The sequence below is a fragment of the Carcharodon carcharias genome, chromosome 5, assembly GCF_017639515.1.
Source record: "Carcharodon carcharias isolate sCarCar2 chromosome 5, sCarCar2.pri, whole genome shotgun sequence".
Lineage (NCBI taxonomy): Eukaryota > Metazoa > Chordata > Chondrichthyes > Lamniformes > Lamnidae > Carcharodon > Carcharodon carcharias.
In genome coordinates, this window is record NC_054471.1 from 187694879 (window position 1) to 187839057 (window position 144179).

At 44.0% G+C, this 144179-nt stretch overlaps 2 protein-coding genes across 2 annotated transcripts; one reads left to right on the forward strand and one right to left on the reverse strand.

Moving 5' to 3' along the window:
* Positions 1–9596: 9596 nt before the first annotated feature.
* On the reverse strand, positions 9597–43218 carry zpax1 (zona pellucida protein AX 1). The gene is made up of 22 exons (XM_041187433.1): positions 43124–43218; positions 30712–30905; positions 24151–24292; positions 20255–20337; positions 20081–20173; positions 17721–17845; positions 17114–17266; positions 16611–16688; positions 14484–14651; positions 14276–14372; positions 13737–13954; positions 13025–13178; positions 12062–12276; positions 11869–11983; positions 11588–11793; positions 11397–11514; positions 11151–11317; positions 10970–11046; positions 10770–10897; positions 10432–10621; positions 10210–10351; positions 9597–9608 (listed from the first exon to the last, which is right to left on the reverse strand). The coding sequence occupies exons 1-22, from the start codon at positions 43216–43218 to the stop codon at positions 9597–9599; spliced, it is 2970 nt and encodes a 989-aa protein (XP_041043367.1).
* A 1417-nt stretch (positions 43219–44635) lies between these two features.
* kcns3a (potassium voltage-gated channel, delayed-rectifier, subfamily S, member 3a) lies at positions 44636–77758 on the forward strand. Its single transcript, XM_041187320.1, has 2 exons — positions 44636–44808; positions 75725–77758. The coding sequence occupies exon 2, from the start codon at positions 75789–75791 to the stop codon at positions 77259–77261; it is 1473 nt and encodes a 490-aa protein (XP_041043254.1). The 5' UTR covers positions 44636–44808; positions 75725–75788; the 3' UTR covers positions 77262–77758.
* The last annotated feature ends 66421 nt before the right edge of the window (positions 77759–144179 follow it).

The following is a 144179-nucleotide window of genomic DNA, read 5'->3' on the forward strand; positions in this document are numbered from 1 at the left end:
TTGAAAAATAAGTCAGCATTTTAATAGGGTTGAAAACAGATAGAAAAGGTTTCATGCAACTTAACCTTTTTAATTCTGTGCCTGTTATAAGAAATTATAAGTGGATACGAGTTACTTAAGACTTGCAATACTTAGGCATTACAATGCATGAGTGAGTGCACTCCATCAAACTCAGAAACGTGTCTCTTTATTTATTCTTTCATAGGATATGGACATCACCAGCAAAGCCTGTATTTGTTGCCCATTGCTCCAAATGAGTGGTTTGCTAGGCAATTTCAGAGGTCAGTTAAGAGTCAACCAGATTGCTGTGGGGTCTGGAGTCACATGTAGAGCAAATTACTCTAAAGACATTAATTTTACAATTGATGACAGTCACCATTACTGAGACTAGCTTTTTATTGGACTTATATTCCACCAGCTGCCATGGTGGGATTTGAACTTATGTCCCTGGAGCATTTGCCTCCAGATTACTGGTCTAGTGACATTACCAAAATGCTACATCTCTTGATGTTACATAATAGGTCTCTCTCTTCATCCTGGTTGTTTTGCCTGTTCCCATGGAATTCCTTCATGCTAAACAGCCCAAGTGCTCATCCTTTACATACCAGAAAATGGAACTGCACACAGCCTAATCCAGTTAGTATGTAACATGCTTACTTCCCTTGCTCTCTTTCAACCACCGGGTATACATGCATGAATTATATTCCTGATCATGTTTGGTCTGCCTAGTATTGTAGCTGAGGTTTGTTTCAATTTTAACAACTGACTCACTGCTTTTTGTACAATAACTGCTAGTTAATACCTGCGCTTGTTGGTTATAAATGGTGCCACCAAACTTTCGTGTAGATTAACTCTTTCTTACAGGTAGAACCTGCCTATCCAACAGGATTACTTCAAGCTATACTTGTAGCTGTCCTGGTCCTTTGCTTTACATCATCGTTTTTTGATCAGCACTTTAATGAAAAGCATTTTTCCACACAGGTATCAAAGACTCTTTGATCTCAATTCTTAATCCTTTATTCCTTTCCTTCTCACCCTCTCCTACTTCTAAACTTGTCTTTGAATGTGGTAATCTCTCCCTCTAATAATCCTTCTGACACTAAATGATTTCCCTCTACATTAGGCTGAGCTTTTTCCACATGTCAGCACCTCAATGACTTGAGATTGAATTGATGGAGTTCTTCTATGATCTTTGTTTTTGCTTGGGAGCCTCCCCTCCTCAATAATGCTGCCCCCTTCCTGTCTCCAGCCTTCGCAATCTGCATCCTTCCCTCCAGCGCATTTAATTTTCTTGGTCTATTTGAGAGCTGCCACCATGATATTAGCTGCCTTAGTTTTTCTATTAATGCTCATTAATCTATTAATTTATAAACTCATCACTCCCCAATCTTAATTCCAACCCTATTATCAAACCTGTTGACAGAGGGGCACTGTTCTCATACGATGGAGGGACCGCTCTCTGGTTGAGGCTGAATGCCAACTATTGGATGGTCAGTTATTTCTCAATAAATTTTAACCTTAATAGCAAAAATTTAAACGATAATTTCTCAGACTGTTATCAAAACTGTTCCCAAGCTGGCTGTTTCTGTGAGAACTTGCACACATAAACCCAAAACAAACTGGCACCTCCCTGCATAACCTATTCCTGTAGCAATGTGGGATTACCATCACTAAATCTCCCACTATCAACATCCTGGGGGTTTACCATTGACCAGAAACTGAGCTGGACTAGCTATTTCAATACTGTAGCTCAAGAGCAGGTCAGAGGCTAGGAATCCTCAGTGAGTAACTCATCTCGTGACTTCCCAAAGCCTGTCCACCATCTAGAAGGCACAAGTCAGGAGTGTGATGGAATACTGTCCACTCGCCTGGATGAGTGCAGCTCCCACAACACTCAAGAAGCTGGACACTGTCCAGGACAAAGCAGCCCACTTGATTGACACTCCATTTAGAAACATTCATTCCCTCCACCACCGACACACAGTGGCACCAGTATCTACAAGATGCACTGCAGGAACTCACCAAGGCACCTTGGACAGCACTTTCAAAACCTATGACCATTACATCTAGAAGGACATGGGCAGCAGACTCATGGGAACACGACTGCCTGGAAGTTCCCCTCCAAACCAATCAGCATCCTGACTTGGAAATATATCTCCGTTCCTTCACTGTCGCTGGGTCAAAATCCTGGAACACTCTTCCCTAACATCACTGTGGGTGTACGTACACCACATGGACTGCAATGGTTCAAGAAGGGAGCTCACCACCACTACCTTAAGGGCAATTAGGGAGATGGCAATAAATGCTGGCCCAGCCAGTGATGCCCACATCCCACGAAGAAATCCAAAAAAAAATCTGGGATATTGCAGATAGGGATCCAAGCCAATAAATTTTACCTGTTTTTCCTATGCCTGTTATGATTATCCTCCCAACAGGAAATCTCCATCACCAGATTCCACCGACACTTTCCTGTTTTACAGCCTTAATTTCTCTCAAAGGTACAGAGGTCTATAGGAACAGACAGATTGGGTGCTTCAGCTCACCGCTGTCCCAAACTAATTTCGCATTTTACCCATCACAACGACGATTGTGTTGACACCGCTTCCTGCTCTTGCCATGATCGAGAATTAATTAACGCTCCTCCCAAATTCCACTATTCCCTTATGTCAGCCTATCCTTGACGTTTATTTTCCCACATGGGTAAAAGGGCCAAACTGCCTGTGTTATGGTTCTTATTGTATTTGTTTCTCCCAGCTAATTTGTTCAGAGGGCACCACTTTTTACCAGAGTTTCTGAAATGTTTTTCCTCAGACGAGATTTTCACACCACAGATCACAAGATATCCAGTATCTAAATTCACCGACAAACTTTTCCGTGCAATCTTCAGTGGTCAGTAACAACTATAATCATTTATGTCCCCATTTTCTGTACCTCTGTTGTTACTTAATTTAGTTCACGAAGATGAAAGATGTCACTTTGTGCTCACCCTCCATCACTCTGGCCTCCACATTCATCAAATTATCTTCTGCAAGCTCCATGGCCCCATCATCAAGCATAATTTTTTCCCTCTTCCCCAACATCCAGGAGCTGGGGAGGGGTAATACCCAGTGTTATGGAAATGTCTATTTTCATGATTCATATGTTTTTAAGAGTATTACTTTTGGCTTGGGGATTGAGATTTTTAAATGTAAGATAATGGAAGCAACTGGTTTGGAGGCTGGTAAACAGACCCAAGATAATTGCCAATCAAAGGATGGTCCACGTTTACAGTCAGAGACGGAGGAAAGCAGAAGATAATGAGCTAATAAACCATGATTTCAGAGCCTTGGTGGAGATGTTGACAGTTTTCTTCATAAGGGATTTAAATTATTCATGAGTCCCAGAATCAAAAGGGTGTATACAGGTAAATTAATTGATTTGGATCTCTATCTGGAACATCCCGAGGTATGTAACATTACTGTAGAAATTGTTTCTGTGAAAGGGTACTTCCCTACGTAATGTGACAGCTTGGGAGCAGCTTTGCAACAGGTCATTTATGTCTGAAGCTGGAATAGGCAGAGAATTTGTCTGAAGCTGCAAAGGACCAGGATCAGAGAACTGTCAGAAATTAGGGGTACTTCTGAGTTGGTGGCACTAAGCAAGAGTGCAGTGAAGCTCATGCTGGAAGTGGGGTGTTCACAATTGAGGTACTTAAGGGAAGTTGGAAGGTTGCTTAGCTGGATGCTAGTGAAAGGACCCCAAGAAATCTCATAAGCTGGAGAAAAGCCAGAACAGGGAGGAAAATCAAAGAGGATTCCAGAAAGCTACAGTACGTCTTGGTTTAGTTCCAGAAGTGGAGAAGCCAGGGCCACTCAGTTCCTGACTTCATTACAGCCTTGACCCAAACATGGGCAAAAAGAGCTGAAGAGGTGAGGGGAGAGTAACAGTCCTTGACGTCAAGGCATTTGACAAAGTGTGGCATTAAGGAGCCCTAGCAAAACCGAAGTCAAAGGAAATTGGGAAAAATCTCTGTGCTAGATCTAACTCCAACCAGTAAAGGGAGATGGCTGTTCGATATCAATCATCTCAATCCCAGTACATTGCTGTAAGAGTTCCTCAGGTAGTGTCTTAGGCCCAACCATCTTCAACTGCATCATCAAAGACCTTCCCTCCATCATAAACGTCAGGCATGGGGATGTTCACGGACAATCACACAATGTTCAGCACTATTTGTGACTCCTCACTTACTGAAGCAGTCAATATCCACATGCAGGTGTTTATATGTGGCAAGACCCGGACAATATTCAGGCTTGGGCCTGACAAATGGCAAATAACTTTCATGCCACAATTGCAAGTCAATGACCGTCTCCAATTAGAGAAAATCTAACCAGCTCCAATGGCATTACCATCACCGAATCCTCCACTAATATCATCCTGGGGTTTAGGATTGACCAGAAACTGAATTGCCATATAAACTTTGTGGCTTTAAGAGGTCAGAGGCTGGGAATGCTGCAGCAAGTAACTCCCCTCCTAATCACACCTACCCCCCAAAGCCTATCTACCATCTACAAGGCACAAATCAGGAGTCTAATAGAATACTCTCCACTTGTCTGGATGAGTGCAGCTCCAATAACACTCAAGTAACTTGACACCATCCAGGACAAAGCAGCCCACTCAATTGGCACCCCATCCACCACCGATGCACAGTAGCAAGTGTACATAAAGTGCACTGCAGCAACACACCAAGGCTTCTTCCACTGCACCTTCCAACTGTGCGACCATGACCTCTACCACCCAGAAGGACAAGGGCAGCAGGTGCATGGGAACACCACCACCACCACCAAGTTCCTCAAGCCACACACCATTCTGCCTTTGAACCACAATCATTGTTTCTTCACAGTTGCTGGGTCAAAATCCTGGAACTCTCCCTAACAGCATTATGAAAATATCTACACAATTCTAGGCAGCAGCTTACCACCACCACCTTCTGAAGAGCAATTAGGGCTAGCTGAGCCAGTGACATCCACAACCTGTGGACAAATAAGTCTGCAGAACTCTTTCAAGTAAAATAGGGAGTGCCCTGTTGGAGGTTTACATAAGAATGTTAAGATAGGACTTGCTTTGTTTAGCTCTTGTACTGTAAAGGCTTTTTGTTTAAAATGAAGTCTTTTAGTTCACAGCTAGGTGTTTAAATTTATTTTCAAATGTTAATTGGCTCCCTTGAGATCACAACAGCTGGGACTGCAGACATTTGCAATTTACACAGCATTTTGATAATAAATACAAGTATTTGAATTGCTAAGTAACAAATGCTGGTAAAACCGCAGCATCTGTAAAAGATAACATTCCAAGTCAATGACTTAATTCGACACTAATTTCTTCCAGTTCTAAAGAGTTTTTTTATTTCAGAGGTTCAAGAACTGCTGTATCTTGCTTTAGCATAAATTAAACCTCTACATGGACAGGGTTACAAGAACGCAACTCTTATTATTCAGATCTTGTTCTGGCTTCTGGTGCAATTGTATTGCAGATGACACAAACAAAACCCAAAAAAGTGTTGTGGGGGGACTGGAAGGATAGCCAACGAGAAAAAGAATACATTATTACTAGATGTGAACTACAGGAAGAGCAGTTATAAATTAAGATTTACCAATTACAGATGTTAATTTCAAACATCAGGAAACATGTAAGTGAGAAGTCACTTGCTCCATGTCAACTTTGCCTTGTGCACTGCAGCTTGTTGTTAAGTGCCCAAATCATTTGTCTGGCTTCAAGTAAAGGACAGATTACAAGTAGCTGCCCATATCTATAGCAGAAAGAAGATCCTACATTTGTATGGCACCTTTGAAAGTAGGATCAAAGTACTTCATTGTCAATTAAATGCTTTAGAACTAGTCTTTATTGCAATATAGGAAAAATAATTTTTGTGGAACACAAATACAAACCTGGAAGAAAAAAGTCTTTGTAAATAATATTCAAACAATGGACTTATGTACATCAGAATAGGTACACCTGCAGTGCTGTTGGGGTTTTTTGGGGAGTGGGGGGAAAGAAAGAGTGTGGGGGTGTCCAAGATTTTGACCCAGTGACAGTAAGGGAACAACGATATATTTCCAAGTCAGGAAGGTGAGTGACTTGGAGGGGAACTTCCAGGTGGTGGTGTTCCCATCTATCTGCTGCCCTTGTCCTTCTAGTTGGATTTGGAAGGTGCTGTCCAAGGAGCCTTGGTGAATTCTTGCAGTGCATCTTGTAGATGGTACACACTGCTGCTACTGTGCAATGGTAGTGGAGGGAGTGGATGTTTGTGGATGGGGCACTAATCAAGCGGGCTGTGTCCTGGATGACGTCAAGCTTCTTGGGTGTTATGGTATCTAAGTCACTATCTTCAACCACCAAAGCCCCAGTGCTTTAGTGCATACAGCATATCCACGGCCGTCACTGTCTTGCGCTTAGCATGCTCAGCATAGGTGACTGAGTCCCTGATAACATTTTCTTTCAGGGCTCTGCGAACCTCTTTGTATACAAGACAGGTGACATACTTGATGGCCCCACAGTGGGCCAGGTGCCAAATGGCCAGCTTCATGATACCCTGGGTATTATCGTGAAGGACTTAACAGTGCTGCTTGGCTCTGCCTTTGCCCAGCCACTTACCACCTTTTTCTCTACCCAAGATGATTTACACCCACTGACAAACAAGCCTTGAGTGTTGTGGTAGCTGGACTCATCCAGGAACATGGGGAGTATTCCATCACACTCCTGACTCATGCCTTTAGATGGTGGACAGGCTTTGGGGAGTTAGGTGAGTTACCCATCACATGATTCCTAGCCGGACTTGTTCTTGTAGCCACAGTATTTATATGGCTAGTCCAGTTTGGTTTTTGGTCAATGGTAACCCCCAGAATGTTGATAGTGGGGGAATTGTGATGCTGATGCCATTGAACATCAAAGGGCGATGGTTGGAGATAGTTATTGCCTGACACTTGCAGTGTGAATGTTACCTGCCACCCCAAGCTTGGATGTTGTCCAGGTCTTGCTGCATTTGGACATGGGACTGCTTCAGTATGAGTTGTCCCATCTGGTGCTGAACATTGCACAATCAGCAGCAGCAGCGATCAGCACCAAACATCCCCATTTCCAGCCTTATGGAAGGAAGGTCATTGATGAAGCAGCTGAGGACGGTTGGGCCAAGGACACTATCCTGAGGTGTGCCTGCAGCTGAGATGACTGACTTCCAACAACCACCCTCTTATGTGCTAGGTATGACTTCAACCAGAGTTCCCCACCCCCCCCAATTCCCATTGACTCCAGTTTTGCTAGGGCTTCTTAATGCTACACTCGGTCAAATGCTGCCTTGAGGTGAGAGTGGTTGTCCTTGACATCAAGTTCAACTCTTTTGTCTATGTTTGAACCAAGGCCACAATGAGGTCAGGAGCTGAGTGGCCCTGGCAGAACCTAAACTGAACATCAGTGAGGTTATTGCTAAGCAAGTGCCGCTTGATAGCACTGTTGATGATCCCTCTATTACTTTACTGATGATAGAGTGTAGATTGATGGGCTGGTAATTGACCAGGTTGCATGTGTCTCACTTTGTACAGGACACACCTGGGCAATTTTCCGCATAGCCAGCTAGCTGCCAGTGTTGTAGCTATACTGGAACAGCTTGGTTGAGTGGCACAGCCTGTTGTGGAATGCAAGTCTTCAGTACTATTACTAGAAGATAGTCAGGGCCTATAGTCTTTGCAGTATCCAGTGCCTTCAGCCCTTTCTTGATATCACAGTGAATTGAATTGGCTGAAGACTGGCATCTATGATGCTGGGGACCTCCAGAGGCTGAGATGGATTGTCCATTTGGCACACCTGCTGAGAGGGGATGGTATGTGGTAACCAGCAGGAGGTTTCTGTGCCCATGTTTGACTTCATGGGGTCTGGAGTCTAGAGGCCAAGGGCAACTCCCTCCTGACTGTATATCACTATGCCATCACATCTGCTGGGCCTGTCCTGCCTCTGGGACAGAACATACCCAGGGATGGTGAAGGTGGTACCTGGGACATCTGAGGTCAGGCTGTTGCTCGACTTGTCCAAGACAGCTCACAATTTTCACACTATCCGCCAGATGTTAGTACAGAGGACTCTGCGGGGTTGACAGGAGTGAGGCTGCCATCATTGTTTCTGGTGCTTAGGTCAATGCAGGGTGGTCTGTCTGGTTTCATTCTAGATTTGTTTCAACTGAGTTGCTTGCTAGGCCTTTTTAAAAAGGGCATTTAAGAGTCAACCATCATGTGTAGGCCAGAACGGTAAAGATGACAGATGTCCTTCCCTAAAAAGTTAGTAAACCAGATGGTTTTTAAAACAAAATCAATAGTCACATGGGTATTAACTTTAATTCTAGATTTCAAACCCTATGGCAGGATTCAAACCCAGGTCCCTGGATTTCTAGGGTAGTGACATCACTGCTATGCTATTGCCTTACAATAATTAGGGATTTGATACCAAGGATAAATGTCCATTAACAGATGCAGTGACCTATCTCAAATTATTTCTTTTGAGAATACCTTCAACACCAGTTTAAAAGGAAGTATTTCCTCTGGTGAAGTGCAAAGAGGCAAAACCTTTTAGGAGAGAGCAAGGCCATTGAGTCCCATGTCATGAAGCACTTCAATTTGTCTCCTCTCTCCCAAAGATTTGCAGTGGGATTGGTTAAATTTTTCCATTGACCATTCTCTAAAGTGGAGATAGATTAATTGGAGTTAGAGCCAAGGTGGTTTGATGCAGTAACTTAATAAAACAGCCCTCACTTAAAGTGCAGAACAGCCTCCTTTTGTAGTTTAAAAGTTTTAATAAAAGAGTAGATCTGAATTTTAAAAAGAATCCAAGTGTTCCAATTGTGTCAGATTGAAATAAATTATGGAGTTGGTCAGTATGCTGAACAAGAGTCATGGGGCCAGCCACATGTCTACACAAGAGGGGCTGTGCTGCAATTTACTTGAGACATTGTAGGCCAGCAAATTCACACTAATTGACCTAGACTAGCAGTCTAGCCAAGATCAGTGATCAGAAAAGAGTGCAGTACTCAAGCAGGAAAAGATGGGAATGCAGATTATTGGAGTTAACCAAAATTTTGTTTTGGGTTTGTCTCAAAGAAAGGTGTGGTGCATGCACTGTAATCAAAGGGGGTACTGAACTTCAAGAAGTGCAAGTAATAAGCCAGTTAGAGCTTTGTACAATATATGTCTTCAAGTTATGTTTGGCCAAGTTAAGAGGTACTAAAGGGCAAACCTGGAGGTGGCTTGGGCTACCAATAATTGGACCAATAATAAAACAGGGGTCAGTGTTGCCCAGTGTCAGTCTTCCTTTTATTACAAGCTATGTGGCCCAATTATTCTGAGCATCTTTGTTAAAATGTCCCATTTCAATAACCCTTAAACTCCCTATGCCATGATACTTGCAAGTCAGACCCAGTATCCAAGCCTAGCTTGTGTTATTTAATTTTAACTTGTGGTTCCATTAAAAAAAGTTCCAAGAATTGGTACAGAATAAGGAAAAGCTCATTAGCCACTATTGCCAGACAATCATTGAATGGCACTGGTCAGAATTGTAGCTCAAGACTTGCCAAGCATTTATGGCATTATCTAGAATAACAAATACATGGATAATTATGAATTAATAATTAGCTTTTAATTAAAGCTCAAATTGATCTGTTCATTTGACATTTGTAACCAAACATTCCAAGCACAATAGAAGCAATTATTGCTGATGCTCCAATCAACATCAATGGCCAATAGGACATCACTTGAGTATCTAAAAAGAAAACAGTAAACACATTTCAGCATCTGAGATTGGATAGCCCAAGAAGGATTTCAAATAAATTTTAAAATCTTCACCTTTCATAATCTTGTTTTCAAGAGTAGGGAATTCTGCCAAGATCACCACTGCTCCTGATGATACATATCCTTGCAGGTGGTGCTCTGCATCAATACTCCGACCTGCAGTTGCACACAGCTGGTCAGTATGTTACAGACAACACCACAAATTTTTTTCTAATTGTAAATGTCTTACCCATTCGTTGTTTTCCTGGTACACATTGACCAGGACAGAGGAGCCCATTTACTGGTTCCTTCCTGCACAAGACTACACTGCAATGAAAATACACCTAAGGAAATAAAAGGACAGTATCATAGCAGGACATTAGGTAGAAAGCACCAAAGCATGTTTTGCTGAAGCAATCCTCACCTGCTCCAAGGTATTAACATCTCCCAAGGTAAAAGCAAACATCTTGACTTCAAACCTTTTGAAGTGACTAGGATATCTGACCCTTTCACTCCTCGTTACTGGATGGAAGGTGGTCATATACAAATCAGCCTCGTTCTCACAACTATAAACAAAAAGGTCCCCGTTAGAACAGAAGTAAATCAGTAGCTTGCAAACTTTAGAAAGCAGCAGTTCATTACTTGCCTGTTAACAACAACTGGCCATTGTGGAATGCCTTGTCTGTCTTGTGATGCAGTTGCCCAACAATCTTGCAGGAACAATTCAATTTGTGGATCTTCATTACGCAACAGTTGCACTTCAAAGTAGAGGGGGTCAGTCAGATACTTCACTACTGGATAGTCACTGTGTTCATACAGGTCAGAATACGACACATCTGCAAGCATCCAAGCAATGTGGTTGGGAAAGAAAAGTACTCATTTCAAATTGATCTTGGTTATTGAGTCACAGATGATCACATACTGCATATTTGCTTTGAGGCTATTTTATATGGAGCTGGTGTGAAGTCACTAGCTGAGTTTTACCTTTGGCAAGTTGCATAACTAAGACTAGAGGTCCATATCCAGGTGCAACTATTGGCTGAGCATTTATTTGGTGTTCAAACTGAAGATGCAGCAAGTCCTTTACATGGTAACGACATGATATTGCAAGCCTAGGAGGAACAAGCAGTTACTTACCATTTCATATACTGACACCAAAAAACCACCTTTGCTCAGATTCTTACCGATATATTGGATCACTAGGTGCTGATTTTCTGAAGTATGCCACTTCGTTCTCATAGATCATGTAACCCTTCTCAAACTATTACAAGAGAAGCCAAATTAGTCAATTACTAGCTGCCTGCTGAGCCCTTACTGCAGGCTCCAGCTCATTTTTCCAAATAGAAAAAAAAATTATTGGCTTACCCTCCTGCTAGTTCCACATGAGTCTGCAGAAAATTCAAAGGTGGCTTTGAATTCTGTACTTTCCTTGGGTTTACAGGTTTTATCTCTCAGCATCATTTTGCCATCTACTCCCAACAATGCTTCAAGTTTTAGAACAGTAATGACAATTCTTCCATTTGGGAAACAAGCTAAGAAAGAAAAGTAGTCAGTATGCCAATACTATGCAAGAGGTCAGGTTATCAGAGTGAGTGAAAGTCAAGAGCTTACTTAGGAGGTTGGTTGTTGGAAAGCTACAAGAAACAGAAAAGTTGACTAGCACATCTAGGGTTTTATTATCCCGGAGCTTGAAGTCAAATCTATTGCGAAGACCTTGGTTGTTTATTGCCTGTAACAAAGCCACAATTAATTTAGGATCCAATCAAATTAAACCAAGCCAAGACACTAGTTAAGCAGCTTACCTCATGGACAACACGAGCTGAGTCATGTGGAATTACGATTACCGAGTGGGTACTATTCTCTCTCAGGACATAACCATGCTGCTCAGCAGAATGAGGAGTTAGCTGTACATTTCCAATGAAAGGAATCCAGTAATGATCCAAGGTGTCATGTGTCACTACCAGTGTGATGTTCTCTTCATCACAAAAGCCATTTGCCACAGGAAGTTCTAAGGGAACATTTTACATTAAAAGGCAATTTAAATGCTTTCAAGTTGTCTGCACAAGGAGAAAAATCCCCTTACCTATTTCATGCTTATGTATTAAATGAGCCACATGTGTGAATGTTAGATTTTCTGGTACCACTGTCAGCGTGTAGATGATATCAAGGGTATATTGTTCAACACCATCTCCGATATACTGAATAAAGGGAGGGAGGAGTTAGCAACATGTTCAAGCAGCAGTGTGGAAACACAATTAGCCCCGATATTCCATTACCTTTCTATCTACAACTGGTGACTCCATTGGAACTTCAAGGATGAAGATTCTATTTAAGGCTGTTTCATTTGTGGTAGTCCCATTGTACACATTAAACATTGTGTTTTCTTCATCCACAGGGAAGGATCGAGAGTCCAAGGTGAGTTTTCTAAGTTCTACATCAGGAAGAAAGTTGCCCAGTGTGACGTTGAATAGCCATTGTTCAGGAATGGTCTCTGGAAGAGATGAAAAAGCTTATTGTACACTGGAATCCAAGAGATGTGGGAATTGATTTTCTGTTTATTGTCCATGCTGGGCAGTTTATCAGCAGAGTTAGAAGGGCATTTCAATTTGTCTAAAAAATTTCTAGATGACTGAACTTATTTCATCAACGTTCAGCTGAAATAAACAGAAAATACTGAGGTTGAGCAGCATCAACCCAAAACCCCCTTGTTCTCTCATTAGAACTCAAGCTGGAGAAAGACATGCATAAATAGCACTACTGATTGTGAAAACATGGCATTTTCTCAGAGCTCATCTATTTTATTTGCACTATGAATTAATTTTTTTAGTTGAATCCATTTGCTTGGTAATCACCTCAATTACCATACCAGAAATGGATCTGTAGACTTAGCAACACCAAGGCTTCTTTGGAAGCACCTCTGAAACCAGTGACCCTTGACAACTACAAGAGTTGAGGGCAGCAGGTGAAAGGGAACACCTCCTCCCAAAGTTTACATCATCTGGACAAACACTATAAATCCTTCATCAGAAACCAATGAACTATGGAAGCACTTACTTCATGGACTTCAGTTGTTCAAGGCAGCAACAACTTTGTGGGCAATTCTGTGGTCAATGTCATTACTTCAATGACAGCATTAGAGTTTTAATCCACAAAGTTTCTGCACATTATCTATGCCATATTTCAATTTTAATATGAAAAGCCTCTCACCATTAAGGGAAGGATGTGCTATTAGTACATACCATCAGAGAGAATTGGGGGTTGAGGAATGAAGGGAGTAGTAACTGGATGGATCACATTGATTTTATTCAGTCCCCATGCTTCATCGTCCCACTGGTGTTCCAAGAACAGATTAATACTGTACTTGATACCATACTGTCCATCCACCACATGGCTCTGAAAGTGACAATTCAGCTATTAGAACCAACAACTTCAAAAATGGAACAGTAGCATTTTAAATTTGTGCCCAGTTTCTTCAGGTTCAGTGACAAATAGCCAAAGAATTAAAAACAAAAACCTAATCTACACTTGCCTGCAATGCCAGATTGAATAAAACTCTTAACATGCCTTAGTAAATCAGGTACATCCCAATGTAGCAGACAGCAACCAATGTACATGGGACTGGACAAGATATGATTTAAAATATGAGGGATGGTGGTAATATAGTTAAATGTTTATGGATAATTTTGCTCTAAATCTAGAGTGACCTTATTGACATTAAGAACTTTAAAAAAAATCCTGAAAAGCCAAACCAATGTGATATTGGATGGCTTACCTTCAGACAATTGGAATGCAAAGCATATAAAAAAATTCATTCTGAAAATCAATAACATCTTTGAAACAGAAGCCAATGTCATGACTGCTTTTGAATGCGTTTGTCTCTGAACTTGCATAAAAACCTGTTACATGGATAATTTGGAAGGTAAAAGAAAAAAAATCCAATTCTTCACCAACCTTATAGTAGCCATCCTGTGCTCCAATTGGGACCCTTATCGCAAGAGCTGTATCATTTTTATCAAGGGTATAGTTTCTTTCTGCCATTCTTGTAGGGTCCAACTTTATGCCATTTACTCCCATGGAGGTGTTGTCTTGATGAACTGCACTGGTTACAATTGGAGTGAAGATTCTTGGCACTGTCCATATGATAGTGTCATCAATGACTGTAATACCATCTAATGGTTAACCAAAATACCATTGATAAGTCAACAATATAACTGTGGGTCACAATTATTCTAGTTAGAATGGAAATGGAACAGAAATAAAATGGATGGCTCCCCTACAGAGGGCACCACTATAAAAAGTACAAGATTTTAGATAGTTACAGAAAGTGGTTAGCTAGTCTACAGTTAAGTAACCAGGAATAAAATGTTTGCTTTAAGTTAAACAATGGTATCAATTTGAGATGGTTTGATCTATTCACTTCAGTAAGGACAAGCAAATGAAAGATGGTTGTGCTGTTGAGAGCATAATGCTTGTAACATTTGATTTCTTACCAAGAGGACAAGCCATCGCAGTGTCAATGAGCAAAATCATCCAATGCTCTTTGTAAAAGCTTGTTGACCGGATTACAGTCAAGGGAACACCTTGGACCTAATTGTAAAAAAGACTAAATTTGTGCACAAAGCCAAAACATCCAAACATTATTTATAAGAATGCTTCAAATTGTACCAATGCCACCTGGTATATGATTAGTGAACTCACCAAAACTATTTCAGCCTCATTTGTATGATATGGAGCACGGAGCAATATACGAGACATTGTAGTATTGATTCCATAGTTCATTTCATGTGCTTCTTTCACAGTCATGCTTCTTTTGCCACCAGGGGTGTGAAATACCACTTGCCATATGCCACTTTCTGCACCAGTTGCCTAAAATGAACAGTGAATACCAAAGGTTGGCAAGTCTTACCATTTGACTGAATTATATTAGGAGTTCACTTTTCCCTAATCTGAATGTTTAAAAAGATTAGCATCAGTACTTGCAGGTGTTCCACTAACAAGAATCTGCCAACATACAGAGTATAACATTATCTGGACAAAGTTGGAAACAATTTAGAGAAAGCAAGTGTGGATGAACACAGATCCCATTGCAACATAGCAATGAGGGGATAAAAGTGTAATGATTGAGTTAAGTTGGATGATGGGCAGGGATGAAAGTGTTTAAAAACTACATCTTAAAATTAAATAGGAAGAATCTAATGCAACTTGGCATGAACAAATTCTAGGCTTAAACTTTGAGAAGTTGTTAACTGGGCTTTCCCAGTGCTGTGGATTGCCTTGATGAAGCATATTAACAGTTGGAACAGCTCAAGTCAGTCACATCAGCAAACTCAGATGGTGATAAGAGATGACTGCCTTAATTTGGATTTCCTGGGGGCATTCAAGTGAAGTCCATGCATGCATTTTCTAGAATGGTGAAACTCCCATAACAGGTAAAACCCTTTAAAACCAAGGTGCTCACATGGCATCTTATTCTAGACTGTAGAATATTTTCTCGTGGTTGGGAAAAAAGTCATGTGACTTAATGGATTCAACAGCATTAAGTTAGGCTGTTGTTCACAAAACCCTACACAGATTGGTATTTTTTGGCCCTCAGAAGGTAAATCAGCCAATAGTCCACAAAAGACCATAGGCATCTACCTCCATTAGAGACAACTGTTCATACCACTCCGTTAACATGGGGTAAGGCAGGGAGGCAAGTCTTCAATCCCACTACCTGATGTGGTAGTTCAAATTGCACAGTGGGTGTCATTCTGCATCACACTCTAGCCTATTGAGTTAAACACCCTATCCCTCATCTGATTTTTCAGAATTGGAATCTGCACCAAAAACAGTTAATCACAGAACATTAATTACTTCCTGGCCCTGTGTATGGAGTTTCAGGAGGAAGATAGAAAACAGGTGAAAGGAGAACCCAAACTAAAGATATTAAGAACTGTGCAACACAGGTGTGGAGAAAGACTTGGTTAATTTAGTCAAGATAGAGTTTTGCTAGAAGTAGCTAGGTCTGCAAATGAATTAAAGTGCAGAAGTGCTTGCATCAGGGAATGACAGACTTCCTTGTTAAAGCCAACAAACATCTCTCCTCAGCCATGGAGATTAACAAAGTGGAGGCAAGCATGGCCTTGGAATTCATGCAAGGGACCCAGCCAGGAGACATCTGGAGAAGGGTGTGAACCCATTGACTTATTGAGAAGGACAGTGAGGTCATGGTTTATGGCACCAAGGCCAAAAAAAGTTTTTTTTTTTTATAAAAAGCACAAAGACATCATTGCTGCAGTGGTTAAGGTGACCTGGTCAGTCACCTATGGAGGGCTTGTCAGCAGATTGACCAGAGACACTCTGGCTCAAAGCAACCGGTATCGTCAAGAGTCTGTATTAGTACGTGTAGGGGTACATAAAGTTGTGTGCCATTTGATACCCAGAGTAAAGGCTAGTACAGGTAGGGGGTCCTCAGGAGAACTGCTGAAATCCTATACTGATAAAAAAGGATTGCACAGATTTATTTGCATTATTACAATTCAGCACTTAAGATCTCAAAAACAATCAATTCTCCCCAAGTACCAGCTGATTAGCTGAGCTTTAGCATTTAGTTTATAATGCCAGGGTCACAGAGAATTAAAGGGTGTTGTTAGTGTTCATTCTTGCCATTTAATCTAATGAGGCCAGTACAGATTTAATGAAAGTCCTTAAATGTCATTGGCTGTCATCTCTACATCTGATCAAACTATACTGCACTTCATGCACATATATGTTTACATCAATCACAATGCCTCCATTTTAGTATTGGGAAAATCTCTTAAAGATGGCCAAGAAACAAATACTTACTTCTGGAAATACCAAAGCCCAATCTTCAGCATCTTGGGCATAATCTTCAATGCTTGGTATATTTCTTTGTACAGAGACCTGTGCATAATTGCAAGATTAAGTTTAGTGCATTTTCAATTGGGTAACACATCCTTGCACTATTAGCCACTGAACCAAGTCACATGCCTACAATTTCAGTAGGACCAATAGAAAAAAGGACAGGAACACAGACCTTAGCCCATCAGATAGGGGCTACAGATTTTTTTTTGCTATAAAGACTATCCAAAAGAACCCACTGGATACACCAGTAAAAAAAACAGGAATAAATGACTTGATGGGTTTTTAAATTAAAAAAACTACATTTCTTAATGTAGAAAAGCATCAATCTTACAAGGATCTCAGTACAGTCATGCCTACCATATGCCATAAAAAGGTATAGATATAGATCCCTAACTGGTTGGGCCAAATGGTGTTTGTGCTGTATATGTCAATCTCCACTCAGTCTGAGCAGCTATATTCAGAACTGCTGTTTTTACCTGCATGTAGTTTTCTTCACAGTATATTTCTCTTGCAGCCCATGGTGAATACATACAAGACAGCCTTTGAACATATGTTGAAGCTTCTGCATCAGTTCCTGATACTTTTATTTGTATAGTGATACTGAATTGCTCATCATTCTGCAAAGAAATTGGAAGTGCAATAAATGATAAAGATGAAACATTCTGATCATTCGTTCTCAGGCACCAAGTACCATAATCCTGAAAAGCTTCCTATTGTGCAATTCCACATAAGACCCCATGTGACTTCCATTCAATAGCCTCATCTTGATGCAGTATATTAAACTTTGAACATCTGATCCCAGCTGGGAGCACATAACTAATGGGGCAATCCCTCCCACTCACCCATCCCCATTTCTGCTGTTCCAAGAAACTATGCTCCAAACAAGATTGCAAAATTTGGATCACATTTAGAAGTGTTTCAAATGTCAGCCACCGTGTACCCTAAAAAAAAGTTACTGAAATATTAACAGTGGCAATATTTGCATCTTACTAGTTCAACCTCTGGTAAAGGCGAATACTTAAAAATTGTCCCTTAATCAGTTCCCATACCAAAATGCTCAGGACTACTTACCAAATTATGGACACAACAGCTGAGGACAGAGGCACGGACTTCAACATTCCAGCGCTCCACCGCAATTGTATAACCACATTGTGATGCAAACTTTGGTGTAATGGGAAAGATATAACCTGACTGATCTGAGAAAATAAAACAGCAAGTTAGCATGCAAACTGAATTAATTGTGCTTGCTGCTGATGAATATTCTCACTGCAAACAATTGATGGTCAAGCGTTTCCTTCTTGAGAATCCATGTTGCAGGGCATTTCATTTGTACAGGGTGGGGTAGAAAGAAAAAGTTCACCCATTAGCTGTTTCAGGTTATTAAAAAGTAGAATGGCCCAATTTTTAATCACACGAAATTAAATGTTAGTCGTGTCACATGTGGTGCTTACACAAGTTACTAGATCGATGTTTGAAAAGGCCTTGAATTGGATGGAGATGACTTTTCTACACACGAGGGGCTGAATATTCATGCATTACAAAGCTACGATTGCCAGGAATGGATTAGCAACCTGCTTCAACATGAGGCTGGGATTGGCAGGCAAAGTGTCATGGTGAGGGTGCACTCCATAGGTAGCACAGGGTATGGAATGGAAAACTGTTGTATCAGGAACTCAAGATGCCTTATCTCAAGTCACAAAATATTGTGCAGACAACATGGTCAACTTGGGAGATGAAGTCACACTTTGGATAGCCAACCAAGCTCCATCTTGAAATAACAGCTAGGATTTGTAAAGCAATACTTCAGAATGCCTATGGCAAACAAACTAATGCTAATTATGCCATGAATGGCATTTACACTATTGTAAATAATTTAATTTTGGCTCAGGCTTGTCAAACTAGACAATTTGCATGTTGCAAATTGTAATATATGACAAGCTTCAAGAACCAGTGACCAGAAGCAGTAAGGCAACCTTACCAAAGAAAATGATCATCTTGGTTCCTGGTTCTCTTCAGTGGAGAAGGACTTGCTAATTCCAATTCTTACTTCCCAACTGCTCTTCAGGATAAAAAGGACATTTTTGATGCTATTGTTCATATTCAGCCAGAGTACACCACTCTTCAAATGCCCATGGGGATTAATTTGCTGGTATACAAGAGGTTAATGTCAACCTAGATCTACAATGCACATGGATGACCACCTGTAGATCTGGTGCAATTACTTTAGATTGCACCATTTATTGCTCCCAGTTGAATATCTGCACCATTCCAGAACCCTTAAAAGGCTTAAGGTAACTTGAGCAACTTCATATCATGCCAATGAACAATTGTACAGAACACCCTCCCCCATTCTTAACTGAAAAATTATGACCCACTCCCTTAACTTTCAACTCTCATCTTAAAGCTCAAACTACCTCACCTCATACATAACACTGACCTATTTTTAAAATAGAAGCGCATCATTCTAAAAACATTATACATCATCCAACATCAAGTATTTGAATGCCCACCATTGACCACACTAGCTCAAGTTGTCAACTGCATATTTATGTTTCCACATCCTGTCAGGAGTTAACCATTTTACCCCTCCCCCTTTCCTACTCATACCAATGCCATCCAATATCATAAATATCTACTTAAGCAGTAAACCTGTACCACCTCAGCAATATTGCCACAAAGCATTGCCCATATTAAAAAAAAACAATTTTACTTGATTATCTTTTGGATTGAGTCATGAGTTGGCTAGATATTTAGTTAACACACCAAAGGCCAGATTAATCTAGTTCCCACTACCAAAACTGCACGATATGCAACCCATTAGTTTTAGGTTACACCTTCCAACCAAAGGGCTTGGCCTAAATAGCCAAGTGGTTATGGTACTGGGTTTGTAACCCCAAGATCAAGAGTTGAAATCTCACAATGGCAAACTATGAAACAATGTAACTTCATCTGAAGCAGATGGAAACGGGTTTGTACTCGAAAGAGTTACACCTTCCAACCATCTCTTACTATCTCAAGATCACCCACCGACAACACATCTTGGTCCCAACTTTATGATGTTGGGGTCATAGAACGCAACTTACCTGACTTATTCCAGCTCCATGCCACAAATGGGGTGGAGAGGAGAAGCGAGCCAGTGGGACATGAAATGTTAAAAAGTTCGGCACATAACCAGCTCACTTCCGGAAAAAGGAATCGCTATCCAGCGAACTTCATGCACTTTAGATCGCTTCGTTGCGGGAACGAATCTGCCCTCATGCAGGTATAAATCAACTAACTTTCGCATTTCGGAGGTTTAAGACATCAGCACCATCACTACACAAGCAGCAAGTAACGGTTAATCCTCAGATTGCAACGAAAGAAAGAGAGAGTTGGGACTTCAGACCAACAGCGGCACCGAAATTACATGGACAAGGATTCAGAAAACTTACCAACCACGCTAATCTGCCAAAACTTCCCGACAAGAAAGCGCTTATTTAGTCCAAACCAAAATACACTGTCGCGGCATTCAGTCTTCAGGAAACCTACAGAAAACGGATCAGAGAAATTCTCTCAATATTAAACCATTGGCGACGACACAACAAGAACAACATCATCATCATCACCGGCTTCACACAAACGCCGACCTGGAGGCGCAGGTTGCATCAGCACTTCAGGGGCTGCCGCAATCACCGACAACATCAAGCTGCTAAAAAAAAAACCAAACAAACAGAGCAGCCGTTAGCGCCAAAAACAAAAGAGATGCGGAAACTCCCCCCCCCCCAACTTTCCCCACTTTGCAAAGACCTTACCCCAATAACAGGGCAGGCGGCACGGCTCGTACTCTATCCCCAAACTGCCCAGGCCACGTCTTCAGTGGCTTCTCCCGCAACATGACTGAAAAAAAAAGCAGATAGTCTCCCGGTGGAATAGCGAAAGGAGTGTGAGAAGGCGCGCGCAATTTAAGCCGGGGCTGCGGGTCACGCGCACATCATCAGCATCAGCAGCAGCGCCCGCACCTGGTGCGGGTTACAGCGGAGCCTGGTTTTATGTTATTGGGCCACCCTCAATCTTCACCCTCTGCTTTGCCTCAGTGGAATCCAAAAATCAGGCCTGGGGTGCTTTATCCACCCTCTTAATCACATTTTGATTTGATGTTTGTAAGTTTTCTTTAAACTTTGTCTTTGGTTTTACAGCTGACCTAACTTAGGGGCTGTGTTTACTTTATCCCTCATTTTGTTGACTTAGTTTATTGGGTTGGCTTTAAAAGAACTACAAAAATCAAGTCTGATACTCCAGGGCAAATACCGAGGGATTCTATACGTTCCCAGCGCTGACATTCAGATGAGACCTTTAAACTCTCTAAAGAAAAGAAATCAGCCCGAAACGCTAACTCCTGTTTTTCTTCACGTTTCCAGCATTTTTTGTTTTTGTTTTTGTTTCAGACTTCCAACATCCACAGTATTTTGCTCATGTAACTGTTTGCTGTCTCAGTTGCGTGTGTGTGTGTGTGTATGTAAAAGATCCCATAACACTATTTTGAAAAAGAACAGGGGAATGAACCCCAGTATCTCAGCCAATTTCTATGCCTCTGTCAGCATCATAAAAGCAGATTATCTGGTCATTATCACATTAAAAATTTGTAAAACGTCCCTGATTGAGGTTTTTAAAGATAGTGTACCTGATGTGCATGAGTAATGGTCAAAGGAGTGCAAACCAAAATTTTAATGCTGAAGAGAAGTTTATGGTTTCCATAGGATTTCATTGTTTAAGTTGATTTATGCACATTTTAATTTTGAAAATGTCCTAATGATATCAGGAAGATACTTGTGTAACCTAACCGACAAAATGGACCCAATATTGGACACATTTTCCTCTGTATCTCATTATGTTGCCACTACTGGAAGAATGGTATAATTACAATGTAGGGAGAATTTTATGCCCCCCCCTGCCATATTTGAAAGCAGGGGGCATGTAAGATAAAGTGGGTGGACAGCCCACTGCCTTTCCCCTTACCCCTGCGCTGTCCCCCATATTATGGAGGGTGGATAAGGTGATGGGAAATCTGCCTGCCCTTAGGCCTATTAAGGCCCTTAAGTCGCCAACTAAAGACCACTTAAGGACCTCACTCTGCCTCAGCCACCATGATACATTGGGCGGGGGAAGGTGGCCAGCCTGCTACTCTGTTTTTATGCCCCCACCAGCCCCCCACCCCACATCAGGTACAACTCAGGCTAAAAGGTTGTAAGAAAGGTGAGTACCTCTGGTGGGGGGCTCCCCCCAAGATGGTACACCCGCTTTGTGCTTCCTGCCCCGGCTTCCCTCCATGATCAAAATCCCTGGACTGATACCACGAATTCCAGTTTCCATGTTCCTTCTTCTCAGGAAGTCCTTGCAGTCCCAGCAGTGGGCACTACCATGTTCAGGCACTGATGACTCAGCTGTCTGCTTGGCTGCCACTTGCCAACTCTTCAGGGCGGGAGTGGAGGGGTGGAGGTCCCACTCTCACCTTTTTAAGGCTGCATCCAATTTATTATTGCTGCAGTGAAGCCCTTTGAAGTTGTCGAGGTGCTGACTGACCTTTCCGAGGGGTGGGATGCTGCGAGGAATACACCCCCATCAAAAATTCAGCCCACAATGTCTGAATTTGGAGACTCCTAGCTCCTCAGCATATATATCAGAGGAACCCCTATACAATTCTCTGCTTCTGAAATTGAAGTCACTTTTGCGATGTAACTATAAACATAATATAAATCTAAATTATATAAGAATACGTCTGTGCCTGTTTCCATGTTGTAACTTCTGTGCACCTGAGTGATATTCAGACTTTGATGTATTGGATTCCATTCTCATATGTAGAACCTTTCCATCCTGATTTTTCCTTTCCTCCAACCGTGCACAACCTCAGTTCTAGTTTTATAAGCAATTATTTATGCATACAGCAGCAATGCAGTTTTTGGGGGCTTCTATGCCTATCCAATATTTCAATTTATACAATTATTATTATGCATTGAATATAGATGCAAGCTTTAAAACATATTTTGTACATTGCAGTAATCACAGTAATTACTTAAGTTTACTGATATTTGTGTGCATACATGTGTTAAAAAGCTAGCCCTGGGCAAAGGTTTCTGTAGCTGCTGACTACAGTGAGTGTTACATTTACTAGAAGTATGAAATTTAGGGGAAAGTTTGCCACCTAGTGTTGTGACTGCTTTGTTAATTGAAGCATTCTAAAAGCAAATATTATGCAGTGTGTGGCTGGAGAAACTGTTGCTTTCAACCTATCTCCACATCATTAAAACTTCAGTATGCTCTGAAGTGTCTGCTTCAACAGTACAAACCTGTTCTATGGTAAGTAGTTATGAGGAGTATTTTGAGCTTCATAATACTGTTTATGATCTGAAATTCAGCTATTTGGCTTCTATGTTGGGCACTTTTTTATCCACAGTGAAAATGTTTCCAATTCTCTAGGCAAATTCTGATTATCTCCATTTTTATATATTTTCTTTTAGATATCAATTAATTTTAAATTCACAATAGGTTATTCTATTAATGATTATTAGTTGGCTGGATATGTTTTTTTTTATTCATTTATGGGATGTGGGCATTGCTGGCTAGGCCAGCATTTATTTCCCATCCCTAATTGCAACAGAGGGGATTGAATAAAGAAGGGGAGCCAGTTCGTCCTTCCGCACTTGGGAGCATAACAATTTGGGGTACCTCATCCGGGAAAGGTGGCAGTGATGGTGAGTTGCCTTCTTGAACCGCTGCAGTCCATGTGGTACAGGTACACCCATAGTGTCGTTAGGGAGGGAGTTCCAGGATTTTGACCCAGCGACAATGAAGGAATGGCGATATGTTTCCAAGTCAGGATGGTGAGTGGCTTGGAGGGGAACGTCCAGGTTGTGATGTTCTCGTGTTGCTGCCCTTGTCCTTTTAGATGTTAATGGTCATGGGTTTGGTGTTGTTTAAGGAGCCAATGTGCAAACAAGTGAGACAATACATATCTGTGTGAAGTGTTATGACCGGTCCCCGGGTGAGGTCCCCCAATTTGTTATGATCCTGGATGAGGTACCCCAAATTGTTATGCTCCCAAGTGCGGAAGGACGAACTGGCTCCCCTTCTTTATTCAATCCCCTCTGTTGGTCACAACCAAGTTAACTTAAAAATGATTCCTTCCCTTGTGTGTACCTTTTCCCTGTCCAAATGTATTTATCTTTAAACGGAGACAAGTTAACCAAGCTTTCTTGAATTAAAGAAAGAGTGAATTTATTAGTTACTAAAACACAGGAAAAAAATAATAAAAACACAGCACACATACACACAGATTAGAAATGAGAAATTGAGTCCAAAAATAAAAGTTAAAAAGATAAATGAATCAGTCCTTTGGCTTGTCCATGAGGAATAGATGGTGAAATGTTGCAGTGTTAAATTGGGTGATTCTGGTAGAGCTGACTTTGGGCAGTTGAGCAGTGGGTTTGGCGATTCTTGGTTCTGCAGGTTAGCTGAAAGGAGTTACCCTGTTTCCTTTTCAGCTGTGGCTTTGCTGACTTGTGACTTGCTTCCAGTAATCAGAGAAAGGACATTTTTACCTGCAAGTGCACTTGCAGGTGCAGGGATGACTAGTTGCTTTTCTTCAGCTTTGATCTTCACAGCATACACTAGCATCAGAACAGAACACCAAAACTAGCACACAGAACTAGGGTTGCAGTTGGCTTTTTAATCCCTTTTCTTGTGTATTCCTGGAAGGGAGAAAACAAACATGCCTTTCAACTGGATCTGCTTTCTTTTCAACTCAGTTCATGTCCACAGTCTGGGATATAACTCAACAGGAGATGGCTTCTGCTGAGATGGTAATCATTTTTCATTATCTCCGCTAGCACAGCCGATTACAGTTCAGTTTTTGCATTGCATCTTTTCCTTTGAAGTGCCTCTGCCTGAAGCAGGCCTTGTCACACCTTTTTAGTTGTGACATTCCGTCCTCTCTGGGCTAGTTGGTCAAACAATGCACATGGGACTTTTTCAGCAAGTGGTTACTTTACAGTCTCAGCCAACTTTTGCTTGTACGTCCTTTTTCTTAAAAAGAAAGTACTTGAAAGTTCAATATGTCCATAAATAATTCAGGACAATGATCAGTGGTCATGACAAAAGGTCACTTGTAGCTTCTTAGCCAGCTGACCACCTGGCTTCCTCAAGTAATTTCATTACATACACCGTATTTGTATCAAATGACATGATGCATTCAACATTAGTATTTAGAAATGTGAAAAGTGCAGGAGCCTGTCAGCCATTCTCAGGTTTTTCTCAGCCACAAACCCACAGCTGACTAAGATGCTGTCACAATATCTCGATGGTAAAATTGATAAATTATTTTCATTCATGTTTGAAAAAGAACTGCTTTGATCTATGTTGTCAAAAGAAGCTTTAAAGAAAGCCATAATTATATGTGCACAGTAGTCTTATGAATGCTCAGCAGCTAATTTGTGTGCCTATCTTTTACAAAGATGAACTGGGCTTAAGCACCTGCACAAAAATATATTAGGTTTGGATTCTACTTTCTAAATAGTTTAAATAATGGTGTAAGACAAGCACTGAATTGTTATTTGTTTGCTATATTGTATTTCTTCCATGTAATTTTATTCACTGTAAATAGAACTTTGCAATTTTAGCCTGAATGATAGATGGAAGTGTTGAGTTTTCACCCTATCAAAGTGGATGGGGATGCTTCATGTTTCAGGATTTATGAATGTTTCAAAAGGAATCTTAGTATGGCTTACACGAAACTATTACATTTAAGTTAAATTTTGTTCTCATGTGGTTAAATGCTCTGAACAGGAAGGCTGGAAGCTCAGTATTAAAGCTAGATAAGTCAGTTAGTGGAATAATGCTTCTTGCACAGAACTCCAGCTTGAGAGAATAGGAGTTATTATTAATGTCCTGGATAAGTGATTGGCTTATTATGCAGAGATGATCTTCTCTGTGAGCCATCCAGGCTCATTATATATGGATGGTCTTATTTGAAATAGCAGTTAATAGTTTTTAAGGGCTGCACTTACAGGGCTGGTTTAATTGGCACCCCTAATTATGAACCTCCCCAAGGGCAAGTGATTCAAAGGTCAAACTCTTTGTTCCCTGTCAACCATGGAAAGGGCAGACCCATATGATCTGTGCTCAGATGTGGAATATTTGATAAGTGGAGTAGACAGGAGGCAAGTAGTCCTGAACTGGTTCAGAATAAACCATAATCAGGTGTGCTAATAGGAGCAATGTGTCCAGTTCTTAAATTGTATTTGGGATGAAAGATAATACAGAACCAAGTTGAAGTGCGGTAAAATTTATGAAAAAATTTCTTTATTATCCATTTAACATTGCAAAATAAACTCATTTCATAATTTGTTTTAACCTCATCTGATTAAAGTGTAAATCGGCGTGCCTTTTGGAAGACTGGAGAAGTGCAGGTTTTTCCGGTCGGCGAGCAGGGGGCGGGGCCTACTCGCCAATGGGTGAAATGACGCGGGGATACGTTGGGCGTGCGTCCCGAAGTCACCCCGCGTCCTTTAGATTTTCGGTTCGGTGGCTGCGCACCTGCCGAACTGTCAACAGCCTAGTAAGGCCATTAAAAAACGAATTAACATGATTGATAGACCAGCTCGTCCAACCTTAAGGTTGGCGGGCTTCGGAACAAAACCTGAAACTTCATCCACGGGGCGGGATCAAATTTCATGAGGGTGTTTAAGTTTTTGTTAAATGTTTAAATAAAAGTTATGGACATGTCCCAACATGAGGGGACATGGCGGGGAATTTTTTTAATCATCATTATTGAAAGTTTTAAATCAGAGCTGGTCTCCCTGAGGCAGCACTTTGCCTCAGGGAGATCTGTGTGCTCTTTCACGCGCACGCCTTAATTGGCCCACCCACGTAAAATGGCAGTGTGCCCCAGACTGGGGGCGCCGATTGGAAGCCTGCCTGCCCGCGCCCGCTCCCCTACTTCCCCCCCACCCCCCCAATGGGGGGATAATGTTGCCCATAGAAATTGTTTATTGCAAATACCCGAAATGCTGAAACTGAGAGAATATCTGGAGCACAGCTGGAATTTGTAACAGTGAGCATATGGTACAGTTGTTAGTGTGAAATACTGCAGTAACAGGGTAACTATTAATCCTGTGGCACACTGCTCTCATTCATGGCACGCATGAATTGTAAATTTCATATTATAGACATGAGTATGTATATTGAAATTTTATTTTGCTGTGAACTTGAATAGTGTTCAAGGATATTCTGTAATGGTTTTCAGTGATTATTCCATAATTCAGTTTTATATGAGCATAAAGACAAAAGCTAAAATTAACAATACCAGATTTTCAGCGGTTGGAAACCAAGGGCTGAGTTATGCCCTTGATGGGCAGGCAGGTAGCCAATCACCCTTGCCGAAATGGGCCCCGCCACCATTTTAACGTGGGCAAGCCAACTAAGGCCTGCCCAGCGTGACACCCGACAGGAAACGCTATGCGCTCCCTGTGCGGGCGAGGGGGGGGGATTCCCCAAAGGTGAGAGTGCCCTCTTTCGCACATGAGCACAAAACAGCGCACATCTCCCTGAGCATCCTTAACATGTCCCTCTCATGTGACAATGTCACACGAGATGGGACATGTTAATAAATATCACAGAAACTTTGTTAAAGTTTTTAAAAACCGACATGAAACCTCAACCCGCCGGTGGATGAGGTTTCCTGTTTTTTCAGAAGCCCGCTGGGGTTCCTGGCCCACCCGCCAACCTTAAGGTTGGACGGTCAGGGCCTTTATTTGTTTTAACTATCCTGTCAATGGCCTCAGTTGGCCATTGACAGGTCAGTGGGCGGACAGCTGATCACGCTGTCCCCAGTGCCTGCCTAAATATTTAAATGGGGTGGGGTGACATTGGGGGTTCCACCCTACATCACCCCCCCATCATTTTCGCCCCCAGCTCGCGGATGGAAAAATTCAGCCCCAAATTTCTGTTCCGCACCCCCAGTGGCTGAGACTTTCCACTGCAAACATAACATTATAAAATCACCCCTTATTTAATTTTCATATTGATTAGTGTACTTCAACGTGAGTATACTTGAAGCACTTTAAATCATTTGAGAGTTATGTGTTCAATATAAATGAAAGGCTTTTCTTCTAATATGTTAAAAAATTTCCAGGCAAGGTGTCAGACCCTCACGGCTTCTTCCCAGTATTTTGAATTTATATTTGTCAACATATTCACCAATGAATTTGTGTAGAGGGTTGAAGCCAAGTCAGAAAAGATTTTGCAATCTATCCCAAGTAAGATTTCTTTATCTTCCATGCAACAGTTGGTCTTAAATGGCAAGTATTGTTTATTTTGCTTTGTTTAGGAAAGGGAATGCTACAGTAACTTTCTCATGACCTCACATGCAAGTGACTATCTCATGGCATGTTTGAAAAACAGAAGTGTGTCAGACATTATTTACTGAGGCAGTGTCCTTTAATGAAAGGAATACATGCACGGCAACAGCTAAAGGCTGACTTCCTAAGGGATGAGTGATATTCACCAACAACACTTTAGACGTATAAAATTAGTCCGGATAAGAATGTTACTGCCTAGTTAACCGTGTACAATGTAAGCAAAATAATACCACTCTCGACAAACTGCAGCAAGTTAAATTTCTTATTGTTCGGTAAAACAGAGTGGGACTTAGCACAGAATATTATAGATAGCATCATACATGTACTTTGAAGTGAAAGAAAGAAGTAAAATTTCACAATCTCAGAACATCCCAACATACTTTACAGCCAATGAAGAATGTTTAAACTGCAGTTACTGTTGTAAAATAGGCAATACAGCAGCCAATTTGCAAGTTTCTACAATGTGATATGGATCAGATAATCTGCTTTAGTGATGTTGATTGAAGGAGAATTATTGACTAGAACATCAGGGAGAACTCCCTGCTCCTCTTTGAAACAGTGCCATGAAGCCTTGTACATCCACCTGAGAGAGCTGATGGTGCTGTGTTTTTATAATGATATAAAGGAACCAATAACTCATAAGGGATTGTGTAAACACATTATGAGTTCATTTATTGAGACTAGACACATGAGAACAGGTATAAAGTTTGAAGACACCAGCAGCAGAGCTGCCTGTGTATGTGTGCTCTATTCAAGCAAAAGTGAAGCTTAAACCAGTTCAAATGACACACTTCCTTTCTAGTGATGTCGTGTTGCAATCCCTTAACGGCATATTACAACATCCCCCTTTGTTTTTAATGATACTTCCCCTTCCTAAAGAAGGATAATTATTTACAATACATGTTCATGTTTAGTTGGTGTTACATAGGCGTATAGAACTGATTAATGTATGAGTGTAGAGATAATTTATTGGTACATCCAGATCTTGTAATAGTAACCTTGTCTGGACATTTCTTTAATTGTTCACAGTGATCTGTGGGATTGTCATTCTTGGATGTTGTTCCTGGTTGCATTTGGGATCTTGTCTGAGATGCAATAAGACCGTATGGTGGTGGAGGATCTGAAATGCATCTGATTTGTCCTTGGTTATGCCTCACCATCGTGCAATGGCTTCATAGGGCCTTGGTTCTGACAAATCCTTGTCACCTCGGCTGGTTGCCGCATACCTTCTGTGGATCCTATATGCAAGCTTGTTGTCCCAACTGTAAACTTGGTCATTCTGTACCCATATTTTTATTGTGCAAATTGGTCATCTTCTCTTGCAGTTTTAAATTTTGTTCTCTAGTTTCTGAGAGAGCTGAATAGGTAAGAGTAGGGAGATTGGTATGCACTGGTCTGCCAAAATGAGCTCTGTTGGTGATGGAGTATTTTCACTTAAAGGTGTTGCTCTCAGATGTAATATTGCAATGTGTAGATTTTGCTTGGTCTATCTACATTTGAGAATTAGGGATTTCGCCATGTGAATCATTCATTCAGCTAGGCCGTTAGATCTAGGGTAATGTGGGGAAGAACTAGTGTGATCAATATTCTACTTCTCACACATAGCCTGAAAATAAATTGCGGACCGTTATCTGTAATAATTTCTCTAGGCACACCAAATATACTGAAGATAGCACTTAGAATGTGCATGACATTTGTGCTTGATGTATTGTGCATTTATCAAATAATGGGGCATTTGGTAAAGCACTCGACAATGACAATGAAGTCAGTGCCATGAATGTGAAAGAGGTTGGATGCGAGTTTGGACCAAGGTTGGTAGGAACTTTATGTGGAATCAGTGGTGCTTTGTGCTGACTTGGCAAATGCACTTGACATGCCTTGTACTTCCTGATGATGACTTCAATGTCATTGTTCATACTTGGCTAATAGACCATCTCTCTCTGGTGTGTCCTCTCATCCAATTTATGCCCAGGTGTGAGTGATGAAGTTATTTTCGAATATCAGTTTGCAAAGGCTCTGCTATGGTGACTTGCCTGCCTTTAAAAATGACTCCCTGGGAGATGTCCAGTTTGTCGTGATAAGGCCAAAATTGTCTCAAGTGTTCGGGGACATGCTGAATTGAATCAGACCATCCTTCAAAGATGATTTTCCACAGTTTCTGTAGTGTGGAATCTTTCGTGGTTTCTTCTTGTGGCTGCTGGCAATTGCGTTGTGCAAAATATACCAGATCAGTTGACAGACTTGCATTCACTTGCAAGCAAAACATTGCAGCTCCCTTGAAACTGCCAATTTTGTTGAAACATTCTGCATATTTCGATATTAGGTCATGAACTGAGGCAATAGTGGTAGTTTGTGAGGTTGATCTGCCATGGGTGAAGCCTGACTGATCCCATGGATTGTCAGTCATGCTCGGTCTTGGCATGCCGGTCGACCTACAATCTTAGTCTCCACGATGTAGAACATCTGTGACACCCGGGAGGGTTGATCGTACTTGCACTCCAGGACTATGGAACCTGTTAATGGAATTAGTGAACCATTGCACACTGAAAGTTACACAGCAGTAGGTTTCGCCAGGGCCCTCCATGTCTGTGGATACATGCCTTTTAGAATTTGCAAGGGTAGCATATTGGCACTTGCCCCTGTGTTAATCTTGGCCAATAACAAATAATTACCAAATTTCTTAGGACTGATCATTTTAATCTTGGCAAATACTTTGGATGGTGCAAAAGCATCTATGTTTTCCACGTGATTGACAGTGTGAAACCTGTGCTCACTGCTCTTCTTCTTGTTGTGCACATCATCGTAATTTTCTGGTTTGTCAATCACCTCATGTATGTGTTTCTGACAGGTTACCAGATGGTCATTTCTATTGGGTGAAGGTGCCCATTGTATATGGTCTGTTTGGATCAGTGCATGGTTCTTTGTAGCTACATTAACCTTTGCTCTAATGCACTGCTGCTGCCAATGGCCCTTTCTGCCACATGCCTTGCAGAATTGCTGGAAAGCTGGCATTTACTTGGTGCACGCAGAAGGCCACACCTTCCACATGCCTTGCGATTGATGTCATGCAGCAAATCGCTTAAAGGCATATTACAACAGTTGGAGCCTCGAGTTAACATCTCATCTGAAAGATGGCTTCTTTGACAGTGTAGCACTGCTTCAGTGCCGCAATGGGAGGGTCAGCTAAGATTTTTGTGCTTAAGTCTGTAGAGTGGGACTTGCATTACTGCAATTACAGCTATAGCAATCCCCATTCAAAGGATGACATTCCATCAGTACTGCACTGAAGTGCCAGCCAATTTTTTGTGTTCTCTGATCTTGTGCTTGAACCACAACCTTGTGACCCAGAGCTGGAAATGCTTACCCACAGCTGACAATGATTTTCTGTTTTATTTCACTATTTCTGTTATACACTAAGCACTTAGATTCATTGTAAACTGTTGCAATTCACATCTGATTCCAAACTACAAGGCACCATTGAATCTGAGGAGGCAGCTCAGAAATGAATTATATAAATAGCTGGAGCAAAGACTGATGGAAATTAATATTGACAAGTATAACATACGAAAATACATGAAGGATGTATGTTTGCCATGAATGGCATTGAATTAGTTTCAAGGGTACTGTTGAAAGAGTTCAAGGGGGTGGTGTAAACTATATGCCCAGCATGACCAATCCTGCAGAGAAGCAACCAACAAAGCAAATAAAATGACCAAAGTAGAATACACATTTGAGAAAGTCTGACATGCATAAACTTGTCAGTGCCTTGGAAGATTTCACTTTGAGTACACTGCCAAGTACTGAGTACTCACCAAGGCAAAAGGAAGACATTCAGAGTTTGAAGGTACTTCAGAGAAGTGTCACAAGATGGACTTCTTATTGTTGGAGTTGCAAAGAAGGACTGGAAAAACTTGATCTTTTCAGCTTTAAACTGACTGACTGAGATGCAATATTATATTGAACAGAAAGGTATATTAGTTCAAATTAAACCATGTCAGTAGAACAAGGTTTACAAGTCCCTGGCACTAAAAGGCAAATATAGCACTTCACAATGTGAAGATTTTCATACAGAGAAGGACCAATACTTCTGGGATAGACATTTGGGTACGGTAGTGGAAACAAAAAGCATTAAATCATATAAGTAATAGTTGGGCGCTGTGCCAGCAGGAACATTAGAGTCTTGACAGATAATCTAAGGCGAATTCAAGGAAATTCCTCATTTGTTTATGTTGTGAATGAGGAAAATTGGTGAGGTATGGGGATAATTTGTAATGAAATGAGATAATATCCCATCTAATCTCAGGATGATGTTGTAAAATATTTATTTCTTTTCAGTACCACTTGTTCTTTCTAGATATTTTTGAAATATTATATTTGTCTTTCTCATCTGTATATTTAACTTCTGTTTCCTTTCTTCCTTTTAATGATTTTAGTTTCTATTGGTATTGTTTACATTTCTTATTTAAATTAAGTTTTCACCATTAAGATGTAATATCAAAGTGATTAACTGCAACTTACACTTAAAGTATACATTTTAGCTCTGATTACTTTTATTATAATGGAGTAGGCTTGTTAATTTGTTTTTGTGATTTCTTTACAAACCTCAAGAGGGAGGCAAAACATTTCTGGCTCTGGTATTCTCTCCTGGGCAAAATAGGACTCCAGTATGTGGAGCTGTCATTGTTGAACAAAGACTACTTGAACAAGGTTACAGAAAAGCTAATATGATCATTGATATATTAAACAAATTCTCTCACTCTTTTTGCACATCTGTGTCCATTAAGGTCAAAATTATGTCATTTGCATTTATTACAATTGTTTCTGGCCTCTCCCTGATGTTGTTGTGCTAATTTTCAATCTATTTATCTGTCTGTCTATCCACACAATATTTATCCAGGGGACACACAGAATATTGATTGGCTCAAGTATCTTTTTCATTTGGTACTGGGACCCTTGCATTTCCTGATATATATTAATGATCTAGATATTGGTGTGCAGGGCACAATTTCAAAATTTGCGGATGATACAAAGTGTTATGTTGGAGTGTTGTGAACTGTGAGGAGGATGGTGTGGAACTTCAAGAAGACATGAACAAGTTGGTGGAGTGGGCAGATAGGTGGCAGATAAAGTTCAATGTGCAGAAGTGCGAGGTGATACATTTTGGCAGGAAGGACATGGACAGACAATGTAAAATAAGGGGTAAAATTATGAAGGGGGTGCAGGAACAGAAAGACCTGGGTGTATAGATTATTGAAGGTGGCAGGACAGGTGGCGAGAGCAGTTAATAAAGCATACAGTATCCTGGGCTTTATTAATAGGGGCATAGAGTAGAAGGGCAGGGAGGTTATGCTGAATTTATATAAGACACTCATTAGACCTCAGCTGGAGTATTGTGTACAGTTCTGTGCGCCATATTATAGGAAGGATGTGAACACACTGGAGACACTGCAGAAGAGGTTTACAAGAATGATTCCAGGGATGAGAAACTTGAGCTGTGAGGATAGATTGGCAAGATTGGGATTGTTTTCCCTGGAGAGAAGAAGGTTAAGAGGAGATTTGATAGAGATGTTCAAAATCATGATGGGGCTGGACAGACTAGATAGGGAGAAACTGTTCCCACTTGTAAAAGGATCAAGAACGAGAGGGCACAGATTTAAAGTGATTTGCAAAAGAAGCAAATGTGATGTGAGAAAAAACTTTTTCATGAGTGGTTCGGATCTGGAATGCACTGCCTGGAAGTGTGGTGGAGGCAGGTTCAATCAAAGCATTCAAGAGGGCATTAGTTGACTATTTGAATAGGAACAATATGTAGGGATACATGAAAATGGCACTAGGTAATAATGCTCATTTGGAGACCCAGTGCAGACATGATGGTCTGAATGTCCTCCTTCTGTGCTGTTAAGATTCTGTGATTCACGAAAAGGATCCTTGTCTGGAATTTCCACTGGGTGCAATTAGCCGTTTGCATCTAGAATGTGCTGAACACTTTATTAGTTTGCCGAAGTGAAGTTATGCTCACACACAAAACTCAACACTACATGCCCGAATGTAAAGTCTCCCATGAATTAATATAATCAAACAGCTTCAGGAGTAGTCATCATCCAAAGATACAGTGTTAGTTTTTACATGTAAGACGATGCCATGAGCTCTACCTCACCATCACCTCTTTCGACTCCTGCACTGTTGCTACATAATCAGACTGTTTATTTAACATCCAGTATTGTTGAGTAGAAATTTACTCCAGTTAAATATTGGAAAGACTGAAGCCTTTGTTTCAAACTTGGTTCTCAAGCTACCGACTCCATCCTTCTCCCTGACAACAGCCTGAGATTAAGGCCGTCTGTTTGTGTTGTTGGTGTCACATTTGAGCCCAAGATGAACTTCCAACCTTAAGTTTGCTAAGATCTCTTATTTCCACCTCTGTAACATTGTCCGATTTCACTACTGTCTCAGCTAACCTGCTGCTGAAACCCTCATTTGTGCTTTATTATCTTTAGACTTGATTATTTCAACACACTCCTGGTTGATCTCCTACACCCCACTGTCTGTAAGCTTGCAGCCATCTAAAACTGGGCCCTGGCTTGCATCAAGTCCTGTTCACCTATCATCCTTGTGCTTGCTGACCTACATTGTTAACCAATTAAGCAATCCCCCGATTTTAAAATTCTCACCCTTTGTTTCCAAATCCCTCTACGGCCTCGCCCTTCCCTATCTCTGTAATCTCCTCCAGCTCCACAATCCTCTGAGGTACCTGTGCTTCTATAATTCTGGCCTCTTGAGCATGCCCAATTTTAGTTAACATCCATCATTGGTGGTTGTGCCTTCAGTTGTCTAGGCCCCAAACTCTGGAATACCCTCCCTACCCCTTGCCACCTCTCTGACTCACTTTAAAATATTCCTTAAAACCTACCTCTTCGACAAAGCTTTTGGTCATCTGACATAATGTCTCCTTGTGTGGCTCGGTATCAAGTTTTGTTTTATAACGCTCCCATGAAGCATCTAGGGATGTTTTATTACATTATAGATGTTTTGTAAATATAAGTTGTTGTAGAAAAGTAGGAGGAGTGGAATTGTTCAGATTGGAGCCATTCTTCAACTTGTTAAACAATGTTTTCTGCAAGAGGACATAGCTGTAGCTTGGATTGACTGCTGATCTTCAATTAGCTGATTGATATTTCTGTAGCAGCAGTGAAGACATGTGGCTTGAACTGACTATTATTCTCTGTGATCTAACCCTGGATTCATGGGACTATGAGTGCCTGTGTCCCTGAGAATCTGGTGGAATGTGAGGGCTCCCTCAAATGAGTGCAATTAGTGGAAACCTATCTTTTCAATCTGGGGGCAAGGTCAGATTTGTGGGCAGGAACTGCATGGTTAAGGGACTATTTAAACCAGCATAAAAGGTTGCAGATACCAGAGTGTAAAGTAGTCATAGGTGCAACTTGCTTATGCTTAAAATTTGGCAATCTTTTCTGCTACCTCATTTGATTTTACACAAGTGCAGTTGTTACTTGGCTGGAAATTATGCAAAAACTTGAGGCCTCTTTCTGTAAAACTATTTTCTCATTGTCTCTATTTTTCCATTCACCACAACGTGGCCAATAAAAAAAATCACTAACTTCCCCAAAGTTGGCCCAAATTGGTGCAAATATTTATTTTTTTAAAAATCTGAAACGTATCACTAAAATCCCCCCCTGAACTTGCCGTCTGGTTCATCTAGTATTCTGCTTTGTCTAGGACCTTGATATTTATTGGGTCTCCATCTCTGGGTCCTGTAGGTCCAATCTACAGACTAGGCGGTGATACCTGACATTCATGCCCACCTTCCTGTCCCCAGAGCATGCTTGGAAATTAAATATTATTTCCTGTGTTTTATTAATTTCCTCAAGGGGATAGCTAATGATGTATTTCAGTATCTTGAATTCCTGACCTCCCACCATCCTTTGTGAGAGCACAAGTAATGGCCATTGTTCTCCATCACATTCAATTTATATGGAACTAAGATTTAAACAGAATGATTGATGTATTGATTTTTTTTAACAACAAGCTATAAATCCCAAGCTAAGCTATATACGTCAACACCAGATCAATTATAAACTCCAAATTCAAAGGAATCCTTAAGTTTTCCTGCTGACAGAGATCAAAGATCTGTACTTCTCTGTCCGACTCGCTGAGGCCATTCCCAGACCTCCGCTATGTTTCAGTGCCCAGACCATGGTCCTCAGCCTTGCTGGGAAAGATTTGGGATATAAAATCAGAAGAGCTGGGTATTACAGAGGCAATGCAAAAATTTTATAAGGCACTAAGCAGATTTCACTTGGAATATTTGGTGCAATTCTGATGCCCGTAACACCAATTGTCGTATCAGCATGGAAGAATCAATAGTAACAGGAAAGATACAACACTATTTCTTTAGAGTTAAGGAGTGGAAGATGGGATCCTGTCCTGCTGGGTGTTTATGAGAGACCCAGAAAATGGGAAGGAGATGGAAAAGCAATGTGGATGCTAATTTCAGAAAGATGTAAAAACAATAGTGGGGGACTGTAATTATCTTAAAATAGATTGGGAACAATATAACGTAAAGGGCTAGGATGGGGAGGAATTATTGAAATATGTATAGGATAACTTCTTTAATTTCAGCCAATGAGGAAGGAAGCAGTGCTAAATCGAATTTTGGAGAATGAATTGGGTCAAGTGGAGCATTTTTTTAGGAGAATGTTTGGGAAACAATTATCACTTTATGATTGGGTTTAAAGTTATGGAAAAGGATGCTGAACAGTCAAACGTGAAAATACTCAATGGAATGGGGTTTGTTTCAGTGAGTTGAAAAAAGTATCTCGTCCAGGTGGAAACAAAAATTGGCACATACAGCAGTAAATAAACAATGGGAAGCCTCCAAGGAGGAGACAGTTCTGGTAGAGTCTAAGCACATGATGGGGAAACATATGGCATTCAAAGCAAGACCTCATTGGGAGATTGAAGTAATTGTGGTTAAAATGAGAAAAAAAAATAGGCTTATGATAAATGTCAACTGTAGAATGTGGCAGAAAATTAAGCACAATAGAGAAAGTGCAGAACCGACCTAAAGAGCGAAGTCAGAGGGGCTAACAGAGTGAAGGAGTTAAGTAGCTAATATAAGAAGGAACACCAAAGTCACTTGCAAGTACACAACTTGACTATTGCTGGAAAGAGAGACATGTTGCTGCAGCTTTTTGTCTTGCACTCATCAGGACAAATGCAAGAATGCAAAATTTCAAACAATCACCACAATTTATACTACAGGATAAAAAGGTGTTGATTAGTACCTGTTGTGATCATTTGAAATTTGGTATTCTTGTGTTTGTCCTGTGAGTACATGACAAAAGGTTTTGGCAACATGTCTCTCTTTTCAGCAATAAACACCAAAGCCTTTATAAACATATAAAAAATGAAAGAATGGTCAAAAGAAGGAAGGGGCTGATAAAAGATCCAAAAAAAAAATTCTTGTGGAGGTAGAGCACATGACGGGCAGACACAAAATGAGAACTTTGCATCTTTCTTCACAAAAGAGGAGGATTCTTCCAGTGAAGAAACAGGGACTAGAGAAATTAAATAAGGTAGAAAAAGACGAAGATAATACACTAATAAGGCAGGCAATACTCGAAGCAGAAAATTTACTCGGTCCAGATGGGAGGTAGCTAATTGAATTGACAGTGAAAATGGCATAGATTCTGGCCACAATCTTCCCTAGAAATGGGAATGGTGCCAAAGGACATTTGGGTTCAAAAATGGGGACAGAGATGGACCCAGTAAATATAAACCAGTCAGCTTAACTTTGGTGGTGATGTCACTATGCAATACTATAATGTGGCACCAAATTAATTGTCATTTGGAAGAATGTGGTTAAGTAAAAACAGCCAACATGGATTCGTTAAAGGAAAATCATGTCTGACAAACTTGACTAGGTTTTTGGACGAAACAATGAAGAGGGTTGATGAAGGTAGTCTAGTTGATCATATGTAAAAGGATTTTCAAAAGGTGTTAAATGAAGTGCCACATAATTGACTTGTTAGCAAAATAGAAGCTCATGGTATTAAAAGGGCAGTGACAGTGTGGATAGGAAATTGGCTGTGAGACAGGAAGCAAAGTAGTAGCAAATAGTTTTTTTTTAATCATATTGGAAGTCTAAAAAGAGGTCCCTGGCTCTCTTTTCAATATTTGTGATTGACTTGGATTTCAGGCAAGATTTCAAAATTTAGAGATGCAGTAAACAGTGAGGAGGAAATTAGCAGACTTCCAGAGCACATCAGCAGACTGATAAAATAAACAATTGCATGACCACTAACATTTAATTCAAAGAAGTGTAAAGTGATAGATTTTGGAAGGAAGAAGGAGAAGCAATATGAACAAAATGGTACTATCTTAAAAGGGGTGCAGGAACAGGGACAGCTGGGGATTTACATGCACAACTCTTGGAGGCCAAGTTGATAAAGCTGCGGAAAAAACATATGGGGTAGAATATTCCCCCCGTTGGGGGTTTGTGCGGTGGGGGGGTGGCGTGGACAGGTGTGGACCTGATTGGCGCCCCCTATCGGGTCCACGCTGCCATTTTATGTTGGCGGGCCAATTAAGGCCTGCCCAGCGTGATATGCACCCAGAAGCGCTGAGCGGTCTCTGTGCGAACGGCGGGGGGGGGGGGGGGGGGGGGGGGGGGGGGGTGGAGGGGGAGGGGGCGGTTGGGTTCTCTTAGTCAGGAGTGCGCTCTTTCGCGAGGTGCCTTAGGGAGATTACTTTCACTCATGAAACATTGATTACAGAAAATTTTAAGGACATGTCCCCTCATGTGAACCTGTCACACGAGCTGGGACATGTCCATTAATTTGATTAAAAACTTTTAAAACACTTTAAAAACTTTCATGAAACCTCATCCCGCCCGACAACCTTAAGGTTGGATGGGCAGCTCAGTTTATTAGTTTAAGTGATAGTTAAGTGGCCTTGATAGGCCTTTGACGATTTGGCGGGCACGCAGCTGACTTGGCGCCCGACCTCACCACATGTCATTTTACGCCTCGGCAAGCGGGCCCTGCCCCCGCTCGCTGAGCCGAAGATTCTGCCCATGGGATCCAAGCAGGGCTTTATCAATAAAAACATAAGGGAGAATTTTCTCCCCATCAGGCGGGCCGGTTGGGAACAGGAGCGGGAGTGGGAGCGGAGCCGATCACTGCCCGCGATTGGCGGTGCACTGCCATTTTACGTGGGTGGGCTCAGCGCTACCTGTGCAGGTGGGGGAGAAGAGGGAGAGTCAGGGCCTGCGCTCTTTTGCGCATGTGCACAAAAAAGCACAGAAATATCCCTGAGGCACAGAGCTGCCTCATGAACAAAAAATTGAGAAAAAGAATTAAAAAAAAATTAACCAGACATTGTCACATGAGCTGGGACATGTTTATGAATTTTCATGAAACACTTTGTTGAATTAATATAAGCCCTTCATGAAATCTCATCCCGCCCGTGGATGGGGTTCCATGAAAAATGCGAAGGCTGCCTGGGCTCTTCGCCTGCAAACCCCCCCCCACCCCCCCCACCCCAGCCAACCTTAAGGTTGGACGGGCAGCCCTGAGAAGTACTTTAATTAGTTCATTAATGGCCTCAATAGGCCTTTGACAGTTTGGCGGGCGTGCAGCCGAAATGCAGTGACACTGGGATGTACGCCCGATATCACCACACATCATTTTACAAGTCGGCTTGCGCCCCCCACCCACCCCCCCCCCCCCATCCCCCGCACCCCCCCCCCCCCCGCAACCCGAACAGAAGATTCTGCCCATAAATTACAAAAACAAGGAAGTTATGCCAAACCTTTATAATTCACTGGTTTGGCCCCAACTGGAACATTCAAGCCAATTTTGGGCACCACACAGTAGGAAAGATGTGAAATCCTTGGAGAAGGTGCAGAAGAGATATACTCAGAATGAGAGACTTCAGTTATCTGGAGGGAATAGGAAAGCTGAAATTGTCTTCTAAAGCATGAAGAATACCAGGAATTTTAATAGAGGCATTCAAAATTATGAAGGAATTTGATTTGAGTAGATTAGGAGGTTGGTAGTGTCAGTAACTGGGGGCACAGGTTGAAGGTGATTGGCGAAAACACTATGGGGAGGAAATGAGGATTTTATTTTTGCAAAATAAATGCACTGCCTGAAAGAGTAGTAGAGACAGATCCAATAGTAACTTTCAAAATGGAATTCATTATATACTGGAAAAGGAAACAATTGCAGGGTTATGGGGATAGAGTGAAAGTGAGATGAATTGAATAGCCCTTTCATAGAGCTAGCACAGCCACAGTGGGTTGAATGGCCTCCCCTGTACTGTGTGTTTCAAAGTTTCTATTTGAACATAAATGGAAACTGAGCCCAAGCACAGAAAGAGTGAATGGGGGAAAAAAAACTATGAAACACTAAGAGAAACAGAGTTTTTGTTTATTTATGAGCCTTTCCAAGGGGATCCATTATACTGTACACATATGCTATCACAAATGTGAATAAATTAAGATAATAGTTTAGCTACAGTATACTCTGAAAATGGGCTTTGGTTTATTAATGCCTGATTTAATCATATGTTGTGAAAATACTTGATTATATATAATACCTAAAATCCTAAATATAAAGATGACACCCTTTTTTGTAGAAAATATTTGGTTATCAGTCAGCAAACATGCAATGATTATATTACAGTCCTTAACTAAACAAAAAAAAATCTGTCATCTTGTGCCCATCACAGTCAAACATCCAAAATATCCTTCACCCAAAAATACTGTTATATCTATTGATAGATTGACTCAAATAAAAAACATTTAGAAATTAACATTAACTCAATAATGCTGACTACATGCAATATGAGTATACAGGTAAAAAAATTAACAATGAATAACTGCCATGTAGTTGATAAGGGGTATCCATGAACAACTACTACGAGCTAAAAAAACTATCAAAGAGCAACTAGCAAGCACCACAAAATCATCCAGTGGAATGAGTAGGTAGCAATTTTTGATGCAATTTGTTGCCTGTGTTTTTGCCTTAAAATATTTAGATATGTGACCTCTGGTCTAATATACCAACCCTGGGACCAATTATTTTTCAGATCAGTGGAGTTTCCTCAGGTTCTTTGATGTTTTACTTGATTCAAAGTGGAATCTTCTTCAGCTAGGAACATGGGTACACAGAAACATTTGAAACCAGGCAGGTCTGGGGATATCTGACTGCAGGGAGTCTATGGAGCTTACAGTATTTTGGCTGACTTAGAAGTTGCCCCAGTATCACTAGACAGAAGAATTAAAATATTAAGACAAGCGCCTTTGGGTAGTAGAAATATGATAAATTATAAATATCTATGTGTAATCCAGTGACTTTACACAAGTAATAATTAGTTGATAATACGATTGTATTGAATACTTCTCTGTACCCTGCTGTCCCATGGCTACTCATTGTGAAATGGATGCTGAGGTGCCAAGAGTTCCATTGAGTGTTTTACTGGAATTGGCTGTCTGGAATTTGATTAGTCTGGTTACATGGCTAATAAAAGTATATGATTAGCCAATCAGCAGTGCAACAGCCACTCTACAGTCATACACTATATTCTTACAGAGTCAAAGTTTTAGTAGTATAGCCAGTTTGGAAGTATGAAATGATATTACACAGATACCACAATGCTTACTATGACAGTTGCAGCTTCACTTAATAGGTTCATGCTCACCATGGCCCTAAAAATTACATGCTGTGGGGCAATTACATAAATACTTACTGTGTTTGGACTTCCTCACCACGATATATGTATCAAATAAATGAATTGGGAGTTCATTTGATTGTCACTCATGTCTCCATGGTTAACATTTTCAGCAGATGTACTTATAATTAACTAACAAACTAACATTTAGTTGGTTGGTAGTACAGAATTTGAGTATCGCTGAAAAAAAATGTCAAAGCTTTTCATCTTGCACTCATCAGGATATTCACGAGAATACCAAATGTGAAGGGAACAACAATTAATACTTCATGAGAAGAGAGTTCTAATTGGTTGGTAAGTGGATTCTGATTGATAGAGGCATTGCCACAGAGAATGCACCAATTAACTGATGACTGACAGTTAACTGCTTTATTTAAATTCACACCAGGCAGGTTGACTCAGATTGGTCAAGGCATTTAACCAAAGAATGGCTGTTGCCTATTTTGTTCAGTTGAAACAGGCACAATGTGTGCACATATTCTTTCTGTCTGCAAAGAACAGGACTCAATGTATTATTTATTATATGTAGCTTCTACATGCGCAAGTGTGCCATACTATGAGCCCGACTGATAATCTTAAATTGGATGACAGCATATCAAGCAGCATGTCCCTTTGGCTGTTCACAACATACAAGGTATTGATCGTACCAACCAGCCCGTGCTTGCAAAACACAAAACACAGTGTCCAACACTAGATGTGATTCTGTAATTCTGACATTTGCTAGACAATCCTGAGTGTGCTAAGAATTACACTTACAGAGACCTGTTCTGTGCAGATAGAAACAACATGTACACACATTGTACTGGTTTCAACTGAACAAAATAGGTGACAGCCATTCTCTGGTTCGTGCCCCAGGGCAGTATCTTGATCAATCAGAGTCCACCTGCCTGGTTTGAATTTAAACAAAGCTTGGCAGTTAACTGTCAGTCATCAGTTAACTGGTAAGTTCTCCATGGCAACGCCTCTACCAATCAGAGTCCACTTGTCAACCAATCAGCACTCTCTTCTCATGAAGTATAAATTGTTCTTCCCTTTACATTTGGTATTCTTGTGAATGTCCTGATGAGTGCAACATGAAAAACTTTGACATGTATCTTTTTTCAGCGATACTAAAAAATGAGCATCTTACTATTTCCCAGTACAGGGGCACAAGGCTGTATATTGCTCTATCACAGAATAGAGTCACAAAATTGTTATGGTACAGGAAGAGGCCATTTGGCCCATTGTGTCCATGCTAGCTCTCTCCAAGAGCAACTCAGCTATTTCCATTATCCTGTCCTTTCCCTGTATCCATGCAATTTTTTTCTCTTCAGATACTTATCCAATTACCTTTTGAAAGCCACAATTGTATCTGCCTCTGTGATTGTAACCAATAAAATTGCTGCATGTTCTCTATCAAACACAGCCTCAGAAGCAAATATCATTGTCCTACTTAGGTGGGCCAACTGCACATTAGCTTTTCAATGTTCTTACAGTTGGCACCCTAAATTAGTAAAATAAAATTTTATTTTGAATTGTGTGCAATAATATTCAATGGTTAGCCTTCAATTACAGTACCCCATAGCTGGATAACCTTTGCTAATTCTACAAACAATACCATTTCCATTTTATTTTTCCTGAGTCACTGCATTTTCTGCTTTTTTATATGGGCCATTTTTGCCAATGTTGCTCAGTTTCATTTCTGTGGCATTGAAACTTGAGGAACTTAGGTCACAAAGATAGTCTGGAGAAGCTGTGTCTGTTTTCCTTGGAGAAGCGAAGATTGAAAGGAGGTTTGATAAGAGGTATTCAAAATCATGAGGGGTCTGGACAGAAACTGTCCCTCCCAGGAAAAAAATCAAGAATGAGGGGGCACTATTTAAAGTAATTAGCAAAAGCAGCAAAGGCCACATGAGGGAAAATATTTTCACACAGTGAGTGGTTAAGGTATGAAATGCACCGCCTGAGATTTAAGGGGAGGCGGGTTGAACTGCGGCATTCAAAAAGGAATTAGATTGCTATCTGAAATGGAAGAATGCGCAGGGTTAAGGGGAGAAGAGGGGGAAATGGCACTAGGAGAATTACTCATTCGGTGCAGACACGATGGACCGAACGGCCTCCTTGGGCGCTGTAACAATTCGATGATTCTGTGAAACGTTAAACTAGTTACCAGTAGAGCCCAATGACATTTTCAACTATGGAATAGATCTGACGGGGGTTTTTTTTTTCTCTTTTAATGTTGGTCATAAGTGACAGCGATCTAAGAGTGTGCCAGTCACTGCAAACCCAAGCCTTTATAGTTCGGATTGTAATTATTACACATCGCATCGGCTTTTCTTCATAAATCATCTTAGACTTAGAATCGGCGTGTTTTCGTTCTCGCACCCTGGACCGTTGCCTACTTTTGCGTCCAATCGTGGTGGTTCATTACATTGCCAAAGCAATGTAAAACGAACTATGTGCATTGCTAATGGATTTGTTGTCACGCTTGGATGTTTGCCCAGGGCACACTGGGTTGGCCCCTTACTTTCTAACCCAGTCTGACGGTAATAGCAACACCGTTCTTTCGGATAAGCCGAGCGAACTGATGAAACTATTCAATGCGGTCCTTCCGGCGATATTTTTTTTTGCCGTTCCTTTTGGGATCGTGGCAACAAATGGCAGTTTGCTGAAAGGAACTGGAAACGTTCCGCTTTACACCATTTCAATCAGGAGGGACGGGGACAAGGGGAAGAGAGCGACTCGCCAATCAAACCGAGCAGAAAGGTAAGAGCCGAGAGCCAACCAGCGAGCGAAGGAGCAAAGTCCCGCCCCCCCCCCCCCCCCCCCCCACAACCCCAGATGTAATTCAGTGCTCGGGACTGCAACAGCAGCAGCGCCCAGAGCTCGAAGCGGAATATGGGGAGCGACCACCTTCAAGTCACATACACTATATTTCAATTAAAACCACCAGGATGGATTTTTCTGTATTTTTGCAACTGCTTGGCGGAAGTGTACTTTTGGACAAAAGCTATAATATCAAAAGCCAAAGAAAGGTAATACACATATGCACGCATTCTTTATATTTCAAAGTTTTCAATGACTGTGTGCATATGCTCCTCAGCTAACTGCTTGGTTTGTTAATTCGGATGAATTTTTATGTAAGCAGCAGTGGCAAGTTTTCGCGGCATGAAACTTAATCTAACACAGGGGGTGCTACTTTACAGGGTTTAAGATTATATTAATAGATTCCACGAGATTCCAGCTCCCAAAAGTCTTAACAACACCCACCCACCCACCTACATTTGTCATGTTTTGTGCCTTGGGTTGGTTTCCAGCTAAAGTTTTGTTGCAGTTCTCCCGCTACTTGGTTCACGCCCATGATTTTAATGTGTTACCATATGAGATGGGCCTTGACATTCCCTCAGCATTTCGAAGTAAATCTCAGCATGGTTGGCTGGAGTGTCCGCAACGTATTATATGCCCCGTCGCGTTATCACTTTGGAACCAAAGAAGTTAGAAGTGTTAGGATGTAAATCAATTAAAAGTCTTCTTGAAAATCCTATGTCACGTTCATAGTGATTTTTAAACTCTCCTCCATACTTTCTTGAAATCATCCACACATACTGCGCCGTCCGTTCTTCATTTAAGTGCATTTTTTCCCTGAGGCGTCATTTTTTTCACATTCTAATTTTGGGATCTGCCTCGCATTTGTATATCTTCCAGTACTTTACATTCTTCAATTCTGGAGGTCGCTTGTAACTTAAAAAAAAACACGCATTGAAAATGATCTTGCAGTACGGTTGATCTGTTATGTCAAAATGTTGACATCCACTCAATAGTTAAGCGAGTCACCTGGTGTAAGACTTCAAGTTCAGCCTTGTTATGCAGATATTCATACATGCTAATATTGTGTTGTTATAAATTCACCGAATTTCAAAACCCAGGTACTGAATATAACGTAATAATAGTAACGCAATAATTAGTTAAAACTTGGCGTTTATCCATTGTCATTGTCCTTTGTGACATTATCAACAATCGACAATCCTAACTTGACAAGTTCAGAATAGGTATGAGAAAGCGATCTTGAGACACTGAAACAGCGAGTATTTGAACTGCAGAACTGTGCCCACACGAGTGTTCTTTTTCACATCGTGTCCGGTCACCGTACCCTCCACGGACAGTTCGCTCGGATGGCCATTCGGATGGGCGAAATGTTCTTTAAGCAACATGACAGATCGAAAAAGAAGTCATGCCTCATAAACGAGCGAGCCACGGCCCGGACAACCAGAGGTGCCTTGGAAAGTGAGGTCCTTTCGTTACTACCGTACAACAATGCAGAAAACTTAAAACAACCGTGTTCGATAGGATTTCGAGGTCATATTATCGAAAGAGCGTATACGGGGCTGGAGTTGTAATGCTAAATTGTGAGTTTAGTTATTCGGCATTGGTTCATTCTCCGACACAGCTCGACGTGTTAAATTTTGGTCCATTACAGCCATTATGTTTATACATGGTTGTATCGTGGATCCACAACAAAAGTGGTGTGATGCTCCCAGGGCGAGGTTTATGGGCGCTTATTGATTTTTCTCCTGACGACTTCTTTCAAGGGGAGGTTCAATTTACGCGACAGCGGTGAAAAACGCCCGTTTCACTATTGCTACCAAGCCATTTATCAGCCGCTTACAAATCCGCCTTTTCACAACTTATTTTAGAAGCAGCGTTGTTTGTAAACTTGACAAGCAGTTGTTTCAGGCGGTTCGAAGAAGAACGATCTGTTTCCCTTTTAAATACTTGTATCATTGGTCATTAACGCATGGATCCCGTTTTCCTGCCAGGAAAGGCATTCCGATCAGTTGGAGAATATCTTAAAAGAGTTAATATTGCACAACTTTAGAACGGTGAGTATTAAGAACTGCCTTTAAGTCTATCCCAATCAATATCTAATGGCCCAGAATTTGCTGGGGGGTGGGTGCGGTTGGGGAGAATAATGGCGAGTTCACAGGGCACATCATTGTTGGTGAAATTTATGCAAGATAGAATTATGCCGTGGATTCCGGAGAATTAAACTCATTGCAGAAAGTTAGGGCTGCTTTCTCAAGGCCAAATGAGGTTATTTAGGGCCCTTATAGGCCACTGAATGCTGGAGGCCCAGAGGGAACACATTAAACTGTGAACTCTCACCCTCGCAGGTAGTACATTTTTGCTCCAAGCTTTTACAATTTTTCTTACTCTTCCTTTCTGACTTCCCCCCCACCTTTTTCTGAATATAATGTTTCCCTCTCCATTTCTTTCTCTGTTTCTAATTTGATGAATTCACACTCTTTCTTTCCCCATCATTTGCCCTGTTTGTTTCCCTGTCCTTACATTTAATTAGTTAAGGATTGTTGGTTGCATTCTTTGCTAAGGTTCCAGATGTCCAGTTCAGCTCCCCTTTCTGTTCAGCTCGCACTTCCAGCAATAACTGGAGGAAAAGATGCAACTCATGGTGCTTACCACCAGATGCCCTGCTCCAGCAAATTTTGGACCAATCTAATAGTAATCAAGTCAGTTCTGTCAAAAGATCATTAACTTAAAACTTTCATTGTTTCTCTCTCCGCAGACGTTGTTCAATATGCCAAGTATTTCCGTTTTAAAAATTATTTTCTGTTTTATTTCAGATTTTCAGCATCCCCAGTATTTTGCTTTCATGTAATAATGAATAGGACTATTCACTAGTCACATTGCTTGGTGATCTGCCTGATAATAGTACAATGTATTAACCATTTCAAAACAAAATAATTCCAAGAGATTGTCTTTTGTCGAGCTTCTAAGGATATTGCTTCAAGTAGGTATCTCAACATCAACCACTTTTTAGGACCAGCTACAAAGTGCCAACCCAAGCATCTTTTATTTTGTTCTTTTGAATTTTTATTGTTGTACAATAGGAGCAGTTTTAGGAGTTGACATTGCAAGCCAACAGGATTAACATGAGTATTCACAGTCAGTAATTCAGACTGTTTCCCATCTGTGTGGTTCACTTGTTCACTAATTAAACTTGCTCAGCCAGAGCTAGCCATATTTTGAGATTTCAACTGTGATTCTGAAACAATCATAATACTATAGTAATAATGCTATTTGGATGTTGGAAATATATTTAATACTGTAACATTAATATTTTACAAGCACAAACAGTTTCTAATAAATGGTTTCTAATATTCTGTAACTTTTTTTGATTCATTTTTGCACTTCTGTGGCTTCACTATCTACTTTAGAGCTAGGATAAATGTCATCAGTATTGGCTGCTAGCTAAAAAAAATGCTTAATTCTAATTTATCAGCCAAACAAGACTTACAACATTGCAGTTTTTTCAGTCTGCCACACTGAGTTGATCAGGATAAACTTTTGATTTTTTTATTATAGGAAAACATTGGATGCAATGGAAATTTTTAGCACGCCAGACAGCACCTATGGAGAGAGAAACAGAATTACTGGGTGGAATTTAATGCAACCCTGATGGCAAGTTTGGTGTCGGGGTGGTGGTGGGGGGGGGGGAGGGGGGGGTGTCATTTAATTGGCCAGGAGACTGCTGGGTGTGGCCTCTGCTGCGTTCCTGCCTCTGCACAGTTAAGTCCTGAGCGGGAAGCATAGTGTCTTAAAAGAGATGGCTAATGAAGTAGTAGATGCATTAGTGTTAATTTTCCAAAACACTCTAGATGCTGGAAAGGTTCCATCTGACTGGAAAGTGGCAAATCTAACCCCTCTTCCAAGAGTGAAGGAGGCAGAAAGTATCAAGCCACAGGCCAGGTTGCTTGACATCTATCGTGTGGAAGATGTTAGAGTTGATCATTAAAGAAGTTATAGCTGGGCGCTTAGAGAAAAAACAAGGTAACTGGGAAGAGTCAGCAGGGTCCTGTGAAAGGGAAATCATGGGCAGAATATTCCCCCCGTTTGGGTGGGGTAAGTTTTTGGGAGGGCGCGTGGAGGCGCGTCTCCAATCGTTGCTCCCGATTGAGGGCGTGCCGCCATTTTATGTGGACAGGCCAATTAAGGCCCATCCAGCGTGATGTCTGCAAGGAAGTGCTGTGCGGTCCATGTGCGGGTGGGAGGGATTCCCTGAGCCGAGAGTGCGCTCTTTCGCACATGCGCACGAAAGAACACACTCACCACCCTGAGGCTAAGTGCTGCCTCAGGGAGATCCGCTCCTGTCTGAAAAAAAAATTAAAACAGAAGAAATAAATTTCCCTGACATGTCCCCCTCAGGTGACACTGTCACATGAGTTGGAACATGTCCATCACTTTCATTGACAACTTTATTAAAAATTTTAAAACCTACATGAAACCTCATCCCACCCGTGGATGAGGTTTCATGCTTTTTCTTGAGCCTGCCAGGGCTCCCGGCCTGCCCGCCAACCTTAAGGTTGGATGGGCAGGTCCATTAATTACCTTAACTGCTTTGTCAATGGCCTCAATTGGCCATTGACAGGTTGGCAGGTGCACAGCTGATTCTGCTGAGCCCCCGCCGACCTGAAAATTGAAATGAGGCAGGGTGATGTCGGGAGTTCCGCCCAACGTCATCCCGCATCATTTTACGAGTCGGAGAGTGGGCCCTGCCCCTCCGCTCGCCGACTGTGAAATCCTGGCCCATGTTTAACCAATTTATTAGAGATCTTTAAAGTGAAGGTAAAGGTACAGGTAAAGGGGATCCTGTAGATGAACTGTACTTTTTATTCATTGTTGGGGTGTGGGTGTCACTGGCTAGGCCAGCATTTATTGCTCATCCCTAATTGCCCTTGAGAAGGCAGGGGCGAGCTGCCTTCTTGATCCGCTGCAGTCCCCGTGGTGTAGGTACACCCACAGTGCTGTTAGGAAGGGATTTCCAGGATTTTGACCCAGCGACAGTGAAGGAACGGCGATATTTTTCCAAGTCAGTATGGTGAGTGGCTTGGAGGGGAACATCCAGATGGTGGTGTTCCCATGTGTCTGCTGCCCTTGTCTTTCTAGATGGTAGTGGTCGTGGGTTTGGAAGGTGCTGCCTAAGGAGGCTTGGTGAGTTCTTGCAATGCATCTTGTAGACGGTAAACATTGCTGCTGCAGTTTGTTGGTGGTGGAGGGAGTGAATGTTTGTAGGTGGGGTGCCAATCAAGCGGGTTGCTTTGTCCTGGATGGTGTCAAGCTGCTTGAGTGTTGCTGGAGCTGCACTCATCCAGGCAAGTGGATATTCTGCTACACTCCTAACTTGTGCCTTGTAGATAGTGGACAGGCTTTGGGAAGTCAGGAAGTGCGTTATGCACCACAGGATTCCATGTCTCTGATCTGCTCTTGTTGCCACAGTACTTATATGGCTAGGCCAGTTCAGCTTCTGGTCAATAGTAACCACCTGGATGTTGAAAGTGTGGGATTCAGCAATGGATCTTTGAATTGTCAAGGGGAAATGGCTAGATTGTCTCTTGTTGGAGATGGTCATTGTGTGGCACGAATGTTACTTGCCACTTGTCAGCCCAAGCCTGCATATTGTCCAGGTTTTGCTGCATTTGGACATGGACTGCTTCAGCATCAGGAATGGCGAATGGTGCTAAACGTTGTGCAATCATCAGCGAACATCCCCACTTTCGATATTCTGATGGCGGGAATGTCATTGATGAAGCAGCTGAAGATGGTTGGGCCAGGGACATTACCCTGAGGGACTCCTGCAGTGATGTCTTGGAACTGAGATGATTGACCTCGAACAACCATAATCATCTTCCTTTATGCTAGGTATGACCCCAACCAGCAGAGAGTTTCCCCCTAATTCCCACTGACTCCAGTTTTGCTAGGGCTCCTTGATGCCACACTCAGTCAAATCTGCTTTGATGTCGAGGGCAGTCATTCTCACCTCACCTCTTGAGTTCAGCTTTTTTGTCCATGTTTGAACAAAGGCTGTAATGAGGTCAGGAGCTGAGTGGCCCTGGCGGAATCCAAACTGAGCATCAGTGAGCAGGTTATTGCTAAGTAAGTGCCGCTTGATATCACTGTTGATGACCCTTCCATCATTTTACTAATGATCAAGGATTGGCTGATGGGGCGGTAATTGGCTGAGTTGGATTTGTCCTACCTGGGCAATTTTCCACATTGCTGGTTAGATACCAGTGTTGTAACTGTACTGGAGCAGCTTGTCTAGGGGCGCAGCAAGTTCTGGAGCACAAGTCTTCAGTACTATTGCCAGAATATTATCAGGGCCCATAGCCTTTGCAGTATCCAGTGCCTTCAGCCGTTTTTTGATATCACGTGGAATGAATCAAACTGGTGAAGACCAATGAGATGTTGGGGACCTCTGGAGGAGGCTGACTCTTGGCACTTCTGGTTTAAAATTGTAGAAAATGTCACATTTTTTGCACTGATGTTGAGAGTGAGGGTATGTGTGGAGTCTCCTCCTCCAGTGAGTTGTTTAATTGTCCATTGCAATTCACGGTTGGATGTGGCAGGACTGCAAAGCTTAGATCTGATCCATTGGCTGCGGGATCATTTAGCTCTGTCTACCACTTGCTGCTTATGCTGTTTTGCATGCAAGTAGTCCTGTGCTGTAGCTTCACCAGGTTGACACCTCATTTTTAGGTATGCCTGGTGCTGCTCCTGGCATGCCCTCCTGCACTCTTCATTGAACCAGTGTTGATCCCCTTGCTTGCTGGTAATGGTAGAGTGGGGGATATGCTGGGCTATGAGGTTACAGATTGTGTTTGAGTACAACTCTGCTGCTGCTGATGGCCCATAGTGCCCAGTCTTGAGTTACTAGATCTGTTTGAAATCTATCCCATTTAGTGCGGTGGCTGTGCCACACACCACGATAGAGATTATCCTCAATGTGAAGACAGGACTTTGTCTCCACAAGGACTGTGCGGTGGTTATTCCTACCGATATTGTGATGGACAGATGCATCTATGGCAGGCAGGCTGGTGAGGATGAGGTCAATTGTGGTTTTTCCTCTTGTTGGTTCCCTCACCACCTGCTGCAGACCCAGTCTAGCAGCTATGTCCTTTTGGACTCAGCCAGCTTGTCTGTAGTGATGCTACCGAGCCACTGTTGGTGGAGGTCATTAAAGTCCCTTACCTAGAGTACATTCTGTGCTCTAGCCACTCCCAGTACTTCCTCCACATGGTGCTCAACATGGAGGAGTACTGATTCATCTGCTGAGGGGGAGTGGTTCATGATAATCAGCAGGAGGCTTCCTTGCTCATGTTTAACCCGATGCCTTGAGACTTCACAGCATCCTGAATTGATGTTGAGAACTTCCAGGGCAACTCCCTCCCAACTATATGCTACTGTGCCACCATCTCTGCTGTCCCACTGGCAGGACAGACCCAGGGATAGAGATGGTGGTGTCGGGAACATTATCTGTAATGTTTCCATGAGTATGATTATGTCAGGCTGTTGCTTGACCAACCTGTGAGACAACTCACCTAATTTTGGCATTAGCCTCCAGATGTTAATAAGGAGGATTTTGCAGGGTCAATATGGCTGAGTTTCCCATTGTCATTTTCATCCAATGCTGGGTGGTCCGTCTGGTTCCATTTCTTTTCGACTTGTTCATGGATTGATACAACTGAGTGGCTTGCTAGGCCATTTAAGAGTCAACCACAATGCTGCAGGTCTGGAGTCACATGTAGACCAGGTAAGGATGCCGGATTTCCTTCCCTAAAGGATATTAGTGAGCCAGATGGGTTTTTACAACAATTGACAGTGGTTTCATGGTCATGCAGAAATTTATTGAATTCAAATTTTATCATTTGTGGGATTCAAACCTGGGCTCCCAGAACATTACCCTGGATTACTAGCCCAGCGACAATACCTCTACGCCACCACCTCCCCACTTGGATTTCCAGAAGGCAGTTGATAAGGTGTCACATCAAATGTTATTGTGGAAAATAAATGCTCATGGTGTCTGGATAGAGCATTGGTTGGCTGGCAGAAAACAAGAGTATGCATAAATGGGTCTTTGTCTAATTGACAGGTTGTTACTAATGGAGTCCCACAGGGGCCTGTGCTTTTTACAATTTACATCAATGACTTGGATGAGGGGAGCGAAGGCACGTTAGATAAATTTACGGATGACACAAAGATAGGTAGGAAAGTATGTTGTGAAGAAGACATAAGGATTTTGCAGACGGATATAGATAAGTCGAGTGAGTGGGCAAAAATCTGGCAGGTGGAGTATAACGTGGGAAATGTGAAGTTGTTCACTTTGGCAGGAAGAATGAAATAGAAGAGTACTCTTTAAACAGAGAACAACTGCAGAAATCTGAGGTGCAGAGGGATGTATGTGTTCTCGTGCATTCTGAGAGGAATTGGACATAAAAGTAAGGGTGTTATTCTTCAGTTATACAGGGCATTGGTGAGACCGCAAGTCGAACACTGTGCAGTTTTGGTCTCTTTATTTAAGGAAGGATGTAAATGCTTTGGAGATGGTTCAAAGGAGGTTTACTAGATCGATACTTGGAATGAATGGGTTGTTTTATGAGGACAGCTTGTACAGGCCATTTCCACCAGAATTTAGAAGAGCAAGGTGCATCTTGATTGAAGTATATAAGATCCTGAATGGTCTTGACAAGCTGGATGCGGAAAGGATGTGGGTGAGTCCAGAACTAGGGGGGCAGTGTTTTAAAATTAGGGATTGCCCTTTTAGGACAGAGATGAGGAGAAATTTTTTCTCTGAAGATTGTGAGACTTTGGAACTTTACCTCAGAAGGCAGTGGAAGCTGCCTTAAAATAGGTAGATTGATTTTTGTTAAGCAAGAGAATCAGAGCCTATCGGGTGTAGATGAGAATGTGGAACTCGAAACACAAACAGGTCAGCCATGATTTTATTGAATGGCGGAGCAGGCTCGAGGGGCCGAGTGGCTGCTATTTCATATGTTCGTAAGGCTTGTGAACGGCTAACCAACACCCACTGAAGGGCCTCCTCTCACCGCCGCTGGCATTCAACCAATGGCAGGTGAGGATGGGGTTTGCTGTATTGCACACCTGTCAGATTTGCTTAAGGTGTCCCAGGAAGGTCCGTCTTTCTCAGTGATTGATCAAGGGACCTGGCATCAGCAAGGCGGAGGGCCCGCTGAAAGCCAATCCTTGCCCTTGCCCCTGACCCCCTTAGAATCATAGAAAGTAGGAGCAGGAGTAGGCCATTTGGCCCTTCGAGCCTGCTCCAACAGTCATCATGATTACGGCTGATCATCCAACTCAATAGCCTGCTCCTGCTTTCTCCCCATGTCCTTTGATCCCTTTCACCCCAAGAGCTATAGCTAACTCCTTCTTGAAAACAGACAATGTTTTGGCCTCAACTACTTTCTGTGGTAGCGAATTCCACAGGTCCAGACTATAACCTCTGGTTCTGGACTCCCCCACCATCAGGAAAATCCTTCCTGCATCTACCCTGTCTAGTCCTGTTAGAATTAGGTTTCTATGAGATCTCCCCTCATTCTTCTGAACTCCAGCAAATATAATCCTAACCGACTCAATCTCTCCTCATATGTCAGTACTGCCATCCCAGGAATCAGTCTGGTAAACCTTTGCTGCACTCCCTCTATAGCAAGAACATCCTGCCTCAGAGAAGGAGACCAAAACTGCACACAATATTCCAGGTGTGGTCTCACCAAGGCCCTGTATAATTGCAGCAAGACATCCCTGTTTCTGTACTTGAATCCTCTGGCTATGAAGGCCAACATACCATTTGCCTTCTTTACTGCCTGCTGCACCTGCATGCTCACCTTCAGCAACTGGTGTACAAGGATACCCAGGTCTCATTGCATACTCTCTCAATTTATAGCCATTCAGATAATAATCTGCCTTCCTATTTTTGCTACCAAAATGGATAACCTCACATTTATCCACATTATGCTGCATCTGCCATGCATTTGCCCACTCACTCAGCTTGTCCAAATCACACTGAAGCATCTCTGCATCCTCTTCACAGCTCACCCTCCCACCCAGCTTTGTGTCATCTGCAAGTTTGGAGGTATTGCATTTAGTTCCCTCATCTAAATCATTAACATATATTGTGAATAACTGGGGTCCCAGCACCGATCCCTGCGGTACCCCACTAGTCACTGCCTGCCATTTGGAAAAAGACCTGTTCATTCCTACTCTTTGTTTCCTGTCTGCCAACCAGTTTTCTATCCATCTCATACACTACCCCAAATCCCATGTGCTTTAATTTTACACGCTAATCTCTTATGTGGGACTTTGTCGAAAGCCTTCTGAAAGTCCAAATAAACCACATCCTTGCGTAAATCCATGCTGACTCTGTCCGATTCTGCCACTGTTTTCCAAGTGATCAGCAATTAAATCTTTCATAATGGTCTTGAGAATTTCCCCCACTACCAACGTCAGGCTGACTGGTCTATAGTTCCCTGTTTTTCTCTACCTCCCTTTTTAAATTAGTGGGGTTACATTAGCTGCCCTCCAAACTGTAGGAACTGTTCCAGAGTCTATGGAATCTCGGAAGATACCCACCAATGCATCTATTATTTCTAGGGCCACTTCCTTAAGTACTCTGAGATGTAGATTATCAAGCCCTGGGGATTTATTGGCCTTCAATCCCATCAATTTCCCCAACACCATTTTCCTACTTTCCCTCCAACCCTCCCCACTCCTCCCACTATCCCCACCCTGTGAGCCCCATCCTGGTCTTGAGCAAGCAAGGCAATCCTCAAGGTGGAAGGTGACACTTGGAGGCTTTCTTGGAAGGGGGGAAGAGGAGGCTGAAAAGTAACGCAGGGAAGGTTGAGTGCGACTGAGGGAGGTTGAGTGTGACTGCGCGTAGGTCGGTCATTGAAAGGAAGACAAGGATGAGCTCGGCAAAGACCAGGGTGAGCTCTTTAAAATGGGTGCAAAGTGTTTATTGAAGGCCTGGCCACTATTGAACCTTGCCAAGGTTCTTCTCCCTGCTGAATGTCTGCAGGCAAAATGAGTTTCATCCACCCAGTGCTTCTGGAACCTTGGGCGGAGGAGAAATGGCGCAGAGGAAGAATCAAACTGGGTGTAGTCAAAGAACGGCCAGAAGGCCAACAAGGGGCACCACCTGCAGCAGGACCAGAGGCTGAGTTTCCTTTTTTCACTCATGAGTCCTTGTGAAGCGTGTGTTCACTTCGACCGCTATTTTTCTGATAGCAACAATTTAAAAAAGATTTCTACTGTTGAAATTTGCAAACATGTTTTCCATGAATGTCCTGCCTCTCAATCACAATATATTCTCTTATGCTATCGTCTTGTATTACCAACATTTTTGTATAACAGTATACCATGTGCACAGTACAAATAACACTGGATAAAATAATAGATAATACCATGAGCAATATAACATGGAACAGGATCAGATTGGTAACACAGTCCATGGAAAAATGAATACATGAGCAAAAGAGTTAGATTAAACATATTAAAAACACCAGATGCTGGCTGTGATTATAATGTGTTTGCTGCCATTTGTGGAGTGTGATGTGCAGCTGATAGAGTAGAATTATATCCAGACTATGGATCATTGCAGGTTTTACTGAAGTCAGCAATAAAGCGCTTCTGTGCATGTGTGGGTCAGGAGTGTGCACACACTGTGCAGTGTTACAGGGCAATTTAATAACAGTAAAACTTAATAATATGAATAATGTATTTTTAGAGAGCTTTGTAATCATTGTTCAAATTCACAGACATGGATATTTTCCAGGAGGTTTTCCTGATCTCCTGCGATAATTTCTCCAGAGAAATTAAACGAAGGACTGAATTTGAATGTGCCACTAATCTTCCACCAAAGGCACAGTGGAGTATCAGGAGAATCTAGCAGAAAACTCGTGGCACAACTTGGCTTTTATTTAGCGCCTTTCCCAACTTCGGGACATCCTAAAGTGCTTTGCAGCCCATGAGGTACATTTTGAAGTGTGGTCACTGTTGTAATAAAGGAAGCGTAGCAGCCAATTTATGCACAGCAAGCTCCCACAAATAGCAATGTGATAATGAGCTAATAATGGGGAACAAATTTGTTTGTACGCAGACTTGCATTGATTCCCCAAGGGCAGGGAGTGCTGTGAGTTGCCATTTAGATGGCCTGTGCAGCACTCTTCAATGCTAGTGACGTAAGTATGCTTAGTGCAGCTAGCGGTGGTGCTATGCAACCGAGTTTCTCCCCCAGTCTGCTTTTGTCATGTTGATTGAAGGATAAATATTGGCCAGGACACTAGGGGAAGAATTTTTCATCCCATGGGCGGGCACATGCCTGCTCGAGCTGAAACGGGAGTAAAATATTGCGCGATGATGTCCCGACATCATCATGCATGTGCGCGATATTTCGCTCGGCGGGCGTGCATGGGTGCCAGAGCCCTGCCTGCCATTAATTAACAGGCCACTTAAGGCCCTTAACAGTCCAATTGACTGATTTTTCGTTGCCTGTGCGATTTTCTGCTCCTAGCACGGGCAAGATGGGCAGACGGCCAGCCGACATTTCCACAAACCTCATTCAGGGGCGGGTTAAAAAGGGTCAGCAGCATTGTCAGCGGGAGTGGTAAGGAGTTTTGGAGATAGCTTGCAGCTGGTTGCTTATTGGTATTTGACAGCTTCGTCTCTGTTCGGGGCTTCATTCTTAGTATTTCCAGGTCTCATTTCAGGACTCATTGCTGTCTGCCAGGCCCCCGGAGGATTCAGACAGCGTGGATCCTTCCAGGCATCAGACAGCCTTCCTTTACCTTGGTAATGGGGATTGTGGTCTCAGCTGGGGGCACCTCCTCTGAAGTGAAGGACAGGGGCAGAAGGGAGAGGAGGCCAGGTGTCCCAATGCAGCTTCCAGGAGAGGGACCCGTGAGAAGAGAGGCGCAGGCACAAGGGGCACAGGGTCAGCAGGTAGTCCAAGGTGGAAGGGGCCACAGAAGTTGCCACTATCCTGCTGCCAGGGTTTAGAGGTGGCGATGCAGCTGCCTCAATATGTCTGAGGTGCAATGCTGAAGGAGGCTCCGCCTCTCAAGGGAGAGTGTGACCTGCATTTGCCAGATGATTGGGCCTGAGATCCACTCCGACTGTACGTGTGGACATCCCCTGCCAGTGGCTCTGAAGGTCACAGTGGCCCTTAACTTCTATGGCTCCGGCTCTTTCAAGGGCTCAGTGGGGGATCTTTGTGGAGTCTTCCAATCAACCATCCATTGTTGTGTCAAGCTGGTGACAGAAGCTCTGTTCTGGCGGGTACTGATCTTTATTCTTTATCATACGGACGAGGCCAGCCTGGCTGAGCGAGCCAGAGGCTTCACGGCCATTGCTGGCTTCCCCCGTGTCCAGGGTGCTATAGACTGTACACATGTGGCCATCAAGGTGCCAGCGGGTGAGCCCGGTGCCTTTGTCAACAGGAAGGGCTTCCACTCCATGAACGTGCAGATAGTGTGTGACCACAGGATGCAGATTCTACAAGTCTGTGCAAGGTGCCCTGGCAGCTCCCATGACGCCTACATCCTCAGACACTCCCAGGTGCTGAGGCTCTTCAGTGCTCCAGCCCAGCTGGATGGATGGCTGCTGGGTGACAAGGGTTATCTGTTGAAGAGGTGGTGCATGATGCCTTTCAGCCACCCAAGAGAAGCTTTACAATACGAGTCATGGCTCCACAAGGGCGGTCGTAGCGAGGACCATTGGTCTTCTCAAGATGCGCTTCCAATGCCTGGACCGTTCAGAGGGAGCACTACAATGCCCCTCAGAGCGGGTGTCATTGATGGTGGTTGCATGCTGTGCTCTCCACAGTCTTTCACTGGCAAGGGGGGACCCACTGGAGGTAGAGGATCTTGACACAGCTGCACAGGCCACAGATGTTGAGTCCAGTAGTGAGTCCGAAGATGAGCATGGTAAGGAGAATGCTGAGGATTTGGAGACATACCCGGGTAACCTCCAGGGAGTCAGGGATATCAGAGACACCTTGATCCGATGCTCCTTAAGTTAAGCTGCCAAAGATCAGCTTCAGCCACATGCCCAGGGCTGCCGCCTCCATCCCGGGTGTCTGAAAGGAACCTTTCATTTGAACACAAAGAGCACTCAGTGCCTGGGCAATAAAGTTCAGAGCCACTTCCAGCCAGCATTACAGACTGGCATGCCCTGCACTAATTAAATAAAAAGGTGAATCACACTCAGGCCAAGATGACAGAAACAAAATTTATCTCATTTGGACAATTCCAAACTATTTACATAAACTTCTCTGGTCTTCATTCCCAGACCAGTATACATAAAGTAAACATAAATTAACATAAAATCACCCATGACCTCTCTCTCTTGTGCTCATGGTGCCTTTAACTTACATTTGCGAGTGTTACACCTAAGTACTCCCCCCTCGCTGGCATCGGCACTGGAGACAGACTGCTGACTCTGCTGTCTTGTTGGCCTCGATGACCTTGGCGGTCATCCTCTGGCCAGTGGAGCCTGTGTTGGCCCCGCCTGGGAGGGAGCATCCAGTGCCATGCCTGGGTCTCCCCAGTCACTGAAGCCTCATCAGATGTGACGGTCACTGGTGGAGGAGCGGAGGAGCTGCCGGTGTCATCCAGAGTGCCCTGAGAGGAGCCCACGGAGATGACAGGCAGCTTGTGGGCCAAGTGAGGTCACTCTGGATCTGCATGCACACCATTGATGGAAGGGCACCTAGCTGGGATACTGGGTGCCTCATCTATCTCCCACACAGAGCACCTGATGTCAGTGCCCATGTGAGGGCTTGCAGGTCGGAGCACACCCCCAGCAACCCCTCATTCTGTCCCTGGAGCTGCCTCTTCATGAGAGTTGCTTTTCTCAATAGAGGAGGCAGTGCACTCGCCCATAATGGTCAACGCAGTGCTCACGCTCCACATGGACTCCTCCATCATGGAGATCATGGCACGCAGACCCTCATGGATCTCCAACAGATCCTCTCGTTCATTTAGCTGGATATCCAGCATCTGCCGCTGAATGTATGACTCCAGAGGCTCATCATCAGCCTTTGACTGAGCATCGTCCTGGACCCCAGCAGTTCTCCCATTCTCTGCCTCCGCCTGTACCTCAAAGCGACTGTGAAGTGTCCTCAGCAATGTGCACCGAGATAGAAGCCGCCGTTCTAATGCCACCAAAGTGCTGGTATCTGCGCTGGTGCCTAATTCAGCGGGTGTGACGTAGGTGAAAGTGACACCTGGTGTTATGGGTGGCCCCTTGGGCCCTGCAGATCGGATGCCTGCTGGCAAACCTAAAAGGGAGAAGGAGGACATTTCATGAGTTAAAGTCATCACACTGTTCACTGCACATGCCAGGCAGACGGGTGAGACAATGGAGATGTGCATCACGATGCCATCGTCTTTCAATGATCAGTGGGGACTCCAGGTTAGAGGCTCACATCAATAAGGAGACCACACTAGAATGGTTGCATGATCTGAAAGTCTCACCTCTGTGCACTGCATTCTTACCTTCGTCTGGCACCAGCGCCTCTCCACGCTTGGTCGCGTGGGGAGTGTCCCAGCTCTCGAGCTCCAGGTCGTCCTGCTTGAACCGGGAGAGCAGCAGCAGGTTGCGGGGGGGGCCTCCGCCTGTGCGTGCCATCTTGGCTTGTTTATGGCTCATCTTCTCCTGAAAGGACAGAAGAATATTGATTAGTCCACTCTCTAACTGCAGTGCCATTGCAGCCTTGCTAACCCCAGCTGAGCAACACCTCACAGGGCACACCTGAGTCATGGCCTTCCAGCCACAAAGCACTCAGTCCAAGTCGCCAGGGCTCACCCCCATGGCACTCAGACTCTAGCACCCCTAAAGTCCATGAGGGGGATGGCCACATCTTTAATTCCACACTGACCCATGCCAACATGGTACTCACCCTTCCTGAGCGCAGCAGGTCATTGAAACACTTTCAGCACTGCACCCATGTGCGCCGCACCACATCATGGCTGCTCAGCAGGGCTGTCACCTCCTCCCATGCCCTCTTGGTGAGGTGCGGTGGCCTCCTCCTCCCATATCTGGGGACAAGGGTGACCCTCCTGGCAGCCGCCTCCTCCAGGAGGGCAGCGAGGCACTCATCAGAAAAGCAGGGGGGGCCCCGAGTGCCCACCCAACCCGACCCCCCATCTGGCTTTTGCAGCCACACCCGACTCCCATCGTTACAACGGCAGGCGGACATTTTTCCCTGGCAGCCTTTCCGGGGCTGCCTGAGCGGCTTTGAAACCGGCTGCCGGGTCGCCATTGGACTCGGCGGCTGACAGGTCCCCCTGCCCCCGCTCGGCCCTTATTGGCCAGCGTGGAGCCACGTTTCACGCTGGGCAAGCCTTAATTGGTCCGCCAGTGTGAAATCGTGGACGGGGCTCGATTGCGCGTGGTGGTTGGTTTTGTGGTCGCACCCGCTCAACAAGGGAAAAATTCTGCCCTGGGGATAACTTCCCTACTCTTCTTCAAAATAGTTCTACAGCCAACTGTGAGACAATGGGTGTGGGGGGTGGAGGTGGGGGGCTTCAGTTCAATGTCTAATCCAAAAGAGGGCACCTCTGGCAGTGCAGCGTTCTCTCTTTACAGGACTGGATTGTCAGTCTGGATTTTTGTACCCAAGTCTGCGAAATGGGACTTGAACTCACAATCTCCTGGCTCTTGGGGTGGTGGGGTGGATTGGGGAAGCATGTTATCAATTTAGTTTACACAGATAAAGATTGTGAATTGAGATGAAGTGGGTGTGAGGCCCAGATCCTTGTCCTACAACATGGGGTGCTCGTTATACAGTAGACACACATGAGTGGACAGCACCAATGTATTTACAAAATTCCAAAGTTACTTTATCCATCAGCCCTTAGGGTGAACTGCTGAGTAGATTAGTTGTTCTCTATCTCTTCAGACATGTTGAAATGTTTCTTTCAGTCAAGCTCAGAAGCACTGGGTCTTGAAATGTTGCTGTGAGATTGTAGTATGTAATCTTTAACATGTTTGTCTGAAATTCATCTGTCCACTATTTCCGCATGGGATAGCAGTGCTGCTAAAATGATTGACAAATGGTTGGAAGATTTATATGTTAGTAGCCCGTAGTGTAATTTCAGAACTCAAGCTTGATCTAAAAATAAATAGTTGCTTTTTTTATTAACTCCCTTTCCCCACCACCCCCCCTTGCAATTTTGTATTAATTATATTTAACTGGCCTTTAAGGGGACAGGCAAGTAAACACGATTAACTTTTCTGAATTAGTTTTGAAAGGAACAATAACAACTCGACTAGTATTACGATTGTAAGGTGAGAAAAATATATAATGGGATGTCTAGTTGACAATCCATTTGATGGTTTCCCAGATACTGAGTGGGTAAATGAGGTACCACCTGCAACAAATCATAGTGGGCAGGTGTTGTGATATATTCCATAGTCTGGGATTTATGGCCACAATTGCACTTTGGGCCATCCCTCACCCTCCAGTTGCGGACTAGTGGTCACACCATCCATGTCCTGTATAGATTCAGTTGAGCGTTGTCTGCTGTCTTTAAGGGATACAAAGACCAGGGATTGGGTCAGTGATGAGGTGCTGGTTCTTTGCTACATGCATTCCACAATTTTGTCCATCTAGATAGTGGGTTGTTACCAGCTGCTTGACTATCAGCTGCTTTTTCCCAGAATGGTTGGCATGATCAAGCACTTTCATGGTAGATTTTCAAGTCTTTGTGAATGGGAAGGTTGACATTCATCATGACCTATTCCACCTTGCGGAGCACGTTGGCGTCATGGTGAATGGCAGATGGGGCAATGTGGGAAAGCGCTGTGAACCACTCAGTTGGAGTGGACTTTGGTATCCCTGACACAGGCCTCATGGTGTCATTTGGTTGCACATCCACAATCTTTGTATGGCAGCTGCAGGACCTGGAAGCAGAGCAGTATCCTGCAGTGTAGACTAGGTCCACTGTTGCAGTATGGAGTGTTCTGGCTCTGCTCCCTCATGATTTGGCAGTGAGTTTCTGGACCCTGTTGTTTTTATTTTCTGGCCAGTGTTGATGAAGTGAGACCAATAGGTGAGAGTCCTGTCCAGGTTGATGCCCAGGTAATTTTGGGTGGGGCTCATGGGCAAGTTGTTTTCCAGCAATAAAGAACAATAACAAAGAAAAGTACAGCACAGGAACAGGCCCTTCAGCCCTCCAAGCCTGTGCCGATCATATTGCCCGTCAACTAAAACATTTTCCACTTCCGGGGTCCGTATCCCTCCATTCCCAACCTATTCATGTATTTGTCAAGCTGCCTGTTAAACACCACTATCGTATCTGCTTCCACCACCTCCTCTGGCAGCGAATTCCAGACACTCACTACCCTCTGCGTAAAAAACTTGCCCCACACATCTCCTCTATAGTTTTCTCCTCTCACCTTAAATCTATGGCCCCTATTAATTGACTCTTCCACCCTGGGAAAAAGCTTCTGACTATCTACTCTGTCCATGCCACTCATAATTTTGTAAACTCCTATCAAGTCGCCCCTCAATCTCCGTCACTCTAGTGAGAACAATCCGAGTTTCTCCAACCTCTCCTCATAGCTAATAACCTCCAGACCAGGCAGCATCCTGGTAAACCTCCTCTGCACCCTCTCCAACGCCTCCATATCCTTCTGGTAATGTGGCAACCAGATGCTGAGTTTTGTCCCAGTGGCATTGTTGTTCGGATGGAATGCTGACACAGCTGTCTTCTCTGAATGGGGTGGAGGTATCAGGTACAGAAGTAACATACCAGTAGGTCCGGGTTGCTTGAGAGAATCTTACTTGCTGTCGATAGCACTGATGCTTGCGTCAGCAGTGGTATGCCATCATTAGAGATGAACTTCCGGGATTTACTGCAGGGTATATTTGCCTTATACATGCTGAATGAAGCTGGTGCCCTGTGACAGTCCATTGTTGAGCATCTGTGTCTGGCTGGTCGTGTCACCAAGATAGATACAGAACTTACAGTTGCTCATTAGAGTTTGTTAACATAGTGGTTATGTTACTGGACTAGTAACCCAGAGGCCTGAACAAATGCTGCAGAGACAAGTCCCAGCACAGCAGCTGGTGGAATTTAAATTCAGTTAATTCAATAAATTAGGAATAAAAAGCCAGTCTTGCAATGGGAACCATGAGACTATCAGATTGTTGTAAGAACCCATCTGATTCATTAATGTCCTCTAGGGAAGGAAATCTGCTGCTCTTACCTAGTCTGGCCTCCATGTTCCCACAGCAATCTGGTTGATTCTTAACTACCCTCTGAGAGGGCCTAAGAAGCCACTCAGTTGTTAACAAAGTGACCCACCAACACCTTCTTAAGGGCAATTAGGGATTGGAACTAAATGCTGGCCTTACCAGTGATGCCTATATCCCATGGATGAATGAAAAAAGGGTGTTGATAAGCCTAAAAGTTTTGTGGTACTGATTGATTGTTCAAGGCTTCAGTAACAGGCCTTCACACCAGACAGTGTTGCATGCCATTGACAAGTCCGTGAATGTAGCTCAAGTCTTCAGCAGCTTATGGAACCCTGCCTCAATGTTGGTAGCAAGGTCCGCTCAGGGCAGCATCTTCCTTCTCTGAAGCCAACTTACTGGTTTGGATTGTAGCTTCTAAAACCAGTTTTAATTGGTTAAGGCTGAGTCATTTAACCATTTTGTAGACTGTAGATAGAAGGGCGATGGGACGATAGTCTTTGGTATCATTGGCTGGTTTTGGTGCTCTAGGATGGTAATGATTTGGAATTACACCAAACCTCTGGGATTACCCCAGTGTCAAGGATGTTGTAGGTGATTATGGGAAGTCACATCCTTCCAATTGGGGTCCTGGTTTTTGAGAAGTTCTGGGTATATGCCATCGATCCCAGTGGCCTTGCCGTGTTGGTGATGTCAGTGATATATCCACTTCTTTAGAAGTAAAGGTCACTGAAAAGGTGGTTTGCTGAGCAGTCTTTTGCAGAGAGAGTTTAAGCAGCATTTTCACTCTGTTTGTTTTCTTATGTTGGTTAGAAGGCAGGCTGTAATGGCATCTGCACTGATATTTGACATCTCAGTCAGGCAGCGCAAAGATGCCAACTAGGATTTGATGAATAAGTACAGATATGTGTACCAGTTCATTGAGTACTTGCCAGTTAATGTCATCCAGAAGATGACTGAATGCCGCAACATGACCTCCTGGTCTGAAAAGCATGAACAGATTGAAATTGCACTTATAAAGCTACTTTCAACACAGAAGAAGTTTCCAAGGCAGTATTCAGAGGCTAAAGCAAAATAAAAGATGCTGGGCGGAAACTGATATTAGGTAGGGTGATGAAGGATTGATCAAAGAGATGGGTTTTAAGGAGGTGGTTTTTAAAAATTCATTCATGGGATGTGGATATCACTGGCTAGGCCATCATTTATTGCCCATCGCTAATTGCCCTTGAGAAGGTGCTGGTGAGCTGCTTTCTTTAACTGCTGCAGTCCCTTTGTTGTAGATACACTCAGTGCTGCGAGGAAGGGAGTTCCAGGATTTTGACCCAGTGACAGTGAGGGAACGGCGATATATTTCCAAGTCAGGATGGTGTGTGACTTGGAGGGGAACTTGCAGGTGGTGATGATCCCATGTGTCTGCTGCCCATGTCCTTATATATGGTAGTGCTCGTGGGTTTGGGAGGTGCTGTCTAAGGAGCCTTGGTGAATTCCTGGAGTGCATTTTGTAGATGGTACAAACTGCTGCCACAGTGTGTTGGTGATGGCGGAAGTGAATGTTTGTGGATGGGGTGCCAATCAAGTGGGCTGCTTTGTCCTGGATGGTGTCCAGCTTCTTTCACTCATCCAGGCAAGTGGAGAGTATTCCACCATTTTCCTGACTTGTGCCTTGTAGATGGTGGACAGGTGTTGGGGAGTCAGGAGGTGAGTTACTTGCCACAGGATACCTAGGCTCTGACCTGTTTTTGTAGCCACAGTAGTTATATGGTTAGTCCAGTTCAGTTTCTGGTCAATGGTAACTCTCGGGATATTGGCACTGGGGGATTCAATAATGTCACTGAATGTCAAGGGGCGATGGTTAGATTCTTATTGAAGATGGTCATTGCCTGGCACCTGTATGGCATGAATGTTACTTGCCACTTGTCAGCCCAAGCCTGAATATTGTCCAGGTCTTGCTGCATTTGGACATGGACGGCTTCAGTATCTCAGGAGTCGCTGAACATTGTGTAATCATTAGCGAACATCCCCACTTCTGACCTTGTGATCGAAGGAATGTCATTGATGAAGCAGCTGAATATGGTTGGGTCTAGGACATTACCCTGAGGAACTGCTGCAGTGACTCCTGGAACTGAGATGATTGACCTCCAACAACCACATCCATCTTCCTTTGTGCTAGGTATGACTCCAACCAGCAGAGTTTTCCCCCTGATTCCCATTGACTTCCAGTTTTGTTAGTGCTCCTTGATGTCACACTTGCTCAAATGCTGCTTTGATGTCAAGGGCAGACACTCTCACCTTTCCCCTGGCATTCAGCTCTTCCATCCATGTTTGAACCAAGGCTGTAATGAGGTCAGGAGCTGAGTATTCCTGGCTGAATCCAATCGGGGGGCAGAATCCACCCAGATTTGCACTAAGTGCAGTAGCGGGCATGAAAAAAGACATTTTACCCATTGACCACAATGGTGGGTTTTCATGCCATATTGCACCCTCCCCACCTCATAAATGATGCAGTCATGGGAATCGCGTGTGATCGCTGGTGGGTGGCCTCCAATTTGCCTCCCATGCCGTTTACCTTGCTGCTTCCTCATGCTGGGCGCCATATCTAAACTGCAGTTGCACGCTCACGTCTCAAAGCTTGTAGCCCAGGACTGCTCCAGTGAAGACATGGCCTCCAAAGCCAAGAAGACTACAGCCGCCCCTGATCCTGGGACACCTTCTGGATACCGTGGAGGCCCACCGTGAAGTCTTCTACCCCTCCGCTCTGGCCGCAGGAGGCCCATCAGTGTCACCAGTCCGGCTCTGGAGGTGGCAGAGGTAGCCAGTGCCTGTGCTGCACCCAAGAGATTGGCCATCCAGTGCAGAAAATGGATGAATGATGTCATCTGTGCCGCCAGGGTAAGTCAACTAGCTCATCAATCTCAACTCTCACACTCACAAGTCCACCATACATTCACTGGCATCTCACTCACTGCCAGCTCAAGGGACATCACCACTCACTCTCTCACGTACACCCTCACATCTCCATCTGGCCTCACCCTCTCTGGAGACTGCCTCCTCAGCCCTCACCACCTTGAGGCTACTTGCACAGATCAACATGTGACCCCCCCACAGACCCTGGGATAGCACCCGCAACCCACCCCCACCCCACCCCCCCAACCCCTCCACCCCTCCCCGTTCCCCAGCACAGCCCTTGCCCTGCAGCCATTGAAAAGCTATCCCCTCCTTATGGCTGATCTGATAGGCAGAGACCTGCCCATAAGCCACCCTAAAAGTGATCGAAAGCTGGCGCTGATGACCGTGAGTGCTGCCTGAAGCAATGTAGGACTCAAAGTCCCGAGCGAAGTGTAGATCCCTTATGTACGTGTCCAGGTGAACCAGCTTGGGTGGGGGGAATGATTCCAGTGAGCAGGGCTTATAATGAGATGCTAAAGTATTATCTAAGGTCCCCAATGTGTGGCAGCGGGAAATGTGGCCCAACTTTGATGGTTAGAACGGACGACTGCAAACTAGTTTCACATCGGCGAATACTAATTTTTGGTCGTCGTGACATATTGTCTGCTCACGCCCGCCATGATACCTGCCAACAATGGGACCAGATGATTCCGCCCTGAGTGTCAGTCAGCAGGTTATTGCTGAGCAAATGCTGCTTGATAGCAGTGTTGATGGCTCCTTCCCTCACTTTTTACTGATGGTTGAGAGTCGAATGATGGGGTGGTAAAAGGCAAGGTTGGATTTCTCTTGCATTTTGTGTACAGGACATGGCTGGGCAAGTTTCCACGTTGCTGGGTAGATGCTAGTGTTGTTGCTGTACTTGGCTAGGGGTGTGGCAAGTTTTGGAGAGCACGTATTCTGTTCTATTGCTGGAATATTGTCAGGGCCCATAGCCTTTGCAGTATCCAGTGCCGTCAGCCATTTATTGATATCACCTGGAGTGAATCGAATTGGCTCACGATTTGCTTTTGTAATACTGGGACCTCCGGAGGAAGCTGAGATGGATCATCCACTTGGAGATATCGAAGTTCTGAGATGGATCACTGACCTGAAATGTTAATCCTGTTTCTCTCTCCACAGATGCTACCAGACGTGCTGAGTATTTCCAGCATTTTCTGTTTTTATTTCAGATTTGCAGCATCTGCAATATTTTGCACTAGTTGGAGGAGGTTGCTGGGTTTAGGGAGTGAATTCCAACATGTAGTGCCTCGATGGCTGTAGTCACTGGTGCTGATGGTGAGGTTAAGATAAGGTTAAGTTACCTTGTCTAGGCAAGGGTTATGGGTGCTGAAAAGGCTATGGGCACTGACAATATGCCGGTAATAGTAAAGAAGACTTGGGCTCCAGAACTTGCCGCTCCCTAGCCAAGCTGTTCCAGGCAAACATGGGAAGGTCAGGAAGGTCAGGCAGGTTTGTCAGGTGCCGTCAACAGATTTCAATGCACGATGGAGGAGTCTCTCCGTGTTCTGCCTCATGACATTGTTCTAACACGTCAGTTCATCAAGGTCAACACTAGTAGGATGGCGACTGTCATGGAGACCTTGGTCCAGGACATAGCGCCTGATATCCGGCAGGACGGGCACTCCATCGCTCTAGGCACAAGTATGATCCATCAGTGGCTAAGCAAGAGGCGGGGCAGAGCACCTCAGCCTCTCCTGAAGGAGCCAGCCAGAGGCCTTAGGCCACCCATAGGGTCGGGGACCAGCAGCTGGAAACCTAGGGCTAAAATCCCAGGTGACTCCGAGAGCATCCAGCCAATTCCAATTCCCTCTGCCTCCAACCCCATCAGCTCCAGATCAACAGGCTGAGGAGGGTGCATGTACCCCACAGCAGGAGACCCCAAGCAGGCTGGGGTTCACCAGGCCTCGGCCCTCCGGGGAACACAAGCCAAGATAATCCCGGACAAAACAGGGCATAGCAATCTGCAGGCTGCTTCCACCTCTGTTGTGGAAGCTGGGAAAGATGTAGCAGTAGGGGTAGGGTTAGAAAAATTAAGTTAATTTAAGTTGGCTTTTGACTCTTCTTAACGTGTCTCAGCTGTGCCTTCCTCTCAATTTGGAAAAGCAGAAGTTAATTGGACACCCCTTCAATCAGCCCACAACGTATAGTGGTCGATTCCTTCCACAAGTCCTGAGAGCTCCTCCACTGGCATTTTCATTCCATGTCTGTTTTTCAATTGCATCATTAGATCAGCTTGAAGAATGGAAGTGCTGAGGTTTTACTACCAGACCAGCTTCAACAGCCACCCCCAAACCCAGCGTGACTGTCGAGATCCCTCTCTTTTTGTGCTGAAGGAGCATCATGTTCAGGTCTCCCTGCCTGCAATCACTCTCCTTCCTCCCACTCTCATCCTTGATCCCATCATGATTGATGTTGATAACCCCGCGGAACCATTTGATGATGATGTCCCGATGCCCCACGTTGACCTGACCCCTCTCCATCTTCAGGCCCTTTGCACTGTGACTTGCAGAGACCTTACCCCTGCCACTCGCAATTACTCCATTGAGTGCTCACCCCTGCATTACCTCTTCCCCACCCACAGGCTGCAGATGCCTCCCCTGGCTGTAACTGTGCCACCTATGGCCTAGTATGAAGCCACAAATCAGCAACAGGCCTGATGTGCGTGAGGGAATGACCACGTCCTTCAGACCATGCTGGCATAACTGACAAAGGACTGATAGGCCCATCCCTTCCCTGCACTGTGACCAGGGCAGGCATGCCAAGCACAGCCTTCTAAATTATGGCTTGGATCCACAGTGCTGCCTAAGCTTTGTGGTTCCAAGTGTATCAATCCCACACCAACCCAGCTCACCTCTCGTAATGTATCTGTAGTGAAGCCTTTTCCCTCCAGCCCCTTCCCTTGCCTCCCCCCTGCCTTCCCTCTGGTCTGAACAGTAAGCCTTAGCTCAGAGACTCTCACGCCTGCCCGCGGGTCTTGCCTGCGCAGCCTGGCATGGAGTCAGAGCAGGCACGAGCGCAGCGGAATGAAAGGTAGGCAAACGTATCTCGGGGTCATGAGTGAAGTGATGCTCACCAGGTGCACTTATATCCAGTCGTGAATCACGCCAGTCTAATTAGCTGACTTTATAATGGTTATTCATGATATTTCCAATGAATGGAAGTGCGTTTCCGACCTGGTGTGGTGAGCTGCTTGACCGCCATGAGAGTAGGGAGCGGACAATCACCAGCTTTTTTTTAATGCAGGTGGGAAGCCGACTTTTGGCCCTCCTCCATATTTTCCAGTCCCACCCACCATGACCCCCCCCCACCGCTGACAGGACCAGAAGATCCTGCCTATGGCTTCACCCCCCCCCCCCCCCCCCCCCACCCCCGAATTGCCATGGTCTTCATGCTTCACTTTCACTGTCAAATTCCAAGAAGCCCCAGAAACCTGTGAAGTCAAAGTTAAGCTGCAAGACCCATGTCAATATGACTCTAGTTGTCCAGTTCTCATGCTGAAATTGGCGACCCGCCTGTACTGATGAGGTTGCTTGCATGCAGCCTCATGCACTGGAGTAAAATACAGAAGTCAGCAGCCTGAAGCCAGCTTCCTAATGCACTCCCAGTTTTTCTGGCTTTCACCCCCGCATCTGAACCAAACCCATGCGTTCAACCTTATTAAAGCTCACCTCATAACAGTTTAAAGCATTAGATGTCTCAGCCGCTGTTCGTAATGGGCAAGGTATGGATTGCCTACGCCTGCAAAACTCAAAACAGTGATTCTATGAATGGACAACATTTGATAAATAATCCCCTGTGTGCTAAGAATTACGCTGACAACCAATTTATGATTGCCAGTCGGGCTCAAATTGTGTGGTATTCTGTGTACTGAAAGCCACATATATTAATACACAGGGCTCTGCTCTTCCCATGTCTGTCTTTGCAGCCCCAACATCTTTAAGAATTGGACAATTCAGGGGGCTGAAGCCATGGATGGGTGCACACAGATGCATGACTGGAGGAGGGGGGGAAGACTGGGGAAGGGTGCACCCAGATACATCACAGGGGGTGAGGATGTGGGGTGGGAGGGGGTTGGGATTAATGCACTTAGGGCCAGAAAGCTTAGGCAGTCCTGTGGATCGGTGCCACAATTTAGAAGGCTGTGCTTGGCATGTCCGCCTGGTTGCAATCCAGGGAAGGGGCAGGCCTGTCAGCTCTGTCAGTTGTGCCAGCATAGGGTGCAGGGCATGGTCATTCCCTCACATACATCAGGCCTGCAGGTTTGTGGCTTCATACTGTGCCGCAGATGGCACAGTTACAGTCAGGGGTGACATCTGCAGCCTATAGGTGGGGAAGAGCTAATGTAGGGGTGGGCACTCAATGGTCTAATTGCAGTTGGGGGAGGGTCCCTGTAAGTCACAGTGCAAAGGACCTGATGATGGGGAAGGGTTAGGTCAACGCAGAGCGCTGGGACATCAATATCAGACAGTTCAGGGTGGTTACCAACTGTAATGATGGGATCAGGGATGAAAGTGGGGAGGATGGAGAGTGATTGGAGGGAGGGAGACCTGAACATGATACTCCTCCAACATAACGGGAAGGATCTTGACAGTCACGATGGGGTGGGGTGGTGGGGCGTTGAAGCTGATCTGGTAGTAAAACCTCAGCATTTCTATTCTCCAAGCTGATCTAATGATGCAATTGAAAAACAGACATGGAATGAAAAAGCCAGGGGAGGAGGTCTCAGGACTTGTGGAAGGAATCGACCACTGCACTTGTGGGCTGTTTGAAGGGGTGCCCAATTAACTTCTGCTTTTCCAGATTGAGAGGAAGGCACAGCTGAGACACGTTAGGAAGAGTCAAAAGCCGACTTAATTTAACTTATTTTTCCAACCCTACCACTTCCCTAACATCCACCAGAGGTGGAGGCAGCCTGCAGATTGCTATGTCCTGTTGTCTGGTATTACCTTGCCTTGTGTTCTCCGGAGGGCTGAGGCCTGGTAGACCCTGGCCTGCTTGGGGTCTCCTGCTGTGGGGAAGGTGCACCCTCCTTGGCCTGTGGAGCTGGAGCTGATGGGGTCACAAGCAGCCTGTGCCTTTTTTCCTCTTTGTGCTGGTGACTGTCAAAGAGAGATGAGATTATTAGTGATTGTCTGCATAGTCACCAATATAACAAAGCAATTGCAGTTTTGCCAGCTGAATGGCTAGATGGTGATGGGCCGTCAATGGGTTGGGAGATGCTGATCTCATTGTCAGTGCAGGTATGGTCCTGTTTCTCACTGGCCTGCTCTCCTGCCCGCCCTCGAACTCTGTGAGGGGCCTGAGTTCAGGCATTCCCACTCCCAGCATCTCTCCTTGTTGCTCTGGGTGGTTTTGTCCTCCATAAAGACGGAGCAGGACGGACGCCAAGGCAGATGATAAGGATGCCTGTCTTCTGTGGGTCCTCAGTGGATCTGTGTAAGGGCTGAGGATGTGAGCTGCACAGAATGTGAGAAGCGATGAAGATGTCAAATGTTTGAGAAAGTCAGTGGTGATGTTCCTCGTACTGGCAATGTGTGAGATCCCTGTGGACTGTAACCTTGCGATTGCCTGATGGGCTTGTAAGATTTGAGAGTCAGGAGAAGGTTGAGATAATTCATCCTTTTCCTGCACTGGATGGTGGTTCTCCTGGTGAGCCACATTGTTGCTGACCTTGCCGGCAACCTTCTCCCAAGCCAGAGTGGTGAGGTTGGTGGACCTTCCATCACTGCAGTAAAGGATGTCCTGGTGAGTCTCCACCACGTCCAGAAGTACCTCCAGCACTTTATCATTAAACCTGGGGGTAGTTGGCTGCTTTCTTTTGGGGATCACCATTCGCCACGACCAGTTCTGGGCTGCAGAGAGTGAATGATGCGCACGGGTGTGGCTTAAACATGGTGCCCGGAAAGATGATCCAATGAGGTCACGGCAAGGCAGATGAGTACAGCCTGCCCCGCCATAAGATCTGACGTGGATCATGTTCATGCATATATAATGAGCTGAAAAGCAGACGATCTGGTGCGCACACCCTCCATTCCAGCCAGCTGGAAGACATGCTGCTTTTCCCATCTGCCACTGCATTTAGTCTCCGGAGTGGAAAATTCTGCCCCATGGAAGGGAAATATGCCAGTTAGCACTGAGCTGCTCTCTTTCTTGCTTATATGGAAGGGTTTGTTCACAATACTTGTGCTGAGAGGTTAGTTTATACACCTTGGAGATGATTTTACATCTCCATCTTTGAAGGTGACTTTACACATTTGGTGATGTAATCTGCACTTTGGAATTCTGATTTATTTGATCAATGTGGGCGCTGCTGGAATGTGTTACTTTGGACCTCAAATGAGGACCAAGATGACCGCCAGCATCATCATCATCGTCATCAGCAGCAGCAGTAGCAGCAAACATGAGCAGCAGAAGCACCTGCAGTAGGAGCACCTACATCAGTAATAGGCTGTTGCTCAGAGACCTCCAGATCCACAGGCGAGAGGGGGACAGCAGAAAGGTGCAGCTTACAGGAGGCCATACTGGCACGGTGTCTACAGGCCGAGGATAATCTTCCTCAGCATGTTTGAACACTGGTGTCTCAAGAGGCTCAGCATGTTGCATCAGGTCACGGCAGACTGCTGGAGTAAGACCTGCTGCTGAGAGGTTCTCTTGGCCATGCTTCACCGCCACTCTCAACTTATTTGTCTCTGGATCCTTCCAGGATTCATCCCATCACATTTGTAGGACCTTGCATTTGGCGGCACAAAAATTTCACAAGTCAGGGGATTGATAGCTTTTTTGCCGGGGCTGGCAATTATATTGACCTTGCCTGTGATGACATCAGACAGAATGGGCAGGCACTTGGGTTTGTGGCTCTGACTGGCTTCCCACATGTGGCAGTTAAGACACCCATAGATCACCAGGAGCACTTGTCAACCACAAGAGCGACACTCTATCAGTGTGCAGACGGTGTGCAACCACAAAAACATGTTTATGTAGGTATGCACAATGTTCCCAGGTAGCTGCCATGATGTTTTCGTCCTGCATTTGTGCATCCACTGAAATCTCTTTGCACCTCAAAGCAGGTTCATCGCTGGCTGCTTGGAGACAAGGGATACCCAAAGAATGAGACCAAAAAGTGAGACAATGAATGTCTTATGACCACCATATGGATCATTGAACAAGCCATTGACATGCTGAATGTCCACTTCAGGTACCTAGGTCGATCCAACCCGGGGGTTCAGAATGACCATGCTGTGCTATGCTCTGCACACCATCGTATAGCAGCAAGATTTGGACCTGTAGGAGGAACAAGTGCAGAGCACAGGCTTTTTATGGATGATTCTGAGGAAAGAAAGGAGGATGAGAAAGTGGAAGGTGATTTGGGCAGTGCACCACCAGTGGAACACATTGCTGCCTAGGATGCCCTCATTATTACGAGGTTCACTTAGATTCTACCAATTCATCCATTTAACGGCCACATGCAACAGCCATTTTTGTTCTCCTGCACAATGCCACTAACACACAGCCTACATACAACCAAACCTTAATTTCACAACCCTCAATTTCTCGGTGTCAATTCACGTCTTACCATTCATCATTGCACAACTGAAAAGGCCACTTGCCGGCCGGTAACCAAGAATGGAGGAGATGGCGAAGTGGTATGAAGCAATAATATTTATGTGGCTCACATAAGAAAGAGAAACTTATCACTCTAACAATAAGTATCATACTCATGCATACCCTTGTACAATTACAAATCTTTTCTCTTCATTTCCTACCAAGTGGTGCAACCCCTGTGACTTCACAAGAGGTAAAGGCAGGTTGCTCAGGCTCCTGCTGGGACTGTTGAGATGCTCTTCGCTGACAATTCCCTAGGTTTTGGAACCCGTGAGGGCCCCAGCAAGGATTGTTTCACCTGCACATGGGCAGACTTGCCATCAGATCATGAGGCAGCATTGTGGGGTAATGGAGAGGGCAATGGGTGAGAAATGGAAGAAGATCTAAAGAAGAGTTATATTCAACTTGAAATGTTAAGTCTGTTCCTCTCAGTACTCCAGACCTGCTGAGTATTTCCAGCATTTTCTGTTTTTATACCAGAATAGACTAATGTGCTTTTATTTGGCTAGTCTAAAAGTTTGAAAAATACCTCAATGTACTCTCGAAAACATAATTAATTATTTTGCAAAACTTATCTAGCTCCCTTAAATTTGCCATGCTATCCATTCCAAAAACTCCTTGGTCAGTCTGTTCTAACAAATCACCACCCTCTATGATGAAGTACATGAATCTAAACCTATTCCTGTATATATATAATATATATATATATAAATGTCATTGCTTAGAATTTTCAGTTGGTGATATCATTGGATAAATGCTTAATACACTCAATGACATTCCCCTATTTTAATGGCAATAATTCTGTATTAATAAGTAAATAATGTTTCGACTGCTAATTTAACCAATAGATAAATTTTAGGCTTATATTTATATTTTCTTTTCTCTTATTGACATACTGTAAACTTTATGTCCAGTCATCAATTATGCTCCAAACTATGGAACTTTCATCTCCATTGATAGATTGGCTAACTGTTCTGGAAGATAAACTTTGAACCTTTGGGTCCAATTTTAACTCTGCACAATTGGGTGGGTTTTGAATGTGTTAAAATCTCTCTTTAGTTCATTGGATTCTGGGACACATAGTTATTTTGTGGTCTATCCTAATATCATGCTTCATAAATAATGAGTGAAAGTAAATGTTTTGAGGGAATTACAGTAAATATTGTAAATCAGATTACCGGTAAATGCTTATTGTATCATGCACAATTTTATGCATTTTTTTAATATCGTGTGTATTCCATGACCTTAATGTTTTAGAATGGTAGTAGATATTTCTTAAAATGTCCTTTACCTTTCCATCTGTATAATACTAAGTAACAATTGTTATATTTTAGGTGTAACATGTCTATTATTTGGAAATATTAAATGGAAGCAACAAAGCGATAAGGATTCATCGAAATGGTTTACGGCCAGATATTCGAAAGGACAGTGCCTGATCATGAACTTATTAATATAAACGTGGGAGGATTCAAACAGAGAGTCGACCAGGGTACCCTGCTGCGGTTTCCTCACACCAGGTTAGGAAAACTACTGAACTGTGACACTGAGGAAGCTATTTTAGAGCTCTGTGATGATTACAATGTTGTGGACAAGGAATATTACTTTGATCGGAATCCCTGCTTGTTCCGGTACATTTTGAACTTCTACTACACTGGGAAACTGCATGTCATGGAAGAGCTTTGTGCATTTTCTTTCAGCCAAGAGATCGAGTATTGGGGAATTAATGAACTTTTCATTGACTCCTGTTGCAGCAACAGGTACCAAGAGAGGAAGGTGGATAAAGATTGGGAACAGAAAAGTGATGAAAGTATTGATTCCTCCTTTGAAGAACTGTCAGCTTTTGATAAAGATTTGCATAAATTTGACAATATGTGGTGTGGAAAAATAAGAAAGAATGTTTGGATCAGGTTAGAAAATCCTGGACACTCACTCTTGGCCAAAATCTTGGCAATTTTATCTTTAAGTGTGGTCCTTATATCCATTGTGGCTATGTGCATTCACAGCATGCATGAGTTCCAGGAATTTGATGAGGATGACAAAGAGATAGTTAATCCTGCACTAGAAGGACTAGAGATCGCATGTATAGTTTGGTTCACCGTGGAGTTCATTGCAAGGTTCACAGTTGCGCCATCTCTAAAGAAATTCTTCAAAAACCCCTTGAATATAATTGATTTTGTATCAATTCTACCATTCTACTTCACACTGGGCGTGGAGAAAATGGATGAGGACAGCGAGGAGTTAGAAAACGTGGGTAAAGTGATTCAAATCCTTCGTCTCATGAGGATATTCCGTATCCTGAAACTGGCCAGGCATTCAGTGGGGCTACGGTCATTGGGAGCCACACTCAGGCACAGCTACCATGAAGTTGGGCTCTTGCTCTTGTTCTTGACAGTTGGGATCTCCATATTCTCTGTCCTTGTTTATTCTGCTGAAAAAGATGAAACTGAGTCAGGGCTTCATAGTATTCCTATGAGCTGGTGGTGGGCAACCATCAGCATGACCACAGTCGGGTATGGGGACACCTATCCTGTCACTCTATTAGGAAAACTCATTGGAAGCGCCTGCATTTTATGTGGGATTTTGGTAGTTGCTCTCCCCATTACTATAATTTTCAATAAATTTTCCAAGTACTATAGTAAACATAAAATGGTGGACATTGACAGTTGCAATGCAGAACTTGTAGAAGGTTGTTCTGATTTACCTTACATGAATATTCGAGACATATATGCCAAAAATATGCACTCTCTCATGGCTAGTATCTCTTCCATGGTTAGCACCAATGCCAGTGACCATAGCACCATAGATGCCTCTAGCATCCACGGTCTAGAAATTGTTCAGAACACAGCACTTGAGAACTGTTCAGCAAAATAGAACTTTATTTTATTGGCTAATCTCACTGCTTTCCAATCAAAGTTCTGTTCTATGATTATTTATTTGTTGCATTTTAAAATACTCAGGGTATATATGTTTGACATACTACAATCATTTAAGTAGCTAGTGTATCAAAATGGAAATGAAAGAAGCATGTGAATTAATTTCCTGACTTCTACTTTATGCAAGTATACATGTTGTTAGTGTTTTGTCTGTTTCTAAAGTAAATGACAATGCAATATAAACTCAGTCAAATGAAAATATATGATACTGATTGTATGCCTGCAGGAAAACATGAATTTATTTGTTATTCATTTTGGGAACGAGATGCAAACCAGCAGAAATTATAACTGCATCAGTTTAGGAATAGTTTCCATTTCTTAAATGCGTGCAGAAAAGACTGCATGAAAAGAAAGAATATAGACTTTTAAAATATACATATATTCTGTACAATGGTTAAAGTAATAAGAAAACTTAATAAATATCCATTTAAACTACTTAGAGTGTTTTGACTACAATAGTATGTGTTGTAATGAAGATGATATATTATTCAAAATACAGACTATTAAGTTAACAGTTAGAATTATAAATTTTTAAGAAGTGATCATCTCCACTTAAAAGTCAACTCAGGAAGTTTTACATTAATTTGGAATTTGCAGCAGAATTCACCTTAGTCGAACTTATTTTATTTTTAGGGTCAACTCACTCAAAGCTTGATTTTGGACTTTGAAGTTACTTAGAGAAGGCTGATTATCCTTGTTGTCAGCCTTGGCTCAGTGGTAGCAGAAGTTGAGAGTTCGAGTCCTACAGATTTGAACAGATAATTAGGGTAATGTTTCAGTGCGGTACAAAGGAAGTTGTCCTTCAGATGATGCACTACACCAATGGCATGATGACCTCACAGCTGGATGCAAAAGATCCCATGAGACTATATGACGAAGAACAGGGAATTCTCCTGGTGTCCTGGCCAATATTTATCCCTCAACTAACATCACTAAATCAGATTGTCTTGTCAATGCTGATTGTGGGACATGCTGTGTACAAATTGGCTGCTGCATTTTCCTACATTATGATGGTGATTACTTGATAGATGTAAAGTGTTTGGAATTTTTTTTTAGCGCCAATCTCCTAGCGCTTCAGAAAGAAATCAAAAATTTAGTTCATACTTGGAGCGGCCAAATGAGAATTGAGGATATGCGTAGGCTTTCCCAATCTTCTCAGTATAGCCTCCTAGGGATTCACTTAAAATTTGGATTATTCTAAGCCAAATGGAACACAGTCTCTGGAAGAATGAAAGTGTGGATCAAGCTTAATCCTGCTAAAATAAGTGTGATCCATTTGTAAGATATTTCATTTTTAATCATGGGATTAATATTAGGAATTTCTTAGCCCACTCATCTCAGTGTTTTGACTCTGGTTTACAGCTATTAGATTGAATAGAATCAAGGTCAAAGACTGAGGTCAACATGTGGTATGTGGATTATTAGCTCAATCTCAGCAGTAAAAAAAATCGTAGTTTACAATTGAAAAATGAGTTTCACAACATCTATGGCTTTATCCTTTACACTTTAACAAATGTATTGCGATCTGTAGCAACTTTGGGTAGTATTTTATGGCCCCTCCCACTGGCAGGATTTTCCAGTCCCGTTGAAATCAATGGACTTTTGAACGGCTTGTTGCAATTTATGGCCTCACCACTGCTGCAACAGGGCTGTAAAATTCCACACTTTGTTTGGAGACTTTGTCCTTAATGCACCTGAGTAGCTATTTCAAGTACTAATAAGCAGCTATGGAGAGGATGCAAACGGAATATAGGATTGACTGCAAGCAGATCACAACCTGTTCAAAACAAAGATTCTGATTTCTTTTTATGAAAAGATAAAAACACAATTTCTAACTGGTTGAACTTGGAATATGAAGAGAGCTATCAGTTATTATAAAACTAAATAAGTAGGTTATTTTTAAATGGAAAATAGAAAATGAAGAATAATGTCATATTGCATATATGCAGTGCAGTACATCATAATATTTTTTCCAGGTTAAAAGTAGACAGTAATACAACAAAACATTTATCTCAAAATAAAATGAGAATTCTGTGAGCAACAGTCTGAAACTTCAAATTTGAGTAACTACATAAATATTTTTAAACAGCAAATCCTTGAAACTTGAGAGGCAAAAGCAACAAGTAGTGAGAATGGGAACAATGGGCAGAATATTCCCGTTGGCTTATGGGGGCGGGACTCGCAAGCCGATGTGTAAAATAACGCACGGTGATGTTGGGTGAGTGCCCCGAAGTCACCACGCGCCATCGCAATATTTCGGTGGGCAGGTGCGCGATGACCTCTGATGCGTACCTGCCATTAATTAATGGGCCACTTAAGACCCTTGATTTTTTGGGGCCCGTGTGATCTTCAGGTGCAACAGGTAGGCGGGTAGGTGACATTTGTATAAACCTCATCCACGGGTGGGATAAGAGGGCTCAGTGGAAAGTTACTGATACTTGCCTGTGTGAGCTGCAATACTTCAAAACGCATACCAGCTGCTTGGACAGGATTCACAACCTTCAGGTCAGCTCTCTACAATGATGACCCTTTTTGGGGCCTGCAGGTTTCAGGAAGCCTTCCCTTAGCCTGGGAGTGGGAGCTGAACTCTCCACAGGAGGCACCTCCTCTGAGGAGGAAGGGAGGGCCAGAATGGGGAGGAGGTCAGGAGCGCACATTCAGCTTCCAGGGGAGCCATCTTTGGGAGGAGAGGCACAGGCACAAGGAGGGGGGGCAGGGCCAACAGGAAGCGTAAGGTGGAACGGGCTGCAGAAGACGCCACTATCCTGCTGCCAGGGTTTACAGGTGGCAAAGCAGCTACTTCAATATGTCTGAAGTGCAGTGCCGAAGGAGGCTCTGTCTCTCAAGGGAGATAGTCAACTCTATCTGTCAGATGATTGGCCCTGAGATCTCTGCTAACTGTGTGGGTGGACACCCCATCCCATTGGCTTTGAAGGTCACAGCTTCCCTCAATTCTATGCCCCTGGCTCTTTCCAGGGGCCGGTGGGTGATCTTTGCAGTGTCTCCCAATCAGCTGTCCACACTTGTGTCAAGCAGGTTACAGACGCTCTGTTCAGGTGTGCATTGACCTTCATCCACTACCGCTGGGACCAGGCCAGCCAGACACAGTGAACCAGAGGCTTCACAGCCATTGTTGGCTTCCCCCGCATTCAGGGTGCTATAGACTGTCCACATGTGGCCATCAAGGCGCCAGCAGGTGAGCCCAGTGCCTTCATCAACAGGAAGGGCTTCCACTCCATGAACGTGCAGATAGTGTGTGATCACAGGATGCTGATTCTACAAGTCTGTGCAAGGTACCCAGGCAGCTCCCATGATGCCTACATCCTCAGACACTCCCAGGTGCCGGGGCTCTTCAGTGCTCCAGCCCGGCTGGATGGGTGGCTGCTGGGTGACAAGGGCTATCCCCTTAGAAGGTGGCTCATGACGCCTCTCCACCATCCAAGAACAGAAGCTGAGCAGCAGTACAATAGGAGCCACGGCTCCACAAGGGCTGTGGTGGAGAGAGCCATCGGTCTACTCAAGATGCACTTCCGATGCCTGGACCATTCAGGGTCCGCACTCCAGTACCCCCCAGATTGTGTGTCGCTGATAGTGGTTGCATGCTTTGCTCTCCACAAACTTGCGCTGGAAAGGGGGGACGCAGTGGATGATGAAGATGTAGACGCAGTGGCTGTGGCTACACACGAGTCCAGCAGTGAGTCCGAGGACGAGCACGCACAAATGCTGAGGGGGTAGACGCTGACCCGGGCATACTGCAGGGAGGAAGGGACACCTGGGAGGTTTTAATCCAATGAACCATCAGCTAGAACATCACAGATGGACCTCCAGCAAAAGCCTGGGCTGCAGGATCCATACTCGATACCTAAGTGCTAAATCTGCCCGGTAAGGAACATTAACTAAGGGCCTTGTCAATAAAGGTCAATGTGACATAGCTTACTCATAGCATCATGGGTGACCAACCACATGCCATGGTCACATATCTAAATTTAATGATATAACAAAATGAACTTAAGGAAACAAAATGATAAAGGTGTTAAACAGCATACCAAATAATCATGACTTCGTTGCGGGACAACACAAAAGCACCAGTGAGATCCCTGTGGTGTGCCTAAAGTGCCTTAAATTTATGCTTTCGGGTACTACGTCTCGGTGTTGTCCCCTCACTGGCACTGGCATCTGAGCCAGCCTGCTCACTGCTGTCTTGTTGGCTTCGATGACCTTGGTGGTCGTCCTCTGGCCCGTGGAGCCTGTGCTGGTCCCGCCTGGGAGGGAGCTGCCAGTTCCACAGCTGGCATCTCCCCAGTCATCGCAGCCTCATCGGATGCAACGGTCACTGGCAGAGGGGCAGAGGAGCTGCTGCCCCCCTCATCCAGAGTGACCTGAGAGGAGCCCGCAGAGACGACAGGCAGCTGCTGCGCTGACATGAGGTCATTTTGGACCTCCCTGCTCACCGTGGATGGATGGGCACCGAGCTGGGAAACTTGGTGCCCAGACCATCTCCCACACTGGCACTGACCAGCTGAGGTCAATCCGACTTGAGGGCTTGCGGGTCCGAGCAGATCCCCAGGAAGCCTTGCTTGGTCTCCTGGAGGAGCCTCTCCATGAGATTCGCCACTCTCTCCATGGAGGAAGCATGGCGCTCAGCCATGAGGCTCATTGCATCAGCGATGGTCCCTGAGGACTCCTCCACCACGGAGACCAAGCTAAGCATATCCTCATGTATCTCCGCTAGATCCTCCTGCATACTCTGCTGGACGTCCAGCATTTGCTGCCTCACAGACAGCTCCAGAGGCACATCATCAGCCACCGACTGCTGACGCCATGGGCACTTTCTGTCTCCAGCTCCTCCAGCGACTGTGAAGTGCCCTCACCGTTGTGCCCTGGGACACTAGCTGATGATCTAATTCCCACCGAGGTGCTGGTATCTGCGCTGATGCCTGCCTGGCAGAGATGGTGTGACGCTGGTGGGTCAGAGACTTCAGGGCTCTCAGGTGTGAGAGAGGGCCCCAGTGCCTTCCTATCTTGGCCCTGCTCCGCTGATGCTGAAAGGAAGAACAAGGACATTGGATCAGTTAACATGGAGACAATGTCAATGTGCATCCCTGTCCCCCGGATCATTATGCGCTCATCCTTCCATAAGCAATGGTCAAGCCATGTTGCAAACTTCAATCACTGAACATTCAGCAGTGCCATGGATGCTGGGACATACATGGTGACCTGAATGCTCGCCGAACATACCTCCCCATGGCACCCCAGCCTCACCGACACCGGTGGACCTGGGCGCATGGTGCCTCTCCAGATTGAGGGCCTCCTGCTTGAACCTGGTAATGATGGCCAACTGTGCCGGCCCTCCACCAGTCTTCAACCGCTCGGCAGCATTATGAGCATTCTTCTCCTGAAAGGGAGAGGAGAGCATTGAATAGTGCAACTTGTACCTGGATTCTCTTTGCTGCCGTCCCAACCCAGCCAGAGTGGGACATTGCAGGGCTCCACTACCTCCTCACCCCGCTGCTGCCGAACACTCACACAAAGATGCTAGGCCTGTCCCCCCTGCCCTTGGCCAAACGCTGCCTACATCACATTAGGCACCACACAGTCTAACCTTCCATAGCAAGGAGGCGCAAGCACGTGGAACGCAAGGGGCAGCAGATGGATCGGTGCCCCACCACCTGGAAGCTCCCCTCCCAGCATGTCAGCACCCTGACTTGGACATGTCCTGGAGTTCCAGCTCTATGCCTAGGTGCAGCTCCTCCAGGCTGCCCCCAGAACCGTCATGTGGGTCTCAGTGTACCACATGCTGCGGGTGCAGAACCCATCTCTCCACCACCCTCTCAGGGTGACCTCGGGCATGGGCAATATCTGCTGACCCACCCAGCGAAGGACACATGCTGTCAATGATTCAATGCAGTCACTACACACAGAGTTGGCGAGGGGTGGGGGGTGGGGGGGGGGTGGTGGCGGGATGGCTGGGCGGGGAAAGTCTACCTGCTGGGTTAAGTGACCAATGCCAACATGGTACTCACCTTCCCCGGGTGGAAGAGGTCATTGAAATGCTTGCGACACTGGATCCAGGTGCGCTGCACCATGTCGTGGGAGTTCACTATCTCTGCCACCTCCTCCCGGTCACGTTTGGCCAGGTGGGGTGCAGAGGCCTCCTCCTCCTGTCCCTGGGAACGAGGACCTCCCGCCGTGCTGCCACCTCCTCAAGGAAGGCAGCAAGGCAATCGTCTGAGAAACGAGGGGCACAGTGCCCCCCCCTGCCCTACCCTCCTGCCTGGCCTGCTCACCAGCAGCGTTCTGGGGAGCCCTTCCACCGGCCGTGATTCACAGCCTTGGAAAGGCTGCAGGAGCTTTGTTAAACAGGCCATTGGACCCGGCAGTTCTGGCACCGCTCACCCACTCCCGCTGTCCTCGGGAGACATGTTTCCTGCTGGGCCGGCCTCAATTGGCGCCCCCCCCTCGTAAAATGGTGGCGCGGATCCGATCGTGGGTGGCGATCAGGTCCGCATCCACCTGCACCCCCTCCCACACAAGGGCCCCCCTCCCCCCACCAAAAGGCAGAAAATTCTGCCCAATAGTTCAAATCATAGGTGACTTATAAGAAATATTTTTCACATCCTCCACCTGGCAGGAGTGCGACTAAAAGATTTGTGCAGCAGTTTCTTCCCCTTTCTAGATAATAGGCAGATTTACATCAAAGGACCCCACTTTCCATTGGCTGTAACCACCAATTTAGATCGGGACCTTGAAATGGGTGATCCTGGCACCTGCACTAAATTGGTGGTTACAGCCAATGGAAATTGGGGTCCTTTGATGTAAATAGGACCCTAGTGCAATTCTGAAGTACTAGTGGTTGGTGTGTGTGCCCACATGCTCCCTCCCCCAGCACTTGGCATTGAGCAGCTAAACCAATGGCCCTTAACAGACTTGTAGCCTACTCAGAAAAAGATGAAAGAAGATGTTTGTAAACAATGTTTGTGGGATTAGGAGGTCCAATAAAAATCTACTCCAGCCCCACCCCCACTGACTTGAAGCCCAATTCGTGTGGTTACAACACAAAAAAGAGGACATTTGTCCCGTTGTATCTGTGCCAGGTCTCTGTAAGAGCTACTTAGCTGGTCCCACTCCCCCACTTTTTCCCCGTAGCCCTGGAATTTGTTTCTCTTTAGATAATTATCCAATTCCATTTTGAAAGCCACCATCAAATCTGCCTCCACCACACTCTCAGTCAGTGCATTCCAGATTCTAACCACTTGCTGCACAAAAAGGTTTCTTCTCACGTTGCCTCTGATCTTTTGCCAATCACCTTAAATCAGTGTCCTCTGGTTCTCGACCCTTCCACCAGTGGGAACATTTTTTCCCTATCTATTCTGTTCAGCTCCTCATGATTTTGAACACCTTTATCACATATCTGAACCTTCCCTTCTCTAAAGAGACAAGCCCCAGCTTTGCCAATCTATATCCACATGACTGATGCCTCTCATCTCTGAAACATTCTGTTGTACCTTTTCTACACTCTCTCTAAAGCCCTCAAAGGATTGAACACAATACTCTAGTTGAGACCAACCCAGTGTTCTGTAAAGTTCATAATAATCTTCTTCCTTTTTTTATCTTAAGTCTGTACTTAGTCCCTTCACACTTCTCTGCATTACATTTTATCTGCAACATGTCTGCCCATTCTGCCAGCCTGTCTATGACTTCTTCAAGTCTGTTACTATCCTCACAGTTCACAAGACTTCCAAGGTGTGTGTCATCAGACAATTTTGAAATCGTGCCCAGCACATCCAAGTCCAGGTCATTAAGATAGATCAAGAAAAACAGTGGCCTAATAGTGACCCCTGGGGACGTCACGATATACCCACCTCAAGTTGAAGAAAACACCTGTTCACCACCACTCTCTGTTTCCTGTCATCCAGCCAACTTCTCTGCCGCCCTGCCCAAGATTATCACCTCCCTGCATTAACTTTCCCGGGCTGACTGGGCTCCAGGGTGGAGTTTGCTGGGGGCGGGGGGGAGGGGGGAGGTGGGGGGGAAGGGGGGTGGGGAGGGGGGAGGTGGGGGGAGGGGGGAGGGGGGTGGGGTGGGGGGAGTGGGGTGGGGTGGTGGGGGGGTGCCTAGGGAAGGCAGCGAGTTTCTTCCTCCTGCTTCTTGGTTGACAGAAACAATTACATGAAAACATACCCCTCGCAATCTACGGTCCGAATTTTAACAGCTAAACATGAGTGGGATGGTGATGGAACATTTTAAAAATCTGAACCTTGACTGCAATCCAACTGCTTCTGGGTTTAACAGAAGTGGGGCAAAGAATGGGTAGCCAACCCACTCCCAGCAGACAGGTTGGCAATTTAAATATTGTAAAGAGACTGGTAGCCTCTGATTTAAAATAAAAACAGAAAATGTTGGAAAAACTCAGCTTGCCTGGCCTGGCAGCATCTGTGGAGAGAGAAACAGTGTTAAGTTTAGAATCCAATATGGCTCTTCTTCAGACCTCGAAACGTTAAGTCTGTTTCTCTCTCCACAGGTGCAACATTTTCAGTTTTTATTTCAGATTTCCAGCATCCACCGTATTTTGCTTTTATTTTAGCCTCCGATTTAACTTGCTTTGCAGATTTTACAGTGAGTGGCTGCATTTCCCAACTTTGTGTAGCCTGACAGTCGTAGGGAGATGAGCTTTGGGGAGAAGGTAAGTGCCTTTAGAGCAGGGTTGCTTCCCCGCCCTCTAAATTCCTCTGAACTATCAGATTTCTCTCCCCACCCAACCAACATGCAAAGACCATCCAGAGTTGGGGATTGAACCACCTCTCCTGGGATCGGACTCCCTCTGGAGTCAATGGTCCCCGCCAACAGTTGGGAACCAGAGCCCGGCCAGATCCATTCACTCCCAGGGTCGGGGATTGGACCACCACCTCCAAGGCTGAAAACCAAACCCCTGCTGTTGGGGATCAAATCACCCTACCTCTACCGAACTAGGAATCAGATCCCCACCCACTGCCAGGACCAGCCTCCCAAACCACCACCCTCCATTCCCTCAACTGGTTGTGGATTGGATCTACCTACCCCTGAACCCTGCTCCTACAGCTTGCTTTGTGTCCTGGAAATTAAGGTTCCTAATCAGGCTCACTTCTGGGTGAAGAACTTGTCAATGACAAATGATGCACACTTTGGAGTTAAAGCATGCAGGGAAATCTCTGATTTCCTATTCAAACTTCATCACCACCTCCACCAAGAACTCCCCCTCCTCACCCACCCCACTTACATAATCCTCTCCTGTTAATATCCAGGCCAATATATTTTATCTGTACATTTTTTAATGGATCTAATTTAATTATAGTGTCCAAAAAACATTTGATGTCAATTTTTTTTCTCTCCATTTGGCCATGTATTGTTTCCAAAGTCTTAAATGTTATTATGAATGCTTCTGTTAAATAATATTTATGGTGTTCTAAGGTACAACTGAGGAATTGTAATCTGTTTTCAGTATAAAAATGGGGTTGGAAGGCAACAATTGTACTATCGACAAATATTTTCTCTTAACGCTATTTCAACCTTGTTTTGGTACAATTCAGTATATTGACTTTTCTGGGTAGGTTAATTGAAGACTTAGAATACCACGTAATATTTTAAAGTATTTTTAAATATTCAGTGTAAAGAATAGCTGACAGAAAGCATGGTGCTGAATCCCAGCTGGCACAACTGGCATGCATTGGCCATGATTATGCAGCTGGGTTGGGTGTTGCCACTGAGACCAACACCAGAGAAACATTAATAGGATAGTTGATGCAGAGAGTACAGTTGACACAGCTGGCAGCGGCTACAGTTCATGTAGGTGCAGGGGGACAATTTCGATTGCTTGATATACTTGGCAGAGTCTGCATAGGTGTAACACATGACATTCATCACGGTAGATACTGTGATAGACACAAATTATGGAAGGGTGTCATCAACAGTGCCATCAAGTGGCACTTGCGTAGCAATAACCTGCTCACTGACGCTCAGTTTGGGTTCTGCCAGGGCCACTCAGCTCCTGACCTTATTACTGCCTTCGTTCAAACATGGACAAAGGAGGTGAACTCTGGAGATGAGGTGAGAGTGACTGCCCTTGACATCAAGGCTGCATTCGACCAAGGGTGACATCGAGGAGCTCTAGCAAAACTGGAGTCAATGAGAATAAGGGGGAAAACTCTCTGTTGGTTGAAGTCATACGATTGCACAAAGGGAGGTGATTGTGGTTGTTGGAGGTCAGTCATCGCAGCTCCAGGACATCACTGCAGGAATTCCTCAGGGAAGTGTCCTCAGCCCAACCATCTTCAGCTGCTTCATCAATGACCTTCCTTCCATCATAAGGTCAGAAGTGGGGATATTCGCTGATGATTGCACAATGTTCAGCACCATTTGCAACTCCTCAAATGCTGAAGCAGTCCATGTTCAAATGCAACAAGACCTGGACAGTATGCAGGCGTGGGGTGACAAATGGCAAGTAACGTACGCGCCACACATGTGCCAGGCAATGACTGTCTCCATCAAGAGAGAATCTAACTATCACCCCTTGTCATTCAATGGCATTACCATCACTGAATCTCCCAAAATTAACATCCCGTGGGTTACCATTGATCAGAAACTGAACTGGACTGGCCATTATAAATACTGTGGCTACAGGAGCAGGTCAGAGACTAGGAATCCTGCGGTGAATGACTCAGCTCCTGACTCCCCAAAGCCTCTCCACAATCTACAAGGCACATGTCAGGAGTGAGATGGAATACTCTCTATTTGTCTGGATGAATGCAGCTCCACTAACACTCGTGAAACTTGACACTATCCAGGACAAAGCAGCCCACTTGATTGGCACCCCATCTACAAACATTCACTCCCTCCATCATCAACGCACAGTGGCAGCAGTGTGTACCATCTACAAGATGCACTGCAGAAACTCACCAAGCACCTTCCAAACCCACGACCACTACCATCTAGAAGGGCAAAGGCAGCAGACACATGGGAACACCACCACCTGGAATTCTCCTCCAAACCGCTCACCATCCTGACTTGGAAATATATCGCTGTTCCTTCGCTGTCGCTGGGTCAATATCCTGGAATTCCCTCCCTAACAGCACTGTGAGTGTACCTACATCACAGGGACTGCAGCGGTTCAAGAAGGCAGCTCACCACCACCTTCTCAAGGGCAATTAATGATGGGCAATAAATACTGGCCTAGCCAGCGAAGCCCACATCCCTTGAATAAATAAAAAATAACTCTTAAAAATTAAATGGATACACTAAAATAACACTGCAAAGTGTAGAACAACTCCTCTTAAAGCAATGCAAGTGCACAGATTAGTGGGAAGATAAAAACACAATTATATCATATGTTTGAATATTGCATATGCACATATATAAAGAAAAATGGAACTCAAAGTTGATGAAGTCTATTCCTTCTACACACAATATGGAAGAAACACATTTCCTTACGTTCATCCTTGACCTAGTGCTTTCCTTAATGTAAAAGTTATATAGTTACATAGGAACCTAGGACTTAGTGCAGGAGTAGGACATTCAATCCTTCGAGCCTGCGCTGCCATTCAATAAGTTCACGGCTGATCTGCTTGTGGTCTTAACTCCACTTTGCCATTTGCCCCCAGTAGCCCTTGACTCCCTTGTCTAACGAAAATCTGCCCTCATCCCAGGAATGAGTCAACTGAATCTTCTCTGAACTGCTTTCAACGCAATTATATCTTTTTTAAACAAGAAGACCAAAACTGTACACAGTACTGCAGGTGTGGTCTCATCAATGTCCTGTACAGCTGCAGTAGATCTTGCCTATTTTTATATTCCATTCTCCTAATAACAAATTCCACCATTCTATTTGCCTTTCTAATCACTTGCTGTACCTGCACACTGTGCCTTGAATAAATTCAATGACCCAGCCTCCACTGCTTTTTGGGGAAGAGAGTTCCACATACTAATGACCCTTTGAGAGAAATGTTTCTCCGCTACTTGGTCTTAAACAGTAGGCCTCTTATTCTTAAACTGTGTCCCCTGGTTCTAGTCTCTCCCACAAGCAGAAACATCCTCACAGTATCTACCGTATCAAAACCCCTCAGAATCTTATATATATATATATATATATATATATTATATCAATAATATCGCCTCTCATTCTTCTAATCTCCAATGGATATAGGCCCAATTTGTTCAACCTTTTCTCTCATGATAAGCTCCTCATCCCAAAGGGATGGGTCACGTGAACCTTCTCTGAACTGCTTCTAACACAATTGTATCTTTTTCAAATCAGGTGACCAAAACTATACACAGACATCTCACCAATGTCCTGTACAGCTTCAGTAAAACTTCCCTACTCTTATATTCCATTCCACTTGCAATAAGTGCCAATATTCTATTTGCCTTCCTAATCATTTGCTGTACCTACACACTAACCTTTTGTAATTCATGCATCAAGACACCCAGATCCATCTGTACCACTGAGCTCTGCAATATCTCTTGTTTAAATAGTACACTGCTTTTCTTTTTTTCCTGCCAAAGTGGACAAGTTCACATTTTCCCACATTATAATCCATCTGCCAAATTTTTTGCCACTCGCTTTACCTGTTTATATCCCTTTGCAGACTCTCTACCTCCTCTTGACAACTTACTTTCCTACCTATCTTGCTGCATTCGGCAAATTTAACTATCATACATTTGGTCCCTGCATCTAAATCATTGATGTAGATTGTAAATAGTTGAGGTCCCAGCACTGATACCTGTGGCACTCCACTATTTATGCTTGCCAACCTGAAAAATACCCATTTATCCCTCCTCTCTGCTCCCTGTTAGCGAACCAATCCTTTATTCATGCTAATATGTTACTCCCTATACAATGTAATCTTATCTTGTGTGGTAACATTTGATGTGGCACCTTATCAAATGCCATCTGCTATAACCTACTTGATAATGGACTCTAGCAATTTCCCTATGACAGATTTAGGCTAATTGGCCTGTAGTTTCCTGCTTTCTATCTCCCTCCTTTCTTGAATAAAGGTTTTATATTAGCAATTTTCCAATCCATTAGGTCCCTTCCAGAATGGAAAGAATTTATAGAAATTATAACCAATGCATCTACTATCTCTGCAGCCACTGCAGATCCTAGGATGCAGACTAGAAGCTATTTAGAAACTATTTTGATGAACAAAGGTGTTCAGTCCTCTGAACTTACCAACATACCCTCCCATGCATCGTCAACGCAATATTTACCTGGCTCTTCATTCATTTGTAGAACTTGATTAAAGAAACTTTAAGTGCTTCTCCTGAGACAATATCCCATATATAATTATTACTCTTCTAGAAAAAAAAATCACCATCTCATTTTATTTGATGTTTGTTTATTTTATATTTATATCCAATGTTGTACTTACATGCTCATCCTACAATAGCTGTTTTTTTTCAAAATTATAAAAACATAAAGTATATCCCCTCTCATTTTCTAATTCAATGTAAACCAGTTCAGCTTCAAATTTCTTTTTATAATTTAGAGCCCTAAATCTCAATTTCATCTTTGCCACTCTTATCCCAATCCTTTCCAAATCATCAATGTTCTTTGTAGCAGTTCTGGAAACTGCACACAGCCGTACAGATATGGCCTGTCCATTGAGCTGTATAAGCTCAAAATAACTTGATTTGGTCGATAATCAAATGTTATTGAGATGCATTCTGAAATACCTTTGTACATATAGCTCTGTACATTGGCAGGAGACTTATAGCAAATGATTGATAATAACTTTCAAATCATTTCTCTTTTCCATTTTAACTAATGCACCCTTTTATCCTTTAAAGATATCTCATTAGGCTGATTTATTGATTCTTTGGTCTAATTGCTGGCATCCACAGAGTCGGTGGCCCGAGCTATTCAACAAGCAGACAAGAGCAGCAGAAATACAGTAAAGTTCAAAGCTGTCACTCACCTTTTCAGCTTAGCTGCATGACCTCCCATGGCTTTCCACACTCAGTCAGTCACAGAGTTACACTTGCTTGCTTCTGCCTGTGTCGAGTCGGCGTGTAGACATCCTTGGTCCATGAAGTACTCGCTGCTAAAAGTGCTTTCTATGGTTAAAGGACGCTTTGGGCTTACCATCCACCCATTTGCTGTTTGGTGGCATCGATCCAGTGGGTCAGGTCTGTGTCCCCAGCGTCTTGTCTCCACAATTGCCATTGTTGCCTCAGAGGAAGAGGGAGATCACGCCCTAAATTCTATTTCTACAACCCCATTGGGAGTCATGACCGACAGTTTAGGAACCACTGCTGTAAGGTATGCTTCAATGAGTATGACTATATCAGATTGTTACTTGACTAGACTGTGGGACAGCTCTCCCAATTTTTGTAAAATCCTCCAGATATTAGTGAGCAGGATTTTGCAAGGTAGACTGGATAGGGTGTGCCTTTGTTGTTTCTGATTGATTAATGCTGGATTGTCTGTTTGGTTTTATTCTTATTCATATTTTTTTGTAGTGGTTTGATACTGCTGAAGGGCTTGCAGTACAAGATTTATTAATTGAATTTAAATTCCACCAGCTGTCGTGGTGGGATACGAACTCAGATCTCCAGTGCATTAGCTCGGGCCTCTGGATAACCAGTCCAGTAACATTAACACAATGCTTCCCATAATTACATCCCATTTTTCATGTGAAGCATCATTTTTGGAATGCAATTGTATATCACAGAACTTGCAGCCATAATAATTTCATAATAATTTTGAAGTATCAATGCTATTTTCAGTGCAATGTTTAATTAAAACATTTCAGCGTGTGATTATCCTCTATTATTACTTATTTTGTGCCAGAGCCTTGCCATTTTAGATTCGACATTAGACATTCAACTAGACAATGGCAATATTGATCACCTTTGATTAGATATATGAATTTAAATCATAAAAGCATATGGGCAGCACACAATAAGCCTGAAGTCAGGTTACATTATTATGAGGGTTCAGCTGTTGCATGAAAGTATTGGCCCCAGTAAAAGTTCTAAAGCATGTTTGAAGTGATATACAGTGGGAAACCCAGAAGAAGTTTCAGTGCATTGGTTGGTGTAATTTTAACAGGGTCACTTCATTTAACATTCTTTCTGGATTTGGCATTGAATGCACAACAGTAGGAAAGCTGTGGGCCTGCAAGATGCAATCTCAACTCGAGCATTTAAAGAATCAATCCAAGGATGGAATTTGGAGGAGCTAGGAGTTGCAGTGAAGTGAGGGAGAAGCATTGTGATGGATTCAGAATGGTTCCTGGCTGCACCAAGGTTTAGTAATGCTTCCCTTGATCCACTACTGGGTGCAGTGAAGAGTCAGAGAGAGATTATCTTCCCCAGCAAGAGGATGAAGAAACCTGCTGTTGCAACAAAAAGGATGTGGCTGGGTGTAGCCAAGGAGGTTAGCTGCAGGAACATTGTGTTATCCCCCTGGGTTCACAACAGGAAACAGTTTCATGACCAAACCAGATCAGGAAAGGTGAGTGTTTTTGTTCATCTACTTACACCCTGCTGTGTGCATCACCCCACTCACTCAGCCTTTTCAATCGTACTCCGTCACATGCTCCTCATACCTTGCAAGTGCATGTATTGTTCTCTTTCTATGCACTTCTTCACATCCTCATTTATCCATCCACCACTCCCACTCACCCTGATCCTTATTCAATTTGATGCCTCCCAGATAGGCAACCTCAACAAATGCATGGCATCAATTGAACGGACACATCCCATTACATTCCTAGGCCATACACTGTGTTACAATCAGATGAGGAAGGGTGGACCGACTCCCCTCTTTTCCCGCTCCTCATTTGACCACAACAGGTTTTTTCAGAAGTACATGCCTGTCAATTCAATGAATCTTTAACTGTTTGAGTGCTGTGGCTGTAAAAGACAAAAACAATCAAGTTTCGTTGTAAGTTTTAAAGAAGGAAATAATATTTATTGTACACACACACCTATAAGTTACAAAGTGGGAGGATAGATTAAGCAGTTTTTTAAACTCCAAAGTCCCTAGGATGGATAGAGAGAGAGAGTGTTCCACTCAGTCTTGCTTCTTTGGTGTCTTTTCACTTGTGTTTAGTGGCCTGGAGAAAAGCATTTCCTTAAACAGACAAGGTTAATGCACTGGGGAAACAAGGGTTCAAATCCCACCACGGCAGTTGGAGCAATTTGTATTCAGTTTTTTTTATTCATTGGATATGGGCGTTGCTGGCTAGGCTAGCATTTGTTGCTTGTCCCTAATTGCCCTTGTTCAGGGTCAACCACATTGCTGTGGGTCTGGAGGCACAGGTAGGCCAGACCAGGTAAGATTTCCTTCCCTAAAGGGGCATTGGTGAATCAGGTGGGTTATTACAACAATCAGCAATGGTTTCATTGTCATCATCAGACATTAATTCCAGATTTTTATTGGATTCAAGTTTCACCACCTGCCATGGTGGGATTCAAACCCAGGTCCCCTGAGCATTACCCTGGGTCTCTGGAATACTGGTTCAGTGACAATACCACTATGCCACTGTCTCTGTTAATTAATAAATTTGGAATTATAAAGCTAGTTCATGAGAGCTATCATCAATTGTTGTAAAAACCCATCTGATACACTAAGGAACTTTAGAGAAAGAAATCTGCTGTCCTTACTTGGCCTGGCTTACATGTAGCTCCAGATCCACAGCAATGTGGTTGACTCTTAATTGCCCTTTAAAATGACCTAGTAAGCCACTCAGCTCAAGGGCAATTAGGGATGGGCAACAAATGCTCGCCTTGCCAGTGGCACCCACATCCTAAAGAATTTAAATTTAAAAAAAAATCCAAATACTCTTGTAGCAAGTTGATTCCAGGTGCATCCTGTTGACATGATTAGATTATGGCTGGACAGGTTCCTTTCTTAGCCAGAGTCCAATGTCTGAAGTCATTACATCTAATGGCTTGGCCCCCACCCAATTAAATGCCCAGGTGCTTTCTGGATGTTTTATGAATGGGACAAGAGATGTCGCTCATTCACAATCCTATGAGGTATTTATCTTGGATGGATTCTTGTAGACAGGCTGACTCTTAACTGATAAGTTTGAAATTTATGAGGTATAGTGATGCAAATGTTCAGCTATCTTAGCAGATGCCGTTTTTAAGTCATTGGAATGTAGTTTCCCCTGTTTAAAACTCAACCATTGGTTTTTAGCCCAATAAATATATAAAGTAATTTTCAATATAAAGAATGGCTTTATAACACCTGTTACAGAAGAGAACACAAAGCATGAAAGAGAGAGAGAGAACTGGAAGAGGTCTTACACAGATTTCCCAGCTGACAGATACAGAGGAGAAAGAGATGGACATTAGTGATACTTTGGCAGGCCTGACCATTGGAGATGGGAAAACAGGACTTTGCAGCTACCTGTTGATGGAATTAAATTTCAGTGACTCACATTTTACTCATGTTGACTTGACTTCAACAGCAAGTGAAATATAATCATCCTCTGTTTACCAGAGCTTCCAGCCACCTGTTATTTTAAGTCTCCACTGCTCCCACTCTAACCTTTCTGTCCTTGGCCTGCTAGAGTGTTCCAGTGAAGTTCAACGCAAGTTTGAGGAACAGCAATTCATCTTTCAACTGGGCAATTTACAGCCTTCTGGATTCAAAACATTAAGTTCAAATAGTTTAGATGTTAACCTCTGACCCCATTTTGTTTCATTTTTCTTTGCTAGTTTGTTTTTTTCTCTGTTGCTTCTGTATTATTTCCCTTTATTTTGCTTTCAGTAGAAAGTAGGTCTCAGAATCCTGCCATTCACAACTCTTCTAGATTGAACTGTAGTTTCTTTACCACTCACTTCAGCCTTGCACCATGAAACCTTTTGCCATTTAATCTCTTTTTCCCTCCACCCTAACACAGAACTTCTCTTTTATTCCTCTCCCCACACTGCCTGCTTTCAATTGCTTAAACCTATTACATTTCTAACTTTTTCCAGTTCTGATGAAAGGTCACTGATCTGAAATGTTAACCCTGTTCCTCTCAGCACAGAAGCTGCCAGACCTGCTGAGTATTTCCAACACATTCTGTTTTTATTTCAGATTTCCAGCATCAGCGTACCTTGCTTTTGTGTTAACAGTGCTACTGTGCAACAGTTTTACCTTGACAGTACTATTCATATCTTTTCTCTTTTCTCTCTGGTAGGATCTTCATGTATGCCTCAGCAGTTGATGGACCTCCCAGATGATGGATTCTCAGAATAGGTGCTTCTCACTGATGGTGCACTGTTACAGTACTCATGCTAACCAGTTCAGATAAGCCACATGTACTTTGGTGGGTCTGGCTGGGTAGTTGGTTGGGTTTTCACCTGGTGACTGACAATTCAAAAGATAGAAGGAACAAACAGTGGAGACAGGGACAAGGATGGAGACTTCAAGTTGGAGGGCTTAGCCCTTTCCAGGCTCTGCTCAGCTGGATCCAGATGTTGCCTCGGACACTATCAATAGAAATGACAATGATTGAGTTGCAGCAAAAAATCTGTGATGTACTGGCAAGCCTTCCAAACACACTGTCCCTGGTTTCATAAAGAATTGAGTCCATGGCAAGCATGAATGAATTGATGTCACAGAGCATTGTGATGATGTCTTCTTCCATGCATAGAGTGGCCAACGCTGTGGAACGTCAATCAAGACAATCATTTAAGTCCCTGCAGGCCTTGACCATGCCAGTGCAGACTCTGGAGGCCTTCTTTATGTAGGACAACAGACACTTTAGATGTAGTCTTAGTGTCACACTGATCTGCACCTTGTTGCTCTCCAGCAGAGTCATGAGGAATTGTGGCTGACTAATGAGAGGGATGATGGTGAAGGGGGAGATGGAAGTGGGAAAACCACTCAGAGCACTCCTACTTCTCACTCATTGTCCACCCTATCCATGACTTCTCAGTCGGTACCTGACATACCTTCTGTGCCAATGGCCAAGTCTTCCCCTACACATGTGTAATTGGGGCAGGCTTCAGCAGTCAATGGTTGTCAGCCAAGAACATCTCAGCAGTCGGAAGAGGGATCTGGGCAACCTACCTCTACCTCCCCTGAAGCCACAGGGGTTGCACCAGATAAGAGCAGTAGGCAAAGAAAGAGTAAAGCTTTGTAGTTCTTGTGAAAATGCTACATTGTTAAGTTGGTAACTTTCCATTGTTTACTGGAATTACATAAACTTTGCACCACTTTCCTGTGTTGTTTGTTCTTGGCTTTCAGGTGCCAGCCCGCCTATTCATTTGTTTGTTGATCAATTGGAATACGTGAATTGATAGGACGTAATAAGGGCAATGTGTAATGGGTGGATTACAGTATAATGGCAGTGGGTAAGGAGAGACTGACTATTGAATCTGATTGTTACATCAGTATAGGGGAGGTAACTATAAGGGATATTGTGATCATTTGTGGTTTGGCTTTCTTGTGTTTGCCCTGATGAGTGCAGAATGAGGAGCTTCAGTAACATGTCTCTCTTTTCAGCAATATTCAAATATAATATTGTTTTCTTTTTTACTGCCATTCCAGGCTTGATTCGCTCTCAGAGAAGCCTACAGCATCCCCATCCTACTCTCAGACCAAACTTCCTGCCCAGCACTCCCAAGGGTTCTAATCTTGTCAATCTGCCTCTTCCCAACTCACCCCTCCCATTGCTGACCCTGTGGGCTCTGCCAGGTGTAACTGCCCCTGTCCATATTTCCCTCTAGAATGTCTGTTCATTATGATTGAGACCATCTGATCAGCTGCTTCTGTCATTTCCTTTCATTGCCCTAGCTAACCAGGCCAAACCTCCTCTAAAGTTCCACCATTCCTCAGCCCTGAGCTTGCATCATTCTCTAGCTCCTCTCTTATCTGCCCTCATACCCTCTCCAGGCTCATCTTGTCCATGGGACTCACCTCCTGCTTCCTTGACCTTATTCTGACTAAACCGCTGACCATTCAACTTCCCTTCCAGGTTCCATGTTAACTGATATTGGCTGGAATTTCCTGGCCCCGCCTGAAATCAATGGACCTTTGGCTGGTCCATCAAATTTTCCATCCTGCCCGCAACGATTTCCACCATGGGTTGGACCGGAAAATCCCAGCCATCGTTAATAGTTCTCCCTCTTCAGGTATTGTCCTTCTTTCCTTCAAATCTGCTCTCATCAACTCTCACCTCAAAGAACCATTGGCCCAAATGTCCTTGCAAGCTACCACCCCATCTCCTGCACTTTTCCTCTCCAAAATCCTTGAATGAATTTGTGCCCATCTTTCATGCTAGAATCCTTCCAATCTGCCAAAGTATCAAAGTGGCTCTTATGAAAGCCTGAAATAAAATCCTATGCGATGTGTCAAAGGTAAGCTAACTTTCCATGACATTCTCAAACTATCTGCAGTCTTAAAAATACTTGACATTCGGCCGTTCTCCAATGCCTCTTCGTCATTGTCTAGCTGGGTAAGACTACACTTGCCTGGTTCCATTCTTTTGTGTCTAATTATAGTCAGAGAATCACCTGCAATGGCTTCCCTTCCAGCTACCCCACACATTTCTCTGGTGTCCCCCAAGGATCTATCCTTGGCCCTCCCCATTTCTCATCTATATGCCGCGCCTTGGTGACATCACCCAAAAACACAGCATCAGTTTTCACATATATCCTGATGGTACTCAGCTCTACCTTACCTTCACTTCTATCTGAGTCATTGAATAGGTTCAAGGCTGAGTTAGACAGATCTTTTATTGACAAGGGAGTCAAGGGTTATGGGGGAGGGGTGGCAGGGGATTGGCGGGGGGAGTGCAGTTGCAGGCAGGAAAGTGAAGATAAAGCCACAACCAGATCAGTTGTGATCTTATTGAATGGTGGAGCAGGGGCTGAATGGCCTACTGCTCCTATTTCTTATGTTTTAATGCTCGTATGAACCCAGATATCCAGGGCAGCAATGTCAGTGGCCGATGTTGCATTGGCACACCCTATTCATCCACTGCCTCCTTCTTGTTCATCTTATCCTCTTCGTTGTATTCACTGACAAATAATGCATGCTCAGTGTCCTGCTTCTTCTGCAGCGCAAATCTTCTCACTGTGCAATGTTGCACAGAGCATAATACACCCATGATCATTCTGGATGCCCTGGCTGGTGAGTACTGAAGCACATCTCCAGATCTGTACAGGCTCCTGAAGGGCACCTTGAGCATGCTGATTGCTTGCTCTACGAGACTTTAGTGGTCATATGGCTGTCATTGTTCTTGGTGTGATTTCTCACTGGTGCCATCAGTCCAGTTTGAATAGGGTATCCTTTGACTCCACTCAGCTGTTTCTGCATCCAGGTCCACTGATGTCAGGGAGCTTGGACTGCCACAGATGGAAGATTCATGGCAGCTCTCCAGGAATCTGGTGCACACCTGCATAAACCTTTTTTCTGATATTGCACATCAGCTGCTTTTTGATGGATGGAACCCTTTACAGTTTTTGAACACTCTTGGTTGATCGGGTGTGCTGATTGCTAGGGGTGCAATCAATGATGCCCTGTGCCTGTGAGAAACCAGCCCGAGATGTAAACCCACAGGTTTGCTTGTTCTGACTGATTATCACAGGTGAAACTGACATAATTGCCAGCCCTTAAAAGGAATCCATCCATGACCTGCCTGATCAACTTATATGCAGCTGACTGGGAGATTCCAGATGTGTGGAGACAAAATATTTTAGGCCAGTGATCATTTTCACAGTCATTGGTAATGTGTGATCACCAGGTCCAGCAGGGAGCAAGCCTTTTAAGAGGCTGCAGCTATGTGCCACCAGCTGACACGGATAACCTCAGCCTCCAAAAGCACTGCTGTCCTGAAAGATCAGGGAAGCAGAACCTCTGCTTGCAAAGCATGTTACACTGGCAGTACCTCATGTGACCTTGACCATTGTGCTGCTGTGTTCTGACCACCTGCAGGTCTCTCCATAGCAGGCTGTTGTTGATGCTGATGGTTATCTTGTTCCTTTTCCAAGGCCCAATCTAAAGCAGCCTTGGCATCACCCATCCTGATCTTAAGAAAGTAACATAAGAAATAGGAGCAGGAGTAGACCATATGTCCCCTTGAGCCTGCTCTGCCATTAACTATGATCGTGACTGATCTTCAGCATCAACCCCACTTTCCTGCCAGCTTCCCATATATCTTGGTTCCCTGAGAGACCAAAAATCTGTCCACCTCAGCCTTAAATCGAGCCAACAATGGAATATCTACAAAAATCTGGGTTACAGATTTCCAAAGATTCACATCCTTCTGAATGAAGAAAATTCTCCTTGTTTCAGTCCTAAATTATTGACCCCTTATTCTGGGACTGAGCTCCCATATTCTAGATTTCCCAACTAGGGGAAATAACCTATCAGTGTCTATCCTGTCAAGCCCTTTTAGAGCCTTCTGTGTTTCAATGAGATAATCTCCTCATTCTTTTGAACTCCAAACAGTATAGGCCCAATTTTCTCATCAACCCTTTCACCCAGAAACCAATCCAGCGAGCCTTCGTTAAACTGCCTTGAGCCTCAATACCTCCAAAGTACAAAAAAAATTGCCTCTCAACACAAGGAGTCTCAGCGAGCCCTTTTCCAATGGGAGATAAGAAAGCAGCCATGAGCACTGAGTGTTTATTAATAAAAACAAAAAAACTGCGGATGCTGGAAATCCAAAACAAAAACAAAAACAGAATTACCTGGAAAAACTCAGCAGGTCTGGCAGCATTGGCGGAGAAGAAAAGAGTTGACGTTTCGAGTCCTCATGACCCTTCGACAGAACTTGAGTTCGAGTCCAAGAAAGAGTTGAAATATAAGCTGGTTTAAGGTGCGTGTGTGTGGGGGGCGGAGAGAGAGAGAGAGAGAGGGGTGGAGTGGGGGTGTGGTTGTAGGGACAAACAAGCAGTGATAGGAGCAGATCATCAAAAGATGTCAACAACAATAATACAAAAGAACACATAGGTGTTAAAGTTAAAGTTGGTGATATTATCTAAACGAATGTGCTAATTAAGAATGGATGGTAGGGCACTAAAGGTATAGCTCTAGTGGGGGTGGGGAGAGCATAAAAGATGTAAAAAAATAAATAAATAAATAAATAATTTTTTTTTTCTTTTTCTCTTTTTATAATGGAAATAGGTGGGAAAAGGAAAATCTATATAATTTATTGGAAAAAAAAGAAAAGGAAGGGGGAAACAGAAAGGGGGTGGGGATGGGGGAGGAAGCTCACGACCTAAAGTTGTTGAATTCAATATTCGGTCCGGATGGCTGTAAAGTGCCTAGTCGGAAGATGAGGTGTTGTTCCTCCAGTTTGCGTTGGGCTTCACTGGAGCAATGCAGTAAGCCAAGGACAGACATGTGGGCAAGAGAGCAGGGTGGAGTGTTAAAATGGCAAGCGACAGGGAGGTTTGAGTCATTCTTGCGGACAGACCGCAGGTGTTCTGCAAAGCGGTCGCCCAGTTTACGTTAAATGCTGCTTCACTTGAAAGGAGTGTTTGGGTCCTTGGACGGTGAGGAGAGAGGAAGTGAAGGGGCAGGTATTGCATCTTTTGCGTGGGCATGGGGTGGTGCCATAGGAGGGGCTTGAGGAGTAGGGGGTGATGGAGGAGTGGACCAGGGTGTCCCGGAGGGAGCGATCCCTACGGAATGCCGATAGGGGGGGTGAAGGGAAGATGTGTTTGGTGGTGGCATCATGCTGGAGTCGGCGGAAATGGCGGAGGATGATCCTTTGAATGCGGAGGCTGGAGGGGTGATAAGTGAGGACAAGGGGGACCCTATCATGTTTCTGGGAGGGAGGAGAAGGCGTGAGGGCGGATGCGCGGGAGATGGGCCGGACACGGTTGAGGGCCCTGTCAACGACCGTGGGTGGAAAACCTCGGTTAACCCCGCTTCCTCTAAGGACTCCATCCCATTCTCTCAGTTCCTTCGCCTCCGTCGCATCTGTTCCGATGATGCTACCTTCAAAAACAGTTCCTCTGACATGTCCTCCTTCTTCCTTAACCGAGGTTTTCCACCCACGGTCGTTGACAGGGCCCTCAACCGTGTCCGGCCCATCTCCCGCGCATCTGCCCTCACGCCTTCTCCTCCCTCCCAGAAACATGATAGGGTCCCCCTTGTCCTCACTTATCACCCCACCAGCTTCCGCATTCAAAGGATCATCCTCTGCCATTTCCGCCAACTCCAGCATGATGCCACCACCAAACACATCTTCCCTTCACCCCCCCATCGGCATTCCGTAGGGATCGCTCCCTCCGGGATGCCCTAGTCCACTTCTCCATCACCCCCTACTCCTCAACCCCCTCCTATGGCACCACCCCATGCCCATGCAAAAGATGCAATACCTGCCCCTTCACTTCCTCTCTCCTCACCGTCCAAGGACCCAAACACTCCTTTCAAGTGAAGCAGCATTTCACTTGCATTTCCCCCAACTTAGTCTACTGCATTCGTTGCTCCCAATGTGGTCTCCTCTACATTGGAGAGACCAAACGTAAACTGGGCAACCGCTTTGCAGTACACCTGTGGTCTGTCCGCAAGAACGACCCAAACTTCCCTGTCGCTTGCCATTTTAATACTCCACCCTGCTCTCTTGCCCACATGTCTATCCTTGGCTTGCTGCATTGTTCCAGTGAAGCCCAACGCAAACTGGAGGAACAACACCTCATCTTCCGACTAGGCACTTTACAGCCATCCGGACTGAATATTGAATTCAACAACTTTAGGTCATGAGCTCCCTCCCCCATCCCCACCCCCTTTCTGTTTCCCCCTTCCTTTTCTTTTTTTTCCCAGTAAATTATATAGATTTTCCTTTTCCCACCTATTTCCATTATAAAAAGAGAAAAAGAAAAAAAAATATTTATTTATTTATTTTATTTTATTTATTTTTTACATCTTTTATGCTCTCCCCACCCCCACTAGAGCTATACCTTGAGTGCCCTACCATCCATTCTTAATTAGCACATTCGTTTAGATAACATCACCAACTTTAACTTTAACACCTATGTGTTCTTTTGTATTATTGTTGTTGACATCTTTTGATGATCTGCTTCTATTACTGCTTGTTTGTCCCTACAACCACACCCCCACTCCACCCCTCTCTCTCTCTCTCTCTCTCTCTCTCCACCCCCCACACACACACCTTAAACCAGCATATTTCAACTCTTTCTTGGACTCGAACTCAAGTTCTGTCGAAGGGTCATGAGGACTCGAAACGTCAACTCTTTTCTTCTCCGCCGATGCTGCCAGACCTGCTGAGTTTTTCCAGGTAATTCTGTTACTGAGTGTTTATTGATGTTCACATGCCTGACATTTAATGAATCGCATGAATCTTCTCACTTTCAGTTCAATAGCGAGTTTCAGGAAGCTCAGAAAATACATGCATATGAAGTTAAGTTTAAATGTCAGTCAAAATCTCATGAAAAGGGGCTCATTTAAAATCCCGAATGGGGTTACACACAAACCTTGAAACACACGTGAGTTAAACCCAGAAGTTGATGAATTGGAGGCATTTTCCAAACATGCTGACCTGTCTGCTGATTTAAACAATCTTCTGAACCGAAACCCAATTTTGAACAATATTGATCAAGAGAGCACTGCCTTGAAAAGTAAATAATACTCTTTGGGGAAGGCGAACTGGTAAATTCATAGCGTTGACAAAATCATGCATCACAATATTAAATATTTAATAAATGGATGAAAAAGCTTGCTCGAGATGATTTCATGAAACCATGTTTTTTAAGTAAAAAGTTGGCTAAAAAACTGATCTAAGTGTAAATAATGCAAAACAAGACTTTGATATTGATTTTAGGTTTCATTGTCTTTCATGGTTAAAAAGCTTTAAGCAACAGTGTTGAAAATCTATGGGTAGTGTAACTGGAGGTATAGTGGAAACAGCATGAAAGGTACTTTGATGTATTTGAGACCCATTGGCTGTGTATCAAGGGGTGGAATTTTCTGCTCTGGATACGAAGTGTGGCAAAAGCAGTGCGTTTTCCACTGCCTACAATGGCGGTTCCCCAACCGGACCGTCGCTGTTCAGCTCATTATATAGACATGAACAGGAAGCATGCCGTGATCTCATTGGATCATCTTGCTGGGTGCAATATTTAAACAGTGCCCATGCACATCATTCACTCTCAGCAGCCCAGGTCAGGTGCATGGCCCCCAAAGGCAAAGAAGCTGAGTGCCTCCAAATTCAGTGACATAACAACGTAAGAAATAGGAACAGGAGTAGACCATTCGTCCCCTCGAGCCTGCTCCGCCATTCAACAAGATCATGGCTGATCTTCCTGTGTTTCGATTTCCACATCCCCATCTAACCCCGATACCCTTTGATTCCCTTGCCTAACAAGAATCTATCTACCCCTGCCTTAAAAATATTCAATGACCCCGCCTCCACCACCTTCTGAGGCAGAGAATTCTAAAGTTCCACAACCCTCTGAGAGAAAAAATTTCTCCTCATCTCTGTCCTAAAAGGGTGACCCCTAACTTTAAAACAGTGCCCCCTAGTTCTGGACTCACCCGCAAGAGGAAACATCCTTTCAACATCCATCTTGTCAAGGCTGTTCAGGATCTTGTACACTTCAATCAAATCACCCCTCACTCTACTAAACTCCAGTGGAAACAAGCCCAGTCTGTCCAACCTTTCCTCATAAGACAACCCATTCATTCCAGGTATCAATCTAGTAAACCTCCTTTGATCGCCTCCAAGACTTATTTAGTCTCCTTACATAAGGAGACTAAAACTGCACACATTATTCAAGGTGCCCTGTATAACTGAAGCATTACTTTTATGTTCAATCCTTCTCATATTAAAGGATAGCATTCCATTAGCCTTCTTAATTACTTGCTCTACCTGCATACTAATTTTTTGTGACTCATGTACTAGAACACCCAGATCCCTCTGCACCTCAGAATTATGCAGCCGTTCTCCATTTAAGTAGTACTCTGCTTTTTTGTTCTTCCTGCCAAAGTGAACAACTTCACATTTTCCGACATTAAATTCCATTTGCCAGATCTTTGCCCACTCACTCAACCTATCTATATCCATTTATAGCCTCCACATGTCCTCTTCACAACGTACTTTCCTACCTATCTTTGTGTCATCTGAAAATTTAGCTCCATGTCTTCACTCCCCTCATCTAAGACATTGATGTAAATCATAAACAGTTGAGGCCCCAGTACAGACCCCGTGGGATGCTACTCGTCGCATCCTGCCAATCAGAAAAAGACCCATTTATGCATACTCTCTGCTTTCTGCTAGCCAGCCAATTTTCTATCCATGCTAAAATGTTAACCACTACATGATGCACTTTTATTTTCTGTAATAATTTTTGATGTGGCACCTTATCAAATGCCTTCTGGAAATCCAATTACATTACGTCTACAGGCTCCTCTTTATCCATTGCACATGATACTCCTTCAAAAAGCTCCAATAAATTGGTTAAACCTGATTTTCCTTTCACAAAACCATACCGACTCTTCCCAGCTGCCTTGAGCCCTTCTAAGTGCCCAGCTATAACCTTCCTAATGATCGATTCTAATAACTTGTCCACAACAGACATCAAGCTAACTGGCCTATGGTTTCCTGTTTTCTGCCTCCTTCCCTTCTTGAATATAAAGGTTATATTTGTTACTTTCCAGTCTGATGGAACCTTTCTAGAATCTAGCAAATTTTGGAAAATTAACACCAGCACATCAACTACTTCATTAGCCACCTCTTTTAAGACTCTTTTGGGTGCCATGGAGGAAAGATGGGACATCCTCTACCCCGATGATGGGAGAAGAAGGTCCACCAACTGCACCGCTTTGACTTGGGAGGAGATGGTCAGCGTGGTCAGCGTCAACTCTGCACACAGGAGATCCATCAAGTGCAGGAAAAGGAAGAATGATCTCATCCGTTCCACCAGGGTAAGTCAATCTTGTTCTCACTCTCAGCTCACACACTCACAAGCCCATCAGATATTTGCAGGGTGACAATCCACGGGGATCTCACACAATGGACATCACCCCTGACTCTTTCACATACATCTTGACATCTTCATCTCCTCTCACATCTAGCGTAGCTCACATCCTCAGCCCTTAAACAGGTCTACTCAGCACCCACACAAGGCAGGCATCCATATTATCTGCCTCAGCATCCGTCCTGCTCACTGTCCATCTATTTTTATGCAGGAGAAGCTTGCTCACAACAAAGGAGAGAGATCCCTGACTGGCAGAGGGTTGCCTGAGCTCAGTACCCCCACAGGGTTTGAACAGCGTGTGGCAGAGCTGGCCGGAGAGGACCGGAACCATGCATGTTGCAATGGTGAGACTGGCACCTCCTAACCAAGTGAGGACCCAACAACAATTGTTAGTGCTTTGGAATGTTATTGACTATTCAGCCAATCACAAATAACCTGTTCTCTCTTTGACAGGCAACGGTGAAAAACACAAGAGGGACAATGGCAGCCAGCCCCTCAACCCCAGCCTCCACACCACCTTGGATGAGGATCCTGAGGAGACACTAGATGAAGATCCATCACAGCATTCAATCGCACCCTCCACCAGCACAGAGACGTACACTTAGGTGGAACCAAGTTCTAGAGCAGGCTCGGGGTCTGAATCTGGTGAGCACAGCACAGACTCTGGTCCACAACAGGCGAAGGCAGAGACATCCAAGGCCTCTGCCATTGGGAGGACTATTGGAGACAAGGGTTCTGCAGAGTCAGATGACGAGCCTCTATACTCTGCCCTTAGCGCATGAGTTCGATTGTGATAGCGCCATGCAGTTTTTAGGCTCGGCCAGTTTATCAAGAAAGAGAAGTGTGGATGCCTCCTCATCATACTCAGTGCTCATTGTCACCTACATCCTGAGGACACAGTCATTCACAGTCATTCATCAGTCTCAGTGAAGGATGTGGGGCTGCAGTTCACCTGACCTTTCAGTTGATCTCGAACACTTTACGAGCACCATATTCTGATACCTGCGCACCACTCTGGAACATGCCTCCTCTCGAATCTCCAAACTCATGATATTTAAATCCATGCAAATGCCATTGCCAACAGGTCCCAGTAGGACATCCGAGCTGCCATTAAAGTCAGGAGCGGACAATTGCATCCTGTTCTTACGCCGGCGGAAAACAGACATTTCACCCTTCTCCTAATTTTCCGGACCTGACCGCCATTACACCCGTCGCTGGCATAACCGGAAAATCCCACCCAAGAGGGGGAGAGAAGAGACGTAAGGCCTGAATTTTTAGGATGGCAGGAGGCTCGGCCCATCTGATAAGTTGGCGGGGATCACATCCCTGCCAACTCCAGCAGCCCTGATGCCATTCTATGCTCTAATGAGCGTTGATTGGCATCAGGCGGGACTTCCACCCTTACTCTCCTTGGGGAGCAGCCGGCCAATCAGATTGCAGTCCCTCCAGGCACAGCGCTGCAGTGGCTGAAAGAGGCAATGCAGGGAGCTGTCCCAGGACCCGGAGGACAGGTAAGTGGCAGGGGTCCCAGGGCGGGGGGCAGGCGATCGGGGTCTCAGGGGCTAGGCTCAGGGGGAGGGAGGGCTGGAGGTCACTGGGCCATAAGGGGAAGACACCCCCAGTCAGAAGGGGCCTTCTGTTGGAGGCACCCTCCCCCCACCCCGCACCCCTCTTCCTGCCTGAGATTGAATTCTGTTTATTCCCGTTCTTGCCCCCACCCTTGCCAAGAGCTGTCATCCGCCTGCCAAACCAAAAATTGAGGTTGGGCGGGAAAAGGTCCAAGGGCCTTAATTGGGAAAATGGCGGTCTTCCCTCCCGAGGCCCTGTCCGCCCCACTGTATAATCAGTACCAGGTCGGAGTGGGCAGGGACCCAGAGGGAATCCCGTCCGTACCATTTCACAGTCACGCTCCCCACCCCTTCCTAAGGGACGAAGGACAAAAAATCAAATGAATGACTGTATTTATTCACAGTTTGTGTGTCGGTGACACTGGCTAGGCTGCATTTTATATCCATCTCTAGATGTCCTAAAGTGGTGTTGGTAGGCCTTTTGATTGAACTATTGCAGTCTTTGTGGTCCCTTGGGGATGTTAAATAGGGGAGTTAAGTATCTTGACCCAGCCACAATGAAGGAAGAGGCATAACACGCATCTATGCAGGGAAGGTGCATGACTTGGAGGGGAGCTTGAAGGTGGTAGTATTCCTATAATGCTACTGCCCTTTTAACTGGTAGAGGCCACAGGACAACAATGCTTGCACAAATGGAATCTTCCCCAAATTCTGACTCCCTCCCACCCCCCCCCAATCCTCACCCCAATGGGAAGCAGGTTTTCCTCCTCCCCCAGCCTTATTCGATGCCAGATAAATAATCTGTTATTCTGTGCTCAGCTACAAACAGTGGCATTATTGCCCTTGGAATTGTACCCAAGCTATTTTATGGATCTGATAAACTGTACCAGCTGCTATGGTACACCATTATGTACTTAATAACTGCCATCACCAATTTATTTATTTCTGGGGGAGGGGGTTAATGTCAAATGATAAAGAAACATTTTCCCTGGCATGTTGGTCAGATAGATCCATAAATGTACTGCAAGTGTGTGCAAAGATATGAGTTAGAGTAATGGATGTTGGATTCACCTACTGCAGCTTTAATTCTGGAAGCTAAATTGAAGCCCAATGTGGATGGCTGATATTAAAAATCTCCTGTCTTTTTGGTTGAAGTGTCCAAGGTGAAATTAACCCCTGAATATTTTGAATTCAATTTGTAGCATATGATCATAGCGCACAACAGCCTGAAACTTGACAGAAATTCCCAGTAAATTGGGAATCTGACATTCAGAAATGTTAAATATAGTCAGCTTTGGAAATTGAGAAACTAACAGCGCTGCTCCGTGCCGATGTTGAGATTCAGGCCCACTGGGCAGAATAGAGCAATCCATGCTGTGCCTAGTCTGTCACTGACTACAAGTATCAGAAATGTGTTTCATTTTTCAGCATCTACTGCACTACAAAACTATACTTAGCGTATACAATACAAAAATTAACATAATGTAAAATAACCATGCAAAGCCTGAGCAGAAAATGAAAATAAAAAGGGCTAAAAAATTGGTTTGTGGCATTTTTGGGGCATGGGGCTGTCATTCAGGACCTGCCTGCGTTGGTTTCAGTTGAGGTAAGCAGCATGTAAATTTCATGCTGTCAGCTCATTTACCTGATTTAGCATAGGGCCAAACATTCCCTGCGTTGCCTGCTGCGTCTGGGGCTGCTAATAGCACATGGTGTAGCCTGCCTTTTATTCTTAAAGGCAGTATATCCCTTTTAAAGTGAAGCTGCATTGATTACAGGAGGCTGCTGAATACTATTGCTGCAGTTGTAAACAAAGAAATGAAACACTAGGGCAGAGAGAGGGTTCCAAAGTCATGGATGAGAGCCTTGAGACTCTAGTGCTGGAGGTAGACAGGAGGAGAGGACCCCATGGTTCCATGGTGGGCCAGGAGGCCCACAACAACCATCCTCAGAAACGACTGGGAGCAGGTAGCTAGGGAGGCCAGTTCCTGGTGCCTGGCCCTGAGGATCTGACAGCAGTGCTACAACAAGACTAATGATCTCATGGGTGTGGCCAAGGTCAGTGAGCACATCTTGACATGACGTCTCCCACTCATTGCAACACCAGCTTCTCACGCTGTTCAATGTACCACACCTCCAACATTCATCCAGCACCAGTCCATGGTACTCTGGACCCATGCCTAACATACAGATACCCCACCTCACCATCATGCACCTACCAATGATGACAGCCTTATACTTATCTCTTGCTGCCTCTGCATACCTGCAGCTATTCAGCTATGGCAAGCACATCACCCAGTGCCGCTCAATCACTCACATTATGCCAGCTCTCCTGCAGGACAAGATAGCACACAATAGAGGGAAGCAGAACAGATCCAGCAGAGGATCATTTAAGGATGCCTGCACCTCCTGAACCCTATGGAGAAGATGGCTCTCTGCATTATTGGACTGTCTGCACCAGAGCGCTTGGCATCTGACATCATTGAGGATGATGTCCCTGTCTTATGCCCCTTCTCAACTTCCAGCTCTCCACAATTGGTTACCAGGCATGATGAGTGGGTTTCAGATGGTGTGACTATGGACCTTTTGGTCTCTATTTCTCTCAACTCAATCTTGCTTTCTGATTTTGTAGTTTTAGATATGCAACAAATGCTGTCTGCACAGCCACAGGAGCCCTAGGAAGAGGGAGTGAAACAGCACAGCACTGACGAAGAGGTCCTATTATTTTATTAGAAATTCATAGCCACCAGTTCAGTTACTGGCATTTTTAAAACAAAATCATTCATGGGATGTGGGCATCACTGGCTAGACCAGCATTTATTGCTAAATCCTAATTGCCCTTGAGAAGGTGGTGATGAGCTGCCTTCTAGAACTGCTGCACTCCCTGTGGTGTAAGTACACCCACAATGTTGTTAGGGAGGGAGTTCCAGGATTTTGACCCAGTGACAGTGAAGGAATGGTGATAGATTTCCAAGTCAAGATGGTGAGTGACTTGGGAGGGGAACTTCCAGTTGGTGGTGTTCCCATCTATCTGCAGCCCTTGTCTTTCTAGATGGTAGTGGTCGTGGGTTTGGAAGGTGCTGCCTAAGACATCTTGGTGAGTTTCTGCAGTACATCTTGTAGATGGTACACACTGCTGCTACTGTTCGTTGGTGGTGCAGGAGACGAATGTTTGTGGAAGGAGTGCCGATCAAGCAGGCTGCTTTGTCCTGGATGGTGTCAAGCTTCTTGAGTGTTGTTGGAGCTGCACTCATCCAGGCAGGTGAAGAGTATTCCATCACACTCCTGAATTGTGCTTTGTAGATGGTGGACATACTTTTGGAGCCAGTAAATGACTGTAGGACTCCTAGCCTCTGACCTGCTCTTGTAGCCACAGTATTTATGTGGCTAGTCCAGTTAAGTTTCTGGTCAATGGTAACCCCCAGGACCTCGGTAGTGGGGGATTCAGTGATGGTTATGCCATTAAATGTCAAGGGGCGATGGTTAAATTCTCTCTTGTTGGAGATGGTCATTTCCTGGCACTTGTGTGGTGCAAATGTCAAATGCCACTTGTCAGCCCAAGCCTGGATATTGTCCAGGTCTTGTTGCATTTGGACATGGGTTGCTTTAGTATCTGAGGAGTTGCGAATGGTGCTGAACATTGTGCAATCATCAGTGAACATCCCCACTTCTGACCATATGATGGAAGGAAGGTCTTTGATGAAGCAGCTGAAGATATTTGGGCCTAGGACACCACCCTGAGGGACTGCACATACCTTAGAGGTTAATATAACTTGATTTCCACCTGTCTTTGTATCATCAGCAAATTTGGCTACAATACACTCTGTCCCTTCAACCAAGTCATTAGTATAGATTGTAAATAGTACTTCCAGGGACTTTGCAATAACACATGTTATTCAAAATTACCTTACCTGCAAGCTGGGTGCCTGGCCCTTTAAATAGCACTAGTGTTGGGCTTCTCTTGCAACTTAATGCTTGACCTAAGGTTAATGAGAAGAGAAATCGTTCAATGGACCTGCATAATTTGAATTTGGCATTTGGGCACCATATAGCCAGTGGGATTATGTGGCATCATGATAGGATCCGTTTAGTTGCTTCTGGCATGAGCAGGTGCCTGCTAACCTCTCAAAATGATATGCTGCACAAGCTGCAGATCAATGACTAATGACGCAGTGTGCACTCTCAGGTGGGTGTTTTCCTTCTTTAGCACTGTCTCCAGTGGTGCTAGGGATCTGCATTTCATGCCCTTAGTTCATAAGCACTGTCAGAATTCTACTAATTTACTATATTATGTATGAAAAACTCTTCTAGTATGACACTATAGGTTAAATTTGTTTATATAGTTTGGCAGAAGATTTTTCAGTCTTAATTATTAATTCTCCTATTTATTTTTGAAGAAACTGACACTTAAAGGTTCAGTCATGTAATGGACCCTATTTTGAATGCTAGGTTGGATGTTCGTAGCAGGCTTTTGGAAACAGTTTTATTGACTATATCATGATAAATGTTTATTTTCACTTTAAGCATAAGTGAAGAACCTCTCAGGGTTAATTGCATTCAGACAGGCATGTTAATAGTTTCGGTGAAAATCCCAAAATAGTGATTATGCATCTGATCTGAATGGAAAGCTTTAATCTTTATAAGCTATGACATTAAGATGAGAGATTTTGTTTTAGGCTGTCTAAGCCTGGGGAAGTTTGAAGGGGAAAGAGGTCTGACAGTAGAAATTTGGAAGTATAAGAACGTTTGGAATGTTAGTAACGCAAGCTTTGACAAATGGTTCTTTGGGATTTGGTCCACTTTTTGGGAGGCACGTGTTTGGGATTTGTGCCGACTTCATTTGAAATGTGCTGGCCAAACTGGAATTTCTGTCGTCAACATAACTATAATAACATAAAGGAGTCCCCAGTCTGAATTGGGAATGACAACATGAGCTCAGTGGTTGGGGGAATCACAATCCTTAAACATTTTGCTTGCCTTTAAAAGAGCACTAAGTATTTCATAGAAATACTTTAAAAAAAAATTCATTCATTCATCTGACAGTTTGCCTCTATCTACTCTGTCCCATCCTTTCATAATTTTAAACATTTCTGTCACATCACCCTCCCTGTAATGTCTGTTCCTTTAATGAAAATAGTCCAAGACTTTAATTCAATTAGACTGGAGGATCAGAGGCTCTAAGTCCTTAAGCTCTGTTGCAGGTTCGATACTAATAATACCTTTGTGTTATAGTAAGATCTGAACTTGCGCTTGTCCTTCTTTATCATTCATGTCAGAAAATCTTTACTCTTACGAAAACTGTCCCCGAATGAAAAAAAACTTTTTTTTCTCATTATAGTAGACCACATGTGAGGCATGATCACCTCTGTTTAGTTCTTATAAGCTAGACAATGTTGTATAAAAAGAAAGTAATCATAAGAGGAACAAATGAATTTACTGCTACATGCCAGGTGCTTGCCTCTGGGGCAGCATCTAGGGATTATAAATCTAAATTTCTGCCAAATCAGTATTGTTTCCCTTCAGTTCCTGGAAACACATCATGAGGCCTGGGGGTTTGGGGGCGGAATATGAAGGAGTGTACTTTCCACATTTGCACAGGTGTGGATATATGGCTGCTTTTCCTGCAATCTACTGTGGACTACATGACCATTTTTGTGCCATCTGCAACACAGCCATCAATAGTGTAGGTCGTAGGAACAATGGAAAAATCTCTCTGAAGGCTAGAATGTGCTTATAGAAGCGTTGGGCTCAAATCTTAAAGATTAATGTTGAGAAAATATAATAAGCCAACTTGCTTGCAGAGATCGACGGATGTCATTGCTACATGAAGTTCTGCTGTAACTGAGTGAGAGAGGAAAGATGCATGAGCCATATGGCTTTTGAAACTTCTGTATCTGTGATTGAGGTATAACTAGGGATGTCAACTGTGATTGAATGTACCCCTGGAGGTTTCGTCACATGACTTTCCCCCATGCTCCAGCCATTAGTCAGCCAATGCCTTGTGATGCATAGAAGTCCGACACCAATTGGATAGCAAAAAGACTCATTACCCAATTGGATGATTCTTGACTGTCAGCCCAGCAGCCTTTTCTTCCCCCCCCGCCACCCCCCCCCAATTTTCAGTATTTTTATACCTGGCAAAAACATGTTCAAAGAAAATGACAAAGCAAATCTTTTTTAATTTCCTTATGATTTTTCTCCCAGATGGCACACAGCAGTGTCCTGGAGATTGATCTTCAGTTCCCAGAGTCTCCGGGCCTATCCTGGAGAGTTGGTGACTGTAGGTACAACTTTATAAAGTTATATAAAATGTGTCAGAATGACCAAGGCAAGGCGATATAGCTTTATGAAATCATTGACCTTATTTACCTTTAACAAGCAATAATATGCGACCTGTAAGGATAAAAAGGAGGGAAATAGGTTGGTTAGAGGGAAGTTTGGAAAGGATGGGATTGAGAGTGAGTAGGCTGGGAAGGGATGTCTGTTACTGTCTTGCTGATTCCTGCACTTTAATAGATAAGTGCCATGAATGAGTAGACCTCACTTGTTTCAAATTGTAGTCTGCATATTTAATTGACCATAGTGTGCTGGGTTTGCTTCAGCTCCTTAGAACATTTGAGACTGCTTTGCAACACTGTCATGCATTAGTCATGGATGGGATGGCTGATGCATTTATTGATCATCAAACATCCTAGGTAACTGGCATTAGTGATATCAGAAAACAAGCAGGACAAGGCAGACACCAGATCAGGACACTACTGGTTCAGGACATGGCTAACTTTGATGCAAGGCCTTAATATTGCCAATCACAAAGAAGTCTAAGGACACTAGAATCCTCTTCTCCCGACTGTCATGAAATCCTGGAGCTTGTCAGCACACTTACTCTTCTAGATGGTAATCAATTGGAAGAACTAGGAAGTTTTAGATGTCAATCCACCAGCACAAAGGGGAAGCATACTTGTAAAACAAAATGTGGTATTTGCGAACTGCAATGGAGAGTGCAGGTGGAGGTGGTTTTGGGAAGGTTTATTTGCAGATCTAGTTTACAACTATAAGAAATAGAACAACATTGACACTTGTTTGAAGACATTGTGATTAATTCCTCACTGCAAGGCTGATTTAGCAGCCAGTTCCTCATCACTTGCAATTTCTTACTGTGCCATGGGTTCTTCATCATCCAATTCTTCAATCTCCGTGCTGAGGTCCCTTTACAGGGTGAACTTATGTAGAATGTAGCAGATGACAGTTCTTTGTGGAAGCCTGTGGAAAGAATATACATGATGGATGCTGCCAAGAGGTAAAGACATATCCAGGTTGTTTTTGGTATATTTTGAGAATCATTCTGCTTGAGCTTTGCCGCACTTGCACTCTGGCTCTTCCATGGTTGCTGAGGGCAGCCTTAGTTTTCTAGGATTATTGCTTCAATCTTCCTTCCCCTTCACATAAGGGAGCCAGAGCTGACTGTATTGATGCATAGTTTGAGCTCCAGGCAAGCTTGTATTCATAAAGATAATTTTATTCTGATGGTTACATACCAGATGAACATTGAGGAAATATGTTCTTTCTAGGTTCAAGTAGAGTACAACTCTGTTTTGAGTGGCAACCTGGGAGCAATTAATAACCATCTGAACTTAATAAATGCCAGTGGATTTGCAGGATTGAACCACCCTATCATGCTGCTCATGTTGGTCAGTGATGAAAGAGATGAATCTTTGTCCTTGCCTAATAATATTCCTGTGATCTCTCTGATGCATCTGATGACCTTCTTGATAGCAAACTTGCTGATGCTGCAGTTATCCACAATTGTAGGTTTCAAGGAACCAGATGCATAATAATTGAGCACTGTAGTGACTTTGACAGTTTCTGACAGTACTATACAGATAATTGATCTCATCTACTGTGCTTTTAAAGTTGCTGGCATTGCTTGCTTGCCTAGCCTTGGCCTCATTTGGCACACTTCTTTTGCCATTCCTTGGAAGTTTTGTCTGACTTGTAGACTGGCTGTATTGCATATCCTGATGGTATGGCTTGTGCCCCATAGGACAGCATTAGCAGTTCTTTCTTTTTCTCGCTGCTCCTTCTTTGTTGTTTAGTGCTGATTATAATCTCCAGAGGATCCAATCAATAGCTTTCAGCTCAAGTATATAGCATTTCATCTGTGAGTACATGGGTGGGGAACCTTTCCTTATCAAGGGCCACTCACACATAGACAAAATCAGTCACAGGCCACACATATATAAAATCCAACTTTTTTTTAAGAGAGTATACAGAAATGTTCAACTCACCTATTGCTTTAATGTGATGGCTGAGTTTGCTTTTCCTTAATGAGCCTTGATATTCTGTGCTGTTCACAATGACTGGCACTTCAGTCTGCTTTACTGCTGCTTCCAAAACCTCCTGCCCATCACTGCCATGTTTGCCAGTATCTACTTAATGACAGCAGTTGTCCTGGATAGGTAAGCAACGGAGACCAGGACACCTCTCACCCGAGACTATCCTTGGGCAGCTCTCACACCTGGGACACCTAATATCCAGGACAGCTCTCACCCAGGGCACCCCTCACCTGGGACTATCCAAGAGCATCACTCAAAGGAGTTTAAACTGAAGGGAGATTGGACCAGGAATGGTTCACTTTTTGCCTTGTGTTGGTTTCAATCTTTAGCTTCTCGGTGTGGTCCATCCCTTAGATTGTGGGAGCAATTGTACAATGTGTTTAGGATTAAAAGGTAGGCCTCCATAAATGCTGCACTTAACAACTCACAACTATGTACTTATTTACAGTAGAAGGTACAGGCATGGAGCTGACCCCATTCTAGGTCTTAACCTAACTGTTTCCATCTCCAGATGGACCCTGGCTCTGGATCAGCTGTTTTCTTACATCACTGTGTGGGCAGTATGCACTCAGTCCCACATTAACCCTTTATGTACCAGTCCCTTCTACTACACCGCCCCCCAAGTTTTTATCCAATGGTTATAGAGTTACTTTAGTTTACTTCCAGGTCTTACATTGTTATGCCTTGTACATTAACCTTATTGTTACAACCTTGATGCTTTTCTAACATTACTGCCATTATAGTATTAACATTAACAACATTCTCAGTACCCCATCTCACCCCTCCAAATCCTTGAAGTTAGAGGTTCAGGAGATCTGGAGGCTTTATACCCTTCCACATCTTGTTTGCCGTTCTGACGGGAGAGTGATATGTTCTGGTGTTGCTTGTTCCTGTTGATTTGGTGGTTGGACTGGTGTTTGGATATGGTTTCATCCGTTTCTTCCATTGCTTGAGGTTAAACCATACCCGGTTGGTCTGGCTGGTTTGGCGGTGTAAGGCTGTTGTTACACTTGACCGCTTCTTGCAAGGTGGACAAAAATGGTGTCTGCCTGACTTGGTGGTGTTTTTTCTTCTTCCTTCTCCATTTAGGCCACTGAGGTTGAGGAAGAGTGTTCCTGTGGCAAGAAGAAGATTGAGTAGCATGCTCACCTCTGCTTTTTGTTGATGGTGTGTAACTGCTATCAACTTCCAGCACCCCTTGTGGTTTTGGCACTCAGGCTGGAAGTTGCAGTGTGTGCACATTAGTTGCTGTTTCTACCAACTGTGCTATCATTATAGTTGGAGTTAGAGGCTATTTGGACTGTTGATCCTTCTCTGGTACCACTTCCACTAGGTTGGTCTGATCGTTGGGACTGTCCAGGACCTGGAATGAGGATGGGGAAACCTGCTCCGCAGAAAGTAAGGAAAGATCACAGGTGAAATCAGTGTCTGAATACTCTTTAGAGTTTGGGACTCAGGACCGTTCTGGCTGAGTGACAACTGTGGCAGTCTTGGCATCTTCCACTGGCTGGATAAGATCAAGGGCTACGAAGGCATCTCTGCTCAGAAGAGAGAAAGGCTGATTGCGGACGACATACATCATCTCAAAGATTTGTTTGTCACCATACCTCAGTGGTTCGAGCATCACGCTAATGACCAGGAATTGGACTCCCCCTACTCCATACAATGGAATGTCTATCAATTCAATCCAATGACCTGTTTGGTTCCTCATCTGACAGGACTGTCAAGCTGGCCCCTGAATCTAATTTAAAATGTGTTAGATGACTATTTACCAGGATTTGAGCATTCCAAAATGAAGAACTGCATTCTCTGATTTTCCTCCAAGAAGAATAGCTGTGCAGCTTCTGGGTCTTCGGTCTTGACCCGATGGATTACCTTTGGGATGTCGGAGTGGTGCTGGGGTTTCGACTTGCACAGTTTACCAAAGTGTCCCCGTCTGTTGCAGTGGAAACACTGCACAGTACTGGCAGTACACTGATCTTTCCTGTGAAGGTGCTTCTCATTGCAGCGCTGGAAAGGAGGTTGCTCTGTTGGGCGGTCCAGGTATTGCTTTTCCTGACTTGGGTGGTCCCTGCATTTTTGTGACCTGATAGGGTGGACTGAGGCTTGCTTTCTTTCCCATGAAGTGTCCTCTCCCCTTAGCACTGTCTTGTGTTGTTCACAGTCTAGCTAGCTGGATAACCCTGTCGAGAGTAAGATCATCTTTAGCTTGTAGAAGGTCAGAGAGTGAATTGTCTGCAACACCCACCATGATTCTGTCTCAGATGAGCTCAGGCTTTAAGTTGCCATATTCACATCCTTCTGTCATTCTATAGAGATCGTTAATGAAGGAGTTGACAGGTTCCCCCAAGGAGATGGACAATCTTGTTAAATTTAGCTCTCTCCAATTTTTAAAAATTCATTTATGGGATGGGGCCATCACTGGCTAGGCCAGCATTTATTGCCCATCCCTAATTGCCCTTGAGAAGGTGGTGGTGAGTTGTCTTCTTGAACTGCTGCCGTCCTTGTGGTGCAGGTATACCCACAGTGCTGTTAGGAAGGAGTTCCAGGACTTTGACTCAACGACAATGAAGGAACGGTGATATATTTCCAAGTTAGTGTGGTGAGTGTATTAGAGAGGAACTTCCAAGTGGTGGTGTTCCCATGCATCTGCTGCCCTTGTCCTTCTGGTAGTGGTCATGGGATTGGAAGGTGTTGCCTAGGAGCCTTGGTGAGTTTCTGCAGCACATCTTGAAGATGGTACACACTGCTGTCATTGTTCGTCGGTGATGGAAGGAGTGTTTGTGGAAGGAGTGTCAATCAAGCAGGCTGCTTGTCCTGGATGGTGTCAAGCTTCTTGAGTGTTGTGGGAGTTGCACTCATCCAGGCAAGTGGGGAGTATTCCATCACACTCCTGACTTGTGTCTTGTAGGTGGTCGACAGGCTATGGGAAGTCAGGAGGCGAGTTACTCATTGCAGGATTCCTAGCTTCTGATCTGCTCTTGTTGGCGCCCAGCTAGACCCAGGGTCTACAGATGACATTTGTCATTCATGCAGATGACTGAGAGCTGGTGTTGCAGAAGATTATGCATGTCCAGGGAACAGGTCAGTCACATCTGCCAGCTGCTGCAGGATTTGGTACTACGGAGACATGGAGGGCATTTACTGCCAGTGGCCGTGAAAGTGACTGCAATGCTCAATTTCTACTCCAGTAGCTCCTTTCAGGCTTCACAGGTGATCTCTTTGGGATATTGTGAGCCTGCACACACAAGTGCATCCAGGAGGTCATGGACGCCATATTTGCAACAGCACACAACTTTGTGCATTTTGTCAGGGATCAGGAAAGCCAGGAAGCAAGAGCACTGGGATTTGCGCGGATCTCAAGTTTCCCAAAGGTGCAGGGTGCCTTCGACTGCACTCACATGATGCTTAGATCTCCGTAGCAACAAGCAGTCAACTAAGTCAACCACAAGGGCTTCCACTCGCTGAATGTTCAGTCGGTGTGTGACCACCACAAACACATCCTACAGGTCTGTGCACGATTTCCAGGAAGTGTATATGACATCCATGTTCTCACTAGGTCTCAGATCCCTGATGTTTTCCAGGTCCACAGAGGCTGCAGGGCTGGCTTCTTGAGAACAAAGGATACCCACACATGTGGCGGCCTCAGAGTGCAGCAGAGAGAAGGTACAGCGAGGCTCATGCTGCTACGTGCACTCTGGTGGAGCAAACCATTGGGATATTGAAAATGAGGTTCTGGTGCCTGAACCGGCCTGGTGGAGCACTGCAATACAGTCCACAGAGGGTGTCACACATCATCATCGCTGCTGTGCCCTTTACAACCTGGCGCTGCAACGGGGGAAAGAGCTGGCTGAGGAGGAGATGGAGGAGCTGCACGTCTTCTCCAATAAGGAGGATGTCAACTGGGATGAGGTCCTCGAAGTCGAGCAGACGGTGATGAGGCCATTGCTTGTCCAGACAAGGCATATGCGCTTGGGAGGCCTTCATAGCCACAAGATTCATGGAGGCTGATGACAACATGCAGTGAGGAGACTCCATAGATCCTCACATTGCATTTGTGAACATTTGACTCCAGTCTGGCTGATGGCAGTGCACATACCCTTTGTGATAAAGCTCCTGTCATGGAGATGCAACGGATGCCCATAGTCCCTACATTCCAAGAGAATTCTGATGACATGCAAAGGGGAGACTCCATAGATCCACATATAGCTTATGTGAATGTCTGACTCCTGTCTAGCTGATGAAAGATCGCTTGTGAACAGAGTCATATCACGGAGATGCAGCAGGAAAACTTTAACTTCTCCTTACCTTATGGCATCCTTCATGAGCTAAACCCTTCAGGACCACACTGTCACTGGACACAGATGCTGATGAGATGGGGGGCCTCAGAGTGCAGCAGAGAGAAGGTACAGCGAGGCTAATGCTGCTACATGCACTCTGGTGGAGCAAACCATTGGGATATTGAAAATGAGGTTTCACCTCCAAAGGTGCTGAGAGAACACAGAGAGAATGAGGGAACCCTGTGCCTTCGGTCCAGGATTTTCTGGCAGCAATGATAAGACCCATTGAGGTGCAGTCCTGACTGATGTGTCCAGTGACTGTGAAGGTGTACCATCAGTATGCTGGGAAGCTTAGGGAAGAGCCCCTGGACTGAGACCCCTGACTTTATCTTGTGCAGGAACAGCTCATTTCACATCTCAGTGACATGAACGCTAATCATTATAACAAGGAGCCATAGGCAAGGAGACATCCTTGGAAGTTTATTTACAAAAGTGAACGTTGGGTCCAAGTGATTATCGCCTATGTCCCGGCTTTGTAACTATATCTTCTTAACCTTCCTAACCCTGCTGCTACGTCTTGGTGCTGCCCCGATGTCCAGAGTAGAGGTGGTGGCAGTCTGCTGACTGCTATGCCCTGTCTGTGTTGACCTTGACAGGGCGTCCTCTGGAGGGCAAAGACCTGGAGGGCCTGGCCTGCTTTCAGGGTCCTGCTGTGTGGCAGTGGAACCCTCCTTGGCCTGTGGAGCTGGAGCTGCTGGGGTGACAGGACGAGAAGCTTTGGATGGGCCAGACACTCCCAGAGTCACCTGGGTGGATGACCCTGGGGTGTGCACCTGCTGATCCTCCTCTCCTCAATCATCTCAGTTCCAGGACAACACCACAGGGGTTTCGCAGGATAGGGTCCGAGCCCACCCATCTTCAGCTGCTTCATCAATGACCTTCCTTCCATCATAAGGTCAAAAGTGGGGATGTTCGCTGATGATTGCACAATATTCAGCACCATTTGCGACTCCTCAGATGCTGAAGCAGTCCATGTCCAAATGCAGCAAGACCTGGACAATATTCAGGCTTGGGCTGACAAGTGGCAAGTAACAACAAGTGCCAGGCAATGACCATCTCCAACAAGAGAGAATCTAACCATTGGCTCCTGACATTCAATGGCATTACTATCACTGAATCTCCCAGTATCAACATCCTGAGGGTTACCATTGCCTAGAAACTGAACTGGACTAGCCATATAAATACTGTGGCTATATGAGCAGGTCAGAGGCTTGGAATCCTGTAGTGAATAACTCACCACCTGACTCGCCAAAGCCTGTCCACTATCTACAAGGCACAAGTCAGGGCTATGATGGAATACTCCCCACTCACCTTGATGAGTTCAGCTCCAGCAACACTCAGGAAGGTTGACACCATCCCGGACTAAAGCAGCCTGCTTGATTGGCACCCCACCCATCCCCAGCTATATCCACACCCCATCAATGCCTAAAAGAGCTTGGTGGCAGATGGAGAGACTAAACCTTGCAATTGACTTGTGTAGCTGTTACACCTTACTCAACAATAAATTATAGCTACATAAACTATTTACTTGCTATTTAATCCTCTTTTTACTTCAAGATGTAATGCAGGGCAGACATAAGCTTCCATCTAAATTTACCTTTGCAATGCCTCTTTCAACTATCGCATTGCTTCCGTGTTGTCTTTCTGCTTTGCTGATATCCAGAATTTTCTCTAGTTTAGCATAGATCAGAGCTGTCCTTTTTAGTCCCTGCCACAAGTTCTGTACCCTTCCCTTCCTTTCTGGACCATTGCCCCAGGCTGATGCCAACTGTTTGTCATTTCACCATCCTATTCAACTTCGGGCTGAAAGTCTGACCACATATTCTCTCCATCTCTGCATACTTCCAACTCTATAATATCACCTGCTTCTACCCATGCTTCAGCCTTTCAGTTACTGAAACCCTCACCCATGCCTTTGCCACCTGCAGATTGAAATAATCCCAATACTCCCAATTTCTAAACCTTCCTCCTCTCCACCTCCCTGTCCTCCTTGGTTAGACCACACCTTGAGTACTGTGTTCAATTCTGGGCACCACATCTTAGGTAGGATGTATTGTCCTTGGAGGGAATGCAGTGTAGATTTACTAGAATGCTATGTGAAGAGATTACAGTAATTCAGGATGCATTCTCTGGAGATTAGAAGATTAAGGAGTCATTCGAACAAAGTTTTCACGATATTAAGGGGAACTGATATGGTGCAGGGAATAGGGAGAAACAATTTTCGTGATTGAGGAGTCTAGGACTAGGGCAGGGGTTATCAATCAAGAGCCTGTGCGAGGATTTGAAGGACCCTGTCTGTGGCTCCTTGTCTCTACTGTGCATATGATTTAGAGTCACATTAATGCCGATCCCTGAATGTTACTCTATCCAGGGCATTCATAAAGTGACCTTCCAGACCCAGTCACTAACCAATACCAGCATGGTATTATTTTACACCCTGGGCCAGACCCCACACAGGATATGAGGAACTGGAAACTACCGCATTGCCCCAGGGCCTTATGGTTTTTCTGCTTGGCTTATTATTAACACTCTAGAGGAAAAGCAACAGCTGAAATGGCTTTCAATACCATCAGTCTCATCAGCACTCTATTAGCTTTAGTGACAGTCTACTAACCGCAGAGTGACAATCTACCAACCTCCAGACTGACATTTTACCAACCTCAGAGTGACAATCCACCAACTTCAGAGTGACAGTCTATTGACCTCAGAGAGACAATCTACCTACCTCAGAGTGATCAGTGGTAGAAGTTTGGAACTGTCCTCTGCAAATCACAGTTGATTCAATTGTTAATTTTAAATCTGAGATTGATAGATTTCTGTTAGACAAAGATATTAAGGGATATGGGTCAAGGGCAGGTATATGGAGTTAGGTCGCATATCAGCTGTGACCTCATTGAAAGGCACAACAGGCTTGTGAAAGGGTATGGTTGTGAGCCAAATGACACACTCCTGTTTCTGCATTCTGTTAAGATCCATTAAGAATAAGATACATAAAGCTTGGTTAAAGGGATAGATTTTATGTCACTCTACCTAATATCTCCTTTGGCTTGGTGTGTTTGTTATGGGTTCGTTTGATGACGCACTGATGAGATCTTGAGACTTGTATGTTTAAACATGAACCATTTATTATTAACCTTTAACTATGTACAGATCCCAGTTAATGCCATGCAGGGTGATGCTGCCATGCAGGTAGGCTACTTCTACAGTGTTCGCTCTGTCTATTATCATGTGACTCTATACCGAATACTGTGGATGGTGCTATTCTTCAGTCCCATGTTAACCCTTGCTCTGCTGAGCACCTTTACATTACAATGGCATGTAGGCACAGACAACATTGTATAATAGTGTCCATTTATAACTGATATGTGAAGTGCCTTGGGACATTTTTCCATGATAAAATCGCATTATAGTTACGTCGTTCTTGATGTAATAATGTTTGGCACCTTAAAAGCAACAGTCAAAATGCAACCTCAAAAAATGGCACCTTGGCTTCAAGGACTTCTAAGCAAATGGGTGGCCTCCCTGCCTCCTTTTTATGCAGGAACTCGGGGAATGAGCAGCTGTGCTTCATAAGGCTAATTTACTTTAATTATAATAATGTTTTGGATTTAATGAGTCTGGTGATGCCTGTAACATGGCTTTCAAAATTTGAAAATTTTACCCTCCCACTGCTGTAACCTATTTTCCTGGTTCTGTTGGCCTTGTATGCTCCAAGCAGGGTGCTTTTCCCTTAACACATTAGGGAATTGGCTCTTCAGTACACTTTGAAATAAAGTGTCTGTTATATGAGAAATGCTGGGCTTAATGACTTAATGCATGCCTCCTCTGTGCATTGGCACACAGAAATCACTTCTTCCATACAGCAATTTGGCAGCAAATGATAAATAGTTAGGAATTGTAAGCCATAACATATCTCAGAAATACTGATTTGGGGCCATTTATCATTGCAGGGGTTGCAATTAATGATGTCACTAATTTCCAAACTGAAGAACCTGTAGCTGGTTTCAGTGCCTTTTAGGCAAGATATTGCCCATTTCTTCAGAACCCCATCTTTCACTACCCCGACCCCCAACATCAAATCTATAAGATGTTAAAAGAGATTCAAGGAGCAACATTTGGTCACAGGAATTTTGTTGGCATTCACAGCAGGGAAGTACTGCATATACATAGTGAATTAATTCAATGCTGCATAGCTAGCTCATGCAATATTAAAATGCATTACATATACAAATCAATGGATAGTAATAGATGCATGAAGCAGTATATTAATGCACTAAAAATATGTCTGGATGTCAAAATACATTGATTGACATTAGGAGCAAAGTGGAGTATCACATCATCACTTTGGCACTACGTTGAGAATGATTTCAAAAGCTAAAATATTACCACAAATTATTTCCCAGCACATATATAATTTTATCTAATTATCGTACAAATCCAATGCTCCTCATAAATTTATACCAATCAGATGAGAAGTTTTTTAACGTCATAAATCTTATTTAGCATTGCTTTTAATACCATGTGCAATAATTTGATATATTGTTATATTAGCTATTTTGCTAACTCTTCAATCACTCATAATGAGGATAATTCATCCTACTACTTGGGCGGTCAATGAGTAATTAGTGTTGATTTCTGATTAGGTACACCAGTTTACTGTTAGAAATCTGGCAAGCCTTATCAGCATAAGTGGGTGGATATCCATTAATTTGGTTTTCTGCCCAGTTTTTGCCTTTCACTCATTTCCATAGGGCAGAGTGGTATATGCCTATAATAGGCAGCCACTTGATTTAACTATTAACTTTGTCCTTTTGTCAATATGCCAAAATGGTTGGAGTTATGTAATGTGTAATCTGAGTACAATTAGCCAATCCGTGACAGTTTACATTTTATACCATTGCCCAACTGAGTAACAGACCTGTCTGTGATCATATACATTTTGGAAGTAACATCAAGAGAGATGTAAAAAGGTTCTTCCGATTAGCTGTCACCAGTTTAAACCATTGTACAAAGTCAGGATCTACTTCCGCTTGACTGAGGACAGCAATTTCCTTATCCTCTACCGGCTTTATTAATCCTATTAAGTTCCATCACTAAGGCCTGATTACTCCTCTGAAACTGAAAACAACTTCTGCAGTCTACACATGCACAACTCAATATAGAAATCCACAATCTGCTGTTGAAGTTGACACAAAATGAAATCAAGCAGAAATCATTGAACTGATGAAAACTTCCACTCATATGATCTTGGTCTGACTGTAAAAACCTTTGAAAAAAAGTTGCACCCGGTGGAATGAGGTGTAACTGGGTTTTTAACTGCGTACTATAATTGCTGTTAAACAGAATCACTAGCTGTGAAACAGTAATTGTTTGTTGACTATCAGATTTTTCCATTATGATAAGAATTACACATGCTGGGTGGAATTTTATGACCCCGTCACGCTGGGGGTGGTGCCATAAAATGCAGCGAGTGGTTCAGAAGTCCATTGGCTTTGGCGGGACCATAAAATCCCGCCTGTATAAAATTCTGCACCCTTTTAATTTTTCTTTCCATAGCTTGTTTCGCTATCTGTAAAAATTTGAAGTTAAGAGTGAAGGGATTCAGTGGTTTTCACTGTCTGTGCGTCTGTGAGAATACTTGATTTGGCTGCTTATGTTTCTTGATGACATCACTCTCATTGCTTGCCTGGAGTTCCACTGACTTTGTGCCAGATCAGTCATGGGCCAGGGGAATCCACACCAGAGAGATTGATAGACCTTTGTGGACAACTTTCTTCAAAGTCAACGGCTTTACCACAAACCTCAAAATCAGCCCATCATTTTTTCATATTTGGATAGTTGGCTAGAGCTCTGATATCTGTCGTTTTCCCATAGCTTGGTTTAACCATCCTCAAGGTCTCTGTTTGTTCGCAGCCCCCTTATTTATTTTCTTTTAGCAATTTTCTCAAATTTAACCACTTACATGTCTTCCTATAAGATGGCAGTTTACACATCAAAATTTTGGGGGTTTTTTCCCGTCAGCAATGTCCTCATTTTAATCTTGTTGGAGTCTGTTATATCAGCACAGCTAGCATGGGAAACTGTCCTTTCTAATTTCACATGGGAACCTGACCTTTTGCTCATATAGTTCAAGCTTAATTTTAGTTAGCATAGCACAATGATTCATAATAAACACATACATTTGCAAGGATAAACAACAACATGCCAGGTTTTTTTGTAATGTGCCTTTAAGGGATATCATATCTTGTGCAGTAAATTGCATAATGTATTATCCAATTATTATAACACGACATGGTGATCAGTAGTGGTACGACAGGCGGCTGAAAGATTAAGTACAGGTACGACAAGGTGAACAGCCTTAGATACTAGTGCATGGCATGCGAAGACCCTCAACATTTTGGTCAGACTTCAGTGAAGTCGCAGTGTCAGAGAGTATTGAGAACGCAGCATGGTGATGGCAAAGAAAAGCCCTGGAGACATAGTGCTGAGATAGTGCTCAGATAAAAAGCTAATAGGCAGATGGATCCCTCATGGTGAGATTGCAGCTCATAGCCTGTCAGTCCCATTAGTGGGACAGTGCATTGAGAGGACCAGCACCGGGTTATCTAAGTTGGGAAAGGCAAATAACCAGGGTATGGGCTCGATTGATAGTGAGACAGGGAGAAACAAACAAAATAAGCTTGAAAAAAAAGTCATAAAAAATCGGCCAGAGAAGGTTGTGATTACAATGGGTGGCTTCAGGAGTTGCGGCACATTAAATTGAATAAACAGCAAAGACACTATTACCCTATGGTGCATCCCCACCACAACTCGTCTTTGTGGGTGGAACTTCAGAAAAGCATGCAAAAGAGGTTACAGTGACACTCATCCCAGGTACTACAGAAGAAGGAAGGTGAAATGGGTATTGTGTCAAAATGTCCGCAAAATTCCTCAGTTTGAATTGGGATGCAGCTGACCTACTATCCGAATTCGAAATGTTTAAACAGCGTACAGAGCCATATTTCAGGTGGGTCTGAACCAGACAAACAAGCCATAAAAATTTGCTTAGAAATTGGGAATTAAGTTCTACACAGGCTGAACACATCAGTATTAACAGAAGAAGAGCTAAAGGATCCCCAAAAGTTGTGGATTACATTGGAAGACCAATTGGAAGAGTTCATGTCATTTCGACAACAGTCCACAGAATCCAAGGCAAATGCTGAGAAAAAGTAAGTAACTTTTTTTTTAAATGCAGAGCTAGCAGATAGAATTATTGAGTTGGTGATTGCATCTACTCCCATGGAAGCGTTTCAGAAAGATCTGCTAGACAGGCCCAAAACAGATAGCATCAAAGAGCTACTCAAGGATGGATGTAAGTATGAAGCAATCCTCAAAGGCCCATTACACTTACAGGCCCTAAGTACCAGCCCAATTGTTGACACACTCACTAGAACACTCACACCTAGCAAGCCACGTGGAAGGTGTAGACTTCTTCATTCACCAAGGAAATGTCTAACATTTCATCAATTCTGCAAGGCATGTGGCAGAAAGGGTCATTGGCAGCAGCAGTGCACTAGAGCAAATGCTAATGCAGCTACAAAGAGCCATGCACTGATCCAACCAGACCATACACAACGGGATACCTTCAAGCAACAAGAATGTCCATCTGGTATCCCTTCAGAAACATATGCAAGAGGTGATTAACAAATCAGTAAAGGACTGTGATGTGCAAGATGAGTTGAACACATATTTTGCACTAAGATAAAAGCAAAAAACTGCAGATGCTGGAAATCCAAAACAAAAACAAAAATAAAAATAAAACTCTTCTGTTGAAGAGTCATACGGACTCGAAACGTTAACTGTGTTCCTCTCCACAGATGCTGTCAGACCTGCTGAGTTTTTCCAGGTATTTTTTTTTGTTTTATATATTTTACTCTGTCAATCTCATGGAAAACATAGATACCATCGCAACGTCTGAAGTATTTGCCAAGATTCAAGTTATCATTCCTAAGAAAGTTGGTAACTATTCATTATTGGCCAAGATTGACACAGCAGCAAGTGCCAATATACTACCTTTGTGAATTCTAAAGACATGTATCCACAGATGTGGAAGGCCGTGGTGAAACCTACCATTGTGAAACTTTCAGTATAAAACAGTTCACTAATTCTATGTGCAGGATACATAATCCTGGAGTGCAAGTACAATCAATACTCTTAGGTGTCACAGATATTCCATATTATGGAAACTAAAGGCCCAGTGATTGCCAGGTCTACTGGCATGTCATGACCGCAGACTTGTAACAATCCATGGAATAATTCAGACTTCACAAGGCAGACCAATCTCAAAACTAATCAGTTCATGACCTGACATTGAAATATCCAGAAAACTTCAACAAGATTGGCAGATTCAAGGGAGCTGCAATGTTACACTTGCAGGAGAATGCAGGTCTGTCAATCGATTCACCACGTAAGTGCAGCATTCACATACAAGACAAATTGAATGTTGAACTAGACAAAATGAAGAAAGATGGAATCATTAGAAGTACACAAGAGCACACAGATTGGTTCAGCTCAATCACATATGTTATAAAGAAAGATGGATCATTGAGAATGTACCTCGATCCACTGAATTTTAAACAAAGCTTTGAAACGTTGTCCTTATAAAATTCCCACATTATAAGCATTAAACCTGAGATTTGCAGGTGAAATATTTTTCTTGCCAAGCATGGTTACTGGTCATTACAGCTTGTGGAGAAGTCCTAAGAGCTTATTACATTTCATACCCCATTCAGATGATACTGTTTTCATTGACTTCCTTTCGAGCTATCTATTTATTCCAGTGCTGGTATATGTCCCGATCCAAGTAAAATAGAGGATATTAAGGCCATGCCAACTCTTCAAATAAGGACGATCTTTGCAGCTGTCCAAGGCTGGAATTTTCCAGCCCCATTGGCGTCAGTCATCATGGAGGGTGGGGTAGACAACAATATAGCGAGACGGCCAAAAATCAGTTTCACGCTATTGTCAAAACAGCTTGCGATCGCCCGCTCCACCCGGGAGCGTTTCCCGCCACCACACGTTGGGAACCTAGTTTCAATACTTTAGCATCTCATTATAAGCTCTGCTCACCAGAATCATCATGCTAGATCATCTGGGCACATTGGTGTGATTGCACGACGACATGTTTCACAACTGTACGTAAGCAATGTGCACATGGCGAGCTGCACTTTGCTCGGGACTTTGAGGTTTATTTGCCTACCTTGCTTTGGGTGACACTCACAGTCATCAGCACTAGGCTTCACAGGCAGCACCACATCACTTTTACAGGGGCTTCCCCTACCAGACCAGCCATTGAGGTCGGCAGGCAAAACAACCTTTTTCCTGCCCACTATTGCATTTTGAGAAAACCTGGGATGATTTCCCCCCCGGCTAGGTCTCTTTAATTTCTTGTCTCCATACATTCCCAATTTCACTCAAAGATCTTCATTGCTAAAGGAATTGTTGAGAAAGGACGTGCCTTCCCTGTGGCACAAAGACCACGAGTACCTCTTCAAAGCATTGAAACAGTCATTGTCATAAGCAATTTTACAATCCGAGGGAGACAACTACCCTGGATATGGGGGCTGTAATGAGCGAGACTTCAGTGAGGAGAGCAGGGGCATGAGCGGAGAGGCAGTCGAGAATCTGAAAACAGTGCGAGAGGAGAGGCAGTCAGCAGTGGAGAGCCAGAGTGGGTGTGGACCTGGAGGCAGTAACATCACCTCGAAGAATGGGTGAAAAGAGGGTCCAGATATAGCAATCACCATCAGAAGAGTGGGTGAGGACCCGGAGGCAGGAATCACCATCTGGTGGTTCCTGCCCGGAGCAGTGCAGCATGGGCCAACAGCAAGATCGCGAGACCGCCACTGCTCTTCATGAATCCCAAGGAGAGAGGCCCTGTGGGAAGGAGAAAAGAGGACTGTAGTAGTATGTGTGTCTGTATGTCCTAGGCCCACACATGCACAGCCTGGTCTCCAGTCGCCTCGGACCCTCTTGTCACTGGACCAAGGTCTTGTTCTGTGAAGCCCATGTGGTAGCTGGTGAGAAACAGTCATCCCATGTAAAAAGAACTCATGTACAGGCATCTTCCACACCCTTAAAATTAAGTTCGGTACCTAGAATGTAAGGACCCTTATGGACAACGCCAACAGAGACAGACCAGAGTGGCCTACTGCTATCGTTGCTCAGGAGCTCAGACATTTGGACATTGATATCGCTGCCCTAAGTGAGACCCGGTGGGCAGGGAAGGCCAGCTTAAGTAACAAGGTGGCGGTTACACCTTCTTCTGGAAAGATAAATCAGCAGAAGATCACCATCTCCATGGGGTTGGTATCACCATCTCCATGGGGTTGGTTTCGCCATTAAAAATGAACTAGTTGGCCATCTCAAAGACACCCCTTGCGGGATAAACAAGCGCCTCATGACCCTTTGGCTCACCCTAGCCCAGAACAAATGTGCTGCAGTCTTCAGCGCGTACAACCCAACACTGGATGCTATAGACGAGTCCAAAGAGGAATTTTACTCCAGCCTCAAACAATCTCTGGCCCGAATCCCAACGGGTGAAGACTTCAATGCCAGAGTTGGGAATGACACAGGGCTCTGGGGAGGTGTAATCAACAGAGAGGGGGTAGGGAAATCCAACACCAATGGTGCCTTGCTCCTGACAAAATGCCTAGAACATAGCTTTGTCATAACCAGCACCTTGTTCCACAGGGGGACAAGCACAAGTTCTCATGGCAACACCCCTGGTTCCAAGCACTGGCATCTGCTCAACTATGCCATTGTCCAAGTTAGGAACTGCAAGGAAGTGCGTATCATCCAGGCCATGACAGCAGTCATCAACATGTGGACGGACCACTGCCTAATTTGCACTGTCATCAACATCAATGTAGCCCCAAAGCAGTGACGGGAACAGAAACAATACCACAGGAAAATCAACTCTGAGGCACTCAAGGGCATTAATAATAGAGCCCTATTCAGCCAGCGCCTCACTGCCAGCCTGGTGACCCCTGATGACCCAAAGATGCAGAATGTCCACAACGCCTGGTCTGCCCTCAAGGCCTCTATAATCTGCACCTGCGAAGAGACGCTTGGTCACTCGACCAGGAAACACCAAGACTGGTTCGTTGAGAATGACCAGGAGATCCAGGAGCTGATAAGCCACAAGCGTAAGGCATTTCTGTACCTGAAGAAGCCACCCAACTTGAGAGCAAGTAAGCAGCTCTACAGATGGCTGAAGGCTGAGGTCCAGCAAAAAACCTGCGACCTAAAGAACAGATGGTAGGTGGAGAAAATGCAAGAGATCCAAGGGTTAGCCGGCAACCATGACGTGCAAGGTTTCTTTAGCGCAATCAAGACCATCTATGGCCCAAACACCCAAGGCCCCACTCCAAAGCTGGCCAAGAATGGAGGGGTGCTCATCAAGGACAGAGAGGCAGTCAGTCCCCGCTGGAAGGAGCACTCTGAAGCTCTTCTTAACGGAGACTCTGTCTTCAATGTGAATGTCCTCAACTCCATCCCACAGCATGCCACCCACCACCATGTTAGCACAACCCAACCTGGCACAAGGTAGAAAAGGCCATTTGACAGGTAAAGACCAATAAGGCATCAGGAGTAGATGGAATCTCTGCCGAAGCATTAAAGCATGGTGGAGAAGCACTATTGGCGATGAATACATGGCCTCATCTCTCTTATCTGGAAGGAGGGGAGCATGCAAAGAGATCTCAGAGACGTTGTAATCATGACCATCTTCAAGAAAGGTCACAAGCCCGACGGTGGTAGCTATAGAGGCCACAGGGAAGGTCATTGCAAGAATCCTCCTCAATCTCCTTCTCCCTGTGACTGAAGAGCTCCTCCCAGAGTCGCAATGTGGATTCCGCACAAAGGAGCACAACGGGCATGATCTTCAGCATGCAGCAACTGCAAGAGAAATAAGGGAACAGCACCAACCTTTGTACATGGCCTTCTTTGACTTCACCAAAACCTTCAACACTGTCAACCATGAAGGATTATGGAGCGTCCTCCTCCATTTTGGCTGCCCCCAAATGTTTGTCACCATCCTCTGCCTGCACCACCATGACATGTAAGCTGTGATCCTGACCAACAGATCCACCACAGACTCAATCCATGTTTGGACTGTGGTAAAGCAAGGCTATGTCATTGCGCTGACATTCTTCTCAATCTTCCTTGCTGCAATGCTCCATCTCACCCTCAGCAAGCTCCCCACTAGAATGAAGCTAAGCTATAGAACAAGCGGGAACCTACACAACTTCTGCCAACTTCAGGCCAGGTCCAAGATCGTCCCATCCTCTGTCATTGAACTACAGTATGCAGATGATGCTTGCGTCTGCACACACTTGGAGGCCGAACTCCAAGCCATTGTCAACATACTCACCGAGGCATACGAGAGCATGGACCTTACACTAAATACCAGTAAGACAAAATTTTCTCCAAATCTGCCCCCCTCCACATCGCACTACTCCCTGGTTATCAGAATCCACAATGTAGACCACTTTCCATACCTTGGAAGCCTACTGTCAACAAAGGCAGACATCAACAACGAGGTTCAACACCGCTTTCAGTATGCCAACGCAGCCTTTGGCCACTTGAGGAAGAGTGTTTGAAGACCAGGACCTCAAACCCGGCACCAAGCTCATGGTCCACAGAGCAGGAGTGCTACCTGTCCTCCTTCGTGGTTCAGAGATGTGAACTATGCACAGCAGGTACCTCAAGACTCTGGAGAAGTACCACCAGTGCTGCCTCCGTAACATTCTGCAAATCCATTGGCATGATAGGCACGCCAACTCAGGCCCCGCTCGGGCCAACATCCCCAAGCATCGAAGCACTGACCATGCCCGATCAGCTCCGTTGGGCGGGCCACATCCCCCGCATGCCTGACACAAGACTCCCGAAACAAGTGCTCTGCTTGGAGCTTTGATATGGCAAGCGAGCCCCTGGAGGGCAGTGGAAATGCTTCAAGGATACCCTCAAAGCTTCCTTGAAAAAGCACGACATCCCCACTGACATCTGGGAACCCCTGGCCCAAAACTGCCCAAAGCAGAGGGAAAGCATCCGGGAAGGAGTTGAGCTCCTTGATCCTCATTGCCAAGGGCTAGCTGAAACCAAACGTGGACAGCGAAAAGAGCGTGTTGCAACCCAGGCACCCCACCCACCCTTTCCCCCTATCACTGTCTGCCCCACCTCTGACAGAGACAGTGGGTCGCGCATTGGACTCTTCAGTCACCTGAGAGCTCATTTTTAGTGTGGAAACATGTCATCCTCAACCCCAAGGGGCTGCCTAAGAAGAAGATAGGAATGCCTCACAGAAAGGCCTGGGAGCATGCATACTATGGGAAGGCAAACCATTCGCATTTGCTTCAAAGTCTCTTTCTGTAACACAATCCAATTGCTTCAACACTGAGTGAGAAACATTAGCTTTAGTGTTTGGAATCATGTGTTTTCATACCTAATTATTTAGCGAAAGATTTGTGGTAGAGTCTGACCACAAACCTGGAGATGATTTGGTGAAAACCTTTGACCAGTGCACTGCCAAGATTGTAACATCTCTTAATAAAGATTCAAGGTTACGACTGTGAGATTAGATACCTGGCAGGTAACCTGATGGCCTCAAAGGATACACTTAGCATATTACCTTTGCACTTTAGAGACTCATAGATTCATCAGTTCTGTGCACCTATGTAATGGTAGCTAAGTATGAACGTGTATTTTAAATAATTACACTTCAGAAAGGGGGAAAGCATCTTTAAAAAGAAAGGGGGATGTTGCAAATGTCTTTAAGGGATATCAGCATGACATTAACAGCAGTGAAACGTGTCATGTGATCCAGTTTAGTTTTACTTTTGCTTTAATCAGAGCGCACACAGTTCTGATACCTTCAAACTTTATACCTATATATAACTGTTCTCATGTGCCTAGTCTTAATAAATGAATTCACAATATATTTACTCAATCCCTCAGGAGTGATTGGTGCCTTGTGTCTTTTTCAGTAAATAACCCCAAGGTATTATATCATTATAATATCACAACAGGGTTAGTCACTATTGGTAGTATTGGGAAACTAATTTAAAGGAAAAAGTTGCGTATTTTAGCCATTTCTTGACTGTTTTTCCAAAGATTTTAAGATTCTCTTCAATTGATCTGTTTCCAGACACAAATCCCAATCAAAGGGCAGTTTTGCTGCACAGGTGTAACTGGATCATGCAAATAAACCAACCCACCAAATGTTAACACTCTGAGTCTTGGACAGGTGCAGAGTACTTTGAGCTTGTCCAATGCCGTATGTGCGTGTGTGTGTGCAAGGTGCTTGGAGGAGAATATTAGTGTCATATTGTCTTTGATGCTCTGTGTTAACATTCATGCTGCATTTGCTAATTTTCTTATTTTAAAAATGAATAACCGAAATTTATACCTTACTTGTGGACTGAATGATTATGATCTATTTGGAGGTTGGGGGGGGGGGTAGGGGTTTGGGGGGGGGTGGAGTGGAATTCTCTCAGAAACTAGCTCAGATTTCAAATCCTCAAATTACACTTTGCATGATTTACACACGTATACGTCAGGCTGATGAAAGCAGCCTTTTCTGTTTTCCTTATGTTCGCATTTCCCATGAATTGTAACTACTTAGTTTGGAACATCCATTTCTTGAAGACTGTCGTTATGATCTTAAGCAACGAAGACTCTGACACAGTTTTCTATTGAGCCAGTTAGCCAACCCCAAAACAGAATTCACATGCCATCACATGGGTGTGTCGCACAGTAAACAACTCTGCATTATCACAAACGAAGGAACCATGTGATTTAATCTGATTTTCTCCTTTCTTGGATTATCTGGATGGCGTTCAGCGAGGATTATCAGGCTCATAATGGTCAGAAAGGTCGGTGAGCTCCGTTGCAAGTGTATGCGATTCCCCTGCTGGGTTTTCTTCTATGTGCTCTGCTCAGACAATTATTTTTGCCCAAGTTCAATGTTTTCACAATTGACAAAGACTGATGTCTACAAAAGGTAAATTACTGTGGACAGGAGCGAAGGGAAAGGAGGATACTACAATAAGATAAAAGCAAAAAAGCTGTGGATGCTGGAAATGCAAAACAAAAACAAAAATACCTGGAAAACTCAGCAGGTCTGACAGCATCTGCGGAGAGGAACACAGTTAACGTTTCGAGTCCGAATGACTTCATTAGAACTAAGGAAAAATAGAAAAGAGGTGAAATATAAGCTGGTTTAGGGGGGCTGGGGGTGGGGGGGCGGGGGGGGTGGCGGGACAGGTAGAGCTGGATAGAGGGCCATTGATAGGTGGAGATTGCCAAAATATGTCATAGACAAAAGGACCAAGAGGTGTTGACGGTGGTGATAATATCTAAGGAATGTGCTAATGGTGACATTAAGGGTAGAAAGCAGGATGAGCAAGGTACCGATAGCCCTAGTGGGGGTGGGGTGGGGGGAAGGGATCGAAATAGGCTAAAAGGTAGAGATAAAACAATGGATGGAAATACAATTAAAAATAATGGAAATAGGTGGGAAAAGAAAAACATATACAAATTATTGGAAAAAGGGGGATCGGAAAGGGGGTGGGGATGGAAGAGAGAGTTCATGATTTAAAGTTCATGAACTCAATGTCAAGTCCAGAAGGCTTTAAAGTGCCTAGTTTGAAGATGAGGTGCTGTTCCTCCAGTTTGCGTTGAGCTTCACTGGAACAATGCAGCAGGCCAAGGACGGACATGTGGGCATGAGAGCAGCGTGGTGTGTTGAAATGGCAAGCGACAGGGAGGTCTGGGTCATGCTTGCAGACGGATCGAAGGTGTTCCGCAAAGCGGTCACCCAGTCTGCGTTTGGTCTCTCCAATGTAGAAGATACTTCAATGCCTTCTTCACCCATGATTAGACTTCATGGCTGCTATTGCAGCTCAGTGGGATCTACCACCTCTTTCCCCATGATCGCTCTAGAAACCAGTGATACTATGAATGTATTGGAAGGAAATCTACCAGGGATCCAGACTATGTCCTCTGGGCCACCATTCTGTATGCATCAGGTGAGTAGGGAGTTACCAGAAGTCATCCTGGCAGAAATTGAGTGAGTGAAATACAAATGAAGTCATTGGAAAATGGGCTGCTGAATCGCTGTTGCACAAAGTCAAGATTTACCCCTCTGAATTTGATCTGATCTATGAGGAACGCCTGTGGTTAAGGGCTTGAATTTCCTTGATCTTTTCTAACTTTCCTCTTGGGAGCTCTTGGTGGTAGAGGGGTGGTTGGAAACATCTATACCTATTTGAGCATTGCAGGTTAAAGAAGGATGAGTGGTGACGGTGGAACTCCTGACTGATGAAGTTCATGTAGGAGTGCCACATTCCCTGTGTGTGATGAGGAAAGGCAATTGGATAAGCACCCAAAAGAGAAAAAAATGCGGGGCTAAGGGGAAAAAGTGAGGGAGAGGGACTAGCTGAGTTGCTTTTGCAAAGAACTGACACAGACATGATGAGGTAATTGGCCTCCTGTGCTTTGACGATTTTATGTATCTATAAATGTATGATATTTTCACTCGGGTGTTAATTTGCTTGTTTATATCTGTGTACGCGGAAATATGGTAAAGGGTAAATAAATGATTGTCAGTGAAATTTACTGATTGGAAAGGGTATGCAAAATGGGGTGTGAGTAGGGAGGCCCAGTTGAACAGCTGACCTTGGCAGTTGCAGTAGACAGATTAATTGTGGGTGCTGCAACTTTTAAGGTTTTATGCCTGAGATCCTTTGACTGAGGAGAACAATGCTGTTGGATAGTGAAGAAATGTAGGCATTATTTTGCTCTGTTTTTATAGGAATATTGTTTTTTTTCATTGTTATAAAACATCGCAGTGCTGTTTTTTTTTAAAAGTTGAACTTACAAAATCAGAGCTGCTATTATTATGAAAATTTCTAATTGATGGTGCTGTTTCATGCAGCATTTCAGCCCCTGATATGCTCATCAGTGTATCTTGTTCCATTCAGGCTGGTAATGGGAACTTTGGGGCCTGTGATTACCATGATACATGGTATTCAATTAAAACGTTATACCTATATAGAGGATGCATGAAAGATATAGAAATGATTTGCATTGGACTGGCGTCTTTGAATATTATTGATTTTCTTCATGATGAAATGGGGCAAACAAATATTACCCCTGAATAAATAGACTTACATTTCTTTAGGCTAAAATGTGTATAATTAAATAAATATCCCTGTAGGATATACAATAAAATATGAACAAAGTAGTGAGCAGAACAAATATAACTAATGTACCTCTAGCTAAACAGTCTTGCTTTACTCTTTTATTGTTGGATTGAAGTCAGCATCCTGACAATGAAGGTAATTCTAAGCTTTCTATTTTCATTCCTGTTGTTGTAAGGTCAAAATTTGGGAAAAAATATATCCAATCCAGGATGCAAATTTAAAATAATGAATGCCTATAGTAATCCCTTACCACCTTTTCATATTTTGTTAGCCCAAAGGTAATGTTTGAATCTCAAAAACATTTTGACTTGAATAGTTTGAGAAAGAAGTGATGCCAAGCCAAATGAGAGGCCGAATAGGTTATACATCACAGCTCAAGTCACCTTTTACCAGAACAAAACAATCAAAAATTGAGATAATGAAAGAAGTCACCACTAGCTGGGAGAAACTCATTTTACAGATAATTATATAAATGGATACTCAACCTTCCAGGGGGCATTTGCTAAGTAAAGTGAGAAGCCTAAATGATTTGACAAAGAATGTTTTTCAAGTTTAAGATATTACATTTGGTTTGACAAGAATATTTGAAGGTAATAATCGAATATAGTGCATTTATTTTTTTAAACTTTTGCCCTGCACTGGATATTATGCTTTGTTTATTTTTACTCCAACTGGAACAGAAACAGAACCTAGAGACTCTTTAAAGCCTTGGTGAAACAGAAAGAGATAATTAAAAAAATCATCACTTGAATGCATGAATTCTTTGCAGACTATTTTAAGATCTGTATGGATAATACTGATCTCATTTCATTGTAGATGTTTTTCAGTTAGGTTTTCTGAATCAATGGGCGGAATTTTCCCATAATAAAACTAAGGGCAGAATTGTCCCAGATTGGATGACGCTTCCATGGCAGGCAGGCTCACATTCGCCCACCCACCATCACCTCACCGCTTCATTATGTCGGGCACCATATTTAAAGTCCAGCCGCGCACACCACATCTCAGCCCTTCCAGCTCACGACTGCTGCAAGGAAGATCTCCACAAAAGGCAAGAAGACTGTAGCCCCCAGGTTGAGCGACACGTCACTGGAACACCTTTTGGATGCTACGGAGACCCACCGAAACGTCCTCTAGCTCCGGTCTGGCCATAGGATGGGTAGCAGCAATGCCAACCAGGATTGGGAGGTGGTGGTTAGCGCCAGTGTCTTTCAAAAGGGGACAGCCACCCAGTGCCACAAGTAGATGAATTATCTCCTTCATTCCACCAGGGTAAGTCACTCTTCTCATCACTCTCAACTCACACTTTCAGCAACCCATCACACATCCACAGTGCTCTCACACACTGCCAGTTCAAGGAACATCACCATTCACTCTCTCACACTCACTGTCATTGCCCTCATCCTGTCCATGGGACCTCTCACCACCGACACAGGACAGGCAATCATAACAACTGGTCTTACATCTTGCTTACACTCTCTCCATCTCTATTCATGCAGGACAAGTTGACACACAGCAAGAGGGCGAGATCGCTAACTGGTGGAGGAATGCCTGAAATCAAGGTCCTCACGGACTTTGAAAACAGAGCCATCCAGCTAGTCGGCGATATTTGGACCACTCCTGCGCTGACATGGAAACATAGAAAATAGGAACAGGAGTAGGCCATTGGCCCTTCGAGCCTGCTCTGCCATTCACTGTGACCATGGCTGATCATCCAACTCAATAGCCTGCGCCTGCTTTCTCCCCAGAGATCTCTTTCGCCCCAAGAGCTATATCTAACTCCTTCTTGAAAACATACAATGTTTCGGCCTCAACTACGTTCAGTGGTAGCGAGTTCCACAGTTCATCACTCTCTGGGTGAAGAAATTTCTCCTCATCTCAGTCCTAAATGGTCTACCCCGTGTCCTCAGACTGTGACCCCTGGTTCTGGACTCCCCCACCATCAGGAAAATCATTTCTGCATAAGACCATAAGACATAGGAGCAGAAATTAGGCCATTTGTCCCATCGAGTCTGCTCTGCCATTCAATCATGCCTGATAAGTTTCTCAACCCCATTCGCCCGCCTTCTCCCCATAACTTTTGATCCCCTTACCAATCAAGAACCTATCTATCTCAGTCTTAAATACACTCAATGACCTGGCTTCCACAGCCTTCTGTGGCAATGAATTCCATAGATTCACCACTCTCTGGCTAAAGAAGTTTCTCCTCATTTCTGTTCTAAAAGCTCTTCCCTTTACTCTGAGGCTGTGCCCTCGGGTCCTAGTCTCTCCTACTAATGGAAACATCTTCCTCACGTCCACTCTATCCAGGCCTTTCAGTATTCTGTAAGTTTCAATCAGATCCCCTCTCATCCTTCTAAACTCCATCGAGTATAGACCCAGAGTCCTCAAACGTTCCTCATATATTAAGCCTTTCATTCATGGAATCATTATCGTGAACCTCCTCTGGACCCTCTCCAGGGCCAGCACATCCTTCCTGAGATACGGGGCCAAAATTGCTCACAATATTCTAAATGTGGTCTGACCAGAGCCTTATAAAGCCTCAGCAGCACATCCCTGCTTTTATATTCTAGTCCTCTTGAAATAAATGCCAACATTGCATTTGCCTTCCTAACTACCGACTGAACCTTCAAGTTAACCTTAAGAAAATCCTGGTCTAGGACTCCCAAGTCCCTTTGCACTCCAGATTTCTGAATTCTCTCCCCATTTAGAAAATAGTCTATGTCTCTATTCTTCCTACCAAAGTGCATGACCTCACACTTACCCACATTGTATTCCATCTGCCATTTCTTTGCCCATTCTCCTAACCTGTCCAAATCCTTCTGCAGCCTCCCCGCCTCCTCAATACTACCTGTCCCTCCACCTATCTTTGTATCATCTGCAAACTTAGCCAGGATGCCCTCAGTTCCTTCATCTAGATCATTAATGCATCAAGTGAAAAGTTGTGGTCCCAACACTGACCCCTGCGGAACTCCACTAGTCACCGGCTGCCATCCTGAGAAGGACCCCCTTATCCCCACTCTCTGCCTCCTGCCAGACAGCCAATCTTCTATCCATGCTAGTACCTTGCCTCTAACACCATGGGCTCTTATCTTACTGAGCAGCCTCCTGTGCAGCACCTTGTCACAGGCCTTCTGGAAGTCCAAGTAGATAACATCCATTGGCTCTCCTTTGTCTAACCTAATCATTACCTCCTCAAAGAATTCTAACAGATTTGTCAGGCATGACCTCCCCTCGATGAAAGCATGCTGACTTTGCCTGATTTTACCATGCACTTCCAAGTATTCTGAAATCTCATCCTTAATAATAGACTCTAAAATCTTAGCAACGACCAAGGTCAGGCTAATTGGCTTGTAATTTCCCATCTTTTGCCTCACTCCCTTCTTAAACAGGGGGGTTACATTAGCAATTTTCCAGTCCTCTGGGACCCTCCCTGACTCCAGTGATTCCTGAAAGATCATCACTAACCCCTCCACTATCTCTTTAGCTATCTCCTTCAGAACTCTGGGGTGTAATCCATCTGGTCCAGGTGATTTATCCACCTTCAGACCTTTCAGTTTTCCTAGCACCTTCTCCTTGGTAATGGCCATCATAAACACCTCTGCCCCCCGACTCACTTGAACTTTGGGGATGTCACTCATGTCTTCCACTGTGAAGACTGACGCAAAGTACCTATTCAGTTCCTCTGCCATTTCTTTGTTCCCCATTACTACTTCTCCAGCGTCATTTTCCAGTGGCCTAGCGTCCACTTTTGCCTCTCTCTTACCCTTTATATATCTAAAAAACTCTTGCAATCTTCTTTTATATTACTGTCTAGTTTACCCTCATATTTAATCTTCTCACTGCTTATTTCTTTTTTAGTTGTCCTCTGTTGGTCTTTGTAGGCTTCCCAATCCCCTGGTTTCCCACTGCTCTTCGCCGCATTGTATGCTTTCTCTTTAGCTTTAATGCTGTTCCTGACTTCCCTTGTCAGCCATGGTTGCCTCGTCCTCCCTTCAGTATGCTTCTTCTTCCTAGGGATGAATTTTTGCTGTGTCTCCCAAATTACTCCCAGAAACTCCTGCCATTGCTGTTCCACTGTCTTTCCTGCTAGGCTCATCTCCCAGTCAATTCTGATCAGCTCCTCTCTCATGCCTCTGTAGTTGCCTTTATTCAACTGTCATACCATTACATCTGATTCCAGCTTTTTCCTCTCAAATTGCAGGGTAAATTCTATCATATTATGGTTACTTCCTTCACTTTAAGCTCCCTTATCAAATCTGCCTCATTACACATCACTAAATCTACAATTGCCTGTTCCCTAGTGGGCTCCACCACAAGCTGCTCCAAAAAGCCATCTCGTAGACATTCCACAAATTCCTTTTCTTTGGATTCACTACCAACCTGATTTTCCCAGTCTACCTGCATATTGAAATCCCCCATGATCACTGTAACCTTGCCTTTCTTACACACCTTTTCCATCTACCCTGTCTAGTCCTGTTAGAATTTTATAGGTTTCTATGATATCCCCCCTCATTCTCCTGAACTCCAGTGAATACAATCCTAACCGACTCGATCTCTATTCATATGTCAGTCCTGCCATCCCAGGAATCAGCCTGGTAAACCTTTGCTGCGCTCCCTCTATAGCAAGAACATCCTTCCTCAGATAAGGAGACCAAAACTGCACACAATATTCCAGGTGTGGTCTCACCAAGGCCCCGTATAATTGCAGCAAGACAACCCTGCTCCTGTATTCAAATCCTCAGGCAATGAAGGTCAACATACTATTTACCTTTTTTACCGCCTGCTGCACCTGCATGCTTACCTTCAGCAACTGGTGTATGAGGACACCCAGGTCTCATTGCACATTCCCCTCTCTCAATTTATAACCATTCAGATAATAATCTGCCTTCCTGTTTTTGTTACTAAAGTGGATAACCTCACATTTATCCACATTATATTGCATCTGCCATGTATTTTCCCACTCACCCAGCTTGTCCAAATCACACTGAAGCATCTCTGCATCCTCCTCACAGCTCACCCTCCCACCCAGCTTTGTGTCATCTGCAAATTTGGAGATATTACATTTAGTTCCCTCATCTAAAACATTAATATATATTGTGAATAACTGGTGTCCCAGCACCGATCCCTGCGGTGCCCCACTAGTCACTGCCTGCCATTTGGAAAAAGACCCGTTTATTCCTACTCTTTGTTTCCTGTCTGCCAACCAGTTTTCTATCCATCTCAATACACTACTCCCCATCCCATATGCTTTAATTTTACATGCCAATCTCTTATGTGGGACTTTGTCGAAAGCCTCCTGGAAGTCCAAATAAACCACATCCACTGGCTTCCCCTGATGAACTCTGCTAGTTACATCCTCGAAAAATTCTAGTAGATTTGTCAAGCATGATTTCCCTTTCATAAATCCATGCTGATTCTGTCCAATTCTGCAGCTGTTTTCCACGTGCTCAGCTATTAAATCTTTTATAATGGACTCTAGAATTTTCCCCACTACCTACGTCAGGCTGACTGGTCTATAATTCCCTGTTTTCTCTCTACCTCCTTTTTTAAGTAGTGGGGTTACATTAGCTGCCCTCCAATCTGTAGGAATTGTTCCAGAGTCTTTAGAATTTCGCAAGATGACTGCCAATGCATCTAACATTTCTAGGGCCACTTCCTTAAGTATGTTGGGATGTAGATTATCAGGCCCCAGAGATTTATCGGGCTTCAATCCCATCAATTTCTCCAACACCATTTCCCCACTAATACTGATTTCCCTCAGTTCCTCCCTCTCACTAAACCCTGTGTTCCCCAACATTTCTGGTATGTTATTTGTGTCTTCCTTTGTGAAGACAGAACCAAAGTACGTATTTAGTTGGTCAGCCATTTCTTTGTTCCCCATTATAAATTCCCCTGTTTCTGATTGTAAGGGACCTACATTTGTCTTCACCAATCTTTTTCTCTTCGCATACCTATAGAAACTTTTACAGTCAGTTTTTATGTTCCCCACAGGCTTACTCTCGTATGCTACTTTTCCCCTTCTTAATCAATCCCCTGGTCCTCGTTTGCTGAATTCTAAACTGCTCCCAATCCTCAGGTCTGTTGTTTTTTCTGGCCAATTTGTATGCTTCTTCCTCGGATCTAACACTATCTCTAATTTCCCTTGTAAGCCATGGTTTGGCCACCTTTCCTGTTTTACTTTTGCACCAGACAGGAATAACCAATTGTTGCAGTTCACCCATGAGCTCTCTGAATGTTTGCCATTGCCATCCACTGTCATCCCTTCAGATAACATTTCCCAATCCATCATAGCCAACTTGTGCTTCATACCTTTGTAGTTTCCTTTATTAAGATTCAGGACCCTAGCCTCAGAATCAACTGCGTCACTCTCCATCTTGATGAAGAATTCTATCATATTATGGTTCAAGGGGCCTCGCACAACTAGACTGCCAATTATTCCTTTCTCATTACACAATACCCAGTCTAGGATGGCCTGTTCTCTAGTTGCTTCCTCAACGTTTTGGTCCAGAAAACCATCCGTATTCACTCCAGGAATTCCTCCTCTACTGTATTGTTACTAATTTGATTTGCCTAACCTATAAACAGATTAAAGTCACCCATAATTGCATAAGTTCCTTTATTGCATGTGTCTCTAATTTCCTGTTTAATGCCATTCCCAACATCACCACTACAGTTTGGGGGTCTATATACAACCTCTACTAACGTTTTTTGCCCCTTAGTGTTTCTCAGCTCTAGCCGTGCAGATTCCACATCGTTAGACCTCATATCTTTCTTCACTACTGCGTTAATTTCCTCTTTAACCAGCAATGCAATTCCACCAGCTTTTTCTTTTTGTCTGTCCTTCTAAATACTGAATACCCCTGGATGTTCAGCTCCCATCCCTGGTCACCCTGCAGCCATGTCTCGGTAATCCCGACTATATCATACCTGTTTACATCTATTTGCGCGGTTAATTCATCCACTTCATTGAGAATGCTCCTTGTGTTAAGACATAAAGCCTTCAGGCTTGAGTTTTTAACATTACTTGTCCCATTCCTACTATTTTGCACTGAGACCCTGTTTGATTATTGCCCTTGATTTCTCTGCCTATCACTCTTATTCCCCTTTCTATCTTTTGTTCTTGTCCTTGATTCCCCCTCCTCTGACTCCTTGCATCTGTTCCCATCCCCCTGCCCTTTTAGTTTAAACCCTCCCCAACCACTCTAGCAAATATTCCCCCTAGGACATCAGTCCCAGTCCTGCCCAGGTGTAACCCATCCAGTTTGAACTGGTCCCACCTTCCAGTTTGAACTGGTCCCACCTTCCCCAGAACCGATCCCAATGTCCCAGGAATCTGAAACCCTCTCACTCACACCACCTCTTCAGTCACGTAACCATCTGATATATCCTGTTATTTCTACTCTGACTAGCACGTGACACTGGTAGTAATCCTGAGATCACTA

What these genes read in the sequence shown, in the direction of transcription:
- zpax1 (XM_041187433.1), bottom strand. Translation starts at nt 43,218, where the DNA reads ATGATATTTGCTTCTGAGGCTGTGTTTGATAGAGAACATGCAGCAATT. An exon ending in TTGGCAGATTAGCGTGGTTG is followed by an intron (nt 17,846 to 20,080) that starts GTAAGTTTTCTG and finishes TTATTTTCTCAG; the next exon opens with ATCAGTCAGGTTATATCTTT. An exon ending in TGCGATGGCTTGTCCTCTTG is followed by an intron (nt 13,955 to 14,275) that starts GTAAGAAATCAA and finishes GTTAACCATTAG; the next exon opens with ATGGTATTACAGTCATTGAT.
- kcns3a (XM_041187320.1), top strand. Translation starts at nt 75,789, where the DNA reads ATGGTTTACGGCCAGATATTCGAAAGGACAGTGCCTGATCATGAACTT.